The sequence below is a fragment of the Sebastes fasciatus genome, chromosome 22 (genome assembly GCF_043250625.1).
Source record: "Sebastes fasciatus isolate fSebFas1 chromosome 22, fSebFas1.pri, whole genome shotgun sequence".
In the NCBI taxonomy this organism is placed as follows: Eukaryota; Metazoa; Chordata; class Actinopteri; order Perciformes; family Sebastidae; genus Sebastes; species Sebastes fasciatus.
Genome location: NC_133816.1, coordinates 2,295,107 through 2,414,928, shown reverse-complemented (window position 1 = coordinate 2,414,928; position 119,822 = coordinate 2,295,107). Strand labels below are relative to the sequence as shown.

At 40.6% G+C, this 119,822-nt stretch overlaps 4 protein-coding genes and 3 long non-coding RNA genes across 10 annotated transcripts in view; 2 read left to right on the top strand and 5 right to left on the bottom strand.

Annotated features, from left to right (window-relative positions):
* Positions 1-3,520: 3,520 nt before the first annotated feature.
* On the bottom strand, positions 3,521-32,236 carry irs4b (insulin receptor substrate 4b). The gene is made up of 2 exons (XM_074623119.1): positions 27,755-32,236; positions 3,521-10,724 (listed from the first exon to the last, which is right to left on the bottom strand). The coding sequence occupies exons 1-2, from the start codon at positions 31,881-31,883 to the stop codon at positions 10,720-10,722; spliced, it is 4,134 nt and encodes a 1,377-aa protein (XP_074479220.1). The 5' UTR covers positions 31,884-32,236; the 3' UTR covers positions 3,521-10,719.
* Positions 32,237-40,461: 8,225 nt separating this feature from the next.
* LOC141760428 (uncharacterized) lies at positions 40,462-41,743 on the bottom strand. The gene is made up of 2 exons (XR_012592355.1): positions 41,626-41,743; positions 40,462-41,590 (listed from the first exon to the last, which is right to left on the bottom strand). It is a non-coding gene; the product is annotated as an uncharacterized LOC141760428 (long non-coding RNA).
* A 314-nt stretch (positions 41,744-42,057) lies between these two features.
* LOC141760423 (uncharacterized) lies at positions 42,058-47,495 on the bottom strand. Of its 2 annotated transcripts, none has more exons than XR_012592350.1 (2): positions 46,927-47,495; positions 42,058-42,588 (listed from the first exon to the last, which is right to left on the bottom strand). It is a non-coding gene; the product is annotated as an uncharacterized LOC141760423 (long non-coding RNA). The 2 variants fall into 2 exon arrangements; XR_012592349.1 differs by having other exon boundaries at positions 42,058-42,546.
* On the top strand, positions 44,345-47,186 carry LOC141760424 (uncharacterized). The gene is made up of 2 exons (XR_012592351.1): positions 44,345-45,352; positions 45,383-47,186. It is a non-coding gene; the product is annotated as an uncharacterized LOC141760424 (long non-coding RNA).
* A 6,967-nt stretch (positions 47,496-54,462) lies between the features above and the next one.
* Positions 54,463-79,023, bottom strand: gc2 (guanylyl cyclase 2). The gene is made up of 25 exons (XM_074623241.1): positions 78,815-79,023; positions 75,362-75,871; positions 75,146-75,274; positions 74,888-75,067; positions 74,107-74,224; positions 73,692-73,993; positions 73,462-73,593; positions 72,313-72,416; positions 72,091-72,209; positions 70,720-70,804; positions 70,426-70,522; positions 69,547-69,663; positions 67,937-68,017; positions 66,916-67,092; positions 65,378-65,534; positions 65,153-65,302; positions 64,816-64,964; positions 63,585-63,748; positions 62,533-62,725; positions 62,261-62,435; positions 60,225-60,323; positions 59,209-59,303; positions 59,028-59,113; positions 56,405-56,505; positions 54,463-54,600 (listed from the first exon to the last, which is right to left on the bottom strand). Exons 2-24 carry the CDS (start codon positions 75,803-75,805, stop codon positions 56,406-56,408), a joined length of 3,453 nt encoding a protein of 1,150 aa, XP_074479342.1. The 5' UTR covers positions 75,806-75,871; positions 78,815-79,023; the 3' UTR covers positions 54,463-54,600; position 56,405.
* Positions 79,024-93,960: 14,937 nt separating this feature from the next.
* Positions 93,961-115,742, bottom strand: rasl11a (RAS-like, family 11, member A). 2 transcript variants are annotated; one of them, XM_074623232.1, is made up of 9 exons: positions 115,210-115,742; positions 112,506-112,562; positions 112,293-112,375; positions 105,476-105,516; positions 105,263-105,392; positions 103,950-104,025; positions 101,917-101,993; positions 99,972-100,019; positions 93,961-98,911 (listed from the first exon to the last, which is right to left on the bottom strand). In XM_074623232.1, exons 1-9 carry the CDS (start codon positions 115,367-115,369, stop codon positions 98,765-98,767), a joined length of 819 nt encoding a protein of 272 aa, XP_074479333.1. In that variant the 5' UTR covers positions 115,370-115,742; the 3' UTR covers positions 93,961-98,764. The 2 variants fall into 2 exon arrangements, with proteins under 2 accessions (XP_074479333.1, XP_074479334.1); XM_074623233.1 differs by lacking the exon at positions 99,972-100,019.
* A 3,808-nt stretch (positions 115,743-119,550) lies between these two features.
* usp12b (ubiquitin specific peptidase 12b) overlaps positions 119,551-119,822 on the top strand; it is a 31,397-nt gene continuing 31,125 nt past the window's right edge. For both annotated transcript variants that reach the window (XM_074623226.1, XM_074623227.1), the window contains exon 1: positions 119,551-119,714. In XM_074623226.1, coding sequence (XP_074479327.1) covers positions 119,667-119,714 — 48 coding nt within the window. In that variant the 5' untranslated portion in view covers positions 119,551-119,666. The remainder of the gene's footprint in view (positions 119,715-119,822) is intronic.

The following is a 119,822-nucleotide window of genomic DNA, read 5'->3' as shown; positions in this document are numbered from 1 at the left end:
ATGCTAAATGCAGTACTTGTGAGGGTTTCTGGACAATATCTGTCATTGTTTTGTGTTGGTAATTGATTTACAATAATAAATATATACATACATTTGTATAAGGCAGCATATTTCTACACTCCCATGTTGATAAGAGGATTAAATACTTGACAAATCTCCCTTTAAGGAACATTTAGAACAGATAAATAATGTGTAATTAATTTGCAATTAACCGCGATTAAATGTTTTAATCGATTGACAGCCCTAGTATATATATATATATATATATATATATATATACATCACACCACTGTCACTTTTGTCTTTAATTGCTCTTGTATAGTTTGTTTTTACTTCTATTCTTATTTTAGTTTTATACACCTCTTATTTATTTTTATAATTAATAATGGAATAACAGCAAAAGACAAAACAATATTAGAAAGACTAGTGTGCTGTTCTTTCTTTTTTGTTTGTGCCAACAGAATGACCACCTAATCTGAACCAGTGGCACTAAATCTGCACAAAAACATCTCATTTGTTCATACGTGGTTATTCCAGTGTCTCAAAAGTAGTGTGGAAATGATTATTATTGTACAAAATGCACCTTTTAAAGGGATTGTTTGTAACTTTCTAAGCGTATAAATGTACCGGGTCGGGACACATGCGTGCTCGCGTGTGGCCGGAGCCTCGTCTCCTCTGCCTGCTTGCCTTCACTCAGACAGCGCGCGCGTTCTCGCGTACTCGCTCTACCTCTAGACGTGAACGCGCGCTCACTCCACACTGCAGAAGAGTTAGTTTAGCTTTGAGAATATCTAGTGAATGTACAGTGGACGTTTGTGCAGAAATAACTGCTGCAGCTCCTCCAGACCAACAGAGGTTTCCCGTGTCTTGGGAAGTAACGGGGCTCCGCAGAGAGAAACCTTACCGTCTCGTTACCGACCGGTTGCCGGTGTCTTCCTGCTCTCTCCGGCTGCGGGCGGAGGGAGACGAGTTTCTCACTGGGGAGCCCCACTGCCTCAGCCTGCGCTGAGGCAGGAGAAGCAAACACAGTATCAGCATTGATTCATGGAGAGACCTTCGTCTGGTCAGCTAACATTACTGCCAAGCAGCTGAAATATAGAGTGATATTGTGCTTTTAGCTGATGTGTCGCCTCACTGTTTTGAGTGATGCTCGTTCATGTCCATTTAGAGGGAGCACAAGCGCGAGCCCGACGCTGACTTTCGTTGATTTCACAGCCACAGGTGTCGCTGTTAACAAGCATTTCTGAAAGTTACAAATAGTCCCTTTAATGAAGATTATTTTATTTGTTTATACTAATATTGACCTATGTGTCTGAAACAAGGTTGAATTGAAATGATTTATCTGGACTTATTTCTGTTCTTGTGCTGCTGAAATAACTGAATTTCCCCTCTGGGGATCAATAAAGGCTTATCTCATGTTATCATATCATATCGTACCGTATTGTACCGTATCGTATCATATCGTATCATATCTTAGCGTATCATATCATATCGTACCGTATCATATATCGTATCTTAGCGTATCATACTGTACCATATCGTATCTTAGCTTATCAACTGTATCATATTGTAAAGACATGAGGATTTATCATCTGAAATATCCAAAGTAAATTTCATGCCAACTGACCAAAGATTTAATCAGTGAAATGTATCAACCTGTAGAAGCATCACGTGGCCCCTTCAGTATCAGTAAATGCATTAAAAACACATTTTCAGATGATTGAAGTGTCTTTTCTTCTTCGTCTTCTTAGCTCCTCTAGATGCTGAGGTAACCTGTTTTTGCTTCAGTCAAAGCGTATCTTTGTCAAACATTTCAAATGTGTCAAAATACATTTGCCTGAGAGTCGGTTGGTGTTGAGCAAACACACACAAATATTAACATTTCTGGTACATTTACACCAGATTATTTGTCTTCAGTGACGTCAAAACTCTTGATTGGAAGTCTTGTTCCTGTTTAAAAAGCTGTTATGTAATATTAGTATGACAAATACAGGGTTGTGTACCGTGGTGGAAGAAGTATTCAGCTATTCAGTATGTACAGTATATGATGTTTCTGGATTAATATTACTGCAACATTAACCCTCTGAGACCCACTAGACTTTTTTTTGTCTTTTTAGGGGGTCTTTAAGGGGAGATAGCAGGTCAACAGTAGATGTCACATAGAAGTGGTGTACATCATCTGAAAGCTGGGAACCTGGAGATTAATTTGAGATGCAACTCAACACTGTGTGTCAAGTTCTTCTGGTCATTAATAAGAACTCAAATTGTATTAATTAATAAAAATAAATAGTGAAGGTGTATCAGGGTTTAGAACATTATGATGAAGTATATGACGTCCATCCCCATGCTCTATTATGTCTCATAAGTTGTTGCAATAATGTTTGGGTTGATATCATTTGTTACACAGATTTGGTGCTAAATTTAACCATTTTTTACCACTGGAGAATTGATAAAAAAATTATCAATAATCCCTCCAAAATACCACATTAAGACACCAAGACCTTGAGGAACACCATAGAAAAAGACATGCTGTGATTTGGGATCAAAAACTTTTGACATTTGGAGATTCTTGCAAGAAATGCATTTTTCGCAGATTGGATGGCGAGCACTTGTGTTGTGTAAACTGCTCAGAAACACCCTTATTGTCCATCTATCTAGGAAAGCCATCCATCCTCTGAATGCTCTAGGTCTCTAGTCTGATCCATCCATCCTCTGAATGCTCTAGGTCTCTAGTCTGATCCATCCATCCTCTGAATGCTCTAGGTCTCTAGTTTGATCCATCCATCCTCTGAATGCTCTAGGTCTCTAGTCTGATCCATCCATCCTCTGAATGCTCTAGGTCTCTAGTTTGATCCATCCATCCTCTGAATGCTCTAGGTCTCTAGTTTGATCCATCCATCCTCTGAATGCTCTAGGTCTCTAGTTCGTGGCTGTAAAGTTTCATGAGGCTGTGATTATCCTAGAGGTCACCACAGGTCATTTTATATAGTGAGGTCAATGAAATGTCTCCTATGGGGACTAACATCATCACACATGAATACAGTTGGACTCATTGAATCCACAAGAGTCTCAGCTTTACAGTGATACCCAATTTATGTAATTCAACACTGTTTAGGGACCCCAGTATGCAGAAATATTCAAACACACCACTTTAGAACAGGAGACAATAACACATTTATACTGCATGAAAAAAACTGCATGTGATTATCATAAAGTGGGCATGTCTGTAAAGGGGAGAGGCTGTTGAGGTCAGAGGTCAAGGGACCCCTTTGAAAATGTCCATGCCAGTTTTACCTTTGGAGCGTTATTTAGCCTCCTTCGCAACAAGCTAGCATGACATGGTTGGTACTGATGGATTCTAGTTTCATATGATACTTTTAGCTTAAAACCACTAGTACCTAAAAAATCGCAAGTTGCATTAATGCGTTCCAGAAATAAGTGGCATTAACTTTGACAGCCCTAGTATTTACTCTCCATGACGATGCATCACACATACAAACACAGTCGAGAACCACAGCGGTTACATGAACACATTTTTATTGCAATAGCTCTATCGAAAGCAAAAAAGTTTTGATAAATATAAACACTATGCCGATGCTCAAATCGCCTCTGAGTACCCCTCCTACCCCCCTTTCCCTCCACGAGGAAAAACAAGAGAGAAAGAAAGAGAGAAGGAAGTAAAACAAAAAACAAAAAAAGGGGGGGGGCACCTGCCGAGGCGCCGATCATAACATGAAAAAAGCGACAACTTGAGTTTTCCTTATTTACAGAAGGAGGATTTTCCATTTCCACCACAGTTTTTTTTTTTTTTTAACTCGTTTTTTCTTCTTTTTCGTATATAGGACGTACGTCGCTGAAAAATAATGCACATACGGGGGATACACACCTCCACAGTATTTTTTTTTTTAACTCTTTCTCTTTCCTGTAAAGCTAATAAACAACAGCATTCAACTCGGAAAACTAAGAACACAGGTAGCAGGGTGGGGATTTTGCTTTTTCTCCCCCCCCCACCCCTCCTCCGAAATCCGCCCAAGTTTCGGAAGGAAAGAAATAGGGACCCGCGCCTGATAGCAGAACATCATCTCCATCATCGTCGCCATCGACAGCATCTCTTAACTGTACTACACAGCAGCAAATAAACTGTAATATAGTTACAAAAAAATAAACATTAGGCAGAGGTTGTAACCCATTTCTTTATACAAATAACTGCAAAATGCCTATGTACTCTAAAAAAAAACAAATACTAGCCTCGTATCGCTTCGTTTTCAGAGAAACAAGGTTGATATAACAAAACAACTAAAAATAAGATGATTATTTCCCCTCTGTAAACTAGAATACAAAATAAACCAAAAGATTAGAGGAAAAAATGAAAGTTTGCATAATGATGCAGTACCCTAAGTCTTCTCAGCGAGGGTTTTATTTATATATATCTATATCTACATATATATAGATATAGATATATATCTATAGATATAGACGTAGGTCTTTCTCATTTCTCGACCCCTAACAAGAAAAAATGAAAACAGCTGATTTTCGGTGACATTGAGGACAGTTTTGAGGTTGAATTGTTGCCAGAATAAACACAGATTCTGTGTAAATTAATTCAGTCATGACAAACGGGGGTATAATTCAACATGAAGGCAATCAGACATGAACGACATTTTTTTTTTTGAATAATGCTTCAAATAAATTAAGGAGGAATCTTCCCAAAAAATCCCCCAAAATCTACCTCTGCTACTTTTTTTTTTTTTTTTTGCCATAGCATTAAAAAAAAACTCAAAAAAGCAACACGTCGCTGTAGCATAAGTAAGAACACTAAACATCTTCCAAAAGAAACAAAAACGTGTCTCGGGCCACCGCATCTTTCTATTCTTTGTTCGCTCAGACGGGACAAAATCATCTCAAATTGTTCATCAATGTACATAGAAGACAACGTCACAGATTTCTAATCTTTAAACAGCATTGTGTGGGTTTTCACCTTGAAATCAGACCAATTCAAACATGGATCTGGTGAGGAGGAAGGACCCTCCGGAGGGCGTTTCTCCTGTTTCTGTACCGACGACGTTAGCTTTAACCTTAAAATAGCTTTCTTTATCTGTCGTGTTTTTACTCTCTGGCTCTGTCCTTACTGCTATTTGGAAAAAAAGGGAGATGGGACGAAGGGGAAGGGTGAGGATATTTTGGAAATTTGCTTAAAGTGGAGCACCTGATGGGTGGGAGTTATTCACGGAAAATTTGGCAGATTACAAGTCAGTGTTTGAACACTGTGATGGTTAATAAGTCGGTCTGGATATTGATGACACATGACGCAGTAAACTCCACCTACAGTATCTGGTAGTTCACAGTAAAGAAAAACAAGCAGGGCTGCGACGACAAAAACATGAACGTCAACCATTGTGATTATTTATTAACCCTTTAAGTGAATTAATGAGCAGAAACCGCTAGTTTCAGCTTCTCAAAAATGCTTTGCACTGTTTTATCTAATTATAAAGGTGAATATATTTAAAGTTTTTGGATCTTTTAAACAGCCTTTTGTGGGTTTTCACTTTGAAATCATATAAAACATGAATCTGGTGAGGGGGGGGCCTTAAAATTGTGTTTCTCTTGTTCTATTCTTGGACTAGGATGTGGAAAGGGATGTTATAACACATGTTGTTCTAATTGCGATTATTTTGATATCAGATCATTTGTCTCATTTTCATTGATAAACATTATTATGGTGTGATTTTTATGGGGATCTGTACCAAACACAGATGTTTTCTTAAGCCACTAGAATACGATGTGTAGGCCGGGACATCTCTGCAGCACCACAATATTTCATTTAAAATGCTATTGTGACACATATTTCACCTTTAACATGCCAGTATTTTAAAGCCTGCGATTTCACTAACATTTTGATTAATTGTGCAGCCCTTTAATCTATTAAGCGTACAAATTGACCGCAAATAATCGTTAAATGTAGCCATATCTGTCCGTAGCCGTATGTAGCCATATCTGTAATCATGTAATTGGGAGACATGGCAGGAAAATGATCTCAGAGAAAACTGTTTGGTGCACATGCTACGACTTTAGCATTCAACATGAACAAAATAACACATTAAGAGTTCTCCTAAAAGTGAGATATAGATGGCGTTTAACCCGGTTTGTTTAGCAGATCTGTAAAATAGACGACTAAGAGTTACGCTCCAGCGGTAGAAAAATCAGTTTCAACGAGACTTGAGTGCCGACAATCAGCGTGTCCCGCACCGTCGCCTCTAGTCTGCCCGTGTCTGAGTTTTTTTCCGGCCGATTCGGCATGTTGAATCGGCGCCCGTCGGTGAGAGAAATCTCTCCGATTAGCTGCTCAGCTTAAGCGAGTCCGCCGTCCTCTCTCTTCCCGTTTCCCTTTTTTGAATGACGAACACAGACTACCTGGTGTGGAGAGTTATTTAATCTCACGCAGGCGCAAGTTTCAGCTGGTTGCAATCTGCAAACCTCACCGCTAGATGCCGCCAAAATACTTTGGATTTCTGCATCTTCAGAGTTTTGAAAAGTTGTTTTCTAGTTGTCAAACTTTACTCATGTGCACCACGCAGTAATCTATCCGAGACACCTTTTAGATGACTTCATTTTCCAATTAGTCAAAAAAAGTTTAAACCGTTTTGGTCTCAATGAACACGGAGGACCAGATGTGCAGAGTTCACTGCATCTGTGCAGTTCAGAGGGCATCAAGTAAGCGGTCGCTCTGAGATCATTCCCTGCAGTCAGTCGAACTTGTGACGCCCCCCCCCCTAAAAGCAGACTTATTTAAAGATACCTCAGCATCCCTGCTGTGCGGGGCCCTGAAACGATGCGTCCCACACAAAAGCACAGCGATAGTGACAGGCCTTCATCCGTCCAAACAAATTAAAAAAAAAGAAAAAAAAAGAGTGGGAGGCTTAAAAAAAGAAAGAAGGGGGAAACCAGAAAGATAGCATTAGATGAGTGAATACTGAACAAAAACAATTGTGTGGGCTACGTTAGCCGTCAGTCTTTGAGCACATGTCGTGTGGGGGTGATAGTCATGGGAGAGTAGCGAGTAGAAATGCTAAATATGGGCGTATCAGTCTGTTAAAGTGTGAGAGAGAGAGAGAGAGAGAGAGAGAGAGAGAGAGAGAGAGAGAGAGAGAGAGAGAGAGAGAGAGAGAGAGACGTAGCGAGCTCCTGCTAAGACTGTGATTGATGCGGGTGTTCACTCAATGTGTGTGTGTGTGTGTGTGTGTGTGTGTGTGTGTGTGTGTGTGTGTGTGTGTGTGTGTGTGAGGTTGCAGCAGGGCAAGTATGACCAGCGCGCTGCACCTGGGGCCTGCAGCTCCGGTTACTGGAAACCTCTTTACGTCACCCAGAGCCAGTGACGAACACCCTAGCATGCATATAAATATATATGTGTGTGTGTGTGTGTGTGTGTGTGTGTGTGTGTGTGTGTGTGTGCGTCATGAAGAGGCGCTGACAAAGAGCCGAAATGGGGGCACACAGGAGTTACCTTTGCCTAAATAGGGCTGCATGACTACTGTATGTGTTAGGAGAGCAGGCATTGGAGGCGCCACATGACCGTGACATGCGTCTTCGTGACGTACATGTGTGCATACATGCCACCGGCGCAGTGTACGGTTCACTCTTTGTGTTTGCATCCCAGTGTCAATGTCTGTACTTTGTGCTTTTAGCTTTCACAGCGTTGTGTGTGTGTGTGTGTGTGTGTGTGTGTGTGTGTTGGTGTCACTCTCCCTCACGAACCTGAACTGTGCTACGGACCGTATGAGGTAAAACAAAACAACAAAAACCACCTGCGTCTGCTTCGGATAACACGAGCCGACCGAGCAGCAGTTTTCCAAAACCTCTACAAGTTACTTTCATTACTTCCTGGTGTTTTTTTTTTTTTTTTAAAGGGATAGTTCGCCGTTTGCTTGATGAGAAGATCGATACCACTTTCATGTTAGTGCCATGCTAGTTAGCTTAGCTTAGCATGAAGACTTGAAACAGAGCTAGTCTAGCTGTTTCCCCCTGTCTAAAGTTAACACCTATCAGCAACCCTTAAAGCTCGCTAATTAATATGTTACATCTCGTTTGTAGAGCTGCAACAGTTAATCGATTAGTTGTCAACTACTAGATAAATCGGCAACTATTTGGATCATTGATTAATCGGCAGCAAAACGGATTTTAGACACCTAAAAAAAATCAATATCAGTTTAAGTGTATGCTCTAGTTAGAATATTTTCACTGGTTTATCTTGTCGTGAGACAGCTATACAGTCTGTGTTTCCAACGGGGAACTGAAGCCGTTATCTATGCTCTCTCCAAATCCACCAGACTCCATTGAAAAAAACAGTAATTTTACCTCGCAGAACACAGGGGGTTGCTGGTCTACCACTGTCTCAATCGGTTAGTTTGTTTGTGTTATTGTGTTGACTTTGGTTAGTTCAGATTCACCAGTCACAAAATACCACAAACAAACTAACAGATCGAGGCAGCGGTAGACCAGAGGTAGACCAGCGGTAGACCAGCGACTCCCGAGTTCTGCTCAGTAAAATTAAGTTTTTTTTTCAATTGAGTCTGGTGGCTTTGGCGAGACCATAGATAACAGCTTCAGTTCCCTGTTGAAAAGGGCTGTCTGACGGCAGGGTAAAGCGGTGAAAATATTCTAAATATAGTGTACACTTAAAGGGACTATTTGTAACTTTCAGAAATGCTTCTTAACAGCGACACCTGCGGCCGCGAAATCAACGAAAGTCAACGTCGGGCTCGTGCTTGCTCGCTCTAAATAGACATGAACGAGCATCGCTTAAAACAGTGAGGCGACACACGTCAGCTAAAAGCACAATATCACTCTATATTTCAGCTGCTTGGCAGTAATGTTAGCTGACCAGATGAAGGTCTCTTCATTAATCAATGCTGAAATTGTGTTTGCGTCTCCTGCCTCAGCGCAGGCTGAGGCAGCGGGGCTCCGCAGCGAGAAACTCGTCTCCCTCCGCCCGCAGCCGGAGTGAACAGGGAGACACCGGCAACCGGTCGGTAACGAGACGACACGGTTTCTCTCTGCAAAGCCCCGTCACTACACAAGACACGGAAAACCTCTGTTTGTCTGGTGAAGCTGCAGCAGTTATTTCTGCACAAACGTCCACTGAACATTCACTAGATATTCTCAGAGCTACTAACTCTTCTGCAGTGTGGAGTGAGCGCGCGTTCACGTCTAGAGGTGGAGCGTGAACGCACGCGCTGTCTGAGTGAAGGCAAGCAGGCAGAGGAGCGTGGACGCTGCGCGCGCGCGCATGCGTGTGTCCCGACCCGGTACATTTATACGCTTAAAAAGTTACAAACAGTCCCTTTAAACAGATTTGTTTAGGTGTCTAAAATCCGTGTTGCTGCTGCCCCCCGTCTACAGCAGTACATCACTTTGCCCCCGTGCTGGTACTCCTGTATGTTTCTCTAAACTGGGGGCGAGCCGACCGTCATCTACTGTAGGTAATACACTGACTATGGAGAAGTACCTCATACAACCACACTACAAAACACCCAAACTATCCCTTAAAACTGAGTGCTCCAGTATACTTTGGATCAAATCTCTGTGAAGAAGTGTCTCCTGATGCTAAGCTAGGCTGCGTGTCCGTAGAGCGCTTTTCTCCAGCAGAAATAGAGATTTTCAACTAGAAGCGCTCGAAGCGGCCGCACAAAAAAAAAAACTACTCGGACACTCAGAACAAATCTGCTTCATATTTCACAGACATGAGGGTGATATCAATCTTCTCATCTAACTCTCGACAAAAAAGAGAAATGGGGTATTTCCCATAAACTATCCCTTCAAACAGCTTTGCAGAGCGGCTCAGAGACGAGACAAACTTAAGCGTTCGATTTGGCAGTCGGCGTTCTTCCGCCGCCCCGCTGAGTACCGCCGCCGTCATGAATGCAAACAAAGAAATGTACCGGAATATTTGTACCTATCGCAACAAATAAATAATAATATGTGCTACAGAATATGAATGCTTTTTAAGGTTTCCCATACCGGTGCTGTACCGCAGCTGTGTGTTCCCCAAAATTGTATACTCCATTACGGGAACAAGCACGATACTTGTGCAACGCCACTTGCCGCCTCGGAGGCTAAATGAGCTCGTACCATTTAAGGGGGTAAAAAACATTCTCTACCACAACTTTATCCACGATGTATAATAACTGTTCAGTACCGTATTGAGGAAGGGTTATGCATGTGGGTAAAAAAAAATAATAATAATAAAAGATAAAAATTAATATCTTAAATTCAACGCAACATAAAGGTTTCTGTACCATAATGCCTTTGCTTAGTATTCCAGCCTCCCTTTTTTAATACCGTATGGAAAACAACCTGATAATGGGATTATCTACGGTTCTGTTGACGCCCCCCCCCCCCCACCCTCAACCAAAGTTCACTGACCGATGTCTGTTGAAAAAAGCAGCGCACACTGGCAGCATCGATTGTGAGGGGGGGGGGGGATTATCAAAAAAAAAAAAACAGGACAAGATATGCATATAAAACACAAACAAAATAAAAGATGAAATACACTTATAAAAAACTGCAAGCGTTTTTGTCATCTGTTGTGATGTTGTTGTTGAAGGGAGCGGCTTCTCAGTCTGGGTGAAGAGGTCAGAGGTCACCGGCAGAGTCAAGCGCCCCAAGCAGAGAGAGGAGGAGGAGGAGAAGGAGGAAGGTGGGGAACCTTTATCGTCCCATCGCTCAGTCTGAGGGAGAAAATGACAGAGAAAACAAGAGAGGTAAGCAATCCATCATCATAAGCTTTAAACACACAATAAAGAGGTTGGGATGTTTCTGATGACAATATAATAACTGATATTAAATGTTTTATACACATAAGTAGGGAGGCATCGATACCGATACTGGAATCAGGTATCGGGTCCGATACTGTGCTCATGTACTCGTACTCGCAAAACGGCTCCGATACAACGGCACCGATACCACTTAACGGCAGCGTGACGTTAACCTCTCGTCACCATCTTTCTGGTCCTCATGCTCCACCTCCCCGATGGTGCGGGCGAGACGGGCCGGTGGTGCGCCCGACCCCCGATGGGGCAGGATCCCAATTAGGGATCAATTAGGCCCCTTTTTTTTGCGTCGACGATATAACATGTTTGATATCGTCGTTGGCGACGTAGATATCGTCGTGGATTAGGGATGTCACAATACCAGAAATCTAGTAGTCGATAACAATACCAGTGAATTTCCACGATTCTCAATAGCAAATTCGATACCACGGTTAAAAAATAAATAAATAAATCCCATGTAATGTGTACATGTGTCTAGATATATCCTCAGATTGCAGTAGTTTAAATTCACTGACATGGTGACATTTCACCGTGTATAGGCTACCAGAGGTGGGACCAAGTCATTGTTTTGCAAGTCACAAGTAAGTCTCAAGTCTGTGACTCAAGTCCCAACTCAGGTCTGGAGTCCTAAACAGGCCATTTGAGCTCTTCACCAGATGTAACGTCATTTTAACAGCAGAGTAACTGGATCCAACTGGTGCTCAGTAACAATGTTAGTTCTTCATGGTTTTCTCCTGAAACTTGATTGGATGCTGTCGGATCGGTTCAAACTAGGTGGATCTGGGGCGTTACGTGAAAGATAATCAAATCCCAGTAACATTCACCGGAAATAAAGAGTCCAGAGTTCAATAAAAAAACACAACTTTCCAGATATTTAGCAATAAGCAACAAAAGACAGAAATTCAGTTTGTTCAGTTCAGTTTTTTTCCCTCACGAGTGAATCCTCTTCTCAAACATAAAGGATCTCTGCATCTCTGGATCTCGCTGCTGCACGGCGATGTGTGTGTGTGTGTGTGTCAAACTTCGACAGAGAGCGCAGAGGACCCAAGCAGCTGCATCTGGCGCTCGGTGGGTGTTAATTTCAGACCCTGAAGGCATCGTACGGTACCTTCGGAACTGTAGTAAACCGAGTACCGTCACGCGTTTTAGAATTTTGGAACCGACTTGGTACCGAAGTATCGGTTCTCGTGACATCCCTAATATGGATATTGGTGCCATCTCGTCATCATCTCGTGTTAATCAAGGGCGTTGACTATCTATATTTTGTGATAGTTTTCGAAAAGATGTGGGATCGGCCGATAATATTTTTGTCCACAAATATATCTGTCCAGCTCTAAACATATCTGCTGAATACTTTAAAGTTTAAAGGTCCCATATTATAAAAAGTGAGATTTTCATGTCTTTTATTTAAGATTTAAGTGCTTTATAGATACTGTTTAACTATCAAAACGCTCAGTATACAGAGATACACACACACAGCCCGTATTCAGAAATTGTGCATTTGAAACAAGCTGTTAGGATTTCTGTCCATTTGTGATGTCACAAATATACAATATTTAGACCATTACACTGTTTTAAATGTAAACATTCTAAATGTGTCCCAGTTTATTTCCTGTTGCAGTGTATGTAAATAACATCAGCTGACAGGAAGTAAACATGGACCCAAGCTGTTGCCTAGCAACACAATTATGTTGCAATTCCATTGAAATGCACTAAAACGGAGTGTTTCAGACAGAGGGTAAATACAGGTATATTCAGGCCGACAGTATGAGGAAAATAAAGTTGTTTTTTTAAGATTACAGCATGTAAACATGTTCCATTAGAAACTCAAAATACAAGTATGAACCTGAAAATGAGCACGATATGGGACCTTTAAGATGATTATTCACTTAAAAAAGTTATCTGATCTCAAATTACAGAAAACTAACTAGCAACTAGTTTAATAGTTGAATTCATGTAATAGTAATTTTTCAAAGAAAAAAAAATGCTAAATATTCAAGAGTTTTAGTTTCTAAAATGTGGTGATTTGCATCTTTGGGTTTAGGACAAAAAGTCACTTTAAGTAGAGCTGCAACAATTAAACGATTATTTGTCAACTATTAAATTAATCGCAAACTATTTTGATAAGCAAATTCATCGTTACGAGTCATTTTTAAAGGAAAAAAGGAATAATTCTGTTATTCCAGCTTTTTAAATGTGACTTTGACATTTGAGGATGTTATCTTGGGCTTTAGGAAACACTGATCAGCATTTATCACCATTTTACTGACATTTTATAAACCAAACAACTAATCAAGAAAATAATCTACAGATTAATCAACAATGAAAATAATCGCTAGTTGCCACCATCATTTTAAGAAGTCACCTTTAGGCCTCAGGAGTTTGTGACGAGCACTTTCACTGTTATCGATCATGAAAATAATCTGAAATTGCAGCCGTGAAAATAAGAAGCATTCAGAAAAGTGAAAGCTGCTCTGGCCAATGGGGGGAAAAAGTTGTTTTCTATTTTCCTGATGTCACACAGACAGAGAGAGAGAGAGAGAGCGAGAGAGCGAGAGAGCGAGAGAGAGAGAGAGAGAGAGAGAGAGGAATGTGGCTGGTTCACTGACCGTGGTTTTGGACTGACAATATTAGTTGTTTTTGGACATTTTGAAGCCAAGTGGTGCCTTCTGGAATCTGTCTGGCTTTGGGCTCGCTGCAGAGGAGTCAAAACCTCACTTCTCCCAATTTGGGGGGGGGATTTTCGGAGGGTAAATGCAGCCCTACGCAACCCCAAAACCTTTTCAAAGCCCACTGTTTCATTTACAAAACTAGAAGAAGAACAAAACAGTTTTTTCCCGCCTGGGCAGGCTGTCTGTTGAATGAATTTGTTTTCACTCATGTACACAAAAAACAAATCGGGAGGTTTCACCGAGGTGCGTTCACTGTCAGAAAAAAGCGTTTAAAAGAAGCAGCCCAGATGTAAGACATCTCTGAGCGAGGCGGCGGCGGCGGCTTGGCTCAAACTACTCGCTGTATAAAAAGAAAAGTGTTTGCCTGGTAAATAAGTGAGCGTGGCTGGTGAACTTTGGATTCAGCTCGCTGCCAGCAGACACAAACATAAAAGTTTGTTTCCTGCCCTTCTATCATGGCCGGGCCACCGGCTGTCACGTCGGCTTGTTTTGGTGCGGCCCCGGCGGCCCCGAGTGACCCTGGCGATGGCCGCCGTCCAGCTGGGTTATTCCACTGAGAGCGAGGCTTTGTCCAACACTACAATGTGAGCAGCACGCCACAATATAGATGCTTTGACAGGGGGCACTGCTGGAATGCTGCTGCTCTGTTTGTCAGCCACGGGGATGGAGGGATGGAGGGATGGAGGGTTGGAGGGTTGGAGGGATGGAGGGATGGAGGGATGGACGGACGGACTGATAGAAAGACTCAGCACAGCCTGAACACCAGCCACATTACAGTCAAAGGAAAGCGACCACACCTGGGAGACGCAGACAAACCTGGCAACCCAAAGAAGATGTGGCAACAACCAGCGGTAGAGGAAGAGCAACACTTCCTGCTACGTCGATGCACTGCAGAAGTTCTTCGCCAAAATAAAACTCAAGAGAAAAAAACAATTTACTTTGGGGAAAAAACTGACACTGCAAAACACGTCGGAGACAGAGACAACCAGCAGAGCTGCTACCAAATCAGCCTCCTCATTTTGATTTTATCCAGTCATATCGATTATTTGAATGATTTGTTTGCCGTTTCTCTTTCATGACAGTATATTATGTAGTAGAGTCATTTAGTTCTATCTAATATAAACTGGGGATTTTACATGGTTGGAAAGCCTGTTTATTTACCTTCACAATGATGTCCAACTTGTAAGGATCATGTATTTGTTGGATGAGCAGCACAGCTGATTATGTGGGTAGCGCCCAAGAAAAATTTGCCAAAATGCTCTGCCAATGGTAAACAGTGTATTGTCATAAGGCTACCAGGAAGCCTGCAATGACTGCCCTTCACCGTCAGGCCCGTTGGCGCTGGTGTCGACAACACAGACAATGGAACCTGAACATGTGGGGGAATGTCATGTTCAGTGATGAGTCCAGGTTCTGTCTGCAAAAGTCGGATGGCAGGTTCAAAGTATGGAGACGACGTGGAGAACGCTATGCTGATTGTTGCACCGATGCAGTAACAGCTTTTGGTGGGGGCAGTGTCATGGTGTGGGGCGGCATCTCCCTCACTGGCAAAACAAGGCTTGTCATCATTGAAGGCCATCTCAATGCAGTGAGATATCGGGATGAGATTCTAACGACATGTTTTGGCTTCACATTTAGGAAGCTGTCGAGAGTAGAGCAATAATGCAAAGTAATAATGTATATTACCAGTTTTGCCCGTCAGACAAGCGCGTCGGCCTGGGGGGAGGGAGGAGGGATCCAACTCGCTGGGCCAGAGACGGTCGCTCTGTTCTGTGTTGCAGAACCCCTCGCCCGGACCACCGTTGCTTCCCAGGACCGTGGACTTAATGACTTTTATTGTGAAGCAGCGACGGGAAATGCACTGTTTTTGCAGAGAGAGACAGACACCGAGACAGACTAGGGACGTCACGAGAACCGATGCCAAAATTCGGAATATGTGACGTACTCCTTTTTCTACAGTAAAGTCGGGGCTCGAGACTAATGGCATCCCGGGGGAATAGAAAATGTCTTTGGGATGATGTAAACTCACCATCAGCCCATTTTTCCCAGACAACTACATTGTGAACAACAAAGCCGTGTTGAAAATCGGCAGGACGAGAGCTAGCTAACATTAGCTGTTAGCCATTAGCTCCGTGCAGGACTGTGCTGCTTACCGGCTGCTAACCGCTAATGTTAACTAGCTCCCGCCTGCTGATTTCAACACGTCGGGTGCCATTGATTTATATTAAGATGCGTATACGACGCTCTAATATTCGGTAAAAATTTGTATTGGGCGAATCTAACGTTATGATGCGTTCAAATGTAACCTTGTAGAATGTCGTTTTTGGTGAACAACTTGAATACATCCAGTTGTTTGAAGGAGATGCTTACACAGCAATATAAAATAGATAATAGAGAGGGATTATGACCTGTTTAACTTCCTAACAAAAACCAGCATGGAAATGGTAATAATGGAGTGTATGATGAAGAATTTATTGTTTTACCGTGGCATCGAGTTGGTATCAAGAACCGTGGAATTTAACTGGTATCGGTATCGACTACTAGATTTCTGGTATGGTGACATCACTAAGACACAGAGAGAGAGACTCTCTTGAGTTTCTCTGCAGTCCAGACGTGGACTTTGATCAAAACAACTCTCTTAGGACACAAGCCCGACTGACCTGGTCTGACCTCCGTCTCTCTCACTCACACACACTGGGGTTATAAAAACACCTGCATTAGCTAACAGCTTGTTGTGTCGTTGCAACACGGGCAGGTGTTCGGAGCCGTGACCGCCCCTCTCTCTCTCTCTCTCTGTGTGTGTCTCTGTCCTTAAACCCCATTCACCCAGCTGGGACAACAGATGAAAGGCATTATGGGAGTGAACAGCGAGCGTAACGTGTTGACCTGACACGGGCCGGCGTGACAGCTGGGAGGGGGGGGCAACGGCCTTTTAAGTGCGGATCGAGGAACGAAAGCGGACTCGAAAACGATCGGTTTTCGTCCCCCCAGATCTGTTGAACAGCTTAATAATTTCACAGATTCTGGATTTAAGTTTCACAGAGCAATCGGCAGCTAAGGGGCTTATTTTGATATTTTTACTTTTACACCCTTTAAAAGGTCCAATATTATAAAAAAAAGTGAGATTTTCATGTTTTTTTATCATAAAGCAGGCTTAAGTTGTATATAAATACTGTGAAAGTATCGAACTGCTCAATCCACAGGGAAATACACACAGCCCGTATTCGGAAACTCTGCATTTGAAACAAGCTGTCAGGATTTCTGATTTCTTTGCGATGTCACAAATGTACAACATATAGACCCTTTAAACAGATTTAAATGTAAACATTCTAAATGTGTTCCAGTTTATTCCTGGTTGCAGTGTACGTTAATGTCATCAGCTGACAGGAAGTACACATGGATCCAAGCTGTTGCCTAACAACGCAATTCTGTTGCAATTTCTTCGCAATTCCGTCGAAATGCACTAAAACAGAGCTTTTCAGACAGAGGGATCAGGCATAAATACCTGATCAGGATTATTCCAGATAAGACTGGAAAAATATGATCCATTGTTTTATATACATCAGTGGATTAATTTCCCTTTTTCCAGACCTCTGAATCGCTGCCCACATCTAAAAATATTGTTATTAAAATAGGTCTGCTGTTGTATAAATTGATGACTGTTTTCCTGGTTGCAAAAAAAACCATTAAAACCAATCAGAGCTCAAGTAGGCGGGCTTAAGAATGGAGACGTCATCTTGCTGTGCCAGAGCGAGTCAAATATAGAGGTGGGGGTAAAAAAAATATATTTATTGTGATTTTTTTTTTTTACACTTTTTTAATCGATTTTTAACACCTGAATTGATATATTTGCTTCATTTGAGTCTAGCCAGAAATAGAAGGAAGTTGTTTCTTTTATTGTTGTAGTCTGAGTAACGTGACGTCATATCCGTTTCAAGAAAATACCTCTAAATTAAGAGGGAAATGTCTTTATTCTTAGATTTTTGGGTTGCCAGTAATTATTTTTTTATGAATAATTCCTGACAATCACTGATATATTTGAACTGAGGACGTCTCTGACTACATACATACATACATACTGAAATTCAAACATTTTTACTGGATAAATATAGAGATTTTCCAAAGTAAAAGTCCCTAGAAGTGTATGATTCAACTTTTTTCCCATGGTCTAGTGTTAAAAACAAAAATCACAATAAATCGTAATATTGAATCACAATACTTAAAAATTGCAATAAATATTGAATCAGCACCTGAGTATTGTGACAGTACTGACTCATAATAAACTTTTATTGTCCAGTAGTGCTCAGGTGATGAGACGACGTAATCGATAATAAAAACACGTTGATTTGCGTAACATAAAGATATAAATATATCGCAATAGAAACAATAGAAAGATATATGCAAATCATTTTATATTGTTTTGACGATATATATATTGTCATATTGCCCAGCATATTGGAAATGACTTATCACAGTTTATTATATGCCATGCACAAACACTATTATCGGGTCTATTGTCTTGTTAAATTTGTTTTTACGAGAAGATGATTGAATAAACACACACACACACACACACACACACACACACACACACACACACACACACACACACACTTTGTGTAATAAAGTTATGCAACGTCACATTCCAGTGAGTCGAGGGGTTCTCTAGTAAAATCCTGCTTTATCATTCCCGTATGTCTGACAGAGACAAAAAGCATAAAAAAAGCAAGAAAGCAAGAGGAACATGAAAGAAGAAAAGACATGAAGAAGAAACGGGAGTTCCTGCAGAGAAGCTGGAGCCCTCAGTGATTGAGTAATGCTCAGGACCACCTATGAAATCTACACTAAGAGTAACTAAAAACCTGAGACCACATAGCTGACAGTGTTTAGGTCCATTTATTACCGATGAGACACAACATGTCCCTCTGAGTAGGCGCTGCAGGACGTTCCACTCTTTGGTCTCACGGAGCTCAATTATTAACCGTGACTTTGTTTAATTTGCAAGACTCGAAAAACTTCCCTTCTCTACTTCAATGATAGTTTCTTTCTTTGAAACCAAGATGGCGACGGCCAAAAACACATGCGGTGTGTTCCAATCCGCATACTTCTGTACTTACACTCACTATTTTGAGTGCATAAGTGCGTTCCAATTGGGAAGTACAGCAAAATGCAGTGCACTCAAAGTACCCGGATGTTGTACTCAAAACGGTCAGATCGTTGAGTGTGGAAAGCTGGACACTTTCCACACTCAACTGTCGCCATCTTGGCTACGTAGCGGAAGGGGCGGGGCCACGACCACTATTCAAACATACGTAGATAACAGAATAAAACAATACAATACGTAAACAAAAAAAAAAATTCTGTTTCTTATTTATGACAATTTCAATACTTGTATCAACTATTACGGTTTCTTGACTTCCATAACCTTTGAGCTGAGGTTGTACAGATTTTAGGGATATGAAGCATAAGAAATGACATCACACTAAGCAAAAATACCAATGTAGGCACCGGCAGACCATTTCTAACCACAAAACAGCAGCAGATTAATTTTCTATCAAAGTTATCGACTTCTTTGAAAAGCAGAAAACTGAAATCCAAACCTCTGGGAAACACCTCCTTAAATTCAGTAATACTCCAGGAATTCATTGACCAATGGGAACCCTGCTGGCGCCAACCCGTTCAGGGTTAGGGGATCAATTCCCTGTTTAGCTCAATGGACACCAACACTGCAGGGGTTTATAGATTCCCATGCTCCTCAGTGCGGGCCACCCATGCTAAGAGCCCATCTAGCATGTCAGTGCTTTGAATTAAGGTGCTCATCAAACAGTGGGAGTTATTTTAACATGATGTATTTGCTAAATAGACACTAAAACAGGCACAACCTCTGTGGGGCTTTTAGAGAGCCGTAAACGTCCCTGTGACGTTCAGAATAGCTGCTAAAATCTAAATTGCTTTGTGTGCATGCATGATGGTTAATAATTCTAACATCTGTGGGCATGTATATCTGGCTATTTAAGAGAGACCTCTGCATGCAACACACTGAGCAAAAAGGGGGGTCCTGTTACGAGCATGCCTCGGACCGGCCCATAAATTCATGTCAGTCTGGAAATAGACCTGTAAATATAGAAGGGCCTGGCTGTGGAGGTGGGAACGAGAGAGGAAAGGGCAGCCTCGTACCATCTCCTCTCACATCTTACTGCTCAGCCCTCGCTCTCGGAGAGATAACCCTGCCTCACACTCTGACTAACCCTTTACCACCTCTTATCCACTTGGGGAGGGGGGGGGGAAGCGGGAGAAAAGGGCAGGTTCCCACCGCTGTCACTTACATCTAAAAAACTTCCTCTCCTGAACCAACTTTAACCTTTCGCCGCCTTGTAGGCACCTGGCGTTCTTTCATGTCATCCTCCTAAAGGGCGGCAACTAGGGATGCTCATTTTGAAAAAAATTCTTAACCGATAATCGACCCTCATTAACCAATTATTAACCGTTAACCAACAAGATTTGTGGTCGTACCAGCTGCAGGAGCACAACAGATATTGGTTGAGGGGAGTCTCCAGTTCACCGTCCGGGAGCGTTAACTTAGCAGCTACGATGCTGCGTGTAGTGTCGCGGACATGCAGCCACTTTCCCAGTAAAAGTCTCCACCGCACATTTAGTTTAGTTTAGCAGGTTGTCAGCTGTGTGTCTGCCCGGCGTAACTTTAGTGAGTGTCCAACAAACAGAGTGTGTATTTCTGCTATGTTAGCAGCTCTAGCATTGCCGGAGGCTTCGTGCTCGCCGCCGCACACGTAGTCTGTGTAACTTTAGTGAGTTTCCAACAGACCGTGTGTGTTTGTTGGTGGTGAGTGTGAGGTTGTTGGTGGTCTTCTAGCTGTGATCGTAGGTGTAGCAGTGTGTGGACAGTTTATTTGTCGGTGAATAAATGCTACGAAACTACAACTCCTCCACTCCACTCAAGCGAGCCAGAGACCGGAGCCGACTTCCTATATCCGGCAACTCCGGCTCCGCCTCTTAAGGTGGGTTGTTAAGGTGGACCAGCTTTTTCATTAAAGTGACGAGCCGCTCCTCTGAGCCACTCGGCTTTTGAATTAATTATTAACATTTCTTTTAACCGTTTTAACCGATAGCGTTAAACAGTTCAAATGCTTAATGTCGGTTAACATTTAATTATTAACATCCCTAGCGGCAACTAACCATTATTTTCACTGTCGATTAATCTGTTGATTGTTTTCGCGATTAATTGATTAGTTGTTTGTAGAGACGCAACGATTAATCAATTAGTTGTCAACTATTAAATGAATCAACAACTATTTTGATAATTTATCGTATTTGTAATTTTTTAAACACTGATCGATATTTTTCACCATTTTCTGACATTTTATAGACAAAAACAACTAATAGATTAATCCAGAAAATAATCGACAAGGAAAATAATGGTTAGTTGCAGCCCGACATTTAACACTTGAGTTTGGCTTCTTTTGTTAAATGAAAAACATATATATATTTTTGCAGAAAAATATGTTTGAATTTCTCAAATTCATTCTGGTTTTGGCCCCAGGTATCATGTTGGCTCCAGTTGTGACCAAATCAACGGTATGAGTGCTGTTACGAGGCTTTTAATTAACAGATTAACTGAATTAATGGATGTATGTGTGTGTGTCTGAGGTTTATAATTTAACCTGTAAAGTGTGCAGAGCCCTTAAACTGATGGTACACTATGAACACAATGAAATTAAAGTTAAAGTTGGATCATAAAAATGTAAAATTTCAAGTTGTATATACTATTTCCAGTCAGCAGAGAAAGATTTTATACAAACTATTAGAGCTGGACCAATTATTCGATTAGGTGTCAACTATTAAATTAATCTCCAACTATTTAGATAATCGATTAATCGGTTTGAGTAATTTGTTAAGAAAAAATAGTCTAAATTTCTCTGATTGCAGTTTCTTAAATGTGAAAATGTTCTGGTTTCTTTCCTCCTCTATGACAGTAAACTGAATATCTTTGAGTTGTGTACAAAAAATAAGACATTTGAGGACGTCATCTTGGGCTTTGGGAAACACTGATCCACATTGATTAATCTGATTAATCGATTAGTTGTTTGGTCTATAAAATGTCAGAAAATTGTGAAAAATATCGACAATGTAGAAAATGTATCTGCAACTATTTTGATAACTGATAAACTTTAATTTTTCAAGCAAAAATACAAATTATTCTCTCGCTTTAGCTTCTCAAACATAAGTATGTGCATTAACGCAAATTCGCTTAAACATCACTAATTTCTTTAACGCATTAATGCAACTTGCGATTTTTTAAAAGCATAAAGATTCTGGTATCATATGAAACTAAAAAAACTGATGAATCCATCGGTACCAACCATGTCATTCTAGCTTGTCATGAAGGAGGTTAAATAATGCTCCAAACTTGTGCTAAATGTTGGCAAGGAAAAACTGTCATGTCCATTTTCAAAGGGCATGACAGAGCATTTTGAACAGATAAAAAATGTGTGGTTAATTTGTGATTAAATATTTCAATCGATTGATGGCCCTAGTATAAATAGCACGACATTTCCACGTGCCATGATAACGCATTTTAGGCTTTTCGCGTGTCATTTAAACGCCTCGTACTCGTACTACGATCGTGAAACGGGTATCGGGTCTGATACTGTGCTCATGTACTCGTACTCACAAAACGGCTCCAATACAACGGCACCGATACCACTTTACGGCAGCGTGACGTTAACCTCTCGTCACCATCTTTCGGGTCCTCACGCTCCACCTCCCCGGCGGTGCGGGCGAGACCGGCCGGTGGTGGGCCTGACCCCGCTGGGTCGGGATCCCACCTCAGCCGGCGCGCACTGGCCCTCACTTTCATTGCGCCACAAGGTTTTGCTTGCACCCTCTGACTCGCGCGTGCATTAGACTCCTTGGTCCGTGTTTCAAGACGGGTCGGGTGGGTTGCCGACATCGCCGCAGACCCCTGGCGCCTTTTACGTGGGCCGTGGCACAACGCGGTTGGGGCGCACTGAGGACAGTACGCCCCGGTCGACAGTCGCACCGGGAGCAGGGAGCCCCGTCGCGGTGCAGCGAGGCAAGGGCGGGGAGCGCTGTAAAGCTGCGGCACGGGACTCCCTAGCCTGCAGTGTGTCGCTCACACCCTCCAGCTGGCTGTTAACGAGGGTCTTTTGGCACAGAGAAGTACTCGTATCGGCGAGTACCCAAATGTAAGTACTCGTACTCGGTCTGAAAAAAAGTGGTATCGGTGCATCCCTACTTGGTTGCAACCCTACCCACCTTTTAAAGAACAATACCATCTCATCTGCTGTTGCCAAGGTCATATATGAACTGCCAACCTCGATGTAAACCTCCATGTGTTCACCCCTTTAACCCCCACGCAGCTGAATTCATGTTTTATCTAATATTCACAACAACATTTCATAGGATCAAACTAAATTTCCTTGACAGCTGGACAGAAAGCTAGTCCCTCCCCCCCTCTGGGTCAAGGATCCAGGTGTGCCTGTATCAGTTCAACACCGCAGCTGAGAGGAAGTGCATTCCTGGGTGATGTGTGCCTTGACACGCTGCCGCCACAATTACGGCACCACATCAAAGGCTGCCTGCCATGACTCAGCGCGTATAAACACACACACACACACACACACACACACACACACACACACACACACACTTAATGAACCTGCTGGCAGCAGCTGAAAACAAAAGTACACACAGACAGACGGACAAACACACACAATAGGATGTGCTTGAGCGCTTTGAGTGTCAGTTGATCTCCACACATTCAGCACTGATTTACCACACACACGCACAAGCACACACACAAGCTCTTTCATCTCCGTTCAGCACCACGATAAACAAATGAGTCAGTCGGCGTTTGCAGAGAATCCTGAGTCATGCACACACACACACACACACACACACACACACACACACACACACAAGCGAGACACTAAAATTCGGGGAGGAAGTGAGGGAGGAGAGAGTATAAGAGAGGACGAGTGGGTGAAATAGAAAAAGGAGGTGATCAAAGAGGAAGCGAAAGACTGAGGACGGAGTCAAAATATCCTCTTTTTCGCCCTCTTGATGCGTGCACGCCGTCTCTACCACACCGGCTGTAGACCTAACCTCAGCACTAACGCCGGGGCCACACAGCGCGCATCATGCTCGCGTGACGGCAGCGTCACGTCGTGGCCGCGTCATGCCCACCTAGGGTGTTCACACTAGACGCGAGTTACCCACGTCTCGGGAGCGTCCCGGAGCTACCTGTCAGCTGTGTTTTTGCTGTTGCTGACAGCCCTTTCTTTCTACATAGAGTTTGCCTTTTAATGGCCATTTAACTTCATAATAAATGTGATTTATATTTATTTAAGACAAAAAAGGGTAAGAACTGTGTGGTAATTTGTAAATATTATTAAAAACAAGCAAATAAATTCATACATAAATATTAATATATAGCCCATATAAATCCCTCTTTTCTGTCAGTGAAGAGGGATTTATATATATATAAATCCCTCTTCACTGACAATGAGGAGGGATTTCTATGGGCTATATATATATATATATATATATATAAATCCCTCTTCATTGACAGTGAAGAGGGATTTCTGTGGGCTATATATTAATACAAAAAATAAATAAATACATTAGTAGTAAGAGAGAGCCTACAGCAATCCCTCTTCACTTTGACTGGCACAGTTTTAAACAACATTTCCAGGGGGTTTCGGGTTCCTGTTCTACAGCATTCCAGGTTGCGGCTTTTATCGAAAACGACTTAATTTACATCTGGGGCGGGACAGCAATTTACATTATAAATGCTGATGTTCCGACATCTCAGGCAACTTGGAGCTTTTCACCACCTTGTTGCTGAACTGCGCCTTGATGGAGAAAAACACCTGAAGTATTTCAGAATGATAAATATAAGTAAAGTGTTTTTTTTTATTTATTATAAAACAAAGCAAAATAAACAGTTTCGTTATTTGTTAACCTTTAGAAAACGAAAATTATTATTAAATATCTTTAAAAAAATTAAATAACACCTCTAAAAGAAAGAACAATAAAGTTACGTGGTGTTTGTTGAGAGAGAGAGAGAGAGAGAGAGAGCGAGAGAGAGCGCATCGGAAAAATACTGCCAACTATCACCTGATGTTCTTATAACCTATTAACCCAGTCTATTATATGTATAGCATATGTAGGGTTTCTGCTATGACTACTACAGTGTTTACATAATTAAAAGCCTGTACTATATTAACTTGATGGAAACCTGCAAGCAGACAACTGCTTTATTTAGAGTATTTCAGAATAAAAGCATTGTGTTAATGAATGAATGATTCTGTGCACTAAAAACGCTAGAGGACTTTTATTTTGAAATCTAGATAGGAAGTGTAAAATATTGATGGTCAGTGACATATTCTACAGATGTCTAGACATGGAAACTGTAGTAATCTTGCTCATATACTGTCAATAGATCACCTTCACTGTCTGTTGCTGCTGGGAGACGCAGCCGAGAGGTAAGCGGCAAGCGTGAAAAATAGGCGAGCCTTCTATTCTATAAAATAGACGCACGTCTGACGTGCGTCTGACGCCCGTCTGACGTGCGTCTCATGCGGGCAGTGTGTCCACTCTAACCTGTTAACATGGACGCCGAAATAAAAAACAACACGCGACGTTGCCGTCACGCGAGCATGATGCGCGCTGTGTGGCCCGGGCTTTAGAGTTAGTGGCACACACGCACATCCATGTCTGGACTTTAAAGCCGCAGCATGTCTCGCTGCATGCTACAGTACAACTACAAGTTCAAGGAAATGTAGTATTATTCAATATATGTATATTCCAATGCAAATTACATTAGATAACGGTGACATTTAAAACAAAAAAGAGGTACTGAAAATGGGAGAAAAATACATTTCACCTGATTTTGCTGACAATTTCCGGGTTTTTTCAAATGGAAACGCCCACTTAGCCGTTAGCAAAAAGCAGTAACGTAGGTTACCACAGTAAGCTTATCAATAAGGTAATGAATAATCTGATCGCTAGCACTAGCTAAGTCAGCTGTGCTAAGTTTGGAAATAACTAAAAGGGTTAGTTCTGAAGTGGGGTTATGTCTAGGCTATACTCCCGTGTTCTGTGAGGTAAAATTACTGTTTTTGTGAATGGAGTCTGGTGGCTTTGAAGAAAGCCATATAACAGCTTCAGTATCCTGTCGGAAAGAGCTGTCTGACGGCGAGGTAAAGCAGCTGTAGACAGAAGCAGCAGAAAAACATATTTTAGTCTCCTAAAAAGGAATCCGTTTAAGTGTACGCTATATTTTAAATGCTTAACTTCGCCATCACACAGACCTTTCTGACAAGGAACTAAAGCCACCAGACTAGACTCCATTCACAAAAGCAGTAATTTTACCTCACAGAACACGGGAGTTGCTGGTCTACCGCTGCATCGATCGGTTAGTTAGTATGTGTTGTTGTGTGACTTTCGGATCCGAACTAACGTGTCCTGCGAGGTAAAATGACTGTTTTTGTGAACAGAGTCTGGTGGCTTCCCCGTCTGAAAGGGCTGTCTGATGGCGAGGTGAAGCGGCTGTGAACTATAATCTTATTTTTTTTATACAAACTATTAGAGCTGCAACGATTAATCGATTAGTTGTCAACTATTACACTAATCACCAACTACTTTGATAATCAATTAATCGGTTTCAGTAACTTTTTAAGAAAAAAGTCAAAATTCTGATTCCAACTTCTTAAATGTGAATATTTTCTAGTTTCTTTCCTCCTCTATGACAGTAAACTGAATATCTTTGAGTTGAGGACGAAACAAGACATTTGAGGACGTCATCTCAGGCTTTGAGGAAACACTGATTTAAACCATTTTCTGACATTTTGTAGACCAAACCACTAATCGATTAATCAAGAAAATATTCGAAAGGTTAATCAACAATGAAAATAAGTTAACTACACGTTAAAGCCTAAATGATTATCTGAGAAAATTATCTGCAGATTAATCAATGATTAAAATAATAGCTGTAACAAACTATGGCCTCAAAATTGACCCCAGAGTTTAATTAACACCTCAAAACATGAACACAATGGAGCTTCAGTGACAGATGCCATAATGCTACCTGCTCCTGCTGGCACTGCACACATCCCTGTTTTGTGTAAATAAATATATTTTTTCCAAAGATGTAGAAAAGTGTCTTAAGTGACAGCCTTACAGCAGACAAAGGGGCTGCGAACACCCACACATGAAGTACACTGTGCACACATGCTGACACAAAGAAAACAGCGGCACGTGCACAGGCAGGCACAGAGAGCTACAAACACAGGAAGTCTTTTTGGGTGATTCAGTCCACACTTGACCTCAGATAAACCTCAGTTCATTCAGCAAGCTAATTGTCTACCAGTCTGCTTGCACGCACACACACACACACACACACACACACACACACACACACACACACACACACACACACACAGACCTCAAGATGAACCGCGTATTGGTGCCACTTCCTGCACCAGCACACTGTTATAGCCCAGACTTCAGCTCCCTGGACAGATGCCTTCAAAGACAACATCTGGCTGCTCAAAAAGCGCCTGAACGCAGCCTTGTCAAGATCACAGAGACTTCATCCAAAATAGATTCACTAGAGGAGCTGCAAATTGATATAATGCGACTAATAATAGCACGCAGCACTTAGGGATATTTTTTCCTCACTGAAATCCAAAATAACCGTAACACTTGCTCTCTTTTACGCACACACACGGCAAGACACTAGATTTTTCCATACACTTGCTGGCTTTTGTGTAAACTCGAGAAAACCAACGAGAGTTTTCCTGCTAAATATGAAAGTAGAAAAGAAACTTTAAACAATGTCTGTCAGAGGAGACAAAATGTAGCATTATTTGTTTCCCAGTAACCCACACTTGCATCAAAGAGTATAGAAGTATATATGAAAGAGACAACTCCAGTTGCTGCTGCTGCCATTTTGGACTGAAATCGCTTATTATATGTAAAGTGTTTTATTGTTCAACACAGGTCATTTCGGTAGAATATGACAATATAATTGAAATATTTTTGTTTTACTTCTGTGTGGCACTTTTCAGGTGAATGTTTTACCTGCTTCTGGTAGTTACTTTCTGTCCAAAATGGAGGAAGCGTAGCTTTGCTGCTGGGCGCTGACGTTGCAACGGAAGGAACAACTGACTTTCACTTTTTGGCAATATACGTTTTTTGCTTGTATTTACTCACCCTTGGTTGTAGTGGTGACTCCGTCAGATTTGGTGAAGTCTATACTGGCGTAGGCTCCGTTCTCCGGCAGAGGCACCACCCCCGCCCCCGCCGCCACCGAGCTCCCGTTGCTGCTACCAGCTCCCGACGCCATGGCTCCCGTATTACTCCCGTCCTCCCTCAGCTCCAAGGCAATGTAGTTCAGTCCGTTCTGGTAGCCCACAGACATGTTCCTGCACATCCTGCCGCCTCCAGCCCCCGAGGAAGAGGAGGATGCTGAGGTCCCGGAGGCTGGGCCCATTTCCATGGCTCTTACTGGAGCATGAGCCGTCGAATCCCCTAGACCCTCCATTGACACCCACATACTGTCAAAAGAAGCAGAGCTGGCCCACCTGGAAGCCTGACCCTCCGTTAGGTAAGAGCCGTTGGGGGCCGTGGTGTTGGCTGGTGTCGGGTGGGTGGCGGAGGAAGAGGGGGGAAGTCCTCCCCCAGAGGGCGTTGAATTAGAGGAGGATGTGGAGGAGAACGTCTCCGAGCTGTGCCTCCTCCTGCCTTGGGGGTCGGCCCGAACCACCTTGGGCTCCAGCTGTTGTGTCGGCACCCTTCCTGGGCTTGACGGAGGGAGAGGGGGAGAAATGGATGAGGGGGAGGCATGGCCGTAACGTCCCTCTATCACGCAGAGATGCTGCAGCATGGCCGTGGGGCTCGTTTGCGTCCTCTCACCTCTGCTGAGGTTAAACGTCATGTCCGTGTAGTCGTCCCCCATCGACCTCCAGTGGCCTCCGGCGGGGACTCCAGGGGAGGCCAGCGCCCCAGGATTGCTAGCCAGGGGCCGGATATAGCTGGGTGGGTTCCAGGGGGCGACAAGGCTGGGTCTGGGTGACTGATTTTTACCCAGACATCCAGCGCTGTCCTGCTGGTCTGCTGCTACCTCCACACTCATATAATCCTGGTGAGGAGAGTGACGGTGTTCATTGGATCCGAGGGAAGGCGCTTCGTCTTGGGCAGAGAGAGGATAAGCAGGGGGCTGTTGTTGATGGGGGTAGTGATCCCCAAACTCAATGTTAATATACTCCCCAGGACTGGAGGGCCCTTCAGAGGAGCTGACAGTGGCAGGGACTGAGGTGGAGGTGCCTGCTGACGCCGTGGAGGGCTCACTAACCCGCAGTGGACCGTGGAAACTTCTCCTGCCTAAAGGGAGGCGGTTGGGCCTCACGACCCGTCGGTCGGCCATCGCTGCGGTCGTATGGTGAGCTCCATAAGGCGGGGGTGGGTGAGAGGGGGTGGAGGTGCTACTACCTCCCCCACCCCTCTTCTCTGGCGTTGACGTGGAAGCTGTGGCAACAGATGAATAGACGGGCTTGGCAGGAGAACTCATAGGAACATACTCCCCATACTCTTTCTCATCTCGCTCTCTGGTGGGGGCCTTGTAGGAGCGAGGGAGGGAGAAATAAGGGCTGTAAGACTTTGGGGTGCCCTCAGGTGTACCAGGTGTGTAATACCCACTGCTCCCTTCATTTGAGAGCTTGCGCCCCCCACTGCTGCAGTACGACATGTCCATATATTCCCCATTCTCAGGTCTCTCTGCTATGCTGTCACTCCCGCTGGCGCCTGTCATGCTGGAGCTACTGTGAGGGCTGGGAGAGGCCTGGCCTGGGGAAGGGGAGCTGCCGCTGCCCCCTGGGAGCATCATCATGTAGCCGTGGGAGTCTGTGGAGGATTGGGACTGGAGCTGGGCTGAACGGGGACCTAAAGCTGGACTGTGAAACTGCGGGGAATGGGAGATGGGATGGGAGTGAGAGCTGGGTTGCATAGGCATATAGTCGGGAGGCGTGTCCCGCGGCGACGCAGCCACGCCACACATCATGGGCATGTAGCCGCTGTCTTCCTTGGCAGAGGCAGAGGAGGAGAGGGGCGGGCGCTCGCTACCGGCCTCCGTCCGGGAGAGCGTGGAGGGACGGCTCTGCTGGCTGTGCTCGGAACAGGAGCTGTAGTCAGAGCGGAGTGAGGAAGAGGAAGATGACGGTCCACCGCGAAGCAGCCCGCTGCCAAATGGCAACACAACATCTGACCCCTCATCCAATGAGAAGTTTGTCTGAGTCATTTTCTGGTAAACCGCTACTCCAGAACCGCCTGTTGCACCACCTGCTGGTCTGGAGAAAGAGTGTGTCCTCCTCCTCAATGATGATGATGAAGAAAAGCGCTCATCCTCTGTTGTCGACGTGCTCTCGTCCCGTGGCGTGTCACCGCCACTGTTGTTTCCAGAGCTCCCACTGGTGCCAAAAACCTCCCGGTTCCAGCCCATGGCCATGTAATCATTTAGACAGTTCTCTTCTCTGATTGGTGGGGTGTTGCCCAGGGAGTCTGGCGTGTTACTCCGCACCCGGAAGTACCGGAAATCACCGGGACTGGAGCCATACTCATCTGAGGAGTTGAAGCCGCCGTCAGATGGGGAGCCGCATATCGAGGCGCTTGACGGGCGGGTGAGCGTGTCGGAGACGGAGCCATGGCCGCTGCTGGAGGAGACGCTCACTGGACTGGTGGTGGAGGGGAAGTGGGAGACTGGCAGCGAGGCGGAGCGGGCGTGGTAGGTGGACGACGACCCTGGGATGGCTCTGACATAGCGGCCGCTGCCTGTGCTCGTGCCAGCGTTTCCTGTGGCGACACCACTCCCACTGCTACTGCCACCCCCTTCCTGACGACCATGATGCGCCCGTGCCGAGTTAAGGTGAACCAGACTTCCTGTGGCGGAGCGGAACGGCCGGTTCATCGTCCCCTCGCCCTCACTGGATGTTCGGAAGCGATAACCACTAGCTCCAGAGCTCTTACTTGACGGCGGCGTGCCGACGACCGACTCCGTCCTCGACCGCCGCTGCAGTCCCGTCTGGCTCGGCGGCAGGTTGCCCAAGTGGCGCCGCGTTGTGATAAACGGCATGGGGTTGGAGCCTGACGACTGGCTCTTACTCCTGGGCCGAAACTCTGCAAAGGCTTTCAGGGCTTTCATCGTCTCCAAGATGGTCTCATGCATGTTTTGCGCCACGACAGAATCGTCCACCTGCATCCATATCTCCCCGGGTCCGATAGAGGAGGAGCGACCCACCTCGATGAAAAAGAAGCTTTCTGAATGTCCACAACGTCTGATATTCATCAGCTGGAGGTTAACACAGGGCGTTTCAGAGTTCAACTTTACGAGGTGAATGGTTTTAGTTGAGAGGCATAGCCGGTAAACACCTGTGAGGTTTTTAGTTTGACCCAGTCCTTTAGGTTTCACATTCACCTGCCACACCTCTTTAAACACGGTACCAGGGGTGACTGTACCATATCCATCATCTAGATCATCGGAATCAACGTGCCCTTTTTTGCCCTCACTCATCAGCTCACTGACAGCTACGTACCAGTCCTCTTGCTCCTGCTCGTTTTCAGCCACAATAGCAAAGTACTCGTCCTTAGTGTAAAGGGCAATGAGGTGTTTGTTTTTGGAATCCGCCCTTTTGTTCACCGTGAAGCACTGGTAGAGGTAAATAACCCTTTTCGGCGGAGAAGGGGCGACCGCTCCACCGCTGGCGGCGGCCGCGGCAGCAGAGCGCAGGCAGCTCCTGAATTTCTTCTCGCTGTCGTAGTACTCCAGGCGGCTCGGCCCGAGGTGGCTGGCAGCCCGCAGCACAAAAAACCTCTTGTGTCCGTGTTTTTGCTTTCTTAAATAGCCACATTTGCGAATATCATCCACAGCGTCCGAGGTGTTAGCGACGTTCACAGCCGCGTATACATGGCTGCTAGCGGTGGAGGAAGCGGCGGGCTCTTCAGCGGTGTGTACCTGGCTGAGAGACGAGGACGAGGCTTTCCTTCCTGCGGACTCTGCGATGCTTTCTCCGGATAGATGCTGCGGAGCCAGCTGGTAGTGATGATCCTTTGGCGGGTGGTGGTGGCTGAGGAGGTGATGGTGGAGGTGGAGGTGGTTGGAGGGCGGTAGATGTTGATGGAAGCGAGAGCCGCTGCCGCCGCCGCCGCCGACATTAATTACCGGGGAAGGGGGTTCCCCGGCCGAGCCGTCTCCGTTTGCGGCCGCGGCTTTCGTCCCCGTGTCCCTCTGCTGCGTCTCCAACATCAACATCGCTGCCTTACCTTCCTGGTAATTCGTGAAATTTGCCATCAGAGAATACAATCAAAGGTCACTTTACTAGCAAGCTAATTCGAGTGGACCTAGACCCCATTCTTGTTGTGGGAGACGAGCTCCCGAGTCCGGCTAGGCCAGCTAACTCGCACGGCTCAGATCTGCAGTCCACACGGACCGGCTTTGTTATTCCGTCAAAGAACAAGTCCCTTCGCCGGTTTGCTCCGCAGCGAGGCGGGGATTCCACAGCGGGCTTTCTTCACGGACTGAATCCTACCGTGTGCAACATGACCACGCTCAGCCGCGGCTCTGAAAGCGGGAGGATCCGGCTAGCTCGGTTAGCAACCCGTTCCCTTCTCCTCCGGTACACATCTCTACGGGCCAGAGCACAAACAACACATGACCCTCTGCGTCACACACCAAACGGGAGGAACAAAGACTCAGACACGGGCTCTGATTGGACCATCAGTTTGACTGACATTCCGTGACAGGAGAGCCGGCCAATCACTGTAAGATATTAGTGCCTTGCGTCAATAGCTGTGACCAATCATATCGCACGGAATCTTATAGAAGTTAAAAATAAGGCGGTGACTTTGTATGGCTGGTCTGGAGTCTGTCGTTAGGTTTTACAGCAACTGTGTAGACGTAGAGAGCTGATCCCAGAGCTGCAGACAGGCCAAAGCTGGGAGCAGACACAGGTCTTGGGTCAAGTCTTTTAGATTTTTACTTTTATTTTAGACATAATAATAATAATAATAATGATAATAATAATAATAATAATAATAATAATAATAATAATAATAATAATAATAATAATAATAATAATAATAATGTCAATAACAATATATTAATAATAACAACTGATAATAATAGTAATAAATTGTTAATAACAATGTATTAATAATAATAACAATGATAATTCTTCTTCTTCTTCTTTTTCTTCTTCTTCTTTTTCTTCTTCTTCTTATTATTAATAATAATAAATCTTATTTTTTTTAAATCTTTAGCCTTTTTATATGAGCCATTACCCTGACATCAAATCAGTCTTTATCAGTGGTGTAAAATAGCCAAAAATATTTATTAAATTACTGTACGTAAGTACTGTGTACTAGTATTTCCATTTCATGCCGTTTCCAAATATTGTACTTTATATGCCACTATATTTATCTGACAGCTGTACAGTAGATACAAATTACTCTTCTGATTAATATGAATTAATATTATAATAATATATATAATATTAATCAATTTGAGTATTTTTTTATGTCACAATTCTCTGATTTCAGCTTCTTAAACGTGAATATTTTCTGGTTTCTTTACTCCTCTATGACAATAAACTGAATGTACTTGAGTTGTGGACAAAACTAGGCTTTGGGAAACACCAATGGACAATTTTCACCATTTTCTGACATTTTATAGAACAAACAACTAATCAATGAATCGAGAAAATAAACAACAGATTAGTTGACAATGAAAATAATCAACAGATTAATCGACAATGAAAATAAACGACAGATTAATCATCAATGAAAAAAAACTACAGATTAATCAACAATAAAAATAATCGTGAGTTGCAGCCCTAATTTTACATACAAAACATATAGTTGGCTTATGAGCAGCTAATAAAATATGATGCATTATTGATTAAACTACAGTATATAAAGTAGCTGGATTTAGCTATACTGCAACAACTGCAACAGCTGCTTACACATTAATACATCAGTAATAATAGTAATAACGAGTACTTTTACCTTTGTTACTTCAAGTACATTTTTATAATCCATGATAATAATAATCCAGTCCATGTATATCCATCCAGTATTTATTTCTTTGTACTATTCGTATTGTTAACAACTTCCAGAACACTTGACTTGTATATAGACTTTTTATTTTTATTATTATTATTGTATTCTTTTATTCCGTTATTTCTATTTTGTGTAAGTACATTGACAGAGCTGCATAAAACCGGAGTCAAATTCCATGTATGTACATACCTGGCAAATAAACTTGATTCTGATTCTGATGATAATTAAAACGTTATGAATATCAGAATCAGAATCGCTTTATTTGCCGAATGTACGATGTACACAGGAATTTGACTCAGTGATACAGCGCAGTAAAAAAACAATAAAGTTAAAAAGGTGAATTGAAAAGTTAAAGACAGATAAATACAATAATTATATACACTTAAGAATGATAAAATGCTACATTACGCTACATGTACTGTGTCATATAAATAGAAACACATTTTGATTAAAAGAATATCAAAAATACACATAAAAAGGCTAAAAATGGGAGCATTAAAAACAAAACAGAATGAGAGACAACAGATAAAATATATGTTTATAAATGAATACAGGTAAATACATAACAAATAAAACTATAGGTGAGGTCAAATATAGGCTAGTAAAAACAAGTTTGAAAAGATAAGTTTTAGTTTGAAAGTTATAAGATTACTGTACTTCACTTTTATCTGAAAAATTCTTATACTACTGTTACTAGTAGTAAGATGTGTGCATTTCAATGTAATGTTCTCTCCATAGGCCACGTCTATGTGGCTAGATTGATCTCTAACATTGCAACACTTTCTATGATCTTATCAATGTTGTGCATGTATTCCTTATTCTGCAAAATGACACGGTATATTAAATGCGTAGTTGATGAGTAGTTACAACAGTGTAAGTCCATTAGTATGTGTGCTTTGTTGCCTCTTCATCAGACACTGTATCCTGTAGTATTATAGCTATTTAGCACATTTTTTCATCCCCTTTTCTCCTGTAAATAAAAACGTGTTTAGTGACCTTAGATGTTTTACCCATAACCTGAGGATACTATCAGCTCCCCAAACGTTGGACCTCTCGCCTGCAGGGCTTGAGGTTTACTAAAACACATTGCTGCTCCAGTCATGTGAGAATCCACTGGTGAGTTTGGGTACTGGCCAGCCACAGTGTCAGCAAGGGTCAAGCCAGCTGGGGTGACCTCACACGGCCTGCATCCTCCACGCCTAAAGCTAAAGACCAAACCCCGCTTTGGCGCAGGTGATGAATTCAGATCAAATCCAGGTTTGTTTACACCGTGCCATCTACGGCATTTGCATGTTTTTTTTTACCTCAGGATGCTTATTAAGAGAGCACGCATGCAGCCGGGACTTAAGCCGCAGCTGTGTTTTGCATGGGAACCGATAGAGTAGTCGAGGAAGACTCCTTCCTCTGCCCAGGGGAGGTATCTGAGTTCTTCCACGCCTCGGAGAATGCCACGCTCGGCTTTCCGGGCCTCTACTACGCTTTGCATGCAACAGTCTGCTGGACGCTTTTATCCCAAACACCTTTTGAGTGGGATCATGTGTAGTGCAGCTGGCCCCAGTGGGAATCATACCATTCAAACTGGCAGAGCTGGTGCCATGTTTTACCAATGGAGCTATGCAGGACCACCTGTCTGTGTCTCTGAACCTGTCACTGCACTGTCATTTTCAGTTATTGCAAATGTGTCTCTATCCTGAGCCATTATCCTGTGTATTTTCTCCAGTTATTTTTGTAAGACATGCTCTATATACATTCCTTTTATAAAAGTTGTATAAATTTAATGGTGCAGTGTGTGGGATTTGGCGGCATCTAGTGGTGAGGTTGCAGATTGCAACCAACTGAAACTTCTCCCGTGTGTAAAGCGTGTAGGAGAACTACGGTGGCCGATGCGTAAACGTGAAAACGCGAATGGGAACAGCTCATTTTGAGGTAACGAAAACACAACGATTCTTATTTTCAGGTGGTTATACACTGTGTCTCAATTCATGCACTTCCATACTTACACTTGTTATTTTTAGTCCGTAGCTCTGAGAAGTATGGCAAAATGGCAGTACACTTTAAGTACCTGGATTTTGTACTCAAAACAGTAAAACATTCAGTGTGGAACGCTGGACACTTCTCTCACCCTCAACAGTTGCCATTTTTGCTGCGTAGCGGACGGGGAGGGGCCACCAACCTGTTTCAAACTTGTGAAAATGCGAGCGAGAAAGCCGCAGCGGTTGCGATTGAAACAGCAAACTATACTAATTGAAGTCATACACGTTTTTTTCACAAAGTACCACTATACTATAGTCAGATAGAAGCCATTATTGGGTTAATTTATCCGTCTGAATTGAATTACTGCCGATACGGTGTGATGTTCGTGGTTTACGTGAGTGCACAAGAGCCGTGTGCGATTTGAGACAACCCTACCCTGTCGAAATTCACGCACTACACAAGTAACTACATAGTGTGCACAGTGTACTACATGGAAGCGTACTAACGGAAGTATCCGATTTGACACAGCCTAAAGGTCCCATTTCGTGCTCATTTTCAGGTTCATACCTGTATTTTGTGTTTCTACTAGAACATGTTTAGATGCTGTAATGTTCAAAAACCCTTTATTTTCCTCATACTGTCTGCCTGAATATACCTATATTTACCCTCTGTCTGAAACGGTACGTTTTAGTGCATTACAACGGTATTGCAATGGAATTGCAACAGAATTACGTTGCTAGGCAACAGTGTGGGTCCATGTTTACTTCCTGTCAGCTGATGTTATTTACATAAACTGCAATAGGAAATAAACTGGGACACATTTAGAATATTTATGTTTAAAACCGTGTAATGGTCTAAATAGTGTATATTTGTGACATCACAAATGGACAGAAACCCTAACGGCTTGTTTCAAACACACAATTTCTGAATACGGGCTGTGTGCCTGCTTTATAATATAAAAGACATGAAAATCTCACTTTTTACAATATGGGACCTATAAAAAAAACATACTTAATAATATTATATTCCATTTCTGCCAATAGACCCCCTAAATGCTACATACCGTTCCTTTAAAGGCATACTCTGATGTTTTGGGATTTCTTGCAGGAGTACATTTCAACCACAAAGTCCATTTAATAGTATAGCTGCTCTGGAGCTTTCAATTATATCACAGGATCTTCCGTGGCAGCTCCTCTGGTCTTTGTGGTGAGATTGTTTACCTTTTTTGAAGGTCAATTTCAACCTCGATATCAATTTTACCCTTGGTCATTCACTACAGACATTGCCCAAGACATGTTTAGCCTAGCTTAGCAGTTAGCCAAGTTCTGCCATATTTAGCCTAAATGTTTTATATTGTATGTATAGAACAGTATATCACACACAGAGAAACAGAAAACAAACAGTGTGGTATGACAAGCTAATTTAGCTTTAGCTTAAGTGTTGCCATTGATGGCTACCTTTCAAACAGTCAATCAATCAGAGGCAGGATAGCTACATAGCTAGCTAGCCACCCAGCTACACCCATGAAAAATTTATGAAGATTACGTTATTTTACAAATTGAAAGGGCCAGTGTGCAGCATTTAGGGGGATCTATTAGCAGAAATGGAATATAATAATCATAGGCTAACTATGTTTTCATTAGTGTATAATCACCTGAAACTAAGAACCATTGTGTTTTTGTTATCTTAGAATGAATCCTTCATATCTCCATAGGGAGCGGGTCCTCTTCATGTTGTTCCTCCATGTTTCTACAGTAGCCCAGAACGGACAAACCAAACTCTGGATCTATAGAGTGACTTTCACGTTTTTACGTTACCTGAAGGCCACCGTAGTTCTCCGACACGCTTGTGAGACTGCGGTAACGTGAGCAGCAGAGTGCTAAACCGTGGTAATGCCAGCCGTTGTCTGACTTCTGTTGCTCCTAAAGTAGTGTTATTATGGTATGGATGACCTCTGAGCAAGGTGAACGGTGTTACCGCGGTTTTGCACTCGGCGGCTCACGTTACAGCAGTCTTAAAAGGGAGGAGTGAGCGCAGGGGTTGGTTGCAATCTGCAACCACATCACTAGATGCCACCAGATCCTACACACTGTCCTTTTAAGATAAGCAAAAACAGTTCAGCTAACTCCATGCAGTACCACGAAGTTGCTGCATTTGCACACTTTCGTATCTTTAAATCAAAACCCAGTAGAGGTATAGTTGACTCTTTTGTGAATGTTAATGTTAAATCTACTAATGGCTTGAAGTTAGCCTGACTGAGCACTGGCTATTTAATGGGCAACTTAGGTGAGGAATCATCCTATAATTTACCCTCTCGTATTAGCCTGTTTCTTTTCACCTCTTTAACCTCTTGTTACGGAAAAAACGGTAGGCATAGTGACAGACGGAATACCAGCCCTCCAATCTCTCCCACAATGACGGCTAGCTACCAGTCGAGCCGACGGGCAACCCAACCCTTCCCTGGGGAAATGTCAGCTGCTTTTCAAAGGAAGCAAACCACACGAAAGCCCCTTCGTCCTTTCATCTGCTAACGTTGCCGCCGCTGCTGTGAGAATAACTGAACTCATGTAGCCTTCAACCTTTGACCTTGTTTCTGCAGGAACATTTCTGATTCTGCTCTGAAATCCTCCAGAATCCCAAATTCTGCTGAATTCTCTCAACCCCTCAGAAACATATGACATTTATTGTTCCAGTGACAGCGTCATGCATTAATGCTGAGTAATCTTCCAAATAATAGATGCGGTCACGTCAAGCACCAGGCTTTTAAGTAAAACAAGCTGTTTTATGATGATTTCATGAGAATTTAAGGCAGATTGCAGCTGCTGTTGTTTGACTTTGAGGTTGTCGACGAGAGAGAACAAAGAGATAGAGAGTGAATCAGTGTGTGTTTCAGTCTAACTGGTAACACAGGTTGTATTATTTAAGATGCAAATTGTACCCGTCACATCAGGTCATTAATTTAGTTGCTTTGGACAATGATTGACGTTAGTTGTCTGTAGACACACAGGAGGCAGTTTAGCTACTGTAATCTGGATTGATTGATTCATTCGTGCACAAACAGCTTGTACTGTATGTAAACTGCAGCTGAATTATGGTTTAACATAGTAAGATGGGAGTAAGTAAAAAAGACGGTAATGTGAGCTGATCTATCTGGTGTAAATTAAACAAAATAAAATAACAGTTGCAGGTAGTTGCAGTCAGTGTTTTTACTCCAAAATTCTATTTACTTTTCTAGCAATTCAACATTTCTCAGTTCACTCTAAATGAAGACAAAGCAAGCTGTAAAAACCCAACATGTTACTTTGATTACATTTCAAGCACAACTTTGTTCTCTTTTCTCTAACTTGGAAGTTGGTGACATCAATTCTTAGTGTTCTATGGAAAAAATTAATAGTTATTTTATTCACACAAAAGGATAAAGCATTTGGGTCCAAACAATAAACAGAACAACAAAAAAAGAAATAAAATAAACCCATTCGTAAAAATGAAAAATATTAAAAGGTGATACGATTAACACCCCAACAACAGCCAACAACCTAAACCATAACAAATAAAATATGTAAATATAATAACAGATAATAACTGTAAATAGAAAAACAAATATTGAAAAACAAGGTAGGAGAAAAATAATAATAATAATAATAACAATAATAATAATAATAATAATAATAATAATAACAACAACAATAATGAAAAATAGAAAAATAAAATAAAATACAAATATAATAAATTAAAATAAAATAATAATAATAATGATAATAATAATAATAATAATGTAAAATACAAATATAATAAATTCAAATAATAATAATAATAACAACAATAATGTAAAATAGAAAAAAAATAAAAAATACAAATATGATAAATTCAAATAAAATAATAATAATTAACATAATAATAATAACAATAAATAAATACAAACAAATAAATGATAAAATAAATTCACCTTTGTTGTTTCAGTTTTGAGCTGAAATGATGCTACAGTCACAAGATAAATCTGGGGCCAGGAGATATTCCAACATAGAAAAAACGTTGCAGAGTATGAAGAAAAGGTTAATTAACCCATATATGTGTTTACAGATAAATACTTCTCTTCTGTTATCACTAATTGATTCAAGCAGGGTTAAAGTTTACATTGAGCAGGTCATGTCCTCGGTGATATTACTAAACATATGATGGGTTTAATGACATGAAGAGACACACTAAAAATGCATGGTTATTCTAGTATTTTTAGACTAAATATCTTTTAAATTGTATTTTTTTTATGCAGCTTATAGGTCGGTTCATATGCATATGTTTGCAGAATAACAACAACATTTTTTAAAAAACAGATATTAATAAACATAAACCTATATTTGTTAAGCTCCTTTATTTCGTGAATTCCTCCTGTTTCTATCATCTTTATGAGCCACTTCTGATTGAACCCTATATTCTTTATATTATTCTCTTGTTCTGTCATGTCAGTTACCATGACGCAGCGCCCTCTGCTGGTTGGAGTTGTGCTTCACAAGAACTGATCTGCTCCTATTGTACTTGCAACAAAGGAAGCAGAGCCAACAAAGCTGAAAAACACACACACACACACACACACACACACACACACACACACACACACACACACACACACGAAACACAAAGGAAAGCATGCTTCCCTTTGTTACACACTCTGTCTGTCTGTTATTTCAGAACAAGCACAGTTGTGACACTGCTGCTGCTGCTGCTGCTGTTGACAATGTAATTTAATCAGTGAAGGAACTGGCCTTCTACCTCCGAGAGGTCAAGGCCCAGTTACGTGCTGGTTAATCTTGTGTGACAAAGAGATTTTCCAAACAGACGGGTTAAAGCATAATAATACAATTTATTCCGAACAATCAATGTTGCATAAGTAAAATAAAAGAGTTTACAGATATCTGGATCCAATCTACGTGTCCCTGACAACATACAGTGCATGGGTCAGTTCGCGAAGTCTGAACCCCGAGCTATCCCTGATCCAGCCTATTCATGGTTTACACAATATTAATATTCATGAGCTTATGGCACGTGATGTTTCTGCTGCATGTCTTCTTCTTTATCTCCTTCTGACTCCTTCCTCTCTTTGACCTTGCAAAAGAAAAACAGCACCTGCCTCCTCCCTTTCCTCGCAATCACTCCATTCATAACAAATCCAACAGTCAGGTTATTGTAAGCACTTTTGTATATAATAAATCCAACAGACCCTCTTTTGAACTTAACTAAGTTCACCTACAGATAATGTTACATACAGATATATTTATTATAAGCATCATCATGTTACGTACAGATGTATTAATTATAAGCATCATCACACAACCTCTTCAGGATCAACATCTTCACTATCCCCCACCATTTCCAGGAGACCCTGTCTCTCAGCTTGGAACATGGCCATCTGATAAGAAGGAGGTGCATCCGGATGTTTTCGTTGCACAGCAGAAATAATCACACGCTCAGTGAGGTGGCGAATACATGGAATACAGCAACAACCGCATAATACTAAGCATGCACACACAGCAAGGATTGAGGAGAATAGAGATACCACCATGGACTTCCATTTCCCAAAGGTACGGTCTAACCAGTCGTTAATGGGGCTGTTGATACCTGAGTCATCGTGCATGGATTCAGACAGCGTCCGGAGCCCCTCTAGCGCCTTAGTTACAGTCCCGTCCGGCGCTGTATTGTTAGGGATGAAAATACAACATGAGTCTTGGAACATTGAGCATACACCGCCTTTCTCTGCCAGCAGCATATCTAATGCCATTCTATTTTGGATCACCATCAGTGATGTAGGAGCCATTTGTTCAGCTAGTCCGGCAATTGCATCACGGGTTAGATTAGTCAAACGGAGAACATTATAGTGGATGTAGTTAATGCGGTCAACATTTTTGTTAGGAGTGATAGGGATCAGAGCACTTATTACAGGTATGTTTTCAAAGCCTGCAGCTATTTGGTCAGCTAGTTTATATTCATTAGGGGAGCTACCTCACTACATCATTCTTTATAATCTTGGTTTAGCCTTCCCCCCCTTGTAGCCCACACCTTCCACCCTGCTTCTGAGTGAAAGCATTGTCTATTTTTAAAAAGAGTTACTTGTGATTAGCTAGTTTTAGCAGAGTGCAGTTGTATTTACGGTTTCAGTGCGATTTTGATGTGCCTCGGTGTCGTTTGGTGCTAGTTTAATCGTTACATTCTTCTCTGTTCCTTCTGGCTTCCCCTTTTTTGGTCGAGGATTGTCCAGAAAAAAGAGGACAAGAGAGATAAACACAGATACTACAACAAACGCTATTAGCAGTTTGCCGTACTGCATGATGCTTCTAGTTTGTTTTCCTGCGCGCAACTGAAAAACTTTTATCTGGGTGGTCCTATTTTATACTGGTTTGGGAAAAGAAGTGAAATTTCTCTCTAGTGGATTCTCCCCACCCCTGGTTTCTCTTTTTATCTATTTTTATCTATTTTTGTCTATTTTAGCATTTATTCTAAGCAACAATTTTTAATACAATGTGATATATAATGTTTTTCAAAAACCACCTAGATGAGTCCACCTAAACAACCATGTTAGCCTGATTTAACTGTAAATACAGGCAAGACCTTGTAACCTTCTTTCCCTTATGTGTATCTCATCACAGTCACAGTTTATACAGTATATGAAAAATAAAAAATATATACGTGACCCTCTTTTCACGTAGCCTAGGCTCCTTGTGGGGCTGCCTCCTCTGCTTCAGGTCCTGTCCTGCTGCTGGAGCACTGTGTTAGGTGCCACCAGTTGAGTCCTTTTCCTGCAAGCTGCACAGCTGTTGCAGTTCTGGCCAGAACCTTGTGTGGGCCTGTCCAACGTGGCTCCGACCACTTCCTCTTTAACACCTTCAACCAAAGGTGTTCCGGGGGTCCGGGGTCAGGTCCTGGAACGTCCTCTGTGACAGGTGTGACAGGTTTGTCACCTGTATAGGAGAGAGCTGACACAAGAGCATTAACCTTCAAATAGTATGGTCTGTAACCGAGGTCAGGAAGGGGAGAGGGGTTTTGGGACGGCCCTGGGAAAGGTCGGCCACACGTAAGCTCAAATGGTGTGAGTCCTGTTATTGTGGATGATACACAGTGCCAAATTTGTGTTGTAGTCCCATAGCCTTTTCAACAGATTGCAGGTCTTTATTTTTGAAATGTGAACCATTATCTGACCTGATCAATTTAGGAAACCCATGTTTCGGAATGTACTCATTCACCAGACATTTAATGACTGATTTTGCGTCCTCTTTTCCCGTAGGGTAGGCCTCAACCCAACGTGAAAATGCGTCCACAATTACTAGGAGGAATCTTTTCCCCCCAGCCCTTACTCCCATATCTGTGAAATCCATAAAGATTTCCTGTCCCGGGGCAGTGGGAGAAGGATGTTTTCCTGCCCTAGGAGTGATGGTAGGTCTGATGTTACATGTACTACATACGTCACACTTAGTCAAGAAGTCAGTTATAGTAGCATGTTTCCGGGGAATCCACCAGTGGCGGAGATCTCGTAACATCTGTTTGTGGCTTTTATGGTCAAGTCCATGAGTCTGAGTCAATATTGAGGACATCCAACAGGGGGCATAACTATTTGATCTCTGTTATACCATATACCATCAAACTGTTCTATAGCTCCCTTATCTTCCCAGATGGTTCGTTCTGCTGCTGTGGCAGATTCTTGAGCTTGTATAATGGAGAAATCAGTTATCTCAGAACCGAGATCTGCTGTGGTCATGACCATCATAGTAGGTAAATACCCTGCCGCCTTTTTAGCAGCTGCATCAGCTGCTTCGTTTCCTATACTCTCTAAGTCAGTGCCCTGACTGTGTCCTTTCACTTTGATCACAGCTACCCTCTGTGGTAACTGGATTGCTTCCAACAACTCTTTCATCAACTCCTCATGAGCCATAGGTTTATTCTGACTAGTCTTCAAAACCCGCTTGCACCCAGCCAGACATATCTCTGTGAATTGCATTGCACACATACGCAGAGTCTGTGAAAATATTCACTGCCTTCCCTTCCGCTAACCGCAGAGCACAAACTACAGCCGTAAGTTCTGCTGCCTGAGCAGATTGTTTCCCATCAAGAGGACCGTGATCGAGAGTACATGGTTCCTCTTTTGCTGTATTCATAGACACCACAGCATAACCCTTCGGTGGGATGACGGAAACAGCAACCATCTGTAAATAAGCTAAGGTCAGTTTCCGTTAAAGGGGAGTTTTCTAAGTCCAGCCTTAGTTTTACAAAGGGCAGCGATTTTTCTGCACCGAAGTGCTTCTCGCCATCAGTCATATTGTCAGCCATATTACAGCCCTCATGTACAAAGGAGATGTGTGGTTTCGAGAGTACCTGTAAGATCTTGGTCTGTCTGAGGGGGGTGAGAGTGAAACAGGAGGATGTGACATATGTTACAGTGCTGTGAGAGGTCAGAATCTGTAGAGGATGGTGCATGACTATATGACCTACTTTGTCTACAATTTTTGCCAGAGTAGCTGCATATCTGACACAGGGGCTGGCTCTCTGTTCTTGTGTGTCTAGCAAAATGCTACAATAGTACAATACGTTCCTATCTCCTCTGTGTTTCTGATATAAGACACCATGGGCTGTACTAAGCTGCTCTGAGACATTCAGATGGAATGGTTGAGAGTAATCTGGGAGAGCGAGTGCTGCGGCCTCTGCCATTTCCTGCTTGAGGTGGATAAACACCTCCTACTCCTATCCCCCAGGTTGTATCTAACAGATTTAGTTGGAACTCATCTTGATACGTAAGATCATTATTTCTGTCATAATTCAGAGTGCAGTGGGGAGGATCGGGAACAGGGAGGTAAGGGTGTAGAGCCCTAATCCATGGTTGCCACATGTTGTAAAAGTCAATCAGAGGGTTTCTGTCGGCTAGCAGGGCCCAATATATGTCTGCACAGGGTGGTGGGGCATCAGGTGAGGTATCAGGACTCAACATGCACATGCGATCAGCACTGGAGGGGGAGGAGCACACCATTTCTTCTCCTCCGGGGAAACTCACTATCACAGCTTCTGGTGAACAATGTACAGAAGCCCCCAGTGCTGCCAAAACATCTCTTCCCAGGAGATCACGTGGACAATCAGGTGCATACAAAAAGGGGTGCTCCATCACCTGTCTCCCAAGCCGGACAGGAAGGGGAACAGTAAAAGGCAGTCTTTGTTCAGTGCCGGAAAATCCCAAAACGGAAACATAGTGAGAGGAAAGGGAACACATAGGTTCAGCTAAGGTGGAGTAACGTGCTCCCGTATCCACCATGAACCATCTTCGTTTTCCGTTCACTGTCAACTGGAGACAGGGCTCTGCCAGCCTCTGCCCCTCCATCTCCGTCGGGCACCCCTATGGGAACATTCCTGGTGTATATGGACCAGGTGGAGGTCCCTGCGCAGAGTACCCGCTGTATGCCTGCATTGGAGCTAGCTGTTGGTTTGGTGGAGTCTGTATTGTTGGCTGATATGACTGCTGTGGAGGCCCTCTCATCTGCTGTTGTTGTTTCTGAGGACATTCACGTGCCCAGTGATCCGGGCTTCCGCAGATGAAACAACTGCCTCCTCTTGGTTGGGCATACCTCCTCCCCCTGCCTCCTCCTCCTCTCCCTCTGCCTCTATTCCGTCCTCCATGATAAGGGGGCTGCTGATATGGGGCAGCTTGGTAAGGAACATGATACTGGGGTTGATACATAGCCTGTGGCGGGCCCTGCAGTGGATAAGGATTCTGTGGCGGGGCTGGAGCTGGTGTTAAAATTTGAGCCATCTGGGTATCTTTCTCTTAACTTCTTCCGGAGCATGTTTTAACAGAGCTATTCTGAACAGAGGCTGCTGTGATTCTTTATCTGGGTTCACCCCCGTAGCCCCCGCCCACTCTGTCTTTGCTCTTTCTATGAACGTGCGTCCGCTCTCCCCGTTCTTAATCTTAAACACCAAGCTGTGGAGCTTACCCGCTGGTATGGGATACTTTTGTCTAATAGCATTACCCCTACTCAACCCCATGTTGAGTAGGGGTTAAAGTTCCAAAGTACCACCTAACACTTGAAACAATGGTGCCATAACTTCGTTTGTATAATCACTGTCCTGTGGGGTTGGTACCGGACTAGGGGTAGGAGGAGGATAAGGAGGGGGGTTGGGATGTGGGCCAGGTGGGTACTGCTGATGGAGGGACATGTAATGTGGCGGCTGGCTAGTATGTGGGTTTGGTGGTGGGGGTGCGCTAGGACTGGGTGAGGGTTACACTAGTGGTTTTGCTTCAGCGGTTTTTGCGTGGGTGGCTTTCGTCTGGCTGCCTAAGGCTGATAGTGCAGCCATCTGTATCACATTATATTTTACCAATTTACTTGCCAACTCGTCTTCTTTCTTCCTCAATTTCCTCCTTACAAACATATGTCCCTTTTCTTTGTCTTGTCCTGCTTGCAGCAGCTTTCTATGAACCACCTGTATTAATGCTCTCATCACTGGCATGAATTTGGCTTCACTTCCCGTGGCAGGAAAATGCCCTTCCTTCACTGTCATGTTATACCACTCATCTAGGTCTTGAGTCTCTTTATTTCTAGTCTTAGGATCAAATGTACAGATTACATTGGTCCTGACTTTAACCCATTGCTGTCCAAATGATAAACGGGGAGGCCCACAGCCACCCCGTTCCTCACAGTCTTTGTCAAATTCTCCGTCCATTCTGTCCAGTACTATTTCACACAGGTTTATTCAGTTTATGACAGTAACTAGATTCAGAGTAAATGGGTCGCTATGCCCCTCGCTGTGATCCTACCAACATAAGCTTCTACTGGACACTTTGATGTTCCAGCGATGTTGGCCCAGTATCAACAGTAAGTTTTAATTTTCCTCTGAATACTAGTTATTAATGTACACTCATACAGGCGCTCCAAGCGCTATTTTTACTAAACTCTAACGTCCTAGACGTTACTAAACTAGCGCTCCAAGCACACTACTCATACAGGCGCTCCAAGCGCTATTTTTACTAAACTCTAACGTCCCAGACGTTACTAAAAACTAGCGCTCCAAGCGCACTACTCTAGCGCTCCAAGCGCAGCGTTCCAAACGCTTTTCTAATGTTCCAAATACTTCTCTAACGTCCCAGACGTTACTAAAAACTAGCGCTCCAAGCGCACTACTCTAGCGCTCCAAGCGCAGCGTTCCAAACGCTTTAACAGAAAGTCTTTTACTTTTGCAACATTTATCACTACAAAGGAGATTCAGCACAACAAGAGAGATAATTTAGAGTAAGCCAATTTGCAGAGTTCGATACAACAGGTTCTGCTTACCTTAAGATTTCAGGGCCCTTTCTCTCTCTCGCCGGTCTGTCCGTCCTTTGGACACGCTTCTCAATGCCGAAGATCACGTCGGGGTCACCAATTGAAGGAACTGGCCTTCTACCTCCGAGAGGTCAAGGCCCAGTTACGTGCTGGTTAATCTTGTGTGACAAAGAGATTTTCCAAACAGACGGGTTAAAGCATAATAATACAATTTATTCCGAACAATCAATGTTGCATAAGTAAAATAAAAGAGTTTACAGATATCTGGATCCAATCTACGTGTCCCTGACAACATACAGTGCATGGGTCAGTTCGCGAAGTCTGAACCCCGAGCTATCCCTGATCCAGCCTATTCATGGTTTACACAATATTAATATTCATGAGCTTATGGCACGTGATGTTTCTGCTGCATGTCTTCTTCTTTATCTCCTTCTGACTCCTTCCTCTCTTTGACCTTGCAAAAGAAAAACAGCACCTGCCTCCTCCCTTTCCTCGCAATCACTCCATTCATAACAAATCCAACAGTCAGGTTATTGTAAGCACTTTTGTACATAATAAATCCAACATCAGACAACAGACGGTTTATTTATTCAACTGGGAGCAAATTGTTAAAATCTCCAAATGTTCAAAAGCATTAAATCCTGCAGTGTTTTTGTGATCATTAAAACAATGTAACTTTGACCACTAGTGTTAAAATACAGTGAGTAGAGTGAGTAGAACAAGTACTTACAATTGTATATACAGTATATGATGTATTCAGAAGTGTGAAAGTGGTGGTTCATAAGTTGTAAAAAGCTGCAGTTTTCTTGCGGTGACTTTATTGAAATTTGAACAATGGATGCTCTGAGTGTTCTGAGAGAAAACTAGACTTCTGCTCCTCCTCATGGCTCTGTTTTCAGGCTTTAGAAAATCTAAGACTATCTAAGACTTTGACCATCACAGGTAATTTCAGAGACAGAGCGGAACTTGGCGTTCCTTCACCAGATTTCACAATGGCGGCGGCGTCACAAACTTTCTCATTTTACAGCTAAACCGTACACTACAAGATGATTCTGAAAACATCTGAGGAGAGAAATAGACATTAACGTAACAGAATATTGATTCATATTTGATCAGCGCTGCCTAGTTTGACCGTTTGGTCGGAGTTCAGAGTGATTGACAGCCGGCTCTCTTAGACGGCAGCTGGACAGCAGACCTCAGATCAGCTCTTACTGCTTGTTTTCCTCCGGTCTGTGAAATCTTGCAGATGCCGTAAGGAGCACCGGAGGACACAGAGGCACATGATTTTTTTCAGGTTACCTGTTTCATGTACTACTGTCAGGATATAGCGACTTATAGTGTTTTATAAAAATAACTTTTTTTAATCATATTTGCTCCAATCTCGCCTACTTCAGCTTACATTAACATTGTGCTATTATTGTATTGCGGAAAAATATATTTACACACACAAATATACATTTCTGCCTACATTTATGTCTAGAGCCTCCTGAGGGTAGAAACTATATTGTTGGCATTGTTTGTTTGTTTTGTCTCATGATCTTTCAGTTTTTTTTAATTTCATCTTGAGAGTTTTAATGGTTGTTTTTTTACCCATGTGGTTCTGACCAGTTGTAGTCTACATAAAACCACATTGTTGTTGTTTCCTACCAGTTTTTCTTCATACTTTTTTGCTACTTTATTCCTGTTAGATTCCCTTTCTCTCACATTCCCATGTTTGTGCTCCTGCAGGGTCACTAAACGGGAGGCTTCAAACGGTTCTTATTTACAGGTTGATCCCTGGACCGGCAGGATGCATCTGGGTGGGAAAAGTGGAAGAGCGGTTTTCAAGGTATGAATGCGTGTAACTGTGTGAGTGTGATAAGATTAGAGCCTGGCTGTCTGTGTGTGACACCTTCCTGAAGAAGTAAAATGAAAAAAAGCAGATTAACACAAAGAAAGAGAGAGAAAATCCCCACAGAATGATTTCCAGGTGCTAAACTCATTTTCATGTCTGCCATGATTACGTCTATTCTTTACTGCAGTCTGGATGTGCGTCGATGTTAGAGACATATCTATAATTAATATTAAAAATGAGTCAAATTTTAAACTATCTACTGGATAAACATTCTTCTAAACAGATGAAGACCTGCGAAGCTGAAAACTGATCATCTTTAAATCATCTCATGACCAAGTCATGGAACCAATGAAGGTTTTTTTGTTATAAATTCCACATTTCTCCTGTTTTTGAAATTTGTTTTCAACCCTTTCCCCTCTCAAGACCACCAGTTTACTGAAGCATGCTAAAACTTTGAGAACATCACTGTTTTCTTCTGTACATGGTTTATGTGATAAATTCTTTTTGGCTCAGAGATGCTAAAAAAAAAATCTGAATCCAACCCAGAAATACAGAATATTAATATTTAGGCAGCCAGTGTGAAAATGACTGTAAATGTTAATTTAAAGCAAATTAATTTACCTTTCTGTATTTAATTCGTTAATTAAATAAACTAAAAACTTCCACAGGTTGCATTGCATTGCATTCATTTGAATACAATAAAAGATGCTCTATAGATGATCTGTTGTTTCCAGGATTTACAGATTTACACAACAGGAACCAGTGGTGGAAAGTACATCTACTCAAGTACTTCAAGGTGCAGTGTGAAGGATTTGGCCGCATCTAGCGGTGAGGTTGCAGATTGCAACCAACTGAAAGTTCTCCCACGTGCCAAGCGTGTTGGAGAACTACGGTGGCTGAAGTGAAAACGCGAATGTCCCTCTCTAGAGCCAGAGTTTGGTTTGTCCGTTCTGGGCTAATAATAATAATGATGATGAAATACTGCATACTGTAAATTATCCCATAAACTATTTCCATAAGAGGAAAAACTTCAAACAGGTATTTAATTTGAATATGTTATTGTGTTATTTTTTCTTTTATATATATATATATATAAATATATATATATATATATATATATATAGCTGTTGAATGAAGGCTTGACTTTTGGTGTATAAATGATGGAAAATGTGTCTGTCTGTGAGTCTGTGGGACGGCAGCAGATCACATGTACATGAATAATCCAGATCTAATCTCCCATTCCTCAATAGTCTCTAATCTTTCCAATCCATATATTCCTCCTTATTCTATATCACAATATCATAATCTATACTAACCCTTTCCTGCCCCCAAACAAACTGCCATTAACGCCTGGATAACGGCGTAAATCCTCCGATAATCTGGGCTCTATAAACTTCCACACATGACAGCCTGTTGGGAGCTCCTCGCTGTCTGTCTGCTGGACGACATACAGGATAAACACACGTGTGCAGAAATGTTGCATTCAGAGCTGGAAGCTTCCCAGTACAACCAGTAGTTGTCTGGTTTTTGATTATCATGCAGATAAAATGTTGATTCAACAGGTTGCTGCTAACGTTGAGCAGGTCATGTCCTTGTTAACATTACTGGAAATACGGAGGGTTTAATGACATTAAGAGGAATTTTTGTTTTACAGTTAAACACAAGTGTGGACTTTCTAAGGCTGATTCTACTGGTTTTTTTTAGACTAAATATCTTTCAACTTCTACTGCTTTTAGGCAGCAAACTAAATAATAATAATAATAGAATAGAATAGAACAATTAGAACTCACTACTACTACCAGATATGTTTCTATCATGAAGGCTAGGGGGTTGAACTTTGACCCTGAAATGACCATGCTCCTTTTATTTGGTTTTGTTTTTTTAACGTTTTTCTCAGGTTAAAAGCTTTTAAATGAGGCGGTGCGCCGCAACCGGCTCTAGGTCGGCTTGGAAAGGCTCGGGGTGAAGGTGCTTTGGCCATGGCCAATGTGTCACCAGGGTGGACTGTCCTTAGTGCCCCCAGGGTGGGGCTCTCGGCCCATGTAAAAGGTGCCAGGGGTCTGCGGCGATGTCTGCAACCCACCCAACCACGGACCAAGGAGTCTAACGCACGCGCGAGTCAGAGGGTGTAAGCAAAACCCCGTGCCGCAATGAAAGTGAGGGTCGGCACACGCCGGCTGAGGCGGGATCCCGGCCCAGCAGGGTCGGGCGCACCACCGGCCCGTCTCGCCCGCACCGTCGGGGACGCGTAGCGTGAGCGCGTGCGATAGGACCCGAAAGATGGTGACGAGAGGTTAACGTCACGCTGCCGTAAAGTGGTATCGGTGCCGTTGTATCAGAGCCGTTTTGTGAGTACGAGTACATGAGCACAGTATCGGACCCGATAGGTGCATCCCTACTTTTCATAACATATAAACCTACGTCTGTGCCAAATGTGTTGCTTTTATCGCAAACAGTTTTTGGCACTTAACTGCCCCGCTATAAAAACATTTTTGTTTTCAAACAGGGAGAGATAAAAGAAAATATAAAAGAAAAATATTAAATATATTTAGAAAATAAATTATACAAATGCTAGTCTGTACAGGTGAGTTCTTAAAAGCAATTAAAAAATGGGATAAATCAAACAACATTATGTCCTTTCTTTTTTATAATAATAATTAATATATAACATTTTTTAGACAGCAAACAGTAAAATACCAGAAATACATGTGCAGAGAAAGCTTAAAAAAAATGTTCATACCATAATTTAGGGGAATAAAAGTTACAGAAGATAAAGTAAAACAGTTAAATTAATAAATTAAATAAATAAAAGAGCATGGGATTTTAAACAGACCACCGCCCACACACACACTCACACACACACACACACACACACACACACACACACACACACACACACACACACACACACACACACACACACACACACACGGTGAGGATCAGGGATAATCCTGCAGGATGTGCCATCTGTAGTTTAAATAAAGTGTGTTTTCTGTTGCACCACCAGGGGGCGCTGTGGGTTTGTTTAATAATCACTGGACAGCTTTCACACAGAGATCTTTACACCCAATTCAAGCACCAAAAGATTTATTGCGATGTTCGTCAGGCAGGTTTGGTTACAAAAATAAAGTCTGCTATTGAGAGGAACAATTTAAAATAGAATCTGATCATTCTAACTGTAAGCACAACATTAAAGAGTTGAAATAACTGCCTGATATAAAGTTACATCATCACAAAATAAATCATGAAAACAGAGCTACAAGGTGGGAAATTGTAGAAGAAGTTACGCTGCACATCGAGATCATTCAAATGTCAAACAATATTTAAAGATGACACAAGATGTTGTATTTTCCTACATCAAATTCTCTCCTGTCTTAAACAGACGTTTGAGGAGTTATTGAAGCCATATGTACAAATATAAAAACCTTCATTTTCACACTGTAAACTTTAAATTGTTCCACAACAGGTGGTCTAAACATCAACTCTCCCACTAGATTTATCCAATAAAACATCATCAAGTGTTTGTGACAACACAATAAGCTGAGATATGATTGTGAGACAGAAACAAACTGTCTCTCTCTCACTAGGTGGACTATTTGAATCTTTAATCATCAGAGACGGTTCGCTGCATGGTCTTTTATTCTAGCAGCATCTCACTACACATTTATTACCTTTCACACTTTCACATCTGAGATCTTGTCGGTCCAAACTGTGGAGAGGAGAAGAGGAGAGGAGGCCTCTCTTGTCTCCTCTCCTCCTCTCTCTTGATTCCTCTCCTCTCTTCTCTCATTTCCTCTTGTCTCCTCTCCCTTGTTTCCTCTCCTCTCCTCTCTTGTCTCCCCTCCTCCTCTCCCTTGTTTGCTCTCCTCTCCTCTCTTGTCTCCTCTCCTCCTCTCCCTTGTTTGCTCTCCTCTCCTCTCTTGTCTCCTCTCCCTTGTTTGCTCTCCTCTCGTTTCCTCTACTCCTCTCCCTTGTTTCCTCTCCCCTCTTGTCTCCTCTCCCTTGTTTGCTCTCCTCTCTTTTCCTCTCCCTTGTTTGCTATCCTCTCTTTTCCCCTCCTCTCTCTTGTTTCCTCTCCCCTCCTTTCTTTTCTCTTCTCCTCCTCTCTTGTTTCTTCTCCTCTCCTCTGCCCTCCTCTCTTGTCTCCTCTCTCTTGTTTCATCTCCTCTCTTCTTCTCTTGTCTCCTCTCTCTTGTTTCCTCTCCTCTCCCTTGTTTGCTCTCCTCTCCTCTCTTGTCTCCTCTCCTCCTCTCTCTTGTTTCCTCTCCTCTCCTCTCGTCTCCTCTCCCTTGTTTCCTCTCCTCTCCTTTCTTTTCTCTTCTCCTCCTCTCTTGTTTCTTCTCCTCTCCTCTGCCCTCCTCTCTTGTCTCCTCTCTCTTGTTTCATCTCCTCTCTTCTTCTCTTGTCTCCTCTCTCTTGTTTCCTCTCCTCTCCCTTGTTTGCTCTCCTCTCCTCTCTTGTCTCCTCTCCTCCTCTCTCTTGTTTCCTCTCCTCTCCTCTCGTCTCCTCTCCCTTGTTTCCTCTCCTCTCCTCCTCTCTTGTCTCCTCTCCCTTGTTTGCTATCCTCTCCTCTCTTGTCTCCTGTCCTCCTCTCTCGTCTCCTCTCTTGTCCCCTCCTCTCTCATTTCCTCCCCTTTCCTCCCTTGTTCCTCTCCTCTCTTGTTTCGTTTCCTCTCTTGTCTCCTTTCCTCCCCTCCTCTCGCTTGTATCCTCTCCTTTCATTTCCTCTCTTGTCTCTTATCCTCATCTCTCTTGTTTCCTCTCCTCTCCTCCTTTCTTGTCTCTTATCCTCTTTTGTTTCCTCTCCTCTCCTCTCGTCTCCACTCCTCTCTTATTTCCTCTTCTCTCCTATCCTCATCTCTCATTTCCTCTCCTCCACACCTCTCTTGTCTCCTTTCCTCATCTCCCTTATTTCCTCTCCTCTCGTTTCCTCTCCTCTTCTCCTCTCTATTGTTCCTCTCCCCATGTCTCCTCTCCTCACTTGTCTCCTCGCCTCTCTCTTATTTCCTCTCCTTTCTTGTTTCATCTCCTCTCCTCCTTTCTCTTGTTTCCTCTCCTCTCATCTTTACCTTCGGTTTATTACGGGAAAAAATCACCATAAAACCGTTTGTGATTCTGTCATGGTTGCCTAGGAGATTTAGGAACATAATGGCCAGATAATTCAAATAATCATTATTTGCAGCTCCTGTCTGTGACCTTTGTTTCATGTCATCCCTCCTCTCGTTTCCTGTCACCTCTCTACCGGCAAGAATGTCCAACAATCCTAAGAACCTAAACGTCAGTGATTATTTCTTAGAGTATATTTGTGTTTTGCCAATACTGACAACTTGGCACCACAAAGCCAAGATGCCAAATTCCTCCACAAACGAGGGAGTAAAACAAACTCCTCGCCTCTCTATTCCCTCTCCTTCCCTTCTTAGTTTCCTCTCCTCGTTTCAAAGAGAGGAACGGGGAAGCGAAGGAGGAGGACATGAACGAGAGAGATTAGCTGCTGCTGACAGACGGTTTCTGCAGATCCCCGCTTTGCTGAGTCACCACATCTCGGTCTCTATACATAGTTCCACGCAAGACTTCATCTCCTCGACTCAAGCCGTTAATGCACACAGACACACGTGGTGATAATCTGAATTTCACTAGCTCCCCCCCCCCCTCGCTCTCTAGCAGTGAAAATCCAGTCCAGGCAAAGTTGTAAAGTCCAGGCAGGTCAGTGGTGCAACATCATGGCGTTGTCCTCCTCGTCGGGCGTGTAGAGTTGAGTCACGACGCGGATGTGAGAGATCTTCTTCACCGCCTTGTGAAACATGTGCTTCAGGTCCCTCGACTCGTTCGTCGCGATGCTGATGCGAGTACTGAGAGGTGGAGAGAGGATGGAGGAAAGAAGGGACAAAGGGAGGAAACAATTAATGCAAGATGAGAGAGGAAAATTGCTTTCCTAAAATATAAACAGAAAGTAATCATTAATGGAGTAGCTCAACCGCTTTCGTACCTCGGTAAGAGTGGTATCGATCTTCTCGTCTAACTCTCGGAAAGAGTTAGTCAAACTATTCTTTCAACTACAATAAACATCCTGGCTACTATAGAGACACCTGAGACCTCACAAACAGGAAGAACAGCAGATGTGTTTCCCAGCATCAACTTAGTGGTAGTGGGCCAAGTACAATTCAGGCGGCAACGTCGAGGTCTGAAAAGTGAAGCCAATGCTGAAGTGCCTAAAACCTGCATTCTCTCTAACAGCCAGCAGGGGGCGACTCCTCCGGTTGCTAAAAGAAGTCTGATTGTATAGAAGTCTATGAGAAAATGAGCCTACTTCTCTCTTGATTTATTACCTCAGTAAACATTGTAAACATGAGTTTATGATCTCAATCTCCAGTTTCAAGTCTTCTTCAATACAGCATGATGTTCATTTAGTAAATGATGGTCCCATTTAGAGTCAAATAGTTAGATAGAAGTAGCACTTCTGTTTGCAAATAACCAAGATGGCGATGGCCAAAATGCTGAACTCAAGGCTTTTTGTCGCTGTGTCTGCCATTTTCGTAGCTTCCTCTTGGATGTGCTTACAATCCGGCACCTGGTCGCTACGTGCTTTTGTACTTTACTCAATCCTCTCGTATCAATTCTGGTTGCAAAAAAAACAAGATGGCGACGACCAAAAACTCAGATGGAGACGGCCAAAAAACAAGATTTCAAAAGCCAAAATGCCGAACTTGAGGCTTCAAATCGGCATTCCACATGCCAGTGGGTGACGTCATGTTGACTACGTCCACTTCTTATACACAGATAAAGTTACAGTCAAAACCAGGTACCAAAACTAACATTAGACTTCATGAACATAAAAGGGGAAACACAGGAATGCAGGTCTGGATAAAGAACCAAGGCAGCTATGGTGACAACATCTGAATAGTGGTGAGAATGAACTAGCTGTCTGTGAAGCTACCTGACAAGAAACAAAGTTGACTTAAAGTCACAGACTGTTGGGATGAACAGATGCAACACGTCTGACATTAAATAGCAGTAACATGGCGATCATATGACATTTGTTTTCAAAACTTGTAAAGTAGAAGAACTGAGTTTTGTCAGTGACCAACTAATCAAAACGTTAATTCTCCCCCTTCTGGTGAAAAGAGTAAAGTGTTTTATTTTTATGGACAAAAATCCCCACATCCCTCACTTGAACTTCCACTAGATGTCGCTGTATTTCATTTGCATTTACTTGCAGCTCGTATAGAAATACGACAAAATAAATCTTTAATGCAAAACCTGCAGCAAGAAACATCTGGTCAGAAACAGGTACTGGTAAAGCAGAAAAACGTGAAAAATGAACACCATCATGATAGATTTTGCTAAAATTCTAAGGTTTTATTTTGAAATTCAGTTTCCAAATGGATAAAGAGAACTTCTGGATGTCAAATCTTTCAAAATAAAAGCACATATTTGCACCAGAACCCAATGTTTGACCAGCTGCTTCTTATTGTGGTAAAGATTTCCTCCTGAACTTTTTTAACATGTCACGTTCAAGATGCAACTAAATGCAAACAAACATCAGCGACACCTTGAGACCGTTCATGCTAACAAGTTTGCCAAAGGACGAGTAGTCACGTTGCCAACCGAGCCGGTAATGTTATAATTTTTTTTTTTAATAATGCATAACATTACCTCAGTTTTTCTTCTTTGCAAGCTGTTCCTGTTGTTGCCTCTCAGCTTTCCGTTTCTTGTACTGGGCTATCTCGGCCATCTGTAGCCCGTGGGCCATTTGCCTGTTGGGACGAAGTGAACAGCGTGAACACAGCGCACAAACACACAATCATGCATCTATCCTGAGGGTGGCCTGAAGGGTAGGCTGTCAACACATGATCACTGGCGGAAACACATTTATGTTGGTTTCGTCCAAATTATTTGAATGTAAAGGGCGGGTCCATCTGCGTTCTGTTCCGTTTTTGTCAAATAGAAACGCCCACTCAGCTGTTAGCCAAAAGCAGTGACGTAGGTTACCACGGTAAGCTAATCAATCAGGTTATCAATAATATGAGCGCTAGCCCTAGCTGAGTCAACGTTAGCTGTGCTAACTTTGGAAACAAGTTAAAGGGTTAGTTCTGATTTTTCGGAGTGGTGCTGTATGTATATTCACGTGTTCTGTGAGGTAAAATTACTGTTTTTGTAAATGAAGTCTGGTGGCTTTGAAGAGAGCGATATAATGGCTTCAGATCCCCGTTAGAAAGAGCTGTCTGGCGGCGAGGTAAAGCAGCTGTGGACAGGAGCAGCAGAAAAATTGATTTTAGCCTCCTAAAAAAGTCAATATCAGTTTAAGTGTACGCTATATTTAGAATATTTTCAAAGTTTTACCTCGCCATTAGACAGCCCTTTCCAACGCTGTTAAATCGCAGTCTTCAAAGCCACCAGACTCCATTCATAAAAACAGTAACTTTACCTCGCAGAACACAGGAGTTGTTTGTCTACTGCTGCATCGATCCGTTAGTTTGTTCGTTTTATCGTGTGACTTTTGGATTTGAACAAGCGTCCACAGCAGTACACTGCTTAGCTTCAAACTGGGAGCACCATCTAAGTTACTGTATGTAACGTTAATACACTGACTATAAGGATGTATACATACTGCACATGTAGCAGCGTCATCATGCAGAAACCTACGTCAGGTCATGTGGGAAAAAATTTGTAGAAGGGCTTGAAGGAAAAATATCATTTTGACACTAAAACATACTTTAACCAAAATGTGAATGTTTGGATTTTAATACAAAAGGAACACCACTGTGAAACTACAGAATGTTATAAAACCTAAATAATAATGGACCCACCCTTTAAACATGACAGTTTAACATTTTGGCAATTATGCTACTTTGGGTTCTTTCTGATTTTGGGCTTATACAAGTAAAATTGACTTCTGAGAGAGAGAGAGAGAGAGAGAGAGAGAGAGAGAGAGATGAGAAGATCGATTCCAATTTCATGATTGTGGGTTTAGTATGGAGCTAGAGCCGGGAGGCGTTTAGCCTAGCTTAGCATAAGACTGGGAGCAGGTGGAAACACACCATTTATTATATTCATCTGTTGCACCGCTTCACTGGCAACGCCAGGAAGTCACTACGCCTGGCTGTTGTTTGCCAAGAAATAGTTCCAACACGTAACTCCAAGTGAAAACCTCAAATTGTCAGTTTTATATTTCTGTTTTTGTATGGATTAAAGGGACTGTTTGTAAGAATCAGAAATGTCTTGTTAACAGCAACACCTGTGGCCGTTGAGTCAACGAAAGTCAGCGTCCTGTTGCTCGCGCTTGTGCTCGCTCTACATAGACATGAAGGAGCATCGCTCAACACAGTGAGGCGACACACGTCATCTAAAAGCACAATATCACTCTATATTTCAGCTGCTTGGCAGTAATGTTAGCTGACCAGACGAAGGTCTCTCCATGAATCACTGCTGATCCTAGTGTTGGCTTTTCCTGCCTCAGCCTCCCGACCGCGGCCGGAGGGAACAGGGGAGACAGCGGAGTTTTGGTCGGAGACGATAACGTTTCTCTCTGCGGAGCCCTGTCACTTCACAAGACACGGGAAACCTCTGTTGGTCTGGAGGAGCTGCAGCAGTTATTTCTGCACAAACGTCCACTGTACATTCACTAGATATTCTCAGAGCTAAACTAACTCTTCTGCAGTGTGGAGTGTGCGCGCAGGCACGTGAGAGGTGGAGCGAAAGAGTGAGAACGAGCGCGGTGTGTGAGTGAAGGCAGGCAGAGGAGCAGAGGAGCAGAGTACAGCAGAGACTCCGGTCCTGGAGACCAACGCTACGGTCTCCCCCGCGTCCTCCGACCGCGGCCAACACTGTTTAACAGACGGGCTTCACTAGATACAACCAAGTGCTTCACTGTAGTTTGTGTTGGAGTCCCGTCCGAACAGCGTAGCCACACGCGAGCGCGCATGGGACACCGACCCGCAATGATTTATACGTGGAAGAAGTTACAAACAGTCCCTTTAAACAAACGCCTTTTTTTCAATGCATTTCTCCCAGTACTATTCTTGAGAGTCTGTGCTCTTTGAGCACCAAAACCTGATATTTACTGTTCTAGTCTGGTGTCAGTTTTTGCAAGGATAAGTAAAATAGAAGATAATAGAGAGCAAGGTTTTGGTCAATTCTGGAACGTCTAGCAGATGAGATTGCTTGGCGTTATCAAAACAAGGGAATTATTTTTGGGGCAGACATGGTTCTGACTGAAAAACAGTGGAGGTGTTAGGGGAGCACAGAGTAAAAAGAGGAAGAAGACAGTCGTTCCTACCCGGTCTTGACCTCTGGAGGAACAGGAAGAGGTTTGCTAAATCCTTCTCTCCCTACAAGCCAGTAGGTCTCCTCTACTCCTTTCCCCTGAGAGAGAGACACATAGACAGGACTTCATACTCTGTAGACTGTACTTCACCCACATGCAGAAATCTCCGTAGTCTAAATAAAAAGCGTTGTACCTTGACTTCTGTCCTGCTCCTCAACTCGACCTTGTAGCCGAGATTTAAGTCCCGCAGGATCTGCACTGTACTCTGGTGAATGTGGATCCTGTAGGCTGCAGCAAGAAGAAACAGAATGGTGCTTTCTGTGGTTTCAGAGCAAGGTTGTGTAATATGACAATATAATATGTATTAATATTAACAATAGGATTGCAGCTAACAGTACTACTGTACTTAAGTATAACTTCAAGTTACTTTTGTACATTTTATTCCACTACATTTATCTGACAGATTTAGTTACTTTGCAGATTCAGATTATTAATACAAAAACATAATGATATATCATTATAAGTTAAGTTACCCAGCAGTATATAAAGTAAATAAAATGAGCTCCACTTTTACCAGCTGCAACATTAAAGTGATGAATGCATCAATAATTATAATACAATAATATATATTATTCTGCATAATGAATACTTTTACTTTTGGTACTTTAAGCATATTTTAATGCTAATACTGTGTATTAGCATTAAAATATAGTGCTTTTACTTAAGTAGGATTATCAATGCAGGACTTTTACTTGAAACAGAGTATTTTTATTAATTTATTTTATTATCTATTTTAACACTGTAGTATTGCTACTTTTACTTAAGTAAAAGATTATTTCTAGTATCGATCAATCTGGTGATTATTTTCTTGATTAATCTTTTAATCGTTCTGACTGTAAAATATCAGATGGTGATTTTATCAAATTGCTTGCATTATCCGACCAACAGTGCAACCCCCCCAAAATATTCAGTTTATTATCATCTGACAAAGACATTGAAGAAGCCTACTTGAAAAATGAGCGACACAATTAATCGACCATCAGAATAGTTGCGGATCATTTTCTGTCGATCATTCAGCTCTAAAATGTTCATATTTTTGCATCAATGTGAGGCTCTTTGTCAAGTATTTAGTTCACTGGATCTGCCGTAAACCAACATTTCTGTCTGATCATTTCATCCATAAACAGTTACTGTTCTTTTTGTACTTACGCAACCCGCTGGACTCCATACGAGAGGCGGTGGTCACTGTGTCTCCAAACAGACAGTAGCGAGGCATGGTGAGACCTACCACACCTGCTACACATGGACCTATAACAGTCAAACACATACACACACAGAGCTATTACCTCAAACGTTGGCTAAGTTATAGCAAGGGTTTGGATTTGCAAGAGACTCATGTAATTAATTTCATAACATGGCCATGCAGTGATATTCTTCACCTTTGTGACATCTGTTATTTTTGTGTATTATTGCTTATGTACAAAACCATCAATACAATGCTATATCATAATATACAACAGTGGGTCCCAACCTTTTTTGTTCTTTGAATGAATTTTAAACTGGATGTTGTTTTTTTTTCACTATTAGTCATGTAAAAGTGGATCATATATTCCATTATTTCTAACTGTCAATGTTTAGGTTTAGGCTCCTTTTTTTCTGTAGGTTTGGTAAAGTTTGTATTCGTATCACAACTTGAGTGATATAAAAACCATTTGTCCATTACTTTTAGCTCTCTATTGTGGCTTTTCTACTTGCTCGCCAACTAGTTTTCACACAGCACGTTGCGTTCAGGCGTTACAACTAAACTCAGGCTGGTTGGAGGCGTCTCCTGTACAATTGGCTTAGTGTAGCTGGGAGACCACAAATAAAACTAAATAATCAAAATAACCACATATTAGTATGGCTCGATAACCCAATGGAAATAATATAAACAACAGTAAAACTTACTGCTTTTCGGGGTTTAATTAATGAACCAATATATAAAGTTTAACTAGAAAAGCCTCCCAGTTGGATGCCTCCACCAACCAGTCAAGTCGCAGTTTATGTCCATGTCTGTCCAAAATGTCATCATTTTGTACTGTTTGTGTCAAATTGTCATAATCAGCATATGAATTCTTGAGTTATGGCCAAAAACGTGTTTTCTGAGGTCACAGTGACTTTTGGGACCTTTGACCGCCAAAATCTAAGCAGGTCATCCTTGAGTCCAAGTGGACGTTTGTGCCAAATTTGAAGAAATTCGTTCAAGGCGTTCCTGAGATATTGTGTTCATGAGAATGGGACCGATGTGAGGTCAAAGGGACCTTGACCTTTGACCTTTGACCACCAAAATCTAATCAGTTCAATCTTGAGTCCAGGTAGACGTTTGTGCCAAATTTGAAGAAATTCCCCCCAAGGCATTCCTGAGATATCACGTTTGTATGAATGGACAGACAGTGGTACGAACGGACGGACGGTGGAACGAATAGACGGACGGTGGTACAAACGGATGGATGGTGGTCAGACGGACGGTGGTATGAATGGACGGACGGTGGTACGAAAGGACGGACATTGGTACAAACGGACGGACGGTGGTACGAATGGACGGACGGTGGTACGAACGAACGGACAGTGGTACGGATGGACGGTGATACGGATGGACGGTGGTACGGATGGACGGTGGTACAAACTGATGGACGGTGGTACGGATGGACGGTGGTACGGATGGACGGAGGTACGGATGGACGGTGGTAAGAACGGATGGATGGTGTTTCGAACGGACGGAAGTTGGTACGGACGGACGGGGGTATGAACAAACGGACGGTGGTATGGATGGATGGAGGTACGAACGAACGGACGGTGGTACGAACAAATGGACGGTGGTACGAACGAACGGATGGAAGGACAACCCAAAAACATAATTGCTCCGGCTATGGCTGTCGCAGAGGCATGAAAATAACATTACACTGGGTAAAGTAGCTACCATTTCTGGGTCATATAAATATGACATTGCTACTGGGTCAAAATAACCACATATTAGTATGGCTGAATACCCCAATGGAAATAATATAAATAACAGTAAACAACCCATTGTCTTGGGTATGATTGGGGACCCAATGGTTTTATACCCATGGGTAGAGGGTTAAGTTTACCATGTACTGGGTCAGTGCTATATTGACCCAAGATTGGGAACCTTGATTGACCCAAATTGGGTTAAAATTGACCCGGTTCTTTTTAGCAATTATTTTTTGCGCTCCTTCCTGCGTCACCTGAGTGCAGTCCTATACGAATCCTGACAGGAACGTCGGGCATGTGTCTCATCTTGAAGGTTCCCACAGCGCTCAGGATGTCAAGCGCCATGTTGGCTATCTCAGCCGCATGGCGGTTGTCGTTGGGGACGGGAAGACCTGACGCCACCATGTAAGCATCACCGATAGTCTCCACCTAGAGTAGAAGGTAATAGAATGAGCAACAAGTGTAATCTAATGAGATTTACTGCCCCAATGTTAATATAGAAGATATAGAGATTAAAACACAGCACCTTGTAGACATCATGGTTTCCTATGATGGCGTCAAAAACCGTGTAGAGGTCGTTGAGCAGGTCGACCACTTCGATGGGTTCGCTGTTGGCTGAGATGGTGGTGAAGCCGACAACGTCGCTGAAGTAAAGCGTCACGTTGTCAAAGTGCTCCGGTTCGACTGTACCGCCCACCTTCAAAGCCTCGGCCACTGACCTGCAGGACAGTTTGATATGTGTGAAGTCGTTGAGATGATTCACAATGTTATTTATCGTCTTCTGTGTAGTGTCTATGTAAAACATATCTGGGAACGGAACAACGACACCTAGCTCATTTTACTCTTCACAGGTCATAAATACCTTGATAACATTCTTTTGTGTGAACACAAATTAATTTGCAGAAAAATAAATAATCTAAATGGCACATTCTTTTTTTTTTTTTATAGATATTATTTTTTTTTGCATATAGATATTTTGTACGACACTAGGTTGGCAGTTAAGGAACCCCACAATGTTCAATATTAAATTAATAAAAAAATGAAATAAATAATTATTTGAATAAATTGTATAAAATATATAAGTGAACCGACAACAAAAATAAAAGTGTTATTGGGGGGAAATGACATTATATAATTGAAAAACAGCATTTTGAAATTAAAAAGTAATTAATTAAAAAGTCCAATGTTATTATGAAAACAATAATAATACCTGAGTTTTAATAATTTATTAAATTTATTTATTTAACTTACACAATTCATTCATGTTTTTTATTTATTTATTTATTCATTCATGTAATATTGAACACTTTGGGGCTCCACAGACAGACTCAGTAACACGCACATTTTCTGCAGTGTGTGAGTATAATTTTGATTCATGTTCAGTGTTTTCATATATTTACATGCAAAACAAACATATAAATCTGCAACGTATAAGTGTTTTATGGTTGAACCTGAAATGCATATCCAGCCGATATCATAATTTGGCTGCATGGAGTTAATGTTTGTGTATATACAACCTTCTCAGCGTATTTGGTGTGTTTTGTACGAGTGTGTATGTGTTCGTCTACGTTAACTCACGGAGGAAGCATCTGTGTCAGCAGCTTCTCTGTCTTCTGTTTCTCGATCTCCAGCTCCTCCGTTCGCTCCCGGATCAGCTCCTCCAGGTTAGACGAGTACTGCTCCAGCATCCTCAGCATGGAGTCTATGATGTTGGTCTTCTTCCCCTTGTTGATGTTCTTAAACTGAGAGGAGACAAAGGAATAAAGGACATGAAGTACAGGTAACAATACGTTTAGTTTATTAAGTCCAATATAACCAAAAGAGCCCATTGAGTTGTGTCACCTCACCCTAAAATCATCTGAATTCATTCATTCCCAAACAATACTGACTCCCAAATTGATTTCACCAAAGACAAACAGACAATTTTCAATCCAATATGCTATTTGGTTCAGAATTTTAATAATAAATGCTGATGAATTTAGAGGAACAAACTGTGGTAAACTGCTACCAAGCTACGTTACACATTCTGTCGTATAGAAAACTCTCAAAATGTCTTTTTTTTGTCTTCACTCTCTCTTATGTTAGTAGCAAAATATATTCTTTTAGTTGAAGAAGTTAATTTAGTTATTTAAATTATTAGCTGTTAACTTTTCCCACCTAATGCTTCAACTCATGACTTTTATTACACTACAAAATATTTATGTTCTGAGGAAGACTATGAAAGAAAAAAACGATTGAGTTAAATTATTATTATTATTATTATTAATATTAATAATTTAATTTTATTTTTAATATATATTTAGACAAATAAAGTTGAATTATTATTATTATTCATTCAATATTAATTTTTAAATATATATTTAAACAAATAACATTTTATTATTATTATTATTATTATTGTTATTATTATTATTATTATTATTATTATTATTATTAATAATAATAAATCTAGTTTATAATAATATGTAACATATCATAATCTTATTTGCCAAGTTTTATTTAATTTATTTATTTTTTTAACATTGAGACATCTTGCTAAAGGGGGGCCCCGGCCATAAGCTAATGCTATTTGGGGGGCCTTGGCATAGAAAGGGGTTGGGAACCCCTGCACTAAAAAATAGGCTTTAAATTAAGATTTATTTCCCTAAAAAATAAAGAAAACAGCACCAACATATCAACACTGGTTGTTTATAAAATGACCACTTTGGCCAACCAAGATATCAGTTTAACATCAACATTTTGTAGCATTTAAACGTGGATATTTTTTGTTCAAATTAAAGCGAAATGTAGTTAAAAATGTATAATCCACCTGGTCAAAGATCTCCTCAAAGCACAGTCTCTTGTCTGGCTGTTCGTTCCAGCACTGTTTCATCAGCTGGATGCACTCTAAAGGAGCGTAGTCCGGACTGACCACCGGGCGGAACAGAGGAGGAGGCTTACGCAGCTTCTCTATTATTTCTAAAACACAGAGAAGCAAACAGTTTGGATTTATGATCATTTTCTGTGTGTAAAAATGTTCGAGCAGCTTTAATTTGTTTGATAATGTAAGAGCAATTTTAAACTTAAGAAAAACAATATTTGGGGTGCTCAGAAACTCAGAGCACATGTGTTTTTTTTTAGGTGTGTTTGTGAAGTTGCTGTCTTGCCTTCGGCAGACATGTCCATCATGCAGAAAGGAGGCCCTCTGACCACCACTTCCTGCATGATGATGGCGAAGCTGTACACGTCTCCAAAATGAGTCCCGTGAAGCTCCGGCTGCCTGCTCCTCAGGATCTCCGGAGCCGTCCACAGAAGCTCTGGATCACACAGAGTTGCGTTAGTTTGGTGACAGCTCACACAAATGGTTTAATAATCTGAAATGTTCTTCTCACCGTCTGCGAGTGGTTCCACGTAGGAGAACCTCTGAGCCTCCAGAACCTCGTTGTAGCCGTAGTCTGTGACCTTCAGGACAAAACGCCCGTCCACCACGCAGTTACGGGACTTGAGACGAGTGTGGGACACTCCGCGGTGGTGGAGGTACTTCATACCCTGAGACAGAATGCAAACAAGTCAGCTATGGCACCGTAAGTGGTTTTTATACCACTTTCTACTTCTACTCTGCTGCATCTCAGATGGAAATATTGTACTCTTTATATATCTGACAGCTTTAGTTACTTTACAAATTAAGATTTTTGCATAAAAACATACAAAGAGCTCATAAAATATGATGTTTTGTTATAAATGAAACTACCAACAGTTAATACAAGTGCGGCTGAAACGATTAGTCGATTAATCAATCAGTTGTTTGTCAGAAAATTAATTGCCGATCATTTTTCATGGTTACAGCTTCATAAATGCAAAGATTTGCTGCTTTTCTTTTTAATTATTTAGATCTGTTTTTAATAATGTTGAGTTCTGGACAAAACAAACATTGTGAAGGTGTCACGTTGGGCTCTGGGTAATTGTGACGCTATTTCTTACCATTATCACTACTTTTACAAACAATCAATCCATTAAAGGGACTGTTTGTAAGAATCAGAAATTGCTTGTTAACAGCGATACTTGTGGCCGTTAATCAACGAAAGTCAGCGTCGAGCTTGCGCTTGTGCTCGCTCTACATAGACATGAAGGAGCATCGCTCAACACAGTGAGGCGACACACGTCAGCTAAAAGCACAATATCACTCTATATTTCAGCTGCTTGGCAGTAATGTTCGCCGACCAGACGAAGGTCTCTCCATGAATCAATGCTGATCCTAGTGTTGGCTTTTCCTGCTTCAGCCTCCGGGGCTGAAGCAGGAAGAGAAACGTTATCGTCTCCGACGGGGTGCCGGTGTCTCCCTCCGGCCGCGGTCGGAGGCGATAACGTTACTCTCTGCGGAGCCCCGTCACTTCACAAGACACGGGAAACCTCTGTTGGTCTGGAGGAGCTGCAGCAGTTATTTCTGCACATACGTCCACTGTACATTCACTAGATATTCTCAGAGCTAAACTAACTCTTCTGCAGTGTGGAGTGTGCAGCATGCACGTGAGAGTGGAGCGAAAGAGTGAGTGAGAACTAGCGAGTTGTGTGAGTGAAGGCAGGCAGAGGAGCAGAGTTCAGCAGAGACTCCGATCCTGGAGGCAAAGCTACGGTCTCCCCCGCGTCCTCCGACCACGGCCATCACTGTCTAACAGACGGGCTTCACTAGATATAACCAAGAGGTTTTGCTGTTTGTGTTGGAGTCTGAGTCTGAACAGCGGAGCCACACGTGAGCACACATGGGACACCGACCCGCAATGATTTATACGTGTAAGAAGTTACAAACAGTCCCTTTAATGGAGAAAATAATCAGCAGAAAATAATCAGCTCTAAAAATGTCCCATTCCACTGCCCCCCCCTCCCACCCACCCACTAGTCTTTTCTGCCCACGCCTTCCCTCCATTCTGACCTTAATTAAATCCAGTAGCAGCGACGACTTGAACATCCAGTCCAGTTTGACGTCTTCATTCAGCAGCAGGTCCTCCAAACTTCCTCTGGAGCAGAACTCGGTCACGATGGCGAACACGCCACAGTCTTTAAAGAAGCCCAGGAAGGGGTTGACATTCTCATGACGCATGTCCTTCATCTGCGGTCAAAAAACAGTGTTTATGATGCTGGTTACCATCAGCGTACGGCTGGTATTGTTTTCACCTTATGAGTCTGTGTGTGAGTCATCATGGTAAAACGTGGTCCTGGAGATGCCTACTGTAGCAGGAACTACCACAGAAGAAGAGTACTTTGCAAGGTGTTTACATTTCTGTGGACAGATTTTGTCACCTTGATAGCGTCACAACCGTACAAGATGCAGTCACCAAACTTTACAGTTGTGTAGTTAAGATCAAAATGAAGGTTGAATTCAAAGATTGGTGTGGTCCGAGCAGGGGCGCCGGAAGTAGAGGGGTAGGAAGTAGGGAACGTTACTCCCCTGGCGCGATTTGGCGTCGCGGCTGGTATGATCCAACACGCTCTAATCCCAAATCGTCACATACTGAGGCTTTGTCCGACCCCTTGGCGTCACTTTACGGTCACAACACGTGCTTAACGTTGTGAATTCAAACAAAAACACCTGCTTAGTTTCAGGCAACAAAAACACTTAGTTAGGTTTAGGAAAAACATTCTGGTTGGGCTTAAAATTATTACGTTTGTGAAGTGAAAATGAAACTCCACGTTGTGAAGACGGGACACAAACGAACTGCTGCTTGTAAGGTGAAAGTGAAACTTAACTCACGGCAGCTCACACGAACAGTGGTCTCCTGGAAGAAAGCCCTGTGTTCGTTGGGGCTGATTTGTCCCCCCCACTTTACACAACCTGGCCCGATTTGGCGTCGCGGCTGGTGTGATCCCATCGCAAGATGGTCACAAGCTGTATTTTTCATGACTTTGTTCAGTACAAATGGATACTTTCTCTGTTTCACAACAATGCCACATACCAGCTCAAACACATCGCTGGTTTTGGGGTTGATGCTGCTGAATGAGCCATCAGGAAGTCTCTTCAGCCACGCCCAGTCACCCTGGAGGAGAGAAAAAAACCCACCAAAGATCGGCTTTCTTATCTTTTTCAAGCTACTGAACTAATGCCTAGTTGACACTACACAATTTTAGCCCTGATTTTCTGCTCCCTGACAGTTTTTGAAGCTCCCCGACAAAAGCCCCAGATCAGAGGCAAATCGGCGTTGGCTCGCCGCTCGCATATCGGCGCTTGAGTGTCATGTGTGAGCTGCTCAAAGACGCGAGCCGAGAGGCTTGCCGGTGCTCGCCGATGCCTCGCAGATATTTCAGATATCTAGCATGCTAAATATCTGGACCTGTCGGGAACTCCGGCCACGAGCTGCGGCCAATGACAGCGCGAGACACGGGTTGAGGGGAAACCTGGGGGAGGAGCCTGCAGCAATAGGAACTTACTGTATGTGCTGCATTTACAACACGGAGCAAAGTTGTTGTTGCAACGAGAGGAATCATTTTTCTCGCATGTGTTTTCATGACAAAATCGGTATTGGTATATATATATTGCATTCGCTTTACCGCACCGTTGTGACGAAAAGAGAGCTGAGCCGGAAGACAAAGCTCTCGATCTAACGGTCAGTCTTGGTTCCTGCTCTCACCTATGGTCATGAGGGCTGGGTCATGACCCAAAGAACTAGATCTACCGGTCAGTCTTGGTTCCTGCTCTCACCTATGGTCATGAGGGCTGGGTCAGGACCCAAAGAACTAGATCAAGGGTACAAGCGGCCGAAATGGGTTTCCTCAGGAGGGTGGCTGGCGTCTCCCTTAGAGATAGGGTGAGAAGCTCAGTCATCCGTGAGGGACTCGGAGTAGATCCGCTGCTCCTTTGCGTCGAAAGGAGCCAGTTGAGGTGGTTGGGCATCTAGTACAGATACCCCATACGCCTCCCTTAGGAGGTGTTCCAGGCACGACCAGCTGGGAGGAGGCCACGGGGAAGACCCAGGACTAGGTGGAGAGATTAGATCTCCACACTGGCCTGGGAATGCCTCGGGATCCCCCAGTCAGAGCTGGTTAATGTGGCCCGGGAAAGGGAAGGTTGGGGTCCCCTGCTGGAGCTGTTGCCCCCGTGACCTGACCCCGGATAAGAGGTTGAAGATGAGTGAGTGTGAGTTAAATTGTACTTAGAACCGAATGGTTAGCCGCTGATTTGACTAACACAAATGGGACACTAAAATTGCAATTGGCAATGTCAGTGACCTCCTGTCGCCGGTCAGTCATGTAGTGAGAAAAGTACAGAGATCCGACGACTTTGAAAGTCGTGTAGTGTGAACTTAGCTTAAGCTGATGCTACCACGTAAAGATTAAGGTTGGCAAAATATCCCCAAACCATCAAAAGTTTATGGTGATGAAACGGTTTTCTTCTTATTTATCTTATGGTAGATTATTCTGGCAGGCTAAAAAGTCAAAAGCACCTGGACGAAGCCTCAATCAACCTGAAACACATCAGATTACTAATAAAACTGCCAAAATGAGATGAAGACATTTGATTTAGGCTACTTTACAGTTTAGAGAGGACTTATCAAACTGACTGTCTCACCTCGAAAATGACAACGTTGGAGTTCTCGTAGGTGGCGGGAGATTGGGTGGAGACGGGCGATGTGACGTCTGACATGCTCCTCACGCCGCTCGCCCTGCTGTCATCCAGACTCAGCTTCTATAAAGGAGTCAAAGTTCAGAATGTGACACAAAGATTCTAATCAGTTTTTCTACTTTAGACTCATTTTAAGGGCAACCTCAGTACAGGGGCGGAAGAAGTATTCAGATGACTTACTTATTAGTCATTTGGAGTAGTAACACCACAGTGTAGAAATACTAATAATATATAGTAAAATTCCTGCTTTCAAAATTGTACTTACTTTACTTCAGTTTACATTTATTATGTATTGTTATATATTTTTTTAATGTTTAACTTTATTCACCAGTTTACATATATGCATATATTTCACTTACATTATACAATTTATTTTGTATTTATTTTATTGTATTTTATTTTATTTTATTTTATTTTATTTGGGGGAAGGGAAGGGAAGGAGGGGATATTTTTATAAACTGGAAGAGCAAATAAGAGCCCTTTGTCAGATAGATATACATACATAAGATACATAGATAAAAAACAATGAATACCATGATTCTATACTTATATTAATATGATCCATATCAAGTATTACTGATGTGTAAATGCTGATGATGTGCTGGTATACTCAATTTAACCTCCATGGGTGGAAATACTCAAGTAAAGTACCTCAAAATTGTACTTAGTTACTTTCCAGCACTGTCTCAGCAACACAAAGACCGCCAAATATGATGTTCAAGAAATATGGATTTATTTAATTGAGAATGTATAACAACTTCCTCTAGCGTAGTTTTACTTCTGTAACGAATACAACAAGTAAAAGCACAAGTCAATCGGACTGACCTTGTTGCTTAGCGACGGGTTGATGAATGTGACATCAGCCAGAGTCAGCAAGATCCTGTTTGGACCCTTAAGCAGTCGGATCTTTGTGATGCGTCGCCTAGGCAACAAGAGACAGCAGACAGAGGGATGCAATTCATTAGTGACAAGAAACATCTTTATTTGTGATTGATAGTGAGAAAAAAATAAACTATAAACTATAAACTATATGTGTTCGTAATAAAATTACGGAAATAATTATTATTTTAAAATGATAAAGATATTCCAGAGCAACATGACTTCCTGTTGACTTTGTACCTGATGCAGTAAATAAATGCCACTCCAAAAATAGAGGCAGCTATCGCTCCGAGGAACGCGCCGATGGTCGAGAACAGATCCACACCTGGAACAAGAAAAACAGTTTTGGAGATTTAATCAGGCGGCAATCTCCGGTTCTGAGAAGTGAAGCCAACGCTGAAATGTCTTACGTTCTTTCTAACAGCCAGCAGGGGGCGACTCCTCTGGTTGCTAAAAGAAGTCTGATTGTATAGAAGTCTATGAGAAAATGAGCCTACTTCTCTCTTGATTTATTACCTCAGTAAACATTGTAAACATGAGTTTATGGTCTCAATCACTAGTTTCAAGTCTTCTTCAATACAGCATGATGTTCATTTAGTAAATGATGGTCCCATTTAGAGCCAGATAGACCATAAAGCAGGGGATGCTTTAGGGTGGGGCTACCTTGTGATTGACAGGTTGCCACCACGAAGTTGTCTGGTCTGGGAGTTGTCCGTGTTTTTGTCTTTTTCACAGTGTGTTTTCATTTCATGAACTTAATTTTAACATTTTTTGTCGCCTAAAAATGTCTTATTCAGCGTTTGGTTGTACTTAGCTCCACCCTCTAATGTCACTTCAGGTTGCAAAAAAACAAGATGTTGATGGCCCAAAACCAAGATGGCGACAGCCAAAAACCAAGATGGTGATGGCCAATAACCAAAATGCCGACAGCCCAAAACCAAGATGTGACCGTCGCCAACTTGGTTGTTGGCCATCGCCATCTTGGTTTTTGGCCGTCGCCATCTTGGTTTTTGGCTGTCGCCATCTTGGTTTTGGGCCGTCAACATCTTGGTTTTTGGCTGTCGCCATCATGGTTTTGTTTTTTTTTGCAACCAGAAGTGACACGAGAGGGTGGAGCCAAGTACAACCGAGCGCTGAATAAGACATTTTAAGGCGACCAAAATGTTACAATTAACTTTCATGAACTGAAAACACACTGTGAAAGGGTTAAAGGTTTAAGACGAAAACACGGACAACCCCCTTTATGGTCTATCTGACTCTAAATGGGACCATAATTTACTAAATGAACATCATGCTGTATTGAAGAAGACTTGAAACTAGTGATTGAGACCATAAACTCATGTTTACAATGTTTACTGAGGTAATAAATCAAGAGAGAAGTAGGCTCATTTTCTCATAGACTTCTATACAATCAGACTTCTTTTAGCAACCAGAGGAGTCGCCCCATGCTGGCTGGTAGAAAGAACGTAAAACACTTCAGCATTGGCTTCACTTATTGAAACCCCAAAGTTCCCACTGGTGTACATACAGGAATATATATAACAGCAAACCTAAATAACCAGCATGCACGCATGAATGCACAGTGTTTATATTTGTGTGTGTGTTTCTAACCCCCTGAGCAGAGGACTCCAGGAGTAAACCAGCAGGGGGCGTCCTTTCTGGGTGCGTAGCCGTGAGGGAAGTGGATGTCTCGACCCATGTAATGCACCATACCGGCCTCCATGTCGATCCTGTCATTAATCAATTCAGTCAAGTCAGACTACAGCCTGAAAGATGTGGGTACGCTCCTTTAACTCATCAACCTGCTGTAGCTAAAGTTCTTTCCTCATGTACCTGTATGTTGGCTTCAGCTCCCAGGAGAGTCCATCTGTGTCCAGTATGAGGTAGTCCAGCAGAGCCGCTCCAGAACCGTTGGTTTTGATCGGGTAACTGAAGCCCTGCAGCGTGAAGTAAGATATGTAGTTGGAACTTTTTATTATGGGATTTTTATTTGATCTCAACATTTTTTTAAATTTAATGGAAATATGAACTGTTTGATAACCAATAGAAGTACTCTTAACTGAGAACATCTTTACCTTGATTTTTTATTATTTAAAACATTTATTATATTCTATATAACATTAAGTCCTGTGACACTATATTGTATGGAAATAAATGAATGTGAAAATTTTTTTATCTACAAATATTCTCAAATCCTATTATTTGGTATACAAAATATATACATGTACAGTCAAATATTTGTGTAATATTTGTCTAAGGCTGCCACCTATGTTACGCAACAAGTATTTATTTTTCTTCTAATACCGGTGTATTTAAAAGAAAAGGTTTTGTTGTGCCTCAGTAAGTTCACTGTTACTTACCCTTACCCTTACCATGCAGTAATCCTCATAAATTGTGCATAAATTGCACTATGACATAACTAATTTGTTAATATATTGGTATAAATTAAGGCTGTCAATTGATTAAAATATTTAATCGCATTTTGTATCTGTTCAAAATGTATCTTAAAGAGAGATTTGTCAAGTATTTAATACTCTTATCAACATGGGAGTGGACAAATATGCTGCTTTATGCAAATGTGTGTATATATTTATTATTGAAAACCAATTAACAACACAAAACAATGACAGATATTGTATAGATATAGACCCTCACAGGTACTGCATTTAGTTAAAAAAATATATATTATTTTGGAGCTTTTACCATGCAGTTTTCTTAATAAATAGTTTTTATAGAAGTTACAAATACATTCTAGTTTTAAAATGTTCAATCCTGCACCATGACATAACTCCCACTTATAATATAATGATAACTAATATTATATTAATATTTACAACATTTCCTTCTACCTGTTTTAGACTCCAAACTTTGACAATCAACAAATTTCTACTGAACACAAATGTCATTTTCTGATATAATAGGCACATTTACTGTTTATTTTAAATACTGTGCGTCTTATTCACGATCCTCTTGTCTTGGTACCTGGAAGTCCAGGTTGCGGGTGTGTCTTGCCAGGTTTCCACCAGACATCCACTCCCCGCTTTCCCGAACCCGATGCACTGCGTGAGCCATGAAGAGGACGGAGCTGTAGATGGTGCCAAAGAGTGGAGACACCTGCAGGACACACGGACAGATTGAACTGCCTTGCTCAAGAGCTATCTTAACAGTGCACACGAGCCCTCCTCTCCAACCTCTACAGTCCCATTTATCACCTGCTGAGGCTTCAGCGTCTTGGCCACCTCCCCCCTCTCCATGGCCTCCCTGTAGGCCTCGTAGAAGGACACCCGGGGTGAATCGATGGTGACGGTTAACACGGCGTCGTAGGCCCGCAGCAGTTTGCTGTTCCTCTTCAGAGCCGGGTAGGTCACGTTGCGGTAGGGCAGGCTGTAGAGCAGGGTGTCGTAGGGCACAAAGACCAGGGAGCCGTCGATCAGTTTCATATCGTAGGCCGTCTCTAAGAGCAGCTTCTGGGGTTCACCGCCGATCAGCGCAGAGTGCATGCAGAGGATCACAACTAGGACGAGACATGATACGAGATGCAGATTACAGGTTTCTGTCTGATCAGGATTCATTCATTTAAAACTATTAGTAAGTAAATCAAATCTTAAAGAAGGAACTGGAGCTCACCTCGTATTTCTCTCATCTTGCGGAGTTTGGTCAGAGTTCGTCTGATGCCGTGAGGTGTGTTCTCCATAAAACTGACCAGTCTGACCGGCAGGCCGTGGCTCCGTAAGGAATCAGCTACCTGGACGGGACAGAGACAACACACACACTGACATGGATGGATTACTGAGCAGGCCAACCGGGCACAGGCCCAGGGGCCCAAAGTGTCCTTCGAAGAGACACGTACCGACCACGAAGGGATGCAAAATGGCCGCAAAGAGACACAAAATGACTACAAAGAGACACAAAACAACTACAAAGAGACACAAAATGACCACAAAGAGACACAAAACAACTACAAAGAGACACAAAATGACCACAAAGAGACACAAAATGACCACAAAGAGACACAAAACAACTACAAAGAGAGACAACAGAACAAAAAGACACAAAATGACTAAATAAAGACAGACCGACTACAAAGAGACACAAAATGACTACAACAAGACATAAAACCACCAAAAAGACACAAAACAACAAAAGGAGGCAAAAGCATCACAAAGTCTGTGTGTCTTATATGTAGATGTGGTGGGGCCTTTTACATGTCTGTCCCCAGGGACCCGTTGTCTCATAATCTGCCCGTGCAGACTGACCGGTCGAAAACCATGAACTCAAACAAGGTTACAGCAAGAAAAAGAGAGTAGATGTAAATAAAATAGTCTCTCTTTGACCTCCACTGTTTGGATTTATCTATACTAGAAAAACCAACAGCTGTTCTTTTGTTGTGAGGAGAAAATATTCAAACCTTGGTGGCCGTCTCCACCCAGATGTCCTCTGAGGACGAGATGATGGCGACGTGGGCCCACCTGAAGTAGTTCATGACGCTGAGCAGCACCCAGGTGGGCCTCGGCATGGAGCGGGCAAAGGTTGGGTGGCTCCGAACATCGTCCAGCTCATAGCCGACACAACCCCAAGGAAACAATGCCTGGGGGAGTAGAGGAGATGTGACCACACATACAGTCAACAAGTCCCTCTACAATATAATTCCCTCAGAAACACCTACCTTGTTCCAGCCTTTGCTCAGCATTGAAGCAGAGTCACAGTAGCCGGGGTTGGCTGGTCCAATGTACCCGGAGGCCTTGGTGTGGAAATCCATGAACTTCTCCAGCGCCCTCGATGTCTCACATGGCTCCTGAAAAGTGGTCCATAAATGAATCAATGTACCAACCGGACAGATTAATTCACATTCAAGCTGATGAAGGTGAGATCACTATCGCACCTGCAGCACATTATACTCAAACGTCACAGCGTAGGACAGCGAGGGGTCCTTGTTGATGCGGTTGACGGCGAGCTGTGCCGCCACACTGGGGAGGGCTTTCGCAAAGAGAGGGTCGCACCCCCACGGCCCCAACACCCCGACCCGAAACCAGGCTGCTTCTGCTGGGCAGGGCAGTAAACACAGGGAGGCCAGGAGGACCAGGAGGGGCCTCAGGACGCCGTGGAGGGATGGAGGAGAGAGATACATGCGTGACAGAGGAAGGTGGGATAAAGTTAAGGAAGAAGAGGGAACAGAAGAAAGTTGGGATGCAGCAAAGTGGTTGACAGGAGAGAAGTGAAGACGAAGAGGAGGAACGGAGGAAGGGGTGACGTCAGAGGTTTTGTCTGGTGTCTGCTTCCATGTTGGAGGTGAGGAGATGATGAAGGCACGTCGCTGTGGTTGCATCTAAAGGCTTAACAGCTCCAGAGCTCACAAGAACCAGGAGGAAGACGGTCTGAAGGTGCTGCTTCCCTGGAACAACGAAGGATTTGGAGAAAGGTAAAAGTTTTATAAAGATGCTCTGATAGTGTTTGAAGAAGTAAAAGTACCAATACCAAGATGTAAAAATACTTCATTACCAGTTAAAAATCCTGCATTTAAAATCCTACTTAAAGGGACAGTGTGTAGGATTTGGCGGTATCTAGTGGTGTGGTTGCAGATTGCAACAAACTGAGTACCCCTCCGCTCACTCCTCCCTTTCAAGACTGAGGTAACGAGTTTAAAACCGCGGTAACGCCGTTCTCCTAACTCAGAGGCCATCCATACCATAATAACACTACTTTAGGAGCAACGGAAGTCAGACGGCGGCTGGCGGTACCACGGTTTAGCACTCTGTGGATCACGTTTCTGCAGTTTCACAAGCGTGTCGGAGAACTACGGTGGCCTTCAGGTAACGTTAAAACATGAAAGTCTCTCTCTAGAGACAGAGTTTGGTTTGTCCGTTCTGGGCTGCCGTAGAAACATGGTGGAGCAACATGGAGGACTCCATGAAGAGGACCCGCTCCCTATGTAGATATGAAGGACTTATTCTAAGCTAACAAACACACAACGATTCTTAGTTTCATATGATTATACACTAATGAAAACATAGTTATGAATATTATATTCCATTTCTGCTAGGAGATGCCCCGAAATGTTACACACTGCTCCTTTAAGTAAATAACTATTATTGATAAATGTGAGAGGTAAGGGATTGGGGCTTTGTGTCGGGGTCTCTCATCGCCCTGAAGGGGTTTATTTCACAACAATGACCCGCTAGCTGTACATTATCCCGCTTATTACACGGCTACTTACTGAAGAAATCAGTAGAGTCCGACATCAGAACTGTGTCCATAGCAACGGTCTGTTATACATAGCAACGGTCTGTTATACATAGCAACGGTCTGTTATACATAGCAACGGTCTGCTATAGATAGCAACGGTATGTTATAGATAGCAATGGTCTGTTATACATAGCAACGGTCTGTTATACATAGAAACGGTCTGCTTTACATAGCAACGTAGCAACAGTCTGTTATACATAGCAACGGTCTGTTATACATAGAAACGGTCTGCTTTACATAGCAACGTAGCAACGGTCTGTTATACATAGCAACGGTCTGTTATACATAGAAACGGTCTGTTATACAGAAAAAACAGACCTCAGAACACCGTGATTGACCAATCAGAATCGAGTATTCAACACAGCCGTGTAATAAACAAACAAATTAAACACAAGATGGAAGAAGACAGCTTCATAATGTTTTATGTGACTTTCAATGTAATTTTAATGGAAAACAAAGTCTTGCTAGAGCAATAGTTTTAGTGACGTTAGACTGAGGAGATTGTACCCGGCTCAGTCAGCTACAGCAGGATTATTATTACTCCCATACCTGCAGCACTGTATCATAATCCTCATGTGACTGAGAGAAGACAAACCCAAGCGGGTCGGCCCTAAAATGTCTGACTTTTGTTGATTCTGCATGTACTGTAATGCATATTGAAAATACTTGATCTTCAAGAACCTTAATCAGAACCAGAATCACCTTTTATTGGCTAAGTATTTGTAGATAAACAGGGTATTCACATCCAAAAAAAGGTATATGTACCGCGATAGGTACCGCGATTATAACGCATTAACACCACTTACATTTTTTAGCTTTGTCGCAATTCAGTTTTAAAGCCAGAGTGAAGATACTGGTATCATATGAAACTAGAAAAAAACCTGATGAATCCATCGGTACCAACCATGTCATACTAGCTTGTCACGAAAGACGCTAAATAACGCTCTAAACTGAAGCTAAATTTTGGCGAGGAAAAACTGTCATGTCCATTTTCAAAGGTGTCCCTTGACCTCTGACCTCCAGATATGTGAATGTAAATGGGTTCTATGGGTACCCACGAGTCTCCCCTTTACAGACATGCCCACTTTATGATAATCACATGCAGTTTGGGGCAAGTCATAGTCAAGTCAGCACACTGATACACTGACAGCTGTTGTTGCCTGTTGGGCTGCAGTTTGCCATGTTATGATTGGAGCATATTGTTTTATGCTAAATGCAGTACCTGTGAGGGTTTCTGGACAATACCTGTCATTGTTTTGTGTTGTTAATTGATTTACAATAATAAATATGTACATACATTTGCATAAAGCAGCATATTTGCCCACTCCCATGTTGATAAGAGGATTAAATACTTGACAGATGTCAGTTTAAGGTACATTTTGAAGAGATTAAAAAAATATGTGATTAATTTGCGAATAATTGCGATTAAATATCGTATTGATCGATTGACAGCCCTCGTACACATACAAGGAATTTGACTCAGATTTTTTTATAACTAGAGATAACAGCCAGGAACAAGGAACACAAAGCTGGACAAATAAATGTAAAGAATAAAATAGCTGTACATATATAAATATTCTAAAAGCGCCAATGACCAACAGTACAAAATATAATTAGAACTAAACATCTATAGACCAATCAAGTGTTCTGTAATAGTGCAAATAAATAACTACTGAATGGATATACTGGTTGATTATGTACAGTATGTGCATGTGTGCATGTCTATATACAGCCTGTAAGATTTATATTGACAGTGACAGTAAACAAAAACAGTAAAATCATAATCTATAATGGGAGCAGTGGGTGTTTTGGTGTTTCAGGGTTTTTGACAGCAGACTGATTTGTTCATCAAGATTTCTTTGGATGTTAAAAACAACAACAAGATGCTTTATTGTTTTATTGTCTGATGTAATAAATGTCCTCATGTCTGCGCCTTCATTCATGTCAGACACAACAACACAGTCGTCCAGACACTATTAGCTGATCGTCATCTTTTAAATGACTTCACAAAACTCATGAAGCAGATTGTTCTATATGTTCTTCTGCTCATAGCTGGTATTTCATCCTGTTATTCTCATTAAAGGACTCCTACCATGCATTGATGAGACGGACAGGTCACGCTTCTCTCCGAGGCGAATCTTCTGACGCCACGGCGACGGGTACTTTCATCACTTCCTTTTTCGTTTACACCCAAAAGGCAGAAAAGTTGTCCATCAGGAACCAAGTGAGTGTTACTGCATTATGAGGATATATGTGTGTGTGTGTGTGTGTGTGTGTGTGTGTGAGAGAGATGACCTAGAACAAGTGTGTGACCTGTCCTGTCAGATTATATCAAATCCAATCAGGACCTCTGTAGCTGTAAGCCGCACTGACTGAGGTGAAGTGAAAATCATCATCATCATCATCATCATCCTTCTTCTTCTTCTTCTTCTTCTTCTTCTTCTTATTCTTATTCTTATTCTTCTTATTATTCTTCTTCTTCTTCTTCTTCTTCTGTCAGACATGGAAATGTTTGATTTAGGTTATGTTTTTACAGCTTCATGTGCAGACCAGATGGCTGAGAGGAATGTAGCAGCAGTGGTGCGTGTAGTGTCCAACACACTGGTCTGAATCCACTGGCTTTTATATGCACACACGTGGTATTTAATAGCAGATTTTTACAGATGTACAGAATCTCTTTTTAAATTTTTTAAATTTGACTGCAGCTTCACTCATGATTCAGGTAGCTGCAGAGGAATGAATCATCATTTCCTTATTTTCCAATTACTTTCAATCATCTGTAAATAACAAAGTTACTCGCAAACTGCCGATAGCTTTACGAGAGAGGAGGAAATGATCTCGCAAATGTGGTGAAACGGGCTCTGGGAATTGCAATGTGTGTTTTCTTTTCCACGTTTTTATTCCCCAACTGACCTCCTTTTTGTGGTTTTACTTAGCATCTGTGTACAAATATAAGCAAAGATGCTCTATAACAAAAATGATGCATTACTCCGCCAATGGTTTCAAATGGTATACACTTCCTGTCTCCTAAGAGGGCATGGTCACGGCATGTTTGCCCACCCCCCCACCTTGCTTGGAAGTGGTGTGAACGTCATGTGGATGGATGAAAGCAGATTGGATTATATTTGCATGAAGTATTTATATTTTCTTTTGCTAGCATTAGATATTAACACAGCTAACAGCCATGTTTAGCATTGTAAAAATGAGTTAGGGAACTGCCAGATCTTGTGAGAGTGTGTCGCTGAGACGGAGAAACGTCTCAAACTAAATTTTCTCCTGATTTGTTTTCATCTGAAAAAATGCCATTTTAGTGTCAGAATGTTAGGAAGATATGTGGCTTGTGAAAAATGGGTCAAAGTTTTTGTTTGGTGACTATGGGGCAAAAGAATCAGTCATAATCTGTGGTCACGTTCCCTTCTTCCATTGGAGTTAATAGACTCAGGCCCTCCTGCTAGTCTCCTAAAGAGGCGAAACCCACGTGACACAGATACAGGAAACTGACTCTCTTTTTGTGCACCGTCTCCTTTCTGAACTGTCTCTGGTATCAGGGACTGTGATGCTTGTTCATGTCAGGTACATAAATATTGTGTAGACCAAAACGTTGTAAGTAAATACACCAGTTGTAAGGTAGACAGGAAGTGAGATTTTTATAAGATAAACCTTTATTAAAATACCCAGAGGGTAATTCAGGTGTCATAGGTCAGGTAAGAGTACAGAACCAAACCAAGATAAAATGAATAAAAATAAAAAATTTATATGTACATTGTATCAAATATTAATATATATATATATATATTTTAATCTTACAGTAATGAAAAAAATGTAGGTTGGAGTGTTTATATTTTTGGGTGATAAAAACCAAGAACAGGATAGAAAAACAACCATTTGCGACAGCTGGCAGGTAGAAATTAGTTCACTATATCTTTACATAGCAAATAGTTGTTATTAATTATATATTATATAATTATATATTATTAAATATTAATTTTCTGAATATCATATAGAGCACCTTTAAATAAACCAATATAGTAATTCTTATTTTAACTGTTGTATTTTTAAATAAAGTTCACCTGCAGCCGGTGAAAATAAAAACAGCTTGGTGTCAAATGTGACATTTTTTATAGCTCAGAAACCCTCAGTTTGCACTTTGCATGTCTCATTACCTCTCTTCATTCATGCTGTAGCTACATATTTCTCTCTATAACACAGAGTACAGTTGCTTCTCTGAAAGCTAGAGGGCAGCACAACACAGAAACACAGACCAGCCTCTCCTGTACAGACAACTAACCAGTGTGTGGAGGTCTCTGGGAGAAAACAACGGTTCCTACTTGAATCCAAATATAAAGCAGATATTTTTCTTCCCATTCCTTCAGTGTAAGGGGTGATAAAGATTTTTGCACAATGTGACAGAGGAAGGTAAACGTCACTGTTTGCTCTTTTTATTTTATCAGGCTCACCCTCTCCTCTGGGGTTTACTCGGTTTCCATGATTCAAACACGTTTTAACATTCAATGTCAACAACAAAAGTGTTAATACTAGATCAAGAACAGTAAAGGCATCAAAATGTGTGTTTTCTCTCAGCATCTACATGAGAAGAAACGGTTGCTCGTGAGGCCAAAGGCATGGATCATTTTTGGATAATAAACTTGTAACTTGACTCTACCAACATTATGTCAAAACCAAGACAAATCAGTCCAGATGTGAAGTCCTGACCTGCCAGATGAACCCCTTTGACTCCATTAATGCTGCAGTTCATATCTAAATACACGGCTGCTTTAACACCCTTTAAAATGTTTGTATTTTTCAAAAACATTTTTGTGTGACAAAATGTTTCATAGCACAAATATGATAAGATATTTGAGCAAACAAACTGGAGATTGTTCAGTTGTCATAACGAGACCCAAGTATGGAATCAATAGATGATACCAACCATTGACTGTATATAAGAAGTAGACGTGACGTCACCCATTGGTTTGTGTCTGCCGTTTTGAAGCTTCAAGTTCGGCATTTTGACCGTCGCCATCTTGGTTTTTGACCGTCACCATCTTCGTTTTTTGACTGTCGCCAACTTGGTTTTTGACCGTTGCCAGTCGCCATCTTGGTTTTTGGCCGTCACCATCTTCGTTTTTGACCGTCGCCAGCTTGGTTTTTGACCGTCGCCAGTCGCCATCTTGGTTTTTGGCCGTCGCCATCTTGGTTTTTGACCGTTGCCAGTCGCCATCTTGGTTTTGGCCATCACCATCTTGATTTTTGACCGTTGCCAGTCGCCATCTTGGTTTTTGGCCGTCACCAGTCGCCATGTTGGTTTTTGACCGTCACCATCTTGGTTTTTAGTTGTCGCCACCTTGGTTTTTGCCTGTCACCATCTTGGTCTTTGGCCGTCACCATCTTGGTTTTTGACCGTCGCCATCTTGGTCTTGGGTTGTAAATCAAAAGGTAGCCCCGCAGTATGCGCAGTAGCGTCCGTTCGGTCACATGACTCGGTCACGGGGTCCCAACGTCACGCCGTTGTCACAGCTTGCGCTTCAGCTTGCGCTTCAGCTTGCGCTCCAGCCTCGGTCTGGGTCTCACTCACATGAACGAAGGAAGGGAAATAACTCTGGATTCAGCTATTAGTGCATTTCACAACTTTTAGGACCTAATGATTTAAATAAGGGCTATTAGAGTGTTCATACTGGGAAGTTGATTCACCTCAAAAAAAATTATCCTCTGAGTTACAGACGTCTCTTTCCCAATGTAAGTCTATGGGAAAAAGTCTTTTTGGGCCCAATGGCATCACGTGATGGACACGGAAGTTGTAGTACCGCCGTTTGGCCACTACGAAAGTCGGCATCAACGACCGGCGCTCTTCCTGGGGGCTTGGCTATGGCTGACACATTTTCAAAAAGTCAAGTTTGAACGACTTCAAACCAACTGTCCTGGCCAAGATAGATAGAAACAACACTGAGTTACAGACAAAAATGAACAGAATAAACAGAAATAAAATCATGAATAACATTACTAATACAATTGTGTAAAAGATTTCATCCTAAAAAACAACAGAAATATGAGGGGTCAACAGACGATTAACACCACAGGATGTTTCATGTACTCTAAAAAAACTCTGAAAATCACTATAATAACAAATACGACTTTTTAGTTGATTTAGGTATGATCTATTGACATATGCACACTTTAACAAAAGGGCCACAAGTAGTCATAGCTTTATTTTAAGGGGTAATGAGCCAAAAAGGTTGGGAACCATTGCCATTGTAGGGACATTAAACATCTACAACATGGTGGTTTTACTTTAAAAAAAATCATCAAGCAACATTATCATGTAAATATGTAGAATTCAAAGTATATTTTACAAGGTTTCAACTATTTCTAATTTTGGTGTGTTTGATTTTGCCACATCAAAGGAGGTTTTAGTAGTTTCTCTGTCTATCACAGGGTTCATTTCTATAGCCGAGTTCAACCACAGGTTAATGTACACATCCAGACCGTCTCCTTATATCCAGGTGTTGACAGTCTCTGCCATAGGCAACTCTTTGAATTGATCCCGAGCTCTTTCTTTTTTGAATGGTACTCATCTTTATGAAACGGCCACTTAGCGGTCACTGACGGAGGGGCCCCTCATTCTCAAGACTGACCGGCACCGCGGTGTGCAGAGGTGGAGGGGCTGGAGGGGCTGGTGGGGGGGGCTCAACGAGGCCCCAAACAGGACAAAACTGGTTCTCACATTCCATCAGTGGCGACAGCAGCTGAATAGGTCGCGTCTAGAAGGTAACCCACAAATCGCGAAAACTTGCAAAAACTCTCACGACAACTTATCCTAGCCTTAACCATTAGCGGTCAATGCCTAACCTTAACCATTAGCGGTCAATGCCTAACCTTAACCATTAGAGGTCAATACCTAACCTTAACCATTCAAGGTCAATGCCTAACCTTAACCATTCAATGTCAATACCTAACCTTAACCATTCAAGGTCAATACCTAACCGTAACCATTCAAGATCAATACCTAACCTTAACCATTCGAGGTCAATGCCTAACCTTAACCATTTGAGGTCAATGCCTAGCCTTAACCATTTGAGGTCAATGCCTAACCTTAACTATTAGAGGTCAATGCCTAACCTTAACCATTAGAGCTTAATGCCTAACCTTAACTATTAGAGGTCAATGCCTAACCTTAACCATTAGAGGTTAATGCCTAACCTTAACCATTTGAGGTCAATGCCTAACCTTAACTATTAGAGGTCAATGCCTAACCTTAACCATTCAAGGTCAATGCCCAACCTTAACTAGGTTGAATTAGGGCTGAATTAGGGCTAAGACACGTGCTGAATTTTTTGCAGTCTCAGATCCATTGTTGTAATGTAAACGCACGGAGGGCGTAATATTTTTCTCAGGAGTTGGTGGAGACCAAAAGCAGAGCTAAAACAAGAGTGAACTGGACTTACAATCATCAGGTGGACAGAAACACGACTCCATATGCTGGATGTGTAAATTAGCAACTGTTAGCTAACTAGTTTGCCATATCAACTTTGTTAATATTGTACTGCTCCAAAGTGGCCAAAAAAGATCCCTTAATGCAGGTTTAAACAACATTTCGGTCAAGTGTTTGTTCATATAATCATGTTCCATTCTGATCTTGTTCTCTTCACTCTAAACTGTTTATACTGGCAAGCTAGTTAGTTTAGGCTACTAAATGTAAATATTTACTAGGTAATCTCTTTGCAAGAAATAGTTTGTGTGGGGCAACCCATTTTAATCTACTGGCACAACAAGCTCCAGGACACAATTCATTACTAAGTTTACTTCTTTTACAGTACATACTGTATTTAATAGCAGTCAATTCCACATTGACTTGTGTTGAAATATCCATTCAGTGCCTTTCTTTTCTTTTGCCGGCCCCACCTCAGCCAGTCTACAAATCTTCCTTATCTGATGTAGTCTGTAATTTGACCACACATGAAAGGAGGAACGATGAAAAGTCAGAAATGCAGAAAAGCGGAGTGACATGAATGAAAAAGAAGAATGAAAAGGATAAAGAAACTGACCCTACCACCCAGAAACAACCACACACACACTTCCAATTTAAATCCACTGAACACAACATGAGGCTCAGCAACACAATCAAAGTCAAGGAAAATGACTTCTGTTGTGTACGTTTTCTGAACTTCAGAGTCAACCTCTCTCACAGAATTTCCTCTTTCTTGTAGGATGTGTTTGTAGTGTTGATAAATCAGTAAGTGTGACTCATCCTCCGACTCCTTTCTGCCTCCCATCTGCCTGTTCATCTTGCAGACAGAAAGATATAAAGGGATGTTGACGTTTCTATCTAATCACCTCTCTGCAAAAGCTAAATTTATTAGCGGTAAACTCCCAGAGTTAACTTTTGTATTTCTTTCTCAAACACACAGACACATGCAGGTTTCTGTTTTCTCGTCTCATTTTGTGGTGGTTGACTTTTCATTAGGCAGCTAGCAGAAGTGGCTGACTAGCACACAATGTGGTTGCTGTTTATTTGTTATGGCAACTAGAGGATCCCTAAAACATTTCTCTAATCTCACTCCTCCCATAGAGCTGCAGGGAAACATTCAACATTTTCTATTATGGAAAACACAGAGGCAAAGCACTGACATATCATAAACTAAAGCTATCTGAAAGATCTTTTTGATCAGGCTATGTTGAAAAGGAATAACATCTCATTATCTATAGATGGTTTATGCTCAAGAGACTAAAGATATGTTTATGATCTAAATCTGAAACAGGCAATTTATCCTAGAGATAATGATGTAAATCCAGATGATTATTGGGGAAAAGAAAGCACTGAACAACAAGAGTAATCTTGCCCCTAGAACTCTTCAAAAACTAAATAATGTAGGCTATTATAGGCTTCTTTTTCAATCTTCTTGATATTTCAATGTAAAAATATAGGCCTACTTATTAAAGGTGCTCTATATCAAATCCAGAGTGTTAATGTAGCAGCAAACAACTATTGTCTATATGTAAAGATATAGGGGAGTAATATCTACCTGAGCAGAGAATGAAGTCGCTCTCCCTCTGTGTGTGTTGTAATCAGAGTTTCTCCATGCTTTGTTGATATAGTCAGGCCGGCCGCATGTGCCTTTTAGTGCATGTGAGCGTGCCCCACTGGCTGGCTCGTGGCCGCCACTCTGCACTGCTCTCATACGGCGGTTACAGCTGATAACAGCGCCCCCCCTCCCCCACAGGTTAACACTGTTAGCTCTGTCAGCACTGTTGTCGTTGTTTTCACTGTTAGCGCTGTTAGCACCGTTAGCTGTGAGCCGTTGGCTCAGCCGTCGCCATGTTGAGAGCCGTGCGGAAGCAAATGCTTCCAGTCTCGCATTTAGCAAATATTTGCTTAAAGCTAAGGTTGGTGGTGTTCTTCAAAAACATTTTTTGTTATATTGGTTGAAATTCTCAACACATCTCGACCGCAATCAATAAATCAAATGTTCTGACAACAAAAAAGAAAAGAAAACAATCCGGTGTCTGTCGTAGGACTGTAATAAGACCGTCCAATCATTTTTATTCAGGCCGAATCCCTACCTGCTACCTGCCTGTCTACCTGTCTGCCTACCTGTCTGCCTACCTGTGTGCACTCTGCACGTGCACTCACTTTGCGTCACTGGAGTCTTCCGCAAGCCGCTAGCTTGACAGCTATGTGTGCTAACAATAGCCATGTCCGTTGTTTACATTCATTATATGTTGACGTTCATAATGATGATTTTGAGGGACTTTTGAACATGAACATATTTCTGAGATTTAAGTGGTCCAAATCTTAATGGCCCTCTTAAAGCTTCCAAGTTGCATTCAAGAAAAAACAACAACTGAGTTGCTTATCTTGAAAGCGTTCCAGCGAGTTGCAACAATCCAGAATTTGTGGTGATTAATCAGAGCATTTTAAAAATCATTAGCTTATCTTAAAAACATGATGCAAGCCAAGATGAAGGATGGGGAGAGCAAAGGGTGAAAATAAACTGCTGATAAAGGTATAAAGACTTAGAGATTGGCAAAGGATTGTGACCAGCATTTCCATACCAAAATCCTTTAAGAAGGTATGAATATCATCTGTGTGGAGAAGCTGTTGAAGCTATTGTGGGAAGGGTTAAAAAAATCCTCGGTTTGAATGTTCTGTCGAGTCTCAAGAAATGCAGTACGAGGAGGGGAAAAGTGAGGGAAAAGGGTGAGCAAGGAGGTAGAGGGGAAATGGGAGGTTAAATGGATTGCCCACTGGGACCTGGAGCCAAAAATAGAGACAACAGACCACAGATATTGTTCATGCATGAACTCTATACTGCCAGCCGTTTAGCCAGAAATGAAAGGAGGAGGTCAAAAGGCCTAAACAAAGATTAAAGTTGGAGTTCAAGACAGGAGTTCAGACAGAAGTCTGAACACAATAGGTTCTGCAATTATTGTTGTGCGGATGTATAAAGAGAACTGGATACAGCGTTGTAGGCGAGCTCAGTGGCGCATGAAGCCAAAATGGCTCGACTGCCGAGTGATAAAGTAGCCGGATCATCCGACGATCTTCCGCATCTATTGGCCCATGGAGCAGGCGCAGTAGCGTTTCCTTTAACCCGAATCCCAGCCCTCGCTCCAGCGAATAAATAATAAAAAAGGCCTTTGATTAAGAATGATTATCATTTTAGTCACTATATTCTTTAAGTTGTAAAATTGTATTCTATTTTATTGTTTTTTATGAATCACCTATTTTATTGTATTTCATTTGTATTATTGTATTTTATTTTATTTATTAATTTATTAATCACTTATTTTAATATATGTAATTTGTATGATTTTATTATATTTATTTGTTATTTTATTAATCACCTATTTCATTGTATTTCATTTGTATTATTGTATTTTATTTTATTTATTAATTTATTAATCACTTATTTTAATATATGTAATTTGTATAATTGTATTGTATTTTATTTGTTATTTTATTAATCAAATCAAATCAAATCAATTTATTTTTGTATAGCGTCAAATCACAACAGAAGTTATCTCAAGACACTTTATATGTAGAGCAGGTCTATGACCGTACACCATAGTTTTGAGACCCAACAGGATCCACCAAGCGCACTGTGGCCAGGAAAAACTCCCCGATTACTGGGAAGAAACCTGGAGCAGAACCGGGCGCAGGGCGGGCGGCCATCTGCCGAGACCGGCTGGGGGGATAGATAGATAGAGTGAGAGAGAGAGAGAGAGAGATAGAGAGAGAGAGATATAGAAGCAGCCACAATAGCAGTCTAGCAGCTGTAATAACTAATACAAGTAGGGCTGATAACACAAAACCAATAGTGGTGGATGGAAAGAGTGATAACACAACTATCGGAAAGCCAGCACTGTCCAGCATCTCTCCTCAGTACGTCCATGTGTATTGGTGTGGGACGTCCCTGCGATTGATGCCCGTGCATTGGTTCCTGCAGCATCAGCATGCTTGCTGGGAGCTCTTGATGTCTTTGGCAGTGATTGAGAAGTGTTATTCTCCAGGCTGCCACATTGTCACTAGGTGTTGGAAATCCCTCGTTAGCATTGGTAGTCCCTCGTACAGACGTAGTTAAGTAGGGATGGTAGCAGTTGGTGTCAAGCAGGCACCGACGCGGCAGCAGATGCAGCCACAATACCGGAGACCACCAAGATCCAGGTGAAACCCTGCTCCAAGTGTGCCCATGCTCCAGGTATAACCTCGCTCCCGGTGTGATCCCGCTCCAGGTATGACCTCACTCCAGGTGTGACCCCGCTCCACGGTTAGCTGCGAGACAAGGAGGCACAAGGACTCCCGGGAAGGAATGAAGTTAGTAACAACATGGACATGGGACATGAGTATATACAGAAGGAGAGGGGAGCTCAGTGTGTCATAGGAAGTTCCTTATGACAGTGTGTCATAGGAAGTCCCCCGGCAGTCTAAGCCTATAGCAGCTTAAGTATAAGCGTTATCAAAGAGGAAAGTCTTTAGCCTACTCTTAAATGTAGAGACGGTGTCTGCCTCCCGGACTGAAACTGGGAGCTGGTTCCAGAGAAGAGGAGCTTGATAGCTGAAGGCTCTGGCTCCCATTAATCACCTATTTGATTGTATTTGATTTGTATAATCTTATTATATTTAATTTGTTATTTTATTAATCTCCTATTTTATTTAATTTAATTTGTATAATCTTATTATATTTTATTTGTTATTTTGTTAATCACTTATTTTATTGTACTTAATTTGTATAATTTGATTGTAATTTATTTGTTATTTCTTGAATCATCTATTTTATTGTATTTATTTTGCATAATTTTATTATATTTTATTTGTTATTTTATTAATCACTTATTTAATTGTATTTAATTTGTATGATTTTATTTTTATTTGTTTTTTTATTAATAATTAAATTTATTTTATTTTATTGGTGTAATTTTATTATAATTTATTTGTTTATTTTATTAATCACTTTTTTAATTGTATTTAATTTGTATAATGTTATTTTATTTTAATTATTAATTTATTAACCACTTATTTGATCATATTTAATTTATATATTTTACTATTTATATTTTTTATTTGATTAATCACCTATTTTATTGTATTTAATTTGCATAATTGTAATATATTTTATTTGTTATTTTATTATACACTTATTTTATTGTATTTAATTTGTATAATTTTTTTCTATTCTATTGTTATTTTTAATTAATCTAGTTTTTACTTCACACCACATTACTACTACAACTGTTATTAAAGGGTTTCATTTTATTTTATTAAATTTTTATCATTTTATTGTCTCGCGTGCATCGGTCTCAAATGATCACATCGTTAAATTAGTTTTTTGCTTTTTTTTTTTTTCGCGGCCCACACTTGTTCTGTCTTAAGTTCGGTTTGTCAGTCGACTGTGAAGCACTTTGAACTGCATTAATCTGTATGAATTGATTGTAATGCCTCAAGTAACTAAACTATTGTAAGTTGAAATAGTGACACCTAAAGGTTCTTATAGTAATGCTGACGTACTCTACAAGCACTAAAGCCACCTAGTGGCTCCTTTAAGTATCACAGGGAATGACCTTTGACCCCCTAAATTTTAGGCAGGAAGTCGGTGCACGTGCCTTCAAGGAAAGTGTTTACAGTTCATCTGTGTAAATTAGCAACATCTGCATACATCTTACGCCTTTGGTTGCATCGTCGGTATGTCATGTAATTTTGTGTTTATTCTCCATTCATGGCTCATTGTTTTGTTCTAGGCGTTGCTTTTGTGAGTGACGTATTTAATCGGCCATGTTTAGTGATGTTTTTCAAGCTAGTTTTTGAACCAGGCTATATTTAGTTGGTCTCCTTCTTATTTTGGTATATCAGTATTACTGTTCAGTATCACTATCAGGTTTATTGCCAAGTAGCCTTTTAAGGAATTTGCCTTGGTGTCGTGGCGCATAACAATAAACAGTAAGAGGAAAATAAAAATACATGAAGATAATTAAAATGACAAAAATTACAAAAATAAAAAAGTACTGCAGAAGTCAAGAAATAAACATTGAATAGAAGAAAATTCAATAAAAATATGACAAAATATATATAAATAAATAGAAAAGATATGTTTTTTTAAATCAAAGTTGTATGGTTTTGTGCAGGAATGTGCAAAATGCTGACATGGGAATGTGCAAAAGTTCACAGTATGAGGTATAAACAACATGTGCAATGTACAGAGATAATAATAATACAAATTCTAAAAATGTACATTAATACACAAATATGTAGATAAAAGTCATGAAGGTTGAAGCAATTAATGTTACACCTTTTATTAGCCACATAACGGACATCGCTGTCCAATAAAGGCTAGAATAACCAGAAGCCCCACGATATGATATTATCACAATACTTAAGTCACGATACGATCTTATTGCAATTTTGAAAATGTTGCGAGTATTGCGATAAGATATATTGTGATTTATTTACTTTTTTTCAACTAAAAATTATGCAGTTTGTCAACATCTGTTTTATCTAATAAGATACAGTTTTCACTCTGATCATCTCCGAGTTTTCATTCATATATCTTGAGGTTAGAGGTCAAGGGACCCCTTTGAAAATGGCCATGCCAGTTTTCCCTCGCCAAAATTTAGCGTAAATTTGGAGCGTTATTTAGCGTTCTTCCTGACCTTTAAGACTGAGCCGCTACAACCTCTAAATGACAGAATAGCGACCGGGCCAGGTATGGATTAAGAAATAAAAGATCAATACTTGACATCTGTGTATCGATACCACATTGCCACCCCTAATAAAGGCACAAAAAATTTCAAGTAAATCAAGTCCTGAGTTTGAGTGTGCAGCTCTGAGGATGTCACTGTCCTAAAAACATGATTATTTTCTTTGCAGATTAGAATCATCAAGCAATAACATTCTTGATTTGTATCATCAAAAGGCAGCGTTGGCCTTCCACAGCGTTATTCAGCTGTCACTTATCATAGCAGCGTCATCGTGTCGGGGGAGCCGAACATTTAGTATCTCGTCTTGTGCTGAAAGCTTTGCTGAAAGCTGACGTGTTCATTTGTTTTACGTCTGCACAAACAAGCTGATAGTCTTCCATGTTTTTCTGTCTCATTTGTATCTGTCTGTCTGTCTCCCTTCAACACCGGCTATCTTCTGTCTTCCCTCCCTGTTTCTGTCAGCCCTTTAATGCAGAGACAGTTGACATTATGATTCATTCTCTCTTCTTCACTTTAGTACTTCTTAAAGTCTTAGATCTTCTTACAACTTTTCTCTCTCTCTCTCTCTCTCTCTCTCTCTCCCCCTCTCTCTCTCTCTCTCTCTGTCTCACTCTGTCTCTGAGTTTGGGTTCTTGACTTCATCCCAGACGGGACTCTAACTTCCTGCCGCCTCCTACAGATAACAGAATAAGACCATTAACACACACACACACACACACACACACACACACACACACACACAGCTGGTTTCTGTCCTCCACACTGCAGTTGTTGATGAAGTGCTTTCCCATAGCGGTCAGCAGAACAAGAACCCACATGTTTGTGTTTGGTTGCTGTTGATAAGCTGACCTAGTCTGCTATATGTATACCTTTATATTTAGCATTTAGCAACCATGTTTTTAAAGATGTCCCCTTTTATACTAAAATAAAGTTAACTCTGACTCTGTTTCCCCCCCAGACCGACGTTATAGAGACGTCTGATTAACAGTCAACAGGACCCCTCGAACTACAAGCAAAGTCAGTTATCACTCTTTGCATTGTTAGTTTTTAAACCATGTAGGTTTAATATTTAAAAACTCTACTTTACAGCCCAGAAAAGCATTTTTTCATCATCCGTCAGCAACTCATTAACTAAAAAGGAAAGTATAAGGCTTTAAATGCAACACCAAATACTATGAAGGCTGTTTAAAACAGTAATGTGAGAAGAGAGGGCTGTTCAGGCTGTTCTCATTAACCGTTCATAGCTTTACCTGTGAAAAGTAATGCACTGTAACTTGTATTTATCCCACAAGATCAATTTGTATGTAATCCACGTAATTGTTTGTTAACCAGGGAGTATAAACGCTGTGTAGGGAGGAGGTCAGGGTGGGTCCAAAGACACCAGACTTTCGCCCAGGAGACCAGTGTTCGTGTCCCGTGTGAAACCACAAGTCAACGTTGATTTGTCACGTTACTTCCGTATTTAAGTTACACCACTTTCATAGTTATTTTCAAACTACGATTTATCCTAAACCTAACTAAGTAGTTTTGTTGCCCAAACCTAACAAACTTGTTTCCTCTGATGTTTATTTTGAAAAGACTGTAAGCACGTAACAAGTGTAAATTGACACGTGTTGTTGAACATTCGTAGGAAAACACACGAAAAATGAGGGTTAACTTTTCGTAAGACATCAAATGAACCGTTGAAGATATGTTGGAATAAACAGCTATGTATGGTAAATGGACTTGCATTTATATAGCGCTTTTCTAGTCTTCCGACCATTCAAAGCGCTTTACACTACATGTCAGCATTCACCCATTCACACACCCATTCACACACTGATGGCAGAGGCTGCTAAGGTGCCAACTTTGCCCATCAGGATCTAATCTAAATACTCATTCACACACCGATGGCTATGCCTTCGGGAGCAATTTGGGGTTAAGTGTCTTGCTCAAGGACACATCGACATGTGACCTGGAGCAGCAGGGGATCGAACCACCGACCTTCCGATTGGTGGAGACCAGGAGACTAGTGTTCGTGTCCCGTGTGAAACCCCAAGTCAACTTTAAGTTTGTCACGTAACTTCTGTACTTAAGTTAACGCCACTTCTGGTGTTATTTTAATCCAAACCACGATCTTTTTCTAAACCTAACTGAGTAGTTTTGCTGCCTAAACCTAACCAAGTTGTTTCCTGTGAAGTTTCTGGAAATTTATTTGGGAAAAAACTGGAGCGGAAATTGAAATGTGCGCCACATGTTGCTGGACATTCGTAGGAAAACGCATGAAAAATTAGGAATAACTTTTCATAAGATATCATATGACCTGTTGTATGAGGATACGTTGTCTTATGATACATATTATGGAAGGTACAGTGTATTTTATCGTACCTGAAAATTAATTACGTCCATGTTCTACTGGTTTACTGACTGATGTGTGTGTTTCCACGGACTGTTTCCACATGCATTGGAAATATTTGTAACCCTAGCCCTAAATACTCTATTTGGATTTTCTGCTCACATTTCTATACAAGCAGAACAATCTGCCAACTCAAGCTAATATTAAAGGTGCTTTAATATAGCAGCAAACAACTATTGTCTATGTAAAGATATAGAGGAGTAATATCTACCTGAGCAGAGAATGAAGTCCCTCTCCCTATATGCGTGTGTTGTAATCAGAGCTTCTCCGTGCTTTGTTGACATCGCATGGTGCATGGCACCGCATCGTAAAGTGCATGTTAGTGCATGTGGGCGTGCCCCACTGGCTAGCGTCGGGTGTTCACACCAGCTGCGTTTCAGCTGCGTGTGTGCTGCTGTCAGCCCTTTCTTTCTACATAGAGTTTACCTTTCTTAATGGCCATTTCATTTCATTATAAATATCATTTATATTTATTTTAGACAGAGAAAGGTACATAAACGTGTGGTAATTTGTAGAAGTAATAATCCACGATTAAAACCCCATACTATATTCATTCATGGAGCCGTGCAAGTCACTGCATGTTCTACAACACTGTCATATTTCAGAATAAAAGCCTTGTGTTAACAAATGAAGGAATTCTGTCCACAGAAAAAAACGTTTGAGGGCTTTTATTTTGAAATGAAAGCAGGAAGTGTTGATTTAAAAGTAAATCTTTACTTTTTTTCATCTCCAACATATTCTACAGATGTCTAGACATTGAAATTGTAGTAATGTTGCTGGTATGATGTTAATATACAGTCAATACATCGCTTTCACTGTCTGTTGTTGCTTTGAACCGTGCACGGCTCGCGTAAAAAAATAGGCAAGACCTCGAATCTCTAGAAGAGACGCAGCTGAGATGCAGCCGAGCTGCGGCAGTGTGGCTCCTCTAACCTGTTAACACGGACACCGAAATAAAAAACAACAGGTAACGCAGCCGCCACGTGCTCCTGACGTTCCTGGTTTGGCCGAGGCTTTAGCTTAGCTCTTTCAGCAGTGTTGCCGCTGTTAGCACCGTTAGCTGCGAGCCGCCAGCTCAGCCATCGCCATATTGAGAACCGTGCAGAGGCAATAGAAATTCTCAGAATCTAACATGTACAACTGCCAAAATTGGAGAAACAAACTTTCTCTATACGTGGGCTTTAAATGTGGATTTTGATATGAGCATTGTGATAAAAATGTTGTTAATGCACTTTATGAAGCTTCTTCACGAGTTCAGTATTACTGTAAAATATGCTTCTATTGTTTAGATTCACTGATTGCCTTCTGTGTTGATTTATCTTCAGTTTTATCTGTGAAGCATCCTATGTACTGTATGTGGCCCTTTGTTACTTCAACTGTGAACCACATTTCCCATGTCTACTTGCATGAATAAACACACTAGGCCCTTTTCACAGCAGCCATTTTGACAACTAATTGCAGGGTAAACTAAACTAAATAAAATGAACTATGGTACCGTAGTATTTAGTGTCACAGCCATTCCAGTGAGCCAGCATGCACAATACCAGGGCCCTGGCCCACCTAAATAGACGAGGGCCATAATTAATGTTCTTAATTACACCTGTATTTATCCTGCAATGACATGTCAAAATGGCTGCAGTGATAAGGGTCATTATAAGCTCTGACATTCCCCTTTGACGAACCCTGATGAAGGTTCAAAGACCAAATGCTTGGCTTTTTCATGACAACGTCAATGTTATTTTAATTTTTTTTTCTACTTTTGAAACTGAACCCAGAAGTTCACTTGGGCTCTCTTTCTTCTTTACCCAAAAAGGGAACACTTAGTGGACGCTCCGTTTTCTAAATCTGGCCTCCTAAATGTCACATTAACTCTTCATCTATCAAATAAAACTAACATTTAACGTCATTTTTCAGGGAAAAAAAGGGGAGGAAATCCTCTTTTATTCATTTGAGAATGCAGGAACACTTGATCCAGTGGCACACAGGAAGGAGGTCTTTAAGTGGTGTGTGTTTCTGTGTGGGAAGAAAAGTTTGTCTCACAAAAGGAAATTAGACTTAAAAGTAGCTGGGAAAAATCGTATTTCTGTCTTCATCAAATGACATCTCAGGGATTTTTGCCTCGACACACAGCGAGCGGCTTTATCTCGACCTTTTTCCGGACTCTTGATGGGAGCCCTGCTGCTTTTAAAGGTCAAAGGGCAGAAAAGGTCACGAGTCGGGGTCAGCACACAATTTTTTAAGTGTGTGTGTGTAAAAAGGGTTAGAGTGTCAGTTCAGTGACCGAGAGAGAAATTCCAGATGCTGAGGAATTTTGCCTTTACTGGGACTTTTGTGTGTGTGTCAGTGAGAGGAGAGGTCATGAGAACGGCAGAAAACACACTTACTAACTTCCTTTTACATACTTGAACCTATTCCCAAATCTTTACGGATAGCGCAGACTTTATTTTATCACAGTTGTGGATTTTGAACCATGAACACAACTTACTTTCCTGCAATCTCAATATCTCTTGGTACCAAGAAGCTTTGACTCGCCCAGAAATTCCTTCTTGTTAGGAAGAAAAGGCCTCTGGAGCAACATTAGCGCCACACTAACACCTTCCTTTAAAAAAAACCAATAGAAATGAAATACTCCTCAGACTGCGAGCAATTAAAGGTGCTTTCACACCTTGAGTTTGTATTCTTTGGGCTGAGCTATAGCGGAAAAGTTTACGTTGTTGTCACAATTAGAGGCAATCTAGGGCTCGTAAATGAGAGTCACATGGATTCACAAGTACGTCGTGTGTTGAGGATCTTGGTGATGAATTTGGGGTTTTTCAAAGCAAACCTAACTACAGCCACTGTGACGTTAGCAAAGCATTAATGGACTCTGCTGTTCATACCAGTTAAAATACACAAATAAACAGCTGAATATGGAAGTCTAGAGCTGCCAAAATTATAAATCATTCTCCATTTTTGTGTGTGCATGTTCAGGCTGTTCTCACACACTGTTCGTAGCTATACCTGCAAAAAGTAAGGCACTGTAATTCATATGTATATCAAAAAATCTATTTGTTTGTAATCCACGTAATCATGAACCAGGAAGTATAAAGAGTGACAAACGCTGCATAGGGAGGAAGTCGGGGTGGGTGGGTTTGTCAAAAAACACTGAACTTTCACTCAGGGGACCGCTGTCTGTACCCCGTGTGAAACCACAAGTCAACGTTGATTTGTCACGTTACTTCCGTATTTAAGTTACGCCACTTTCATAGTTATTTTCAAACCACGATCTTTTCTTAAAGCTAACTAAGTAGTTTTATTGCCTAAACCTAACCAACTTGTTTCCTCTGAAGACGGAAGTTTATTTTGAAAAGACTGTAAGCATGTAACAAGCGGAAATTGACACGTGTTGTTGAACATTCGTAGGAAAACACCAAAAAAAAAAAGAGTATTAACTTTTTGTAAGATATCATACGAACCATTGTATGAGGATGCGTTGGAATAAACAGCTAAGTCAGAATATGGAAGTCTACTGCTGCCATTATTAAAATTATACATAATACTCGATTTTTGTGTGTGCATGTTGGGTGACAAAATTAAAATAAAACACGAAAATAAAATACAATTTTCATTTTTGAAAATAAAATGCAGGCCAAAATAAAAATGCGCTTATTTAAGCTAAATCAGAAAATCAAGACAACTGTATTTTTTTAGCCTGTATTTGTTTACATTTTGGCAAATTGTCACCGTTAAAATGATGCCGAATTAGCTATTAGTAGTTCCTATTAGCAGTGTCTCCATGAATGTGCAGACATACTATCACTGGATTACTTTGATACTGAAGAAAACTTAAAAACGTGATGTTTCTCAAGGAAGTTCTGAAGGTATACTGTATCCTGATATTATAACAACTTTCTTTTTCATTAGAAAGTATCTAAAAGGACATAATTCAAATTTAAGTGCAACAGTTAAGTTCCATTTGCAATTTTAGTCTGTATTATCTGCCAATTTGAAAATGCAAATAAAAAGTAAATTGTATATTCAATTTAATAATCATTATGATTCTACATAAGATCAATTTGAATTTTTATTTTGGCAGTAATTATCTATTTTGATTTGTAAAAATCTAAATTGGATTATTTAATTCTAAATATTGAATTTTTTGTCATACATTGTGCACACATGGAAAATAATATTTGATTAAATGTTTGATTTTTTTTATTATTGGCAGCAATCGACTTCCATAAATATCAGCAGTCCTCTCTTTGTTTTGTTTCACGAGGCTTCCCTTCCAACTGTCAAATGTCATCATTTGTCTCAGAGTAAAAGCCTTGAACGTTTGCATTTTGGGGTCATTTCCTGTTTTGGTTCATACTTTCTTAATAAGTCTGCAACAGAGAGGAGGAGACTCACATTTCCTTTATTTGGCATCAGCAAAGTTGTTATCTCGCATTGTTCTCACATGGATTAACAACCTTGAACCAAATGAAAAAGGTCTTTGCAATGACTCAATAAATAAACAAATGTCATTAAATGTAGCAAAATAATATTAAAAATAATAATAATTGATTGATAATTGAATATTAAAAATAATTGTAGACCTTCATTAATTGATGAAATGTGACATGAATTGATATTTCTGTTTTAATTTGCTTCTTTATTTATTTATCTTAGTATTAATTCTTATTTATTTACTCTTCTGTTTAATTTTCCCTTTTATTTATTTTTTATTAATTTTATATATAATATATATATATAATAATTATATATATATATATATATAATATATAATATATTTATTTATTTTTGCATTTATTTTTTATATTCATTTATTTATTTTATCAATTAATTAATGGCTACTTTTTTAATGTTATTTTACTACATTTAATTTAAATTTATTTATTTATCGAGTCATTTATTTATTCATTTATTTTTTATTTAAAATGTAGTTAAATGAGACTCTGTGTTTTATGACAGGATATCAGAAACATTTTTCCATTAAATTGTCTTGTCATGCAATTAAATTCCTTTTTTTCGTGATGTATGGAGAGTGACTTTTCAGCCTCAAGAAAACTGAGGCATGAATTTGTTAACAGTGACCCCGTCAGTGAGGTTTTACTGACCCACTCACTGTCCTTCATTGTAAACATGCCAAGTTTCTGACTCTTTGTTTAGCAGTTTAGGACATGTTCGCTGTGAGCAGCATCCTGGGAAGAGGTCATGTTGACCACGAGCTTAGTTTGCAGAAAGCTCCATTCAGTCTTTGTCTTCATTCATCTGAAGACGAAAACTTTAAAATGCTTTGATCACCACAGAAACTTCTCAGGCCGTTAACGGCTTCAGTTCTCAAACTTAAAAGTCTTCGATGTCGAGGCTTCTTCTTTTTTTCTTCAGCCGTCCATCAAAGAAGGACTGCAGCCTTTTATTTCCAGGGAAGCTCTGATCTTTGCCATGTTGCCATGTTTTGGTCCCATCCTGCGATCAGAGAGTGGTGGATGACTTGACTTTGGAGGAGAGGACCTGCCTGAACCTCCTCTTCAGCTCCTGCATGTTGGGAGATTTGGGTCTGGCCAGGTGGAGGCCTCCTCTTCGTTTCTCCCCGTTCCCTCCTCCCAGCGCCCGGATCACCTGGAACACAGAGACCACAGTGACTCGCTGAAAGAAAACCAGTCTACTTTGCTTGAGCAGCTCAAGAACCCACTTGTTTAGACTTGCCTTTGTATATATACAGTATACTGTATTTAAATGTATTTCTAATTATGTCTGCATTTATGCAGGCTGTTCTCATACACTAACTATACCAACAAAAAGTAATGCACTGTAACTCCTATATATCCCACCAAATCAATTCTTATGTTATCCACATAATTGTGAACCAGGAAGTAAAAAGAGGGACAAGAGCTGCAGGTCGTGGTGAATGGACCGGACTCTCGCCAAGGAGACTGGTGTCCGTACCCCGTGTCAAACCAGAAGTCAATGTTGATTGATTCGTCATGTAACTTCCGTACTTAAGTTACATCATCTCGATCTTTTCCTAAACCTAACTAAGTGGTTTTGTTGCCTGAACCTAACTAAGTTGTTTCCTGTGAAGATGGAAGTTTATTTTGAAAAAACACCTTTTCGTAAGATGTACGAACCGTTGTATGAGGATACGTTGCAGCGAAAGTCATTTTGTATTTGTGAAACAGGAAGTATAAAGAGTGACAAACGCTGCATAGGGAGGAGGCCGGGGTGGATGGGTGGGTGTAAAAAAACACGGGACTTTCACCCAGGAGACTGGTGTGTCCCGTGTGAAACCAGAAATCAACGTTGATTTATTTTGTCATGTAACTTCCGTACTTAGTAACGCCACTTCCAGAGTTATTTTAACCAAAACCATGATCTTTTCTTAAACCTAACTAAGTAGTTTTGTTGCCTAAACCTAAAGTTTTTTCCTGTGAAGACGGAAGTTTATTTTGAAAAGACTGTATGCACGTAACAAGCGGAAATTTTTCACGTGTTGCTGGACATTTGTAGGAGAACGCTCGAAAAATGAGGAATAACTTTATTGAAATCATCATTAAGACATCATACGAACCGTTGTATGAGGATATGTTGATTTATGTCTGTTTCTTTTGGTTCATTTTTTTTGTGAGGCACTTTGTGACGTTCTGCTCTTGAAAGGCGCTTTATACATAAAGTTACTTACTTGAGGGGAAATGCTGTTAAGTTGGCTCATCAGACCTTTTTTTGCTGCCTGCAGTGGTTGGTAACCAGGGCCAGAAAACCAAAACGCACAATCATGTTGTTAATATAAAAAATAATGATTATTGCAGCTTTAAAGCAGCTAATCAGTTAAAGCATTCTTGAGATTTAACAGAGCTAAGGTTTGAGAATCTGCTCTCTTGAGGAAACAGACTGTCTAAACACACTCAGATGTAATGAGCCTCTATTGCTGCACCAGTAAAACAAATATACAGAAGAGACCAATATGGGCTGGTATACCTCTTTCTGAGCAAAAAGACAAACAGGGTATTTTTGTATTTTTTTTCTGGTGACTCTGGGCATCAGTGGGAAATAGCCTGTAATCATAATTCCCACAGGAAGTGAAAATCCCTTAAAGAGTAATTAAACCCGCAGACCAAACCCCTTTTTTTCAGCTGAAAACCATATATCATATATATATATATATATGTATATGAGTATTTAAAAGTGTTACTGACGGATTCTGGTCCAAATCTTGACATTTTAAATGCAGAGGTTGAATTTCATGTATGTAACTGTATGTATACAAATGTATTAAAGTGTATTTCTGTTAAATCTCAAGCATGCTTTAACTGATTAGCTGCTTTAAAGCTGCAATAATCAATATTTTTTTATATTAATAAAATTATTTTTTTATATCAACTCTTTGGCATCTTGTTTTAGTTTTCTGGCCCTGGTTTCTAACCGCTGCAGGCAGTAAAAAAAGTTCTGATAAGCCAACTGAACAGCATCAAAGAGACAAAGCTGGTGAACATGATGGAGCATTTAGCAGCTAAAGAGCCACATATTTCCCTCAGGAGCTGGTGGAGACCAAAATCAGAGCTAAAAGGAGAGTTTAAAATTTGAGTTATCTTCATTTAGTGTCCAAAACATAACTCAACATGAATGGAAATGTTGACGGGTGCTGGGTGTGATTATGTAAATGTTGTGTTAACAGCTTGTTCTGCTGCAAGAGTCCCAAAAATAATTTAATGCAGCTTTAAAATGTACTATTTTTTAAACACTTGTTCCTCAAATAGATACGATTTAGTCGTCTCATTTAGCCACTAGTTAGCAACCGCCTTTTTAAAGACACATAAAGGCTTCAAAATTCATGAGTGGGATATTTACTGATTTATTTTATGTCGTAGAACAAAACGTTAAAATCTCTTCAGCTTGTGTTAACCACAGACCTTATTTCAGGCACCTAACTACAAAACCTATTGACTTCCAGACGAGGAAACCAGAAGTGCTAAAATGTTCACTCATTTCTGGGTTTTAGGACTCATTCCTGCAGCACTCTATATTTAAAAACAGTAAAGTCCAGCGAAAAAGTAACGTAGACCAAGCCCAGCAGTTCATGTGGTGCTATTTAGCCTATGTTCTGTAACCCAAGCATGAACACATGGTGTGATCAGCAAGCTAGCTAGCTAACTAGCCATCTGCTAAATAAGTAAGGGATAATGTACAGCTAGCCGGTCATTGTTGTGAAAGAAACCCCGACAGGGTCTCTCATCGCCCTGAAGGGGATTCTTTCACAACAATGACCCGCTAGCTGTACATTATCCCGCTTATTACACGGCTTCTTACTGAAGAAATCAATAAATTGACACAAAAATGGTCCATCAGAGTCCGACATCAGAACTGTCCATAGCCCATAGCAACGGTCTGTTATACATAGCAACGGTCTGCTATACATAAATAACAGGCCGTAGAACGTGGTGATTGACCAATCAGAATAGAGTATTCCACACAGCCGTGTAATAAGTAAAATTTAACAACTTGTTTGTTTAATTTAAAGTGAATAGAAAAATGGGTTCTGCAGACAAAAACAGAGCTACAACTGTCCCTCCTCATCCTTATCTGGCAGATTAATAAAGCAATAAATCAACAACAATAACAGGTCCCACCTCGTGACAGAGATGTAGGAAGGTGGCGTGGACTCCCTCGTGGTTCTCTCTGGCCGAGGCCTCAAAGTAAACACCTCCTGTGAGCAGAGGGCAGTTTTATCTTTCAGATAACACTCGACATTCCTCGTTCATTAGGCAACATGCAGGATATAGTTTACATGTACAGAAGGAGACAGAGATATGTGTGTTATAATTGGACGGTACAGAGTCTGCAGATGCTTTTACATATCGTCTCCTGTGGGAAATTCTGTCTGCTGTTCTAGCTGCAGTTCTCTGAAGTTTCTGGACAAAAACAAAACATCTTCAAGTTTTTGAATGTCTTGGAGTTGAATGAAGGGACATTGAAGATAGATAACTGATGTTTGAACAATAAAATAAGATACTATATGATGTAAAAAGAGGAAACCAGTGACCCCGGGGAGAGTCAAAATATAAAAAGAGAATGAAGAAAATATCATTTAGTGGGAAACGGTGAGCCGGTCACACCAACCTTTAAGGCCCTGAAAATGTATTTTCTTTTTTCCCCAAAAAACTTGCACTATGAATGTTATTATGAGTCTTATTACGTCATGAATATGTCATTTTTAATAGAGGAATAAACCTTTAAAATAAAAGTTTTCAGGGTCTTTAAGTTTTATCGACATTGCCAAATGTACAAATGTTTTCTTTATAGTTTTTTTATAGCATTAAAGACGTCTAATAACAGCCTCCTCGCAGCACTTTTCTCTAACATAGCTGTATACACAGTAGTGGAAGAAGTAGTCATTTCTTTTACTTAAGTAAAACCAGCAATAACATAGTTTAAAAATACTCCATTACGAGTAAAAGTCCTCTATTCAAATTTTTTTACTGAAGTAAACGTAAATAATTATCATCAGCAAAATGTACTTAAAGTATCACAAGTAAAAGTACTCGTTATGCAAAACGGCACTATCCAGTGTGTTATACTTATCATATACATTATTTGACTGTTTTTAATGATGCACTTACATGTAAGCAACAACAACTTAATACATTGTTGGGTAGTTGGTAACACTTCATTTTACAGATCCACTAATTTCATAGTAATTAGGTGATAATTAGCAAGTAACCTGTTTGAAATATCTTTAGAATTACTGCCAGATTACCCCAATATTTACCTCAAAATGTATAGAAAAATACTTTGTTGACTTGGGACTTGACTTTTATTGTTATTATTATATATCTATTATAAACATGATTTAATCATTATATTTCACTGTTTCCCAATAAGCAGTAATACATAGCAGGTAATGTATTTAATACATTTCCTGGAAAATAATACAAAGTTAATTGGTCTGCTTTATTTACATGTCTGCTGATAAATAGATAATAATACATGTCTTAATAACCTCCCTGAATCATGACGTCAGCTACCAGGTTACATTAGTGTAGACAATAAGTCACAATGGTGAGATTAGTTTTGGTTTTCCACCCCCGATGAAGAGCAGCCGCTTCTCAAGCCTCAGGGCTCTATTTTAACCATTAGATGCTGTTTTAGCATATCATTATTAAATATTGTTTATAATAAAGTCATTTTTGACACATTTTGAGGTAAATATTGGGGTCATTTGGCAGTAACTCCAAAGAAATTTCAAACAGGTTACTTGCTAATGATCACCTAATTACCATAAAATTAGCGGACCTGTAAAATGAAGTGTTACCGGGTAGTTTAATCTACAACAATCCATCACAGATCGTCATATGTTTTACATGGAGAGTCTTTATCTGAAAAGTAATGTATATAAAGTAGCATAAAATGGAAATACTGAAGCAAAATTGTATTAAGTATAATACTTTAGCAATTTGACTTTCCACCACAACGTACTGTGATACATAAAACGTGTTGCATAATTTTGAAAAGTGTGTTTAGATTTAGAACTGCTGCATTTTAAATCTGTTATATTAGAAAATGGTGGTTGAGAGGAATGACAAAAGATGGAGAGAGACGACCACGAATCATAAAGATAATATGGCGAAGACAGAAGAGAAAAAAGAGGAGGAGGATTCCCCACCTAGCGAGGCTGCTAGCGTCTCGCCTTCGTCTGCCGGCACTTGTCGGGCTCTGAGCAGGTCGCTCTTGTTGCCAACCTGCAGCAGATTACAGATTACAGGATAGATTAGATACTGGGGATTAGGGTTAGTAGGTAACTGTTATTGTCTGTTCTAGATGAGGGGTGGAAAAATAAACGGGAAACGTTTTGACTTCAAATAACCCTCAGTCTGCCAGCTTTACTTAAAACGAACTAAACAGTGAAATTAAACCACCTTCTCCTAACACAGGGGTCTGCAAAAATGGAAATGAATAACTGTTTTTGTTTACATTTTCATTTTCATTTATCATTGTTGTAGGTCTATGGTACGACGATACGACGGAGTATTAGGGCCACATTGAGGAAAAAAAATAAATCTGAGATTTCGAGAATAAAGTCATAATATTACGAGAATAAAGTCATAATATTATGAGAATAAAGTCATAGGTTTATGAGAATAAAGTCATAGGTTTATGAGAAAAGAAGTCGTAATATTATGAGAATAAAGTCATAAGTTTATGAGAAAAAAGTTGTAATATTACGAGAAAAGTCATAATATTATAAGGATAAAGTCATAATATTACGAGAATAAAGTCATAATATTATGAGAATAAAGTCATAGGTTTATGAGAAAAAAGGTTGTAATATTACGAGAATAAAGTCATAATATTGCGAGAATAAAGTCATAATATTACGAGAATAAAATCATAATATTATGAGAATAAAGTCATAAGTTTATGAGAAAAAAAGTTGTAATATTACGAGAATAAAGTCATAATATTATGAGAATAAAGTCATAGGTTTATGAGAAAAAAAGTCGTAATATTACGAGAATAAAGTCATAATATAAAAATAAAGTCATAATATTACGAGAATAAAGTCATAATATTATGAAAAAGAAGTCATAATATTGTAAAGTAGTAATTTTACGTTTTATTTTCTTTTTTTCTCGTAAAATTAGGGCCTAATTCTTGTAATATTACGACTTTTTTCTTGTAATATTATGACTTAATTCTCGTAATATTATGACTTTTTTCTGCAAATCTCAGATGTTTTTTCCCGTCAATGTGGCCCTAATACTCCGTAGTACATTTGTCTCTTTGGCCCTCACTGCATTAGACTTATATACTATATACTTAGACTATAAACTGTGTTACCTCCATCACAATTTCTTTTTTTTTGCCTAAAATGGCTCTTTTGATAGCAAAGGTTGCTGACCCCTGCCCTAACACATCACCAACATTTGATGAGATTTTATTAGATTTTTTACAGGCATTTTGGAGCCCCACACTGACCAGTATAACGGGTATATTTCCAGAGGGGTGGATGCGTCGGACGTGTTGGTACAGCGGCTGGATGGTGCGGTAGCTGTTGTGGTCCGTGATGGAGAAAACCAGCACGTAACCGTCTGCCCAGTAGATTGACCTGGAAGTGCAGTTATTGTACAGTTATTATTACAGGATATTACTTTATTATATATTCATTATATTTTAGTAAATGAGTCTGACCTGTTGATCTGCTCCTGGCAGTACAGGCCCTCAGCATCATCCTGGAAAACATTAAATGGACACACAGACATGTAAGTAGGGCTCTCATGATATCAGATTTTCACTCTGTGATTATCCAAAAGAATTCATGATAGAACATTTGAAAAGATTTTTTTTTTTTTTTAATTCTAAAAATACGAGTATAGGGAGACGAAGAGAGAGAGTCCATAACTGTATATTATTAACATGAAATCAATATTTCATTGTTTTTATAAAATTATTTTCATCATCAAATAATGTGTTGGTTCATTTCCTGAATAATAAATCCATCATTTAGTTTATAATAGTGAAATGCCCATCACACTTTACCACAAGTACATTTACGCAAGTACTGTACTTAAGTACAATTTTGACATACTTGTACTTTACTTTAGCACTCTATTTCCATTTTAAGCTACTTTATACTTCGACTTCTCTAAATTTGAGAAGGAAATATTGTACTTTTTACTCCACTACTTGTTACTTTTTACATATAAATTAAAAATATATGATGCATGACAGCATGACGTACTATACTGCTAATCTACCTAGTAGTACACAAAGTATCTAAAATTGGTTTCACATTGACAAACTACAAAATGAAAATACTCTTACATGTATTTGTTAGTGATAAAAACTGAATATTCTAATAATCTATAATAATAATATAACACATTCTGCAGACTGAGTACTTTTTCTGTACATTTTGCTGATAATACTTCTGTACTTGTACTTAAGTAACATTTTGAATTGAGGACCTTTACTTGTAGTGGAGTGTTTAAACTTACAATGATGTAAAACAGAGAAAATCTTCATATTTCAGAAGCAAAAACCAACAAATGTTTGACACTTTTACTTTGATAAATAACTTGAAATAATAATTAAAGTTTCTGTCAATCGACTGCAGTAATAGTTTCAGTATTTATCTAGTGAATGAAATGCTTTGAAGACTTTCTGTTGTTGAGAATGGAGACGAACTGAAGTGGCTTCCTATTTTAAAACACTTCCTCATTCTTTCGAGTCAAAGCTGCAGCGACACACTGACAGCAGAAAACCATCTATCATTTATTTTAAGGTCCCATATTATAAAAACGTGAGATTTTCATGTTTTTTTATTATAAAGCAGGCTTAAGTCCTATATAAATACTGTGAAAGTATCGAAACACTCAATCCACAGAGAAATACACAAAGCCCGTATTCAGAAACTCTGCATTTGAAACAAGCTGACAGGATTTCTGTCCATTTGTGATGTCACAAATATACAATATTTAGACCCTTTACATAGATTTAAAGGTAAACATTCTAAATGTGTCCCAGTTTATTCCTGGTTGCAGTGTATGTGAATGTCACCAGCTGACAGGAAGTACACGTGGACCCAAGCAATTCCGTCAAAATGCGCTAAAACGGAGCGTTTCAGACAGAAGGTGAATACAGGTATATTCAGGCTGGCAGTATGAGGAAAATAAAGGTTTTTTTGAACATTACAGGATGTAAACATGTTCTAGTAGAAACACAAAATACAAGTAGGATCCTAAAAATGAGCATGATATGGGACCTTTAACTGGTTTAAAATAACCTGTGATTACTTTCAATGGCAGAGCAGGAAGTGGTGTGATGTTTGCTGCACTCCCAGTGAGATCCCAGACATTAGACCAGACCATTCAATCTTTTCCTGAACCTCAACCAAGACGTTTTAGTTGCCTTAACTGACGTAAAGTGAGTTAGCAGGTGGTGATTTTACTGTAACGGCACATTGCCAAGACAAATGGCTGTTTATGGACACACACCATCTGGTTCACAGTTTGAACTCCCGACCCACCGGACCACCCAGTTGCCAGTTCATGAACAATTAGACTTCAGGTTGGACAGTTCCTTATACTCATAATTACCAAGCAAAACCTATTTTCTGTGATCAAGTTTCACTCGTGCAGCTTTTAACAATCTTCCTGAAGCTCAATATCTGCCTCCACACACCAATTATATGTGTCTAATCTCTGGAAGCCGGTCGCCGTCCTCCTCCATCCTGCCAGGAGGGACTTCCTCACCCTCTGTTATCTCCGTGGAGGGAGGAAATGAGCAGCTCTGAGGCCGTGGTTATTGTAAACACACTGTCGGCGTGGAGCGGGATGAGCCGTGTGGCACGTTGCGCTCATTATAGTCGAGGAGATGGCCCTAAGGTCACTTCCTCTCACTTCAATTACATTCCTGAAATGGCTTTCAACATACAAATGGCAGGTTGTTTTTACCGTCTTTGGTGAGTTCAACTTTTAGCTAAAACATTAAGCAATGACATCGAACATTTGTACTTTTTAACTCAACTCAATTATAGATGCAAATGTTTAAAATCTTCAGAAAAAGGTAAATATGGTTCATTTAAATGGGGAAAACATCTTAAAGATGTTGTTTTTTGGACTTCTGTGCCACAGCGCCGTCCCCAAGTGAGTCATTAAGTATGACTAAGGACAGACAGCTGTGGTGGCAGATGTTGGAGGTGGATGAAGCAAACAAGGATGGAGTTAGACCATAGACCAGAGGTCTCCAAACCTTTTTCCTCTGAGAGCTAATTTGACAAAATGAAAGTGGCCGAGAGCTCCTCATAGCACCAAGTTGTACATCGCCAATAGCAGACATCATTTCTGTCTTACTTTTATGGTCCTTGAATAGCATTTCAGCCACCGCAGTCATTGCTTCTTTTACAACGCCGCTATCGGTGAAGTTTTTTTTTGTGCTTCGTTAGGATGTTTTCCACTTTAAATGAAGCCTCTGTTGCAGCGTTGGCCTTCTTTGTTGGTTTGGTAAACAGAGACTGTCGTCTTTTAAGCCTTGTTTTCAGCTCCTTTACCTTCTCTGTTCGTAGACCGCTACCAAAGTCCAGTGAAAAGTTGCCGTGGACTTTGGTGAAGTGGTGCTCGACGTTACATCTTCTACCGACTGACACGCTCACACCGCAGATGAGACACACACACTTGCCATTCACATTTGTGAAAAAAAATCCCATTCCTCATGAAAATAGTATATTTTGTTCCTTTTCTTGGCTTGGCTATTTCCTGCGGTTATTGTCTAATATGGTGTGTGCTTGCTAGCCTGCTAACATCTCCTAATGTTACCATGCTACTAAAAACTTAAAAACAGCATAACTCGTTTAATTGACAGCTGATTGGCAAATGATCATTTTGAATATCTGTGAGTTTGATTGGATATAAATTTAAACAGGTCTCCAAAGTGACTTTGTGTTATCACATTTATGTACAAATTCTTTGAACCTTTAGCGAGCCACTCAGAAATGGGTAGCGAGCTACTTGTTTGAGACCCCTGCCATAGACTGTATATAAAGATGGACGACGCGTCTCCACTTCCTCCCACTGTACAAAAGGGAACCAAAATATCCCGGATACGGGAGCTGCCATCTTGACATTTTGACGTCATTTGGAACCAGAGTCTGCGCGGTAGTGATCGGTGGTGATCGATGTCCCGCCCACACACCCGCCCGAGCCAATCACTAGCCGAGCACGGCTGCAGCTTGTTAGCATGCGCTATCTAGCTGCTACGTTAGCACCACGGTAGCTGTTTGGCCAGAAGGACACAACAACTAACTAGAATATCTCTATAACTACATTTGGTCAAAGGTGAGAATTGTGGTATAGATATTCACCAAATTGAAACTGATGTGAAAGTTTCACTGTTTCAGAAGCCGGTGCGGCTGGAGAACCGTAGAGCGTGCTTTATGCCCCCGGCACGAGGGTGCACAAGCCAAAGATGACATCACGTGTTGTGCGTAAAGCGCGAAGGCTCCTCAAGTGGTTGCATAGTTTGGTTGTGCACCTCTGAAATTCTGTAACTAGTTGCTTAGAAAGATGACCACTTTGTTTTTTAAACATAAATCTACACAACATACACATACTGTATATATATATATATGTATATATATATATATAGAAAAGGTTATTTTATGCTAAAATGGGAAACAATTTAAGAGCAAACCTTGTCTACTACTCACACAAAGTGAGATATTCTAAATGCCCGTTGTTGACTTGCCATTTCCTGGTGTTGGATAGTACCCTGCAGGCTTATTTCTGGCCTTATTAACTAAGACCACAACCGTCTACTGACTGCATAGGGAAGTTAACACTATGACCATCCACCTATCAAGCTCTCCTTCTCCTCTGTGATTACTTCCTTGTGCAGTCGTTAAATAAAAAACACACACTGAGGAAAAAATGTTTGTTAAGAAAGGCCCATTTTGGCACAACACCAGCCACAGCGTTTGACTGATAATGATCTTTGATCAGTGCAAAAACAACACAGCAATGAGCGCTCAGCACCAAACAAAGGTTGGAAATTAAAAAACTAAGAATCTTGTGAGTTTTAACTGTTGCATTCAAACTTTTCTGCTTCAAGTTGGACTCCAACTGTCTGAGAGGAAAAAGCCAGAAGAAGAATAAGAAGAATAAGAAGAAGAAGAAGAAGAAGAAGAAGAAGAAGAAGAAGAAGAAGCAGTTGTGTTACATCTTTTATAAGGAGGAGATGGTTTCCTGTCAGCATTCATGTGACAAATGTGTTTCAATCACCTCGTAAGCACATAACATTTTCAGAAACTGAAGCAAAAACCACCTCAAGCATAGGTTTACATTTAGAGTTTCCATCCAGATGTGGGTCATTCCTGTTATGCAGCAACATTTCAGCCCCATCCTCTTTTTTTTGCATTATATAAGAATAGAACTTTTATAACTATATAAAATGTGTTTTATTTATTTGTTTCTTCATAATTTAGCCGAACAGGGTGGAACTTTAAAAGTGTGACAAACATCATGACAAGTGGAAAAAACGACATGAGTGAAAGTTTATGCTGAACTTACTTTACTCCTTTGAGTTCCCTCCAAAAAGCATATGTCACTTCCTGAAAAAGGTCTCAATAGAATTGACTACTGGAACAACTACTACTACTACTACTACTACTACTACTACTACTACCACTACTACTACTACTACTACTACTACTACTACTACTACTACTACTACTACTACTACTACTACTACTACTACTACTACTACTACCACTACTACTACTACTACTACTACTACTACTACTACTTCTACTACTAAACTAACAGGGTGGAAAATGACTTCAGGGACACAGTAAATGCTGAAAATGGTAACTATAGTTCTTCCTAATATAAATATATAATCAGAGAGAGTTTAACGTGGCCTATACATGAATTAAAGAATATTTTGCGTATTGCCTACAGTTCTTGTAGAAGTTGATTACTTTGCACTGGGGACATGTCCCAAAAAAAGCTCAGTAAAGTAAAATAAAGTATTTTTAATGTGCAATTATTTTTTGTTTTAAGGCTGTAACAGTTAACGTGATAATAACGCGTTAACGCAAATTGGTTTTAAATCCACTAATGTCTTTAACGCATTAACGCAACTTGCGATTTTTAGGTTGTAGCGGGCTCAGTTTTAAAGGTCCCATATTATAAAAAGTGAGATTTTCATGTTTTTTTTTTTATTATTATAAAGCAGGCTTAAGTCCTGTATACGTAAATACTGTGAAAGTATCGAAATGCGCTATCCACAGGGAAATACACACAGCACTGTATTCAGAAACTCTGCATTTGAAACAAGCTGTCAGGATTTCTGTCTGTTTGTGATGTCACAAATATGCAATATTTAGACCCTTTACACAGATTTAAACGTAAACAATCTAAATGTGTCCCAGTTTATTTCCTGGTTTCAGTGTATGTGAATAACATCTACTGACAGGAAGTACACATGGACCCAAGCTGTTGCCTAGCAACACAATTCTATCGCAATTCCGTCGAAATGTGCTAAAACGGAGCATTTCCGACAGAGGGTGAATACAGGTACAGTATATTCAGGTCGACAGTAGGAGGAAAATAAAGTTTTTTTTAAACATTACAGCATGTAAACATGTTCTAGTAGAAACACAAAATACAAGTATGAACCTGAAAATGAGCACGATATGGGACCTTTAAAGCTAGAGTGAATATACTGGTATCATATGAAACTAGTAAACCTAATGAATCCATCGGTACCAACCATGTCAGACTAGCTCGTCATGAAGGAGGCTAAAGAACGCTCCAAAATTGCGCTGAATTTTGGAGAGGAAAAACTGTCATGGTCATTTTCAAAGGGGTCCCTTGACCTCTGACCTCCAGATCAGTGAATGTAAATGGGTTCTATGGGTACCCACGAGTCTCCTCTTTACAGACATGCCCACTTTATGATAATCACATGTAGTTTGGGGCAAGTTATAGTCAAGTCAGCACACTGACACACTGACAGCTGTTGTTGCCTGTTGGGCTGCAGTTTGCCATGTTATGATTTGAGCATATTGTTTTATGTTAAATGCAGTACCTGTGAGGGTTTCTGGACAATATCTGTCATTGTTTTGTGTTGTTAAATGATTTCCAATAATAAATATATGCATACATTTGCATAAAGCAGCATATTTGTCCACTACCATGTTGATAAGAGTATTAAATACTTGACAAATCTCCTTTTAAGGTACATTTTGAACAGATAAAAAAAAGTGTGATTAATTGTGATTAAATATTTTAATTGAGTAACAGCCCCTTTTTTCTTGATAATAAAGAAGACCTTAATCTATAATTTAAGCCATCTGTTATAAATATTTGACACAATTTTAAAGAAAATATGAGGAAATAATTCACAGAGACAGAAATGTTGTTGCATAACAGGAATGACCCACGTTGTGTTCGTTATGAAACCTCTGCGACGGAAACACGGCCGCCGTCTCTCCGCCTCCGTTAGTTACCTGGAGAGCGACACAGGGAGTATCCTGGATCTGAAGCGACACTTCCTCCCCATCCAGCGTGACCTTTCTGGAGTAGAGCGCTCCTGGGGAGAATGAAAGAGACGGGATGAATGAATGGATGGAAGGGATGAGTGGGGACTTCTGCAGAGGGAAATCAGTCATTTATTTCTGCTGTTTCTTGAGTTATAACAGACAAGATGAGCATAAACTCACCAGTGTTTGCTTCATAATCTCCGATGAACCTCTTGGTCAGAAACCTGACAATCAGAGCTGAAGAGAAACAAGAAAATTCTGAATCAGGGAGGCAGAAAATGAATTTAAGGAGTGCAATGATAAAGGGAAGAAAACACCAAACTCAATATTGTATATGGCAATTTTCTAAACAGAGTGCATGAAGTATAAAATCTGCATCTAAAGCTGCTGTTGTTCTATTTTAAACTTCTTGTACTTGGACTATAAAGATGAAAACACTACACCCTGCAGCAACCTACTGACCTATATAACACTTAAACGCTTGCAGGTGTTGCAGGAATTTCCCTATACCGTGACACATATTTTGGATTTTTAGGACTTTTTGTTGGATTTTGAAGGCCCAAAGTCCTCCGTAAGAAAATGATTCACCAATACTCTGAATCTGATGTCGCAATCCTTCATGCGTCATCTTTGTACTAGTAGATGATTGTCTCATGTATCTCTTGTTTTTTTGGGGATTCTGGACGAGGTTTTTCTGACTCTGGCTGACTTTTGAGATTTCTTTTTCTTGTAGTAGAAGCTTTTGTTTGCCGCATTAATATTAAAGGATTTTACACATTAGGTGCCGCACTTTCATAAAGTTGGGAGACTCACAAGAGACAGTTTAAAAGAAGAATGGACAAAATCAGAGCAGCTAAGGTCAAGACATCCTCACTTTTAGTCCAAGCCCCCAGGTTGATGCCAATTTTCGTAGTGGCCAAATGGCGGTACTACAACATCTGTGTCTGTCACGTGATGCAATTGGGCCCAAAAAGACTTGTTCCCATAGACTTACATTGGGAAAGAGACGTCTGTAACTCAGCGGATCATTTATTTTGAGGTGAATCAACTCCCCAGTACGAACACCTAAATAGCCCTTGCTGGCCGTGAATGTATTCATGCATTCCGTTAATGTAACGTACGTTAATTAACATCTCCGTTCCCTAACAGCCTAACGCTTGATCATTAAATTACAATCGCAGCGCCGCTGTCTCCTAAACAAACACTAGCTGCTGCGGTTAGCAGGCTAGGCTACTACAGCAGTAGTACCAGTCTACCAGCCTGCTAGCTACCGCTAGCTACCAGTTAGTTACGAGCGTGCAAGCTCATGAACGCGCGGTAAAGTCATGTATGCTACGTTCATGTGAGCGATCCGTGACGGCGGCATGACGACAGCGTGACGTCTGTGACCCCGTGACCAAGTCATGTGACCGAGCGGACGCTACTGCGCATGTTCCATGTGCCCGAGAACCGCCAAGATCCGTGTACCTTTCCACACGGAAGTCGAGCCATTTAGGCTTCATGCTCCACTGAGACACTCTCATAGGAATGAACAGGGCCCCGCCTCCAACGCTGGATCCAGTTCTCTTAATACATCTATGTTTTAGTCCCTTGTATGGGTCAACCTCCCAAAACCGCTGAATGCCACATTTCCCATAATGCAACTTGGTACCTTCTTTCAGTAAACCCTCTCTCCTTGCAACATATCCTCTTGCAAGGGTTCGTATGATATCTTATGATAAGTTATTTCTAATTTTTCGTGCGTTTTCCTACGAATGTCCAGCAATTTCCGCTCCAGTCTGTTAAAATTAACTTCCGTCTTCACAGGAAACTACTTGGTTACATTTAAGGTCCTGACACACCGAGCCGACGGACGGCCACCGACAGTTTGGGGCCGTCGGTGAGCGTCTGTCGTCCTCGGTCTGTCATCCTCGGTCTTCCTGTTTCCCTTTTTGAATGATGAATACAGACTACCGCCGCCTGCTGGTGTGGAGAGTTATTTCCTCTCTCAGAACGTACGCGGTAGTCGGCTGTCGTCTTTGCGATGTGTTCGAGTGCAACTTGTTGTTTATCGGGTGTTTGCTATTTTTCATTTTATTATCATATTATTTTAATTTTTCTGTACATGTTTACCATTAAAGGGAAAAAGGACATATTTAGATATTAAAATATGTATTCAAATGAAATATTTGACGCCACTACAACGTGTTACTATTACAATTAAGACTGAACATACAAAACATATGATCAATTCATAAAATATGAGGAGTGCTACAGATTAAACCACCTTAAAGTATATAAACATTTTAAATTCAGCTCCACAGTGACATTTAAATAAAGCTAACACATCGATAATAATAATTCAAAATATAATACATATCATCATAACACTCTGAAATGTGTCATTCTACACACAAGTGATACTCTAAGTAAATAATTTGTACTTTCATTCAAGTAAAATGATGTATGCAGGACTTTTAGTTATAATGAAGTATTTTTTACATTATTTTACTGAAGTAAAGGATCTGAATACTTCTTCCACCACTGGTAATCATGAATAAAAGCTTATAAATAGCCTAAATAAAATATAAAAAGCTGCAATGGTTGTGATGTAAAATGTCGCCCCCTGTTGTTCAAGGTTGGTTATTTAATTCAAACATTACGTTACTTCGATATTCCTCCTCTATTAGACACATATATCACAGAGATATTCCCAACAATAAGTTATTATCATATATTGTTGAGATGCATGAAATGCCAGCCACTCTTTCCCCCATGTTTAATCTCTACAAGGCAGCTGCTGAATTACAGTTTATGATATTCTGTTTTAGATATTCCCTCCCTGAACCTAGAACTCCTCCATCCATCCATCCATCCGTCCGTCCATCCATCCGTCCATCCGTACCGGTTTTCCCGACGTTGCTCGCTCCCAGCACCACGATCTTGACGGTCTTGTTGGGCACACAGTCCAGCAGAGGGTACTCCGGTATGGGGACCAGCAGGAAGTTGCCCGAGCCGCTGCTGCTGGTCATGGTTCCCGGTGCAGGGTCTCCAGACAGCCGCATCGAGCTCCCCTCTGCCCTCCGACCAGCTCTGCTCTGGATGAGGGCAAATAATAAACCTCCTCCAGCTCCGAGAGGAAAATCACTCCAATATGCCCATAAAGGTTCCTGCAGGAACCGCGCGGAGACCTCCTGTTTATTCTTTATAATATCCGCAGGAGAAAAAGTAGGATTTGCAAAATAACCAAATACTTTCCAAGTATCCCAGCAGATCCACAAATTAACTCCTCCGTGGATCTGTCAGCGACGAGAAGTCATCCTTTTAACTGAAACACTCAAATTCAAACAAATGTAAGACGCATAAATAACTCCAAAAAGAAGTATTGCGCTCCGCACCGATTCCAACTGAGTGCGGACAGAGAGAGAGAGAGGGTGAGAGAGGGAGGGAGAGAGAGAGAGAGAGAGAGAGAGAGAGAGAGAATCTGAGCCATCCCCTAATATTCCCATGACACCAGTCTAAACTGGGCTCCTCTTTCCAGCCTGGACTCACATATCATTAAGCTTTTCAGGGCCCCTAAACAAAGAAGTTAAGGTTTATAATAAATAAATAAAGCTGTCCAACAAATTAGGCAAAGATGAAACTGTGCATGACAATCAATATTTTATTAAACTTGAAGAAAGCATCAACTCATCAGTGTGTAATAAATGGTCTATGGAGATCCATTCCTGCCAGAAAAAAACAAACAAACAAATATAAATGCTGGCAACACAATTTGAGATAAGTCAAAATTATTATTTTAATCGATTGATTTTTTTTTTTGCCTTTAAGATTTCACAGACAAAAAATAATGTCAATGTCAAAAACATTTTTTTCGTGAAGTTTGAGATTTTTTTTTTATCTTTAACATGGGAAATATATAAAATATAAAAATATAAGAATATTATAAAGAATTAGTGCTGTCAAAGTTAACATGATAATAATGTTAACGCAAATTTGTTTTAACGCCACTAATTTATTTAATGTATTAACGTAACTTGCGAATTTTAGGTTGTAACGGGCTCAGTTTTTAAAGTTTCTAAGGAATCCATTGGTACCAACCATGTCATACTAGCTTGTCGAGAAGGAGGCTAAATAAAACGCTTCAAATCTACGCTAAATTTTGGTGAGGAATAACTGGGGTAAATACAGTACCTGTGAGTGTTCCTGGACAATATCTGTCATTGTTTTGTTTTGTTAATTGATTTTCAATAATAAATATATACATACATTTACATAAAGCAGCATATTTGTCCACTCCCATGTTGATAAGAGTATTAAATACTTAAATACTAAAAATCTCCCTTTAAGGTACATTTTGAACAGATTAAAAATGCGTGATTAATTTGCGATTGATCGCAATTAACTATTTTAATCGACTGACAGCCCTATATAGAATATAAGAAAACAAAACAACAACACCCAGCAAACATATAGGCTACAACAAACTGTCAATAACAACATAATTGAATATTGCATGTCCGAAATAGTTATTAAAAACTATAACTTTTTAAGTCAACATTATTCAATATAATTGATTGATTGAATGCTACTTAACATTTTACTTATTTAGAATTATAAAATAAGAAGTTTTGAATCCAAAATTGTTTGATTCACAAAGTCTGGATTTTAAGTAAATTTTTTGCCATTAAGTTATCATGTTATCATATTATTCATTTTCTTTATTTGGTAGGTATGAGCTTCCATATTATTCACATACAGCACATGCTGTGAATAAATATCTTGGGTAAAGGAAAAAAAGATATATACAGTATATAAATATTCTTCAGAGTTTATGGCTTATGGGTCTATGAAAAAAGAGAAGTGTCAGTGTATAATAAATTAGTTATGGAAGCCCATTCCTGCCAGAAAAAATAAATAAATGAAGGAATAACAATAAAAATGCCGAAAACAAAATATGAGATAATAAGTAAAAATTATTGTTTTGATTGATTGATATTTGTCTATCTTTAAGCTTACACAGACAAAAAAATAAAGTCAAAAATACTTTTTTTGTAAGTTTTGGATTTAGATTTTTTTATTTAAAAAATAAATAAAATATAAGAATATTGAATAGATCATAAGAAAACAAAACAACAATACCCAGAAAACATATACAAAAAAAACCTCTCAATAACAACATAATTGAATATCGCATGTCTGAAAAAGTTATTAAAAACTATGACTTTTTAAGTCAACATTATTCAATATTATTGATTGATTTATTGTATGGCTTACTTAACATTTTGACTTACTAATTTAAAATTATAAAATAATAAGTTTTAAAACCAAAATTGTATGATTCACAAAGTCGGGATAGCAAGTGAAATCTTTGACATTGACTACCATGTTATTTTATTATTTATCATTCCAAACATTTTTTTTTTGGTAGAAATGAGCTTTCATATCATTAACAGCACATGCTGGGAATATTACCACAAGACAGTGGTGGAAAAAGTACTCAGAACTGAAAATTGCAATAAAAGACCTGCGTTCAAAATTTTAACTTAAGTGAAAATAGAAAAGTAGGCTATTAGTGTCAAAATATACTCAGAGTATTCAAAGTTAAAATGCTCATTTTGCAGAATGGTCCATTTCAGAATAATATATATTATATTATTGGATTCACATCACGTTAATGTTGCAGCTGGTAAAGGTAGAGATCATTTTAATTACTTGATATGCTGCTGGGTAGCTTGTGAATTCATCACTAAAGTCTTATGTTATCTTAACCTTGAATAATACATCATAATGTGTGGATAATATTTTTTATTATTAATTTGAATCTGCAAGCTAACTCAAGTAATTCAATAAGTGTAGTGGAGTAAAATGTAGGCTACAATAATTCTCTCTGAAGTAGCAGAAAATGGAAATACTCAAATAAAGTCTACAAGTACAGTACTTACGTAAATGTAATGAGTTACTTTCCACTTTTCAGTAGGCTATATGAGGGATTCTCTCATATCCCCAAGGAGACACAGTTTGGATAATAATGGAATAGTGAGACCTCAATGTTGACCTAAGCACCGCCCGCCGATTGTAGCCCCGTGTAAAGAATCGAACAAACCAAAGTGCATCTGAGTTGTGCGTCGCCGACACTCCCTCAAAGCTTCCCCGGGCTGGACCGGATACTGAACCGGAAGCTATGGGATTTACATTCAAAATAAGACAACAACAAATACACAATAATAATAATAATAATAATAATAATAATAATAATAATAATAATAATAATAATAATAATAATTGAACTCAATAGTTTATTCTTTCAAGTGCCTCACAGTCTTCCGCAGAAGATAAAATATTTTGTAGTGTAATAAAAACCACGAGTTTAAGCATTAGGTGGGAAAAGTTAAATGTTAATAATTTAAAACAACTTAATAAATTAACTACTTCAACTAAAATAATACATTTTGCTACTGAGATAAGATAGAGTGAAGAACTAAAACACTGAGAGTTTCCTCTACGACAGAATGTGTTACGCAGCTTGGTAGCAGTTTACGACAGTTTGTCGCTTTAAATTCATCAGCATTTATGCATTTAGAAGTCTTGAAAGTGTCAAATGTAAAATAATACTTTTTATAGACATATTAAAGCCCCCAAGTCCTAAAACTCAAGACACAGGAGGCATTTACTCAAGTACTGCACTTAAGTACAATTTTGAGGTACTTGTACTTTAGTATTTCCATTTTATGCAACTTTCTACTTCTACTCCTCTACATTTCAGAGGGAAATATTATACTTTTTACTCCACTATATTTCTTTCTTTATTAGCTCTCCAGATTTAGATCATTAATACAATATATAAATTAACTAATCATTTATGGTATATTATTATATGTTAAGCCACCCAGCAGTTTATAAAATGAATACAATAAGCTCCATCTTTACCAGCTGCAGCATTAAAGTGACGAACACATTAATGCATCAATAGTTATAATCCAATAATAAAATATATATGATACTGAAATGGGCCATTCTGCATAATGAGTACTTTTTGTACTTTTGAAAGCAGAGTATTTTTTATACTGATTTTAAAGATCGGAATACGTATTGCTACTGTTAACTAGCAAATGAGTTACACAATTTAGTTGAGTGTGAAAAAAAGTACATTTTACTTTATTTATTAGTTTTTTAATTACTGAATTAGCTATTTATTTCATTTGGCGTATTATTTTGAAATACAAGGCCGGAAGTTGGGCACGCTACTCTGTACCAGCAGCAGGCATCAGGCAGCAGGCATCAGGCTCTCCCGGAACTCTGCAGCCGCATCGGCTCTGATCATTTCAACATCGGGGTTCGGTCCAACATGGCGGCTTACGGATGGAAATACTGATGACAGTCCGAAAGATCGCCTCGATTTGTACGATGGTAAGGAGCTGATACTGGGCTTTAACGTGTGTGTGTGTCCGGTGAGCCAGGACAGCTACAGTTAGCCGCTCTGCTAGCTGCCTGGTTGCTAACATCACAGGGCAACAT

Coding starts and splice junctions, on each gene's coding strand:
- irs4b (XM_074623119.1), bottom strand. CDS start 31,883: ATGGCAAATTTCACGAATTACCAGGAAGGTAAGGCAGCGATGTTGATG.
- gc2 (XM_074623241.1), bottom strand. CDS start 75,805: ATGCAACCACAGCGACGTGCCTTCATCATCTCCTCACCTCCAACATGG. Junction 75,275..75,361: donor TTGAGTATAATGTGCTGCAG/GTGCGATAGTGA, acceptor ACCACTTTTCAG/GAGCCATGTGAGACATCGAG. Junction 70,805..72,090: donor TGGAGTCCTCTGCTCAGGGG/GTTAGAAACACA, acceptor TTCTTGTTCCAG/GTGTGGATCTGTTCTCGACC.
- rasl11a (XM_074623232.1), bottom strand. CDS start 115,369: ATGCGGCTGTCTGGAGACCCTGCACCGGGAACCATGACCAGCAGCAGC. Junction 112,376..112,505: donor AGATTATGAAGCAAACACTG/GTGAGTTTATGC, acceptor CATTCTCCCCAG/GAGCGCTCTACTCCAGAAAG. Junction 101,994..103,949: donor GACGCTAGCAGCCTCGCTAG/GTGGGGAATCCT, acceptor CTCTGCTCACAG/GAGGTGTTTACTTTGAGGCC.